Genomic DNA, 144,179 nt, shown 5'->3' on the forward strand with positions numbered 1-144,179 from the left:
TTATATGGCTGAAAGAGCGGTACGCTCAGCTAAGGATATGATTTATAAATTAGGTGGTTGGGATGATAGGTTATTGGAAGAGGTGTTATTGAATTATCGCAATACCACTCATTCGACAACCAAAAATTTACCTGCGTTTAGATTATTCGGCAGGGAACTAAGTTGGAAATGGAGCTTTTTGAAGGACAGTGACTGTGATTTGCCACCTAAAATTAAAAGAATAAAGTTCAGAGAATTAACAATTGGCAATTCTGTTTTTGTCAAAATGGGCTACAATCAAGAATGGCGTGTGGGGATTGTCATTGGGAGAATTATTAACGTCATTTGGGAAATTCAGGTAGATGATAAGTTTCTCTTTGTTCATATTGATCACATTAGAAATTATTAATAGGAATTAATTGCATTATATCTTTACTTTTATATTGTTGGTTACAAATATTAACGCATCATACATATCTTTCCTAGTTGTGATAATTTTGATTAATAAGTTACATTGTTAATATTGAAAATAATTCCTCTTCCCAATCGTAATTGTTTATTATATCCCAAAAAAAAGGAAATAATGACATAAATTCCCCTTCCCAATTGTAATTTTTTGTTATATTCCAACCTTCCCAATTATAATTGTTTATTATATACCAAAAAAAAGGAAATAATGACAATAATTTCCCCTTCCTAATTGTAGTTCCTACTATCCCCATATATATATGATTTGTTATATAATTCCTTGTTAATCTTAATGTAAGTATAGGGTATTATTTTGATATCATTATTGTAACATTAAATTTTAACATTATTACGCGTGTAACATTATAAGATTTACCTCCCGCATGTCAAGCGAGCGTTTATTCCCTATAAATTGTAGTTTCTTTCAGTTTTCATTTCAATATTCATTTTTTTATATTTTTTTTTGGAGGGAGTGCATGTTGCATGTGCTCTATTGTACGCTATTATTTTATTACTTATATTAAAATGTCAGTTATATTTAAATAATTATATTTAAATGTTTAATTATATATCTTAAGGCAACAATATATATATATAAATATATATATTTTTTTATTTTAAATTACTTATTTTTTTTTGTTTGTATGATAATAACTTGTAATTCTTTCTTTTTAAATTATATAAATAAAAGATATATTTAATTATTCTAAATTGAACTTTTCCACCATTGCTCAATAATATATTCAAAATTATTCTAAATCAAAATTATTCTAAATTAAACTTTTCTCCCAGTTCAATACCATGTAAATAACTCAAAGCTTCAATATATTTGCTTAATTTCTTCTAAAGATTTTTAGTGTTTTTGTTTTATCAATTTATCCTACATTATAAATTCTGATATGAGTTAACATCGTGAGTGTCATGGCTATGACTGTAAATTAACCAGCTTCTATAATTTGTGTGGCTATGTAATTTAAGATTATTACTACAGCTGCTGAGTCAGCGTCTACATGACAGTATATTTACTGGATGCAAACCCCCCTCAAAAATATATATCTACCCCCCTAAAAATACCAAAATGTTATCCATAGATAATTTAAAAATATAATGGAAAATTTTCTAGATTATTATAGCCTACCTCCCAAAATGCCTACCCCCTACCACCTAGCCCCTACCCCCTACCCCTTTATAGATATTAGGATGCAAACTGTTCCTACCCCCCCCCCCCCCCACCCACCCCCCCCGCTCATGTAGACACTGTGCTGAGTGCATATGATTGCATGTTTTAAATATGCAATAATGGTCAACTCCAACTGTGTAGTCGTTTATATATCATTAAAAATGGAAGATAATCTTTTAGAAATTTAATATCTCACATTAATTTTCTCGATTACTTATCTAGCTTCCATCATGTCATCTAAAAGGAAGCTCTAACTACCATAAAGTTTTATGATTTGGATTGGTCATTTATATTCTCTTCTTCAACAATTGTTAATTTGGTAAGGCCTAAAATTTTTCTTAGTCCATTCTATAAAACATTGTCTAAAATGGTAACAGAAAGTTACATTAGTTCCATGACCTTTTGTTAATGTAAGTTTTAAGAATTATATAACCTTATGTGGTTTTTAAAAACCATTATCAATTGAGGCATATAATTAATCAACCTTTTTTATCAATTGTAATTCTTTAGACGCCAAATTTTTTATATCAGCGAAATTGTAAAGGCTAGCGACGCCCCTCTCCCCCATCCCCCATTAAAAAAAATTAAATACATATTCCTACCCCACTCTCTTATATAGATACTAGGTCTATCCGCTATAGCGGGCATCATACTAAGTATATCTGTACTTGAATCCAAGTGAGATCTGTTTATTTTCCAGAAGCTAACTAGGGGGAGGTTGTCTACCCGTTTTTAAAAACCTTTTTATCAGAATAATAAGGGTGGATCGATATGATTGATAGATTTAATATATCAAGATTAAAACCTATTATTTATTTATTGAATATATTGTCGATTTTATCAATACCAATTGTGATGAAACCAAATTTTATTATAATTTTAACATCTTTTTATCTTTTGTACCGCAGTATATATATATTTTACAAAACAAACAATTAATCGTCGTACACATTAATAATATATATATTTAAAATTCATCATATATTTAATTGCCTTTGAGGCTAATTGTTTCTATTACATCTATTCTCTCCTTTTTTGGGCTCTCGATTTGAAACGGTATAAATTGTTTTCTTATCCGTTTTGGATAGCTGCTTGTACTTTCGTTCTCTACCACCGTTTGCTCATTACTGTCGATTTTCATCTTATCATTTATGATGGTGTCTTTGTTTATTGAGTCTTGTATTGGGTCCATGTCCTTTGTCACCAATTCGTGTATAGGATCAATGTCTTTTGCTATCGAATTTTGTGTATGATCATTTTCATTCATTTGTGGTGTAGTTTGCATCGTTTCTTCTTCTCTTCCCTCCTCTCTATTTTTTAAATCGGAGTTGTCGAACCTATGTTTTAACTGATTAATATGTCTTCTCCATACCCCTAATTTAGTTTCAACTAAAAACGTCATTGGTCCTGTTCTTTTAACGATGATACCTGGATACCTGGTATCCAATTATCTTTTTTTAAATCTTTTGCATATATTTTTTCATTTATATTAAAAAAACCTGGTAACTGAGGTATAATATGGATGAGGATAAATTGGTTTTATTAATTGTAAAGGTCCTATGGGTTGAAATTTAAGCATAATTGAACTTGGTGATTATTTTGTGGTTATTTGTGGCGTATTTCGATAATTAAACAAAAAATCTTGTATTTTATTATAATCATTATGTTTTTTAAAATTTTTTTAAAGGTTTGTACTAATCGCTCCGCTTCTTCGTTGGTTCTAGGGTGGTATGGGGCACTATATACATTTTTAATTGATAATTGTTTGCAAAATAAACTAAAATCTCTACTTTGAAATGGGGGGCCATTATCCGTAACAATCGTATTGGGGTAACCGAAAATAGCAAAAAGTCTTAACAACAATTTTCTTACTTCAGTAAAATTATTCGTCGTCATTTTTTGTATTTCAGGCCATTTACTAAAACTATCTATTATTACTAGATATATATCTCCGTTAATTGGTCCGGCAAAATCTAAACGAATTCTTCCCCATGGTTTATTTGCGGAGGGCCATTTCCCTATGATCGTTTTATTGACAGGATTATTTGTTTGACATAATTCACAATTCTTACCATGTAATTCGATATCTTCGTTAATATTCGGTCACCAAACGTTCTCTTGTGCCAATAATTTTGTTTTAGTATAACCCTGATGCCCCATATGTAAAAAAGACAAAATATTTACTTGTAATTTTTTTGGAATTATGGTTCTTAATCCATATAATATACACCCTGCCTCCATCGTGAGTTCATTTCGGCGCTGGAAAAACGGTTTTAGATTTTCCTCTATTATCTTTGGCCATCCAGTTGTAAGGTAACGTGAAACCTTTGATAATACCGGGTCATTTCTTGTGTGTGCTTTTATATCTAACGCTGAAATAAATTGTGGAGCATCCGATACTATTAAATTAATATCTAACTCTTCCCAAGCAGATGGTTTACTGTCAATTGGAAACTGGGAAAGCCTATCCGCATTACTATTTTTTTCGTCCCTCGAAGTTGCAATTCATAATTATAATTTGCTAGTAGTAATGACCATCTTACTAATCTTGATGACATATCTGTTATTCTTTTATGTGGATTTAACGATATTAGGGGTTTATGGTCAGTAATGATAATGAAATGTCTGCCAATTAAATATTGTTTAAATTTAATTAATCAAAATATAATTGCTAAAGTCTCACGCTCTATCTGACTGTAATTTCGTTCGGCAGCATTTAATGTTCGAGACGCGTATCCAATCGGTTTTTCCTCGTTGTTAATGATATGAGATATAACTGATCCTATTCCATGTTAAGACGCATCAGCAGCTAGAATTATAAGTTTTTCCGGATTATAATGTGTTAAAATTGGTGCTTCTGATATTAATTTTTTAAATTTATTAATCACAATTGTTTCATTATTTGTCCATTTCCATGGCACATCTTTCCTTAAAAGCCTATATAATGGAGCGGCAATAGTCGAGAAATTGTTTATAAATTTTTGATAATAATTTATTATACCGATAAAAGCTTGTAATTCTTTGACGTTTTTTGGTAATGGTGTGTCTAAAATTGCATTGACATTCTTATTTGTTGTAGTAATTCCCTCTTCGCTAACGGTATGACCTAAGAATTCAATCTTTTCTTTAAAAAAATCACATTTCTTTAGATTTAATTTCATACCGTTTATTTCTAACGTCTTTAATACATTTATCAAATTTTTCTTATGACTCTCAATTGATTCCCCCGTAATTATTACATCGTCCAAATATACCTCTACTCCAGGTAATCCCTTTAATAATGAATCCATTACTTGTTGAAAAATCGCTGGCGCTGAGGTTACCCCAAACGGAAGTCGTGTGAAACAATACAATCCAATAGGCGTGTTGATTACTAACAGCTTTTTTGCCTCCTCATCTAGCTCTATTTGAAAATACGCTTCGGATAAATCTAATACTGTATATTTACACTCATTACATAGTGTGGCTAATAATTCATTAATTCTGGGTAAAGGATATTTATCTATCAAAATATTTGCCATTAACCGTTTGTCTGTAATCACCGCAAATTCGTAAAGATCCATCTTTCTTCAATACGGGCACAATCGGAGAAGCGAAATTCGAGTATTTTAGTCTTTCTAAAACTCCCATGGATTCCAGTCGTTGTAATTCCGTTTCGAGTTTTGCCTTCCACGCAAATGGTATCGGTCTACTTTTCATACATTGAAACTGTGGGTGGGATTTTACCGCTAAACTGGCCTTAAAACCTCTTAGTAAACCTAATTTTTTAGTAAATAATAAGGAAAATTTATGTACAATATTATCCTCCCATACCTCAATAACTATATTACATTGATTTATTTTTATTAATTTTAATTTGTTTATTAGGTTTCTACCTATCAAGTTAATCCCATTGTTTACAATAATAAATTCATGATATATAACTTATTTCATATAATTAACGGGTAATATACATTTACCTTTAATATTGATCATTACATTATTATAAGATTTTAAAATAATATCCGTTTTTGTTACTGGTATTTTTAAACGGTAAACGTCTTCTATATTCAAAATGGAGACTGCCGATCCTGTTTCAATTAAAAATTTAATATACATTTTATCTATTAATAATTTTACCTCAAATTTTTCTCGAGACTCCTCTGGAAATTCCCAATCCTCAAAACTTTCTCGCTCATTTTCTGGAACATCTATCGTTCGAATATATTCTTTCTTCCCACGATTCCTTCTGCATACTTTTTGTAAATGTCCTTTTATCCCACAATTATGGCAGATGGCATTCAAATTAGGGCACAGGTTTTATGTGATCTCCTAATCCACAACAATAGCAATTAATTTTTGATACTGGTTTGTACTTGTCATACTGCTCCCTTGTTACTGTTTTTGAGATAATATTTATCTCCTTCCCTGCAGATAATTTTTCATACGACATCATTTCTGTAGTCTCCATTGCGGTCGCGATTTGTATTGCACTTTTCCATGTCAAGTCCTGCGTGTTAATTAATTTCATTAATATTTTTCCATTATTAATTCCTGACACTAATTTGTCCCGCAATACTGTATTATACATATCTTTAAATTCACACGTCTTTGCCTTTATCTTTAATTTATTAATATACTCTACGATGATTTCATCTTTTTCTTGTTCCATTTTAAAGAAATAATATCTTTCTAACATGAAGTTTGTCTTCTTCATATAATAATTTTTTAAAAGTTTAATTATGTCATCATATGATATTTCCTCTAATGTCTTTGGCAAACACAAATTAAATAATTTAGAATAAACCTCTAATCCAATATTCGCTAATAAAAATGATTTTTTGTCTTCTATTTTTGCGATTTTAAATATGAATTCCATTTTTTATAAATAAATTTCCATACTGCACTCCTTTATATTATATTTATCCATTTGAGTCGACTGCGCCATTGTGATGAAACCAAATTTTATTATAATTTTAACATCTTTTTATCTTTTGTACCGCATTATATATATATTTTACAAAACAAACAATTAATCTTCGTACACAATTAATAATATATATATTTAAAATTTATCATATATTTAATTGCCTTTGAGGCTAATTGTTTCTATTACACAAATGACATATAATAAGATGTCATTGATCAATACAGATACTTAAAATATTTGTCATACTATTTTAAATATCTGTACTTGAATCCAAGTGAGATTTGTTTATTTTCCAGAAGCTAACTAGGGGGTGTATGTCTAATCTTATTATAATCAAAATTATAACTTTATAACATCTTATCAGGTTACTCTTAATTGTCGAATATACACGTGACCTGTCATGGCATATGATTAATAGTTTATTTTATCTCTAATCTAATTTTTGGCGGCAATGTATAAACTACTTAGTGCTGTGTCAGAAAATGATGACTATCTTGTGAACGAAATCTTAAATAAGCGAGATTACATGCTTTATATTAATTTTCAAGATCAAGAGAATTTCTGTACGCCCTTATTATTGGGTGTTCGATGTAATTATAAATAATAATTTCGATCAATTTATAATTTTTAGATAACTATTATGAGATTTGCAGAGATCTTTTGCATATGGGTGCAGATCCAAATATACCTGATATAAATGGACAAACATGTCTAATGATTGCAACATCTAATAATCATATATCTATGGTTAAATTGTTATTAGAATATAAAGTTAATGGCAAGAATTTAGTTCTCCCCTTATATATTGCTTCAATGATGGGTAGGATTGATATAACTCGTGTAAGTCATTTTCATTAAGGTAAATTGAGATTCACTTATAAACTCCCCTCCTTGGGAACTTTAAGTCACAGATTTTCTCTATTTGTTAATAATTTATATTCATTTAAATATTTATAAATTTCTGGATATATCTTAACAATTTTAAATTAAAATTACTTTATAGTTCTCTTAAATTTCCTTAATCCTTCAAGATAAAGGCAATTTAATCAATATTACATTGTAATCAATGTTATACAGATAGGATACAACTTTTTGAAGGCCATTACAATATTGCAGATATTAAATTTTTATTGGCTAATTACCCATTCTATATTAAGAATCTGATTTTGTTCATTATACATACTTAATTTAATATCTATAATGCTAAAATTTTAATTAACCTTATCATATATATATTCATTTATATTATCAATGTAAAAGTTTAGAAAACTTAGAATTATTTATTAGGGTTGGGAAAATTTATGTTTTTTTTAAAAAAAAAATCATTAATTTTCATTTAAATCTAGTGCTGTGAAGTAACTTCAAAAAAGTAACGCCATACATTACCTTCACCTAAAGGTAACGTGTAAAAATAACACGTTTCTTTCTTTGAGTAACGATAATGCAAAATGTTACTTTACTCTAAAACATATTTTATTGTATTATAAAATTACTTTTATTTATTTTTTAATTCTTATTATTAATAATTTAAGCCGAGTTTTAATTCATATCAACCACTTCCAACATTTTTTTTAAAATGTTAAATTATCAGTCAAAATTAATATTCAATCAAAATTCAAAGTAAAAGGATATTAATTAATTTTTAATTTATTTTAAAAGAATATTATGTCCATATTACTTACTTCTTCAGATGAAGAAGATTTAACCCTTCCCTGGCCCCAATTTGAATTATATTTTAAACCAATTAAGAAAATTAATGGTACCAAGTCTACACTTTGTAAATGTAAATTATGTACCTACACAAATATTTCAATGTCAAGTAGCTCAAACTTAAAAAGCATTAAGGTAAAGAATGAATTAATATATAATTATTTTAAACATATAAAAACTTAATTATGAAATGATTAAAATTTTTTTAAATTTCCTTATAGAATTTATTATTAAAATACTATATATATATAGCATCTTATTATTTAACCATGTATTTATTTTAATGACAGTACACAATAAAATAAATTTGAAATGTATAAATTTTATACAGATTATTATATTAAAAATTTATTATACATAAATATTTCTTAAAAAAATAAGATTACGATAAAATTTAAGTATTCTTGTTACTCTTAATTGTATTTAAAAAAATATATATAATTTTTATTTATAACTAATACAAATGAGTATATTATCAAGATATAAATAACTTTTTTTGCAAATGCAATACCTTTATAAAAAACATATAAAGGGTTATTCCATGTCAAATGAGCAAAAAAATCAAGATTTTCGGCCGACCCCTTTCAATTTCGATAAAAAGTTGTACAAAATTTTAGCGCATTAGCAACTATATTAGCAGAGATAATCGGGGTTAAAGGTCCAAAAAACGTCTTTTTTTGCTTTTTACTGATATCAAATAATTAATTTTTAATTTGAAACTAAATATGATCAAATATTGAATCTAATATCAATAGCTAAGTTAATAATTGATAATTATGGCTAAAACATCAAAATTAATTTTTGATAAAATATGGGTCATCTTATGGTCAGTTGAAAACTTGAAATTAATATTTAGAAATGTATATGATCTCCGATTTTTAATTTTTTTAAGAAATATTATCCGTTTACTATTTTTTTAATAATTTCTTCAACAATTAGCATGGCTGGATATTTATTTAAAAAAATATTGCGATTTTTATACTTTAAAAAAATAGATGGCGATATATATAATAGTTATGATATGTTAAAATTCATTTTTCTTATTGATTAAATATATTTTAATGTATAATATATCATAAAATTCTATTATATAACTTTGTAAACCTATTCCCCTGAGATATTCGCAGGATAAAAAATTTTAATAATTTTTTTAATATTTCAATGTAAATTAAAAATAATTAAAAAATTCGACTAGCACACTAACAAAAAAGCAGGATTAAAGGAGTGCAAGAAAATTATTAAGGGAAAAATCGAAAATCACATTAATTACCAGGCCTACCCCCAACCCTCCACCCCCCCCCCCAGACTAAGTCATACCCATCAAGATCAAGAATGTTATGAAATTGTCATTATCTTAAATTATTAAAATAACCAGAGATAAAGAAAATTTCGAAGATTTTGAAAAAATTTTTAAGCAATAAAAATAAATAAAATTATAGTTCTGATGAAATAAGCCGACTCATGCCTGGAATAAAAGATTGTGTATCTGTTAAAGGCGAGAAAGAATCAGTCCAAAGACTTATATTAAATAAGCTTAAATAAATATTCAAGATGTTTAAGGAAGAATACCCAAATATATCAATTGGATTCTCTAAATTTGCCGAACTTAGACCAAAAAACTGTATTTTAGTTGGAGCTAGTGGCACACACACTGTTTGTGTCTGCGCCATTCGTCAGAATGTGAAGAAAAATTTAAAAGATAGGGAATTTTTAACAATTCTAGATTATTCTGAGAATTATTCCTTCATTTTACAAGATGAAGTTCAGGGATTTCATTGGAACAACGTGCAGGCCACTATACATCCATTTGTAGCATATAAATCTGGAGAAGAATTAAAAAATATAAATTTTGTTATTTTATCCAAATTTAATTCTAAACCAGAAAAAATAATATATTTTTCAGATGAAGCCGCGTCTCAATACAAGAATCGCAAAATTTTTCTGAACATATGCCTTCATAAATACGATTTTAATATTCCTGCCGAATGGCATTTCTTTGCCACTGCTCACGGCAAAAATGCAAGTGACGGTATCGGAGGAACTGTCAAAAGATTAGTTGCCAGAGCTAGTCTTCAAAGGCCAAATAAAAATCAAATCCTAACCTCATTAGAATTATATAATTATGCTAAAGAAAATATTAATGGAATTTAATTTGAATATGTATCCAATCAAGAATATATTGAAGAGGAATTAGCCCTTCGTAAAAGATTTAATGCACTGCTTATACATGGGACCCAAAAAAATCACGGGGTTATTCCCATTGAAAGACTAAAAACCAAAATATATTCTAATTCCAAAAAATATAATATAAAACAAGTTTCGTTTTTAAATGAGAAAATTAATTTTTAAAATATTAATGGGTATATAACATGTGTATATGATGATAAATGGTGGGTAGGATATATAATCTATAAAAATGATATAAATGAAGAAGTAAAAATCCGATTTTTACAGCCTTGTGGACCTTCAGCCTCATTTAAATTTCCTTTGAAAGATGATATTTTTGTGTTGCCTAAATCTCATATTCTCTCACTGGTCAATCCTTCTACTCCCACCAGTCAAACATATATATTATCTCCTGAAGAAATCTCACAAGCTAGCAAGGCTTTGTATTCCTTTAAATGAAGTAAGATTTAATTAATTTATAAACTATCTTAATTAGGCTAAATTTGTGAAGATTTTAAAAATTTATGATCTGAATTACAAATAAATATATATAATGGAAATTGTAATCGATTTAGTATGATATATATACATTAAAATATTTTTAATCAATAAAAAAAATGAATTTTAACATATTAAAACTATTATATATAGCGCCATCTATTTTTTAAAAGTATAAAAATCGCAATATTTTTTAAAATAAATATCCAGCCTTGCTAATTGTTGAAGAAATTATTAAAAAAATAGTAAACGGATAATATTTCTTAAAAAAATTAAAAATCGGAGATTATATACATTTCGAAATATTAATTTCAAATTTTCAACTGACCATAAGATGACCCATATTTTATCAAAAATTAATTTTGATGTTTTCGCCATAATCATCAATTATTAACTTAGCTATTGATATTATATTCAATATTTGATCATATTTAGTTTAAAATTAAAAACTAGTTATTTAACATCAGTAAAAAGCAAAAAAAGACGTTTTTTAGACCTTTAACCCCGAATATCTTCGCTAATATAGTTGCCAATCCGCTAAAATTTTGTTTATAATCTAATGGGAACATATATAACCAGCCTACGATTTTTCATCGAAATCGAAAGGGGTCGGCCGAAAAATGATTGATTTGACATGGAATGACCCTAAATATTATGACTAAGAATTTATTATAATCGTATTGTAATTTTATTATAATGCTAAAAATTATTTAAAAGCCCTCAAGTAAAAATAATTATATAATATATTTATTAAAACTTTATTAGAGTATATGAACAAGGAGAGGAATTGAATGATGAAATATAGTGTAGTTAAACGGCTCATTTTGAGCCGATTTTTTAAAACGGCTAACTCGATATTTTAGACAGAAAAATATTGCCTAAGTCTCAAGATTTCGATAATATATACCTAGACCTTTGTTCCTTCTATGAGCAAAATATTGAGGCTTGCGTAATATTTTTCTGGACGAAATATTGAGTTAGCCGTTTTTAAAAATCGGCTCAAAACGAGCCATTTAGCAACACTAATGAAATAGTTTCTATGCCATTATTTGATCTATTTGAAGATCAAAATATTAATGATAGTATTGTATTCTTACCTAAGCATCATTCCTGTTCAGCACACATTTTAAATCTTATGTATTGACACTGAAAAGTAACTCAACGATGTCCATTATAAAACCATTTCAAAAATTACATTTTCTAAATGTAAGCTTTTGTAGAAAAAACATGGGCAATCTTCTAACTGTGCATCCATTTTTAAGGAAAATATGGGAAGATATTTGATTAGATCTGTTATAACAAGATGGAATTCTTTCTATAACTATTATTAAATAATCTTATTAAGGTGACTTACCAAAAATTTGATTAATCCTGTGACAAATCTGGATTACAGAGATTTTTCAGATGACGACAAGTCGTTCATAGTTGAATATTGTATGGTTAGTATTAATTAAAATATGATATGTATATATATGATTTTATAGGTTATGGATCCGATAGCTACGGTCAATTTTAGAGAGCGAAGAAAATATGCATTTGGTATATCTCACTCCCATTATAACCATTATAATATCAAATAAAAAATTGGCTTTAAATAATTTTAAGTTTTGTAAGCCGCTTATTGATTCAATCCTGGAAGCCATAGATAAAAGGTATATAGTTCAAATATTGCTTATAATTTATATTTTGACTATCATATTTTCAATAGATTCAAACACATCTATGATGATTATTATATACTATCGGCAATAATTCACCCACTATTTAAAATGGATTGGCCCTGGATAAAATTAGAGGTCAATAAATGAAGAATGCTGGAACTTATTTCCAGTTTGATAAAAAATATTGATAAAGAAAGAACAGGCTTGATTCCTTTATTTAACACACACACTTTCAGATAATGATAAATTTTTTTTGATGAGGAAATGAATGAAGATCTCTGTGAAGATGATCTTTCAAGCTTTTTTCAAAATAAAGATATTTCCTTAAATATTTATAATAAATTCCCCGAATTGAAATTTTTGTTTATTAAATATAACACCACTCTCCCATCCTCTGCACCAATTGAACGTGTGTTTAGCACGGCGAAAGGTGTGTTGAGTACTAAGCGCTCATGTTTATCTGATCAAATTTGAAAATCAATTGTTAAAAATAAATAAAAAATTGTTACATAAAGATGTTATCTTATAATATATTATTTTTGTATAATTTTATTCATATTATAATTATATATGAAAATTTTTTTATAAAAAGATCTTATCTTGTATGTTCTTTGTGTAAAGTTTTATTTTATTATATATTGTCGGAAAAAAAATAAATATTTTTTTGCATTATATATAACATTTAATTTTTTTAAGTAACGAGTATAGCCCATTACTTTTTTGAAAAGTCGGTAACGCGCGTTCCTTTTGTAAAGTGGTAACGAGTAACGGTAACGCGTTCCATTTTTCAGATGTAGCGAGTAACGGTAACGCGTTTCTTTTTTGTCGTAACGTTTACAGCACTATTTAAATCACAATTTAAACCATATACTCATATTTCTAGAGAAGTTTCAAATTTAGATTGAAAAATATCTTACATCTTTTACCTTGGTATGATATTTCTTTGTTAATAAAAAGTTAATGTTGTAGAAGATTTGATCAAAAAATTATTGAAAAAATATATATTGATATGACATAAGCTAATTTGATATTTTGTCAAAAGCTGAGCCAATCATAAGTTTATAGATATGTGCAAACATTTTTTTTTAATATCAGTATATAGTACATGATTTACTCACCATCAAAGTTAGATATATTGGAAGATATCTATGTTAAATTAAAAACAAACAAAATATTATTTAAATAGTATATGTGTAATTATATTTCTAATTATAATGATTAAATTATTTTTGTGCAAATATAGTAGAATAAATTTAAAAAACTCATATTTCTGTTATTTTTACTAAGTCTTTATTTTTCTGGACTGTAAATTTTGAACCTGAGCCTCAGAAATATTTCACTGAATCATAACTTTTTTTGAAGGAGGGTCCATAGTAGTGTTGTTAAACGGCCCATTTTGAGTCAATTTTTTAAAATGGCTAACTCGATATTTTATTAAGAAAATTATTATGCAAGCCTTAAAATTTTGCTCATAGGTGGCACAAAGGTTTGAACATATATTAACGAAATCTCGAGGCTTAGACAATTATTTTTCTAGCTAAAATATTGTGTCAGCCATTTATAAAAATTGGCTTTAATCGAGCTGTTTAACAAAACACGTCCATAGTCCTATTTAATAAACTAATTGGGTCATTCCATGTCAAATGAGCAAAAAAATGTGATCTTCGGCCGACCCCTTTCAATTTTTTCAAAATTTGTTAATCAAATAAAGGTTAGTGTAGTTAAGAAATAGCCAAAATTTTAGACTCGTAGCATTTATATTTTTGGAGATATTGGGTTCAAAGTGTCAAAAATGATGTATTTTTACCATTATCTGCCTTCATTCAATTAAGCATATCTTAAAAAATACATAATTGTAAATAACAAATTTAATATCAAATTACGTTCAGATAAAAATATTTTTTAATTTTTTTCCCAATTTCCGGTCATTTTATTCAATTACGACCTTCAATTTAAAAAATTTTTTTAGTAGACATTACTAAACTCTTCCTTTATATTTATAAAAAAAATTGGTCGGCGTTTTTGTATAAAATTATATATTAATAAGTTTTTAATGGTTTTTCTTGAACTATTTGATATAATTTAAAGGATTATTCATCTTATAAGTGAAAATAACAATAAATGGGGCTTTCATTCAATTATAGAAATTGTCTATCGATAAAAGAAATTTAATTTATTACTTTATTTTTAATTTATTATAAAATTTTTTGCCCATATTAATGAATATTAATAAAATATTTCCAACCAAGTTTTGAGTTCTTGAATATATGAAATCTTGTGCATTCCATATGATGCCAAAAATAATATTAAAATTTTCGCTACTCAATTTTTTAAAATATTACAAATATGAATATATTATTATTATGAAATTCTTATATACAAAATAAAAGTATTATCATCATAAAATAACCCAAAACAATATAAATATTGGATCGGATTTTCTAAAATCAGCATACCCTTACTTTTAAATAAGAATAACAATAAATGAGTGTTTCAATCAATAAAATATATTTATATGGGCAAATGTGATAATTGACCAGGGTCAACACATTTACGCGATCAAATAAACATATTGTTTATTCTAAGGACATCAAATTTATAACATACAAATAATGGCTATCCGTAGGTAGAACCACTCTTGAAACAATAACCAAGCCAGTAGATGAAATTATCAATATCTTTTTTGAAAAAATAGAATCTTTATTAACACATTTTTTTATTTCAACGCAACAATCGTTGTATTAAAACAATCTAAAATTGAACTTAGACAAAGGCCAATATTTAATTTTATGTGATTTTTAAGAAAACTATAGCTTTATACTTCAGGATGAAATACAAAGTTATCATTGGAATAGGGCCCAATCCACTGTTCACCCTTTTGTTATATATTATAAAGTTTGCCAATATTTGTTGCCTATATGTAATGATATCCGAATCTTTGCAACACAATACAATAGCAGTACATTATTTCCAAAAAACATTGGTAAATTTTTTAATTAATAAAATTTGTATGCCAAATAAAATATTTTATTTTTCCGATGGCTCCGCTCAGTATAAAAATCGTAAAAATTTTATTAATATTTGCCATCATGAGATGGATTTTGGGGCACAGGCGAAATGGCATTTTTCTGCTAAGCACAAAAATTTTATTAATATTTGCCATCATGAGATGGATTTCGGGGCACAGGCGAAATGACATTTTTCTGCTACAGCACACGGGAAAAGTGTATGTGATGGGATTGGTGGCACTGTTAAAAGATTAGTCGCTAGAGCTAGTTTACAAAGGCCTTACTCAAAGCAAATAACCACATCATATGGATTGTACAAGTTCGCTAAAGAAAATATTAATGTCATATATTTTGAATATATGACCAAAAAAATTATGATTACGAAGAACTATTACTCAGGGAAAGATTTTCAAAAACTAGACTTATACCTGGAACACGGAAAATTTACACCTTGATTCCAACAAGTTACATTTATTTAAAAGTAATATGTATTCCAATTCAATAGAAAGCACTATAGAATATTTATCATATAATGATGAAAGTATAATTTTTGGAGAAATATCAGGATACATAACGTGTGTTTATGATTCTAATTGGTTAGCCTTTGTTTTGGTGAAAAATCAAAAGCAGGAAGAAATATATATAAAGTTTTTACACCCATCCGGACCTTTTAATTCCTTTACATTTTCAAGTATAGACGACACTCTTTACTTGTCAAACTATCATATCTTATCATTAGTTTCACCATTAACTGCTAGGCCGTAGTTAAACATTGTCGTCACAAGAAAGTAAATGCGCTACCGAAAAATTAGAATTTTTACAAGTGAGTTAATTAGATTTTTAAATTTATATTATATCAATTATTTTTAATATTTAGGGCGCCATATATGAAATGTACAAGATTCTGATTCATATATTCAAGAACTATAAACTTTGTTGAATATATTTTATTAATATTCATTAAATATATGTTATATAGCCAAAATATTTTATAATAAATTATAAATAAAGTAATAATTTAAATTTCTTTTATCGATAGACAAAATCTATAATTGAATGAAAGTCCCATTTGTTGTTATTTTCACTTACAAGATCAATAATCCTTTAAATTATATCTAATAGTTCAAGAAAAACCATTAAAAACTGATTAATATATAATTTTATACAAAGACGCCCCCTTTTGGGAAAATATTTATACACTTTTCTAAACATTTTTATTGATTTTGAAAATGAAGATGGCCGCGTCCCAGACCAATTTTTTTATAAATATAAAGGAAGAGTTTAAATGTCTACTAAAAATTTTTTTTAAATTGAAGGTCGTATTATTTCCAAAAAATTGTTTTTAGTCCTTGCATATTAAATAAAATGACCGGAAATTGGAAAAAAAATTAAAAAAAATTTTTCATCTGAAAGTAGAATCTTTGTACGTAATTTTGATATTAAATTTGTTATTTAAAATTATGCAGTTTTTAAGATATACTTAATTGAATGATAGCAGATAATGGTATAAAAATACGTCATTTTTGCCACTTTGAACCCTAATATCTCCAAAAATATAAATATTACGAGGCTAAAATTTTGGCTATTTCTAAATAATTTCTGACTACATTGAGATTAAATTTATACAATTAATTATATCATTGAAACGATGAAATACAAAATAATATTTTCTTAATTCATTAATAATAAGTTATTTTTCATATGAAAATTATTTGATTCTAAAATTATCTAAGTTTTTCTCTTTCCTAATTCTAAATTTCTTGATCAAATTTAGTAAATAGAAGTTTACTTAAATTGTTAATTTAAATCAAATTTGCTAACCCATTTATTTATATAATTTTAAAATAATGAACATTCTTATTTTAAAAAAATCCTAGTGCACTGACAACTTCCTCTTTCTTTCCAAGTTTTTTGGTTAGGGTATACCAGTTCATATAAATAAAAAAAAATCAAATGAGGTAATATGGCCACTTAAATATTTTAAGCTATTATATTATATTTATTTAATCTGTCAATTTGTAATTGATGGATATAGACGTTTTTCAATATATTATTGAGAAGATATTATATTACTATTAATTGTTTTTGTTGAAAATTGAATCATGTGATATTTTTATTAAGATTTTGATATTGATAAGTGTTAAAGATGATAAAAAAAGTTTTTTTTATCCCCCTCTTTTATTATGGTTAAGATGAAAAAGTATTTTTTAATCCCCCTCTTTTGTATATGTTAAAGTTAAATATTGTTTACAATAAAATGAAAGCTAAAAAAAGTGTTTACAATAAAATGAAGTTAAAAAAAGGTTTCTCTTTTTGGTCCCTCTCTTGTTTTAAGTTAAACACAGTGAAAGTAAAACATATGGCTTTTGTGTTTTCTCTCACTTTATACTGGATTTCTTACTTTAGGAGTCCTCAGTAAGGTGATCCGAAAATATGAGTTAGACCGTTAGGTCGGAGACCATCCTGCATCCCAAGGTATATTTTGAGTTTCGGGAAGTATAGGGGGGTAGGTTTTATCCCCAATTATGTACGATAAAACTAACACAACTCGTTTCCACAAAAACGTTCTTTTTTTCACTTTGCGCCAATTTAATTTTAATTTATAATTGCGCCTTTTATTTTCCCTATAAAAGGGACGAATTTTTTATAGTTTACATATACTTTATTTTTTCTGTAAAATAATTTTGGAAATCGTTACACACTTTTTTATGTTTATATAATCTTGAAATTTTTTATTAATAAATTATTATGACTACGACCCGATCTCAAAATCATTTAAACGAAGTGTCTCAAAATCCTTCAATAAGAAATAAAGAATAATGTTTTATATACATATGAAATAATCTTGAAACGATTGAAGCGATTTTTTTTTGAAGGTTGTTAGGAATTTCCATCTATAAATTTTTTAAAAATATGATTTAGCTAAGAATTTTATCATAACTGGTCATCTATGTGTTAATTTATTTTTTTTGGCATAATTATATTTTTATAATCAATTTCTTAATATATATCAGATACCTCCAGGCCATGCCCTAAGCAAATGGGTTATGCCGTATATTTTAAACCCAAATATTTTAATTTAACATTATTATCAATAAAAATTAAAAATAAATATAAAATATTTTAAAAAAAAACTTGAGCAGTTGGGCATGAAATTTTTTTAAAAAAAATCTTGACAGGACCTTAAAATAACCTGGGCTTAGCCAAAAAAAATCTGGATTGGGACATTCAAATGGTACCTTTGCAGACCTCTGATATATATTGTATTTTTGTTTAGTCAAATCTTAGTAAATATTATTTGTAAAGCCTATTTTTAATGTATTAATTTTTTGTTTTTAAGCAGAATCATTTGTGATTCTCCTAAATTTCATTTTTAAGATATCTATTTTTAATATTATTATTTAAATTATTTTTTTTATAATTTTGAACTCCCCTTGAAGGGGAGATGATTGTAATTATTTTTTTCTTTGTTTTTTTTAAATTTTTAAAGAAAATAAAATTTATTATTATGTCAAAATTTGTTTGTGGTTTTGGATTTCCTTCATTATTCTTGTAGATACAACAGGCAATAAATATATTTATAAAATTGCCCAAAAGCTCATTTTAGGACAATTTTAAAAAATAATAAATAATATATTTATGATGATATATATATATATATAAAGAAATAAACAGGACTTAATTCATAGTTTATATTAAAATATACCTTATCATTTTGAGTTAAATATATTATTTTTCTTAATTTTAATATAAATTATATTCTTGTGATTTATTTCATAGAAATAAATTCAGAAATTTCTGAGTGACTATTTTTCAATTCAAATGATATTAATATTCTTATTACACACAAAGAAATGTAACATGATTTAATTCATTAGTAATATTGAAATATACCTAATATTACTTATGAAGGCTAAATTTAAGGAATTTAGAATAAATTATATTCTTATTTCACAAAGTGTTAATATATTCTGACTGATTTTTATTTTATTAACTTAACATTTACCTCATGGACTGATTTTATTATTTCTTTTACCTACATTGTATTTACTAATAGTTTCTTATTACTTTGGCTGTTTAAATGATTGTTATTTTATATTAACGATTAAATAAATTGTTAAATTGAATTTCATACATAAAATTTATTAAATCCGACTGTTAAAATTTTTTAATATATATTTTTATAACTATCTTATTTTTTTTCTCTATACCCTGCCTACCTTAACACAAAGAAATATGGTTATGGGGAATTTAGTGGCTTTTTGGAAATCTTTTCAATACAACAAAAAATACCTATTCATAAGAAACAATATGAACTATTTGGACAACCCCATTTTTTAGCTGCTGTCGACATGTGCAATGTAAATTAGCCTTTTTAAATTTGTTGGACATTAGGATGACCTCTTTGAATCCAATGCCAACCCAGCAGTAAAGAAAGAATTAATTTGGCTAGCTTGGAAAAATTCGGGAATTCAATCCTCTTTCCTCCGAAAATTTAGAACATCCATATCCTGTGAATGGCGTCTATGGCATTCTTGTTTTAAATCAATTAAAATAAAATCTAATCATAATTTGTGCTTGTTATAGAATATTTATTTGCTAACTTTGTCAAATAATAATCTATATTTTATAATTTAATATCATCATACTCTATAAGTTTAAATTATTTAGTAATGAATTCGGATCTATAATTTTAAAATAAAAAGTAAAATTAAATACATATAAAATATTACTTGCAGATCTCAAAGAGGAAATCATAACATAAAGTTTTTTTTAAACATATTATCCCTAAGTAAAAAATTTTCTGAACTTTCATTATCGCTTACTATTAAATGTAAAAAGTAAGTTTAATGTAAGCTCTTTTTTGAAAATAGATATTCAACTGTTTCTTTAAACTTATGAAAGATTAATATTTCCTCTACAAAATCCTATTCAAAGTTTGAAAGCTTGAGATAATGTTTTTCAATTCTTTTAAAAACATTATTAATTGGTATATTATTTATAGATTTAGTATTTAGATAGACAGCTCTTAAAATACAAAGAAATTAGTATATTTTAATTTATTTTAAAATAGTATCAATGAATGATCAAAATTTTAATGCCAGCAGGATGGTATTCTGATTTTTTTGATGGATAAAATATTTAGTAACCTGTTAAATTTTTACCTCAGCCCATTTATTTATTTTTGAATTTTCCCAGATCTCTAGTTGGGGCTTGGGTAATATTATTTTTGCTAAAATCTTGATCTTTCCATTTTTTTAAATTGGCTAAATCAAGTTGTTTAACATTTCTTACATATCCTAATGCCAATGATTTGATATTGCTTTGATTAATTTTTTCCAAATTATAATTTAATTAGATCTTATTGAAACATGGGGCAAATCCTAATTCAACTAGAGATAATCGTAATTTTGAATTAATAGACACTCCGTTAGGAATCGCCATATCAAATGGTCAAATTGAGATTGTTAAAGTATAGATATAATATACATATTTTATTGTTATATTAAAACTAGGGATGTTAAATATTAGATTGGATCAGAATCAATATTCACCATTTAATTCTGACTCATTGTTTTATGATTTAATATACATATTTTATTGTTATATTAAAACTAGGGATATTAAATATTAGATTGGATCAGAATCAATATTCACCATTTAATTCTGACTCATTGTTTTATGATTGTATATATATCAGAGACCTCCAGGTCCCGGCTCTAGTATTATCTGACGGTGCAGAGTTATTTCTGAGGCGTCCTTTATTATGATTTTCAATCTTTAGGCTTACGTTCGTGGTTTCCTCAAAAATTTCTGGGATAGGAACGGCGTAATGATCGTAGAATAATAAATTAGCAAGATAATAATTTATATTCCCGATCGCCGTATATATATATGCGTGAATGCGGGGCCCCCTAACACCAAAAGGTGCTGGAGGACCCCGTGGTCTCGCCGGACCAATCTTTTTATTGTTTTATATATGTTCCTTATAACTATTATGTAATATATATCTATAATGTTATCGATTTTACAATTGTGATTATCGCGCATTAATATAAAAATGGCGGATATATAATGGCGAAATTGGTGTATAAGATGTATTATGACCCTGGAAAATTTCTGGGATAGGAACGGCATAATGATCGTAGAATAATAAATTAGCAAGATAATAATTTATATTCCCGATCGCCGTATATATATATGCGTGGGACTTTATTTCTGGCCGTATATCCCAGAGTTTTCCAGGGTTAAGAGAAGGAAATATATATTTAATGGGGGGGGGAGGTTATGATGCAATATGTTGATTAAAATATCTACATTTATTAGAAAAAAAGGAATTTAAAATAAAGGTATTTCATATCGCGGGGGTATTTATGTATCATTGGTAAGATAAAACAATTCGCGATTTATTGAAAAATACATATATGCAATATAAGCTTATTGGGAGGGGTGGTGTTCCTCGGGGAAAGAAGATTCTTCCTCGTAGGCGGTGTTGATTGATAAATCCAGAGTTCTTTCGAACATACCCGGGTCGAAGTCTCGCTCCATGTTTGCTAAGTTGTTTACAAATTCGCTGGCGTCGGCTTCGTCAGTAGTATAGAACGGGGTTGAAGCATAGGGGATACGTCCGATAGTTTCTTCCATACTCGGTAGGCCTGCCGTGTCTAACCCGTGTAAGATAGCATGTGCCTCGACGCTGGGGATCCATGTTCGGCTAGGCGAGTCCGCTAGATTGTTTTCCGAGGGTATCCAAGTGAGATTTCTTGATAAGTGTACAAAGTTATAGAATCCGAGGGATAGGATGATCCTTGTGACCAAATGTTCGCATGCGGGGGATCTGAATCCTCCTTTTTTTATGATAGTGTACGCTACTTGGCTATCCGTCACTATTTTAAACTTATTGAGTGAGTATTTGCACCCCACCCATATCGCTAGGAGCTCTTTTTGGTTGATGTGAGGTGTTATCATCTCTGGGACTCCTAGGGCGTGTTTTGCCTCGTCGAACGTGAAAGAATATCCTGTGGTGAAGGTGTCGGACACCCCTATATGGGTTGAGGACGCGTCGACATGCAATATTGTGTTGATAATGAAGGTGAACGGAAAGGGCTTCATTAGTGCATTTATTGCTGCTACTGCCTTCGGATATGCCTTGAGGTAATCGATGGGCGGCGGGTCCTCCGGGTTGAGCATTGTGTCGTAGTAAGGTGCCAATACTCTTGATAGCCCAGTGATCGAGTATGTGTAGTGGTTGAGAATTCCTAAAACTTCTAAGGCGACGTTGCGTTCTATTGCCATTGATTGTAACGAATGTTTGTATTATATCAATTGGCAAAATTTCAGTCGGGATTGATTATCTTTATCCACACTTGCCGTCTTATTTGTGAAGTTTATGTATATGCCTAGGTAGGAGATTTTGTTGGTGGGCGAAAGGACTGACTTGGAATCATTGATTCTGAGTCCCCATGCCGATATCATATCGAGGAGGGCAATGGTGTCATTAAAGACATATTGTTCGTCCGCGTGGAAGATGATGATATCGTCGAGATATACCGAGAAATTAGCCTTTTTTACCGATTTGGCACATAGGTCTAATACGATATTTTGCAGCGCGTATGGCGAGAATCCCGCTCCCATTGGGAGGGTCTTGTACCGGAATTTCGAATTGACGGTCGCGAAGCCGAAGAACCTCCTCCTGCTCTGGGCCAGTGGGATCGAATAAAAAGCCGATTTGAGGTCAATTTTTGTCGCCACTGTTGCTGACGCTAGCATCGGAGCGATCATGGGTATGGTCTTCAGCTTGAATGGGTACTTGATGAAGTTGCGCGACACGTTAGAAAAGTCCGATATGATTCTCGGCGTCCCATCACTCTTCGGTATGAGGAAGAGGGGCGAGCAAAAGGTATCGTCGGTCATCTCGATCACCGATGCTTCGACTAGTTGGGCCACGATGGGGAGGTATTTGTTCGCTAATCTAATAAAACGATTTTTGAAGTATCCTCTATTATCCTCGATGGCTTGGTTATCTAGTTTTGGGCAAATTCCCTTGAGGGCAATTCTCTTGGTGAACGGTGACTGGCTGGGGTGGGGTTTGAGGATGGATGATGCAAGGTTGAGGCGTGCTGACAAGTTTACATCCAGATTGTCTGTGGTATCGTATCCCATTTATCTTAATAGGTTGTGGAAATTACCGATCGAGCCGCTACCGACCGCTGGCGGGGGCATGATAGCGTGGTCGCGGGGCGATACCCTATTCGCGAAGAGGTTGGCCATGAGAATGGGGTCACCTCCAACATCGAATTGTTGGACATCTGGTAAGTAATCGTTGCCGTTATCATCGTCGTTCGATGGCTCGTCATCCTCGTCTTCTACATCCATGGTCTTTGATCCCCCGCATGCGAACATTTGGTCACAAGGATCATCCTATCCCTCGGATTCTATAACTTTGTACACTTATCAAGAAATCTCACTTGGATACCCTCGGAAAACAATCTAGCGGACTCGCCTAGCCGAACATGGATCCCCAGCGTCGAGGCACATGCTATCTTACACGGGTTAGACACGGCAGGCCTACCGAGTATGGAAGAAACTATCGGACGTATCCCCTATGCTTCAACCCCGTTCTATACTACTGACGAAGCCGACGCCAGCGAATTTGTAAACAACTTAGCAAACATGGAGCGAGACTTCGACCCGGGTATGTTCGAAAGAACTCTGGATTTATCAATCAACACCGCCTACGAGGAAGAATCTTCTTTCCCCGAGGAACACCACCCCTCCCAATAAGCTTATATTGCATATATGTATTTTTCAATAAATCGCGAATTGTTTTATCTTACCAATGATACATAAATACCCCCGCGATATGAAATACCTTTATTTTAAATTCCTTTTTTTCTAATAAATGTAGATATTTTAATCAACATATTACATCATAATCTCCCCCCCCCCCATTAAATATATATTTCCTTCTCTTAACCCTGGAAAACTCTGGGATATACGGCCAGAAATAAAGTCCCACGCATATATATATACGGCGATCGGGAATATAAATTATTATCTTGCTAATTTATTATTCTACGATCATTACGCCGTTCCTATCCCAGAAATTTTCCAGGGTCATAATACATCTTATACACCAATTTCGCCATTTTTATATTAATGCGCGATAATCACAATTGTAAAATCGATAACATTATAGATATATATTACATAATAGTTATAAGGAACATATATAAAACAATAAAAAGATTGGTCCGGCGAGACCACGGGGTCCTCCAGCACCTTTTGGTGTTGGGGGGCCCCGATAGTTTATATTCAATTCAATTGCAATTCTAAAAGTATATAAAATATTTTCATTGGAAAATCTCTTATTTATAAAATAAATAATAACATTAATCTAGTTACATAATAAGTAAAACAAATATTTTATGAAATTTAAATTAATATTTAAAATTATATCGAAGATTTCTTTTTAGAAATACATAAATTTCCAATTTATCAGAGGTCAGTCTGGGGTGATGGGGACTATATCACTAACTTCACTAAAGAGTAATTCCATGGCAAATCGACCAGCGATTCGGCCGACCATCTCAAAAATGAATGCAACTTGGCATGTTAGTTATTTATGTTGTAAATGTTAATAAAATCAAAATTTTAGAGTGCTAATAGCTCAACCAGATCCAAAGATATACGCCTTCAAAGTCGAAAATCGCGAAGTGCGTGATTTCATTAAATCTTGTTATTTTAAAAAATACTTAAGATAGAGTTACAAATAAGATATCATTTTATAGCCCTTAAAATTTTACTTTGGAAAATATTAAAAAAAAATTCAAGTGTTTTCTTATTTCCTGTAAATCTAAAAAATTAACATTAGGAAGGGATTTTTTTTGAGTGTTAATATTCATTAAAAAATGTTTATTACCTTTATATTAAACGATTTAATAAAAAATCTCGATAACCATTTTTGTTTTTTTAATTTTATTTAAATTTTTGTTATTTTTATAAATAAAAAAATGCAATATAGATGGCGTAATATTAATTTTTTATAATATATAATTTTTAATTAAAATATGAATAGTATTGTGATTAAAATTAAAAAATCAATTGAGTATAACCAAGAATGATATCCTGGGGCGATAAGTACAGGCAGCCCATACAGATATGATTTAATTAGGACGCTATATTGTAAAATAAACATTTTAAAATTTTTACAAACAATATAAAAATAAATACCTCTTATTTTAATCTTATCCCATTTTGTGCTTATTAATAGAATTTCTTGAGACGATAATTTGTAGGTACGTCCTGTCACTGTAATAGGATATACTACTGTTATTATTTGATTAATGGGTAATCATATCTTTTCCGCATTTGTGGGGTAAAAGAAGGATGGTGGTGGTCCATGGGGATGTAAAAAGGAATATATATCTCAGTAATTTCATTCTTTTTTAGTACCGTGGCTAACCACCAAAAATCGTCATAAACACATGTTATGAATCCTTTAATATCGGCAAAAGACAAATTATCGGCATTTGAGATATTGTTAATTTGAAAGTCTCTGCATATGAATATATTTTTGATTTAAGTTTACTTAAAAGGAAATACAGCATGTATTTCCCGAGTTCCTGGAATGGGACGAGCTAAATTGAATCTTTCTCGTAGTTAAATCTCTTGTATGGTTATATATGTAAAATTTACTGATGGCATGTTTTGTTTTGCAAGTTGATATAAATCAACTGCCTTTAAAATGTGTCCAGAACTGATGTGCTGAAGGCTTGAACGTGCTGCTAATCTTTTTAATGTTCCGCCAAGGCCATCACATGGACCTTTTTCATAGGATGTAGCTGAAAAATACCATTCAGCTGCTACATCAAAATCTGATTCATGATAACACAGATTTAGAAAAAAATTTCTGTTTTTATATTGCGTATCTGTAGGAACAGTAATATATTTTGTTTGGCTTTTTGCTGAATTGATTGATCATAAATTTTATCATTTTAGTCTTGTATAAATGTACTGCAATAACATTATGTTGAAGTGGCTCTGATATTACCATATAATTAAGGTTTTCTATATTGCCCTTATTATTATAATATGCTAGTGGCTTGATTATTATTTCAGTGAAATCCTTAAGCAGTGTCTTGGATTATAAATGCATAATTTTCAGAGAAATCACAAATTATCATAAATTCATTTGGTTGTAAAATCTGTTTAAGTTGTGAAATATATGATGATTGATTGGTAGCGATGATAGGAATAGAAAAATAAAATAAGCTGTTAAAATCGTTATTTTCTAATAATAACGATAGTAGATCCAAAACAATGTAAGGATATATCTACAAATTATGGCCTTAGAAATTTCTATTAATAAGCGCAAAATTATAATAGTTTGAATATAAAATGTTAAAATATGTTTATTTTACAATATCGCGTCAATAAAATAATATCTGTAGCCTGCTTACATATCGCCCCAGGACATCATTCTTGGTTATACTCAATTTATTTTTTAATTTTAATCACAATACTATTCATATTTTTATTAAAAATTATATATTATAAAAAATTTAATATAACGCCATCTATATTGTATTTTTTAATTTATAAAAATAACAAAAATTTAAATAAAATTAAAAAAACAAAAATGGCTATCGAGATTTTTTATTAAATCATTTAATATAAAGGTAATAAACATTTTTAGTGAATATTAACACCCTAAAAAATCCCTTCCTAACAATGTTAATTTTTTATTTTTACCGGAAATAAGAAAACACTTAAAAAATTTTTATATTTTCCAACGTACAATTTTAATGGCTATAAAATGATATATAATTTGTAACTCTATCTTAAATATTTTTTAAAATAACAAGATTTAATAAAATCACGCACTTTGCGATTTTCGACTTTGAAGGCCTATATCATTATATCTAGTTGAGCTATCACTCTAAAATTTTGATTTTATTAACATTTACAACATAAATAACTAACATGCCAAGTTACATTCATTTTTGAGATGGTCGGCTGAAAATCTGTTTTTTTGGTCGATTTGACGTGGAATCACCCTAAAAGTAGATTCTGAAGAGATTATTTACTTTTATAAATAGAATGCGAACAAAAATAACAATATGGCAGTATGTTTATTAACTAATTATTACCATTAAAAATATTAAACATAAAAATGGATTTCGATTTTATTTATAAAAATAAATGGTTTTTAGATATAACTTTTTTTAAAAATTTTATAATATTTTATTTTGTTAAAACGCCATTTTTATCAAATCGGATCGGAAAATTTTATAATATTTACCGATTAGCGATATTTTTAAATGGGTGAAATATCGGCCCGGTTCTATCCGATATAAAATATCGGTACAGCCCTAGTTGCATCTATATTTAATTGATCTATAAATAATTATAGTATTATAACAGTAAATAATAACAACATAAAATCATTCTTTTGGAAATTTTTTCGTTTCTTATACTTAAAAAGAGATAATAAAACCATTTCCATAAGACATATTTTACTGTAAATGTTGCTTCGAAAAGGCTATTATAGACGATAATGATTTAAATTTTTAAATATTATTTTCTCCTACTAACCTAAAATCTTTTTATAAATTAAAGTATATATTTTTTTAAATATTACCTAGCTATAAAATTTGAAACTTCCCAATCAACATTTAACAGGAAATTTGTTAAATCACTTGACTTCTGATCATAACCTTAAAGAAGATACTTTATAAAAATCTCTATATTTTATAAAGTTCTTTATATCAAAACCAAAATCCCCGACAGATTCTTAAACCTCTAAAAGATGGTTTCTGGCAAGAATCTATGTGCTATTATGTTATGACTTTTTACCTATTCAATCAATTGAGGTATCAAATTTATAAAAAACATTTCTATAATACTATGCATTCAATACAACTCCCATTATTATTAAACAATAACCTTTTAAAATCAACCTATGTCTTTTTTGTTCTATTGTTAGCATTAGCTGCTGTTTCAATAACTGAATTTCATAGCCAAGCCAACAATAATTAGATATAGACATGAATAATTTAAATTAGGGGTGTACCGATACCACTTTTTGGAGGCCGATCCGATATCATATCTAATTTTGTATTCTGTAAAGATACCAATGGTTTTAATTTGTAATATACTTATTATTAGTGTTATAATTTAATTATACCATAACTTATGTCATTTAAATATATTATAATGATCAGTTATAGTTTATATTCAATTCTATTGCCTAAAAGTATATAAAATATTTTTATTATAAATCACTTTTATATAATAAGTAACAACATTAATCTATATATATAATAAGTAACAACATTAATCTATATACATAATAAGTAACAACATTAATCTATATACATAATAAGTAACAACATTAATCTATATACATAATAAGTAACAACATTAATCTATATACATAATAAGTATAAACAAATATATTATGAAATTTAAATAAAATATTTAAAATAATATTTAACATTAATATATCAAAGATTTCTTTTTAGAAATATCAAAATTTCCAATTTATCAGAAATCAGCCTGCGGCGATGGTAACTTCAATATCACCAGCTTCACTAAAAACAGATTCTGAAGAGATTATACACTTTTATAAACAGAATGCGCAAAAAAATAACAATATGGCAGAATGTTTATTAATTAATTATTATTAAAAAATATGGATTTCGATTTTATTTATAAAAATAAATGATTTTAGATATAACTTTTTTTTTAAAATTTATAACATTTTATTTTTGTTAAGGACGCCATTTTATATCAGATCGGATCGGCAAATTTTATAATATTGGCCGATAACCGATATTTTATAATAGGTGAAATATCGGCCCGATCCGATAAAAAATATTGATACATCCCTAATTTAAATAATATAGAACAATTGTTATTCCTTTGTCCTAATCATCTCTGTTTCTTGGTATAATTACAAACCATAAATTTTTAACAAATTTATTTCTTCTTGATAAATTGTCCCATTTCATATCGAAAATCTGCCCATAATTTGTTGTCTAATATAAATTAAAAATATAATAATTTTTTTATTATAAATTTCAAAATATTTATTTAAGAAATATCAAGGCATCAATTCTGATTTGCCAGACAGGACAATACAAACCGTGCTGCACTTAGTAATACCTATCAATGAAAGCACATGTACAAAAATAAATTACCTCTGGGTTAAAATTTTTCTAATCACATTCGATATGTGGACAGATCATTACAGAATAAGAAACTATATTACATTTACACTTCAAATGATAATCTTGAAATGATTCACTTTACTAATAGCAACTCATTATATAACACCAGAATTTCTAACTGAGATTGATAAAATTGAGTAAGAATTTAATTTAATGAAGAAAAAACACAGTCTCAAATGTTAGGCCCCAATGCTAAAAGGGGTTTTTGATTAGGTGAATATAAACACCACTTATATGGGTCAGGGTATACCTAAAACGAATTATTTGTTATTCGATTTGATTCGATTCGTATTTTACGAATACGAATAACACAATTATTCGAAATTATTCGTCGAATAATTTTTTATCTATTATTCGAGATTATTCGACTAAAATAATTTATAGTATTAATATATATTGGAAAATAATCATATATAAATCATATATTATTATTAGGAATTATTTGAAATTATTTCAATTAAATAAAATCTCCTAGTGGAATAATGAAAATTGCGCCAAATTTTGAAACTCCATTTTAATTTATCTCATAATAGACCATTACTTTTCTTTTATGATAGAGATGGACGAAGAAGGTAATTTATATAACACATAACATATAACATATACAATTATAATAAACTGTTAATCCCATCACATCAAGAATGACTGGAAAACCTAAACAATCCGAAAAACTTTATGTTTGAAAAATTGGCTGTTGTCAGATTTATCTTTTACATTATAGATATGAATATTATATTGATTTTTCCACATTGTATATAAATATATTATATATGTATGCTTCTATTTTGTCTCACAAATAAAATTTATTTGTCTTTATCCTTAGTTAAATTTTACAAAATAAATTTTATAATAGATCTTTTTTAATTCATGGTAAATAAAATTTTCTAATCGAATCGAATATTCGACTAATCGAATCGAATAATCATTTTATTATTCATACGAATACGAATAATAAATTATTCGATTCGATTAATATTTTTGTAGGTATAGGTTAGGGTTTGCATCATCAAGGTACAGTAGATGGTTGGTGCCCTTTGTTGAAAATCTTATCAAAAATTTAAAGGTGGATAGTGGCGGCTTAAATCGACTTATTGTTATAAATTTTTTATTATATATTTTTTTTAAATTGCTGCTTTTTTTAAGAAAAATTGCATTAAAATAGACACTACAGATATATCAGCATATTTTGAGATCTTTATTGAAGAGAAAACTCATTATACAAAATCTATTTTGTAATTTTATAATTGTCATGTATAAAAATTATTTTATTTAAATTTTCCGGACATAATAATGATCTTGAATTCAACATGAACCCAGAGGTAGAAAAAATTCCTTCATTGGGTGTGCTAGTTTTTGGGATACAAAGAAATTTTTTGGCAACACTTGAAAGATTAGGAAGTATCTTCCTTTCTCTCCAAAAAGTTAAAACATTCATATCTGGTGAATAGCGTTTTCCAAGAAGAATATAGCAATATTGTTCTAAGTCACCTAAAATGGAATCATTATTTTGTCAAATACAATTTAATAATATCTTTTGATTCTCAATTGGTATATTTACTTCCCGAATATCATCATTCTCTATAAGTTTAAGACGATGTTATAATAAATTCCGATGCTGAACAATTTTACTCTATTATATACTTTGACACAATTGTCAATTTTTGAAATCCTAGGTCTAGAAGAGAATCCAGTACCTAGATAATTTTTTAAATAATTAATTAAATAAATGATATTATATATCAAACCTGAAATCATAACGCAAGTTTTTTTAGCATAAATTCTTTTAGTGAAATGATTTCTGAGCTATCACTCTCATTTACTATTAAATGTGTTTTTATTTTTTTTTAAAAGGTAATGCCAAGTTTTAGGAAGGCCCTTTTTGTGCAGATAGAAATTCAACTGCTTCTTTGAGTTTTGAAGGAAAAGCAGTTCCTCTACTAGATCAGATTCGTAATTAGATAGTTTAAAAAGATGTTTCCCAATTCTTTTCAAAACCTTATTAATTAAATTTTTATTTTCTCCATATATGCTTTCAAGTATAATTGATATACTATCCCACTTGGTTGGAACATTGGCTTTCATAAGTGTGGAATATTTTTTATTATCATCACTGGAATTGCCAATTTAAAAAGGGGTATCAGGGTATGGATCAGTGCTATTCAGATCTAACATATCTGATGTTAGATTTACTGTACTTATAAAATTCAATCTGCAGATTTATATCTTAGAGCAGTTATAATTTGTATGACCCAAACTAGGGCGATGCCGATATTAAATATCGGATCAGATCGGTACCGATATTTAGCTTTTTCCGAAAAAATAAAAATACATTACATAAAATAAAATAAAATAACAAAAAAAAGAAAAGTAAAAAGATTGGATCGGGTTTGAAGCAATATCGGATCGGATCGGTGAAAAATATGTGGATCGGCACAGCCCTAACCCAAACATTAATGATGTTTATATTCACCTAATCGAACACTCTTTCTAACATTGGGCCCCAGCATGAACATTTATATTTTTTTCTTCTTAAATTAAACTCTTCCTCAATTTTATCAATCTTAGTTAGAATAATCTCACCTGTATATTTTTGGTGCTATATATGAGTTGCTATTAGTAAAGCAAATCATTTCAAGATTATCATTTGAAGTGTAAAGGTAATAGTTTCTTTTTCTGTAATGATCTGTCCAAGTATCGAATGTGATTGAGAAAAATTTTGACCCAAAAGGTTTTATTTTTGTACGCGTGCTTTCATTGATAGATAAACATTATTAAACGCTGTACGGCTTAGAGTTGTCCTATCTGGCAAATCATAGTGATGCCTTGATATCTCTAAAATAAATATTCTTAATTTATATTAGGCTACAAATTATGGGCAGATTTTCGATAATAAATTGAACAATTTATCAAGAAGAAATAAATTTTCTAAAAAATTTTTCTGGTTTGTAAAGCCACCCAAAAACAGAGGTGATAGGGCAAAGGAATATGCAATTGTCCTATATTATTTAAATTATTATGACTAATCTTATTGTTGGCGCTATATGAAATTCAGCTATTGTAAACTTTTTCCAGCTATTTATATGTTATAATACTAAAAATATTTATAGATTTATTAAATTTAGTTGCAATATTATCCATTTAAAAAGAAAAATATAATTATATTAATTTCTCGATTGATTGATTGAATTTTAAAATGTCAAAATAATTATTATTTTAAAATAAGTATAAAATAAAAATTCATCAAAATCCTGATTGACAATAAATAATTACAACAGTTATGTGGACCAATTATTAGAATAATTTTAAAAAAATTATGTCACGCTGATATGAAAATAGGCTACACCCGGTCGTGATTTTCACAAATGACGACGTTTTCGGCATTTTAAGGGTTAATGCTATATGATTTGTGATTAGCCCAAAAATTTATAGAATAAATAAGATCATAACAATATAGTTTGACCCCTTATAATTTCTTCTACAAATATATTATATATTGTTGCTTCATTTAGTGCTGTTAAATGTCTTGATGGGCTAAATTTTGAGTTAGCCTACAACGCTACATACTATCATAATTTTTTTTTTTTTTGAATAATAGATTTTGCTAAATAGTGGGGCCGATCTAACATTTTTACCACTTCTTAATTCGGTCAAAAAATCCTATATTTTCACACCTCTCGATTCTGACGAATCCTCTGATAATACATCTCAAACGCTTTCAATTAAAACCCTATGGTTGGACTCGAAGCACATTATCTCTATGCAAAATTATTGTCACTTAGCTTTATCTAAGTATAAAAAAAGTTCATACTTTAGGTGCACTGGACGGGCAACTAAAGACGATATCTTGATATCTGTTGATGACCGCGCCAAAAGGAGAGAAATTCTAGAAATTTTATTAGCTTGTGGGGCTAAACCCTACCTTTTGAATGCTAAGGTAATGGATTATTAATTATTCTATTGCACAATAAAAGTTTATACAGTATATTTTTTGGAAATTTTTTTAATAATTTATAAAGATAATTGTTTTATTATGAGATGTACAGGACCGAACCCACATATTCCCGATTTACATCCGCTTATGTTAAAATAGCCTTTAAAATTGAAGGCCAAATTAATAGTATTACAATTTTCTTCTTATTTTTTAAAATAATTATTATGATGGATAAAATCCTAATTTTAAATTTACGATCTATGTATAAAATTCTTATCTCATTGCAATATATCATTTTCTAACTCATTTTATCGCATTGCTTAGTCATAATAAATTATATTTATCGCTTGTTTTGTAAATTAAACATCAATGAATTAACCATCACTTCCGGCGAATTTCGCTGTTTATAGAAAACGTGTGTTCAAGCGTTGCAATATTTAACTTTATGCTAAATCAAAGCTAATTCTTCATAGCAATGAAATTTAATAAAAATATAATCTTAATAGCTTTATAACAAAGATTTAATAAAGATAATTATCTACTTTTTAAAATTGTTAATAAAAAACTATTAAAGATAATTTCGCTATTAAATCTTTTTTTCAAATTTTACCATAGCGTTAAATTGCGATGCATAGGATAAAGAAAATATGCAATACTGTTATAAAAATAACGAATTTCGAAATATATAGCGTTAGAAGCTCTTTGCTTTATTTCAAGTATTAACGCTCAATTTCTTTGTTATTAACGTTATGAAGAATCCGCTGTGATTTCGATAGCGTTAAACAACACAACGCGTGAAGATAATGCATTTACTATAAATGAGGCTTTAGGCCCATGTCCAAGCGGAAATTGAGCGTTCGGTAGACATTTACTTTAAAATATGGGAATTCTTCCAAATAAACACAACTAAAGCAGACGATAAAAATTTTTAATGCGCAAACGCTTTGAAACATCCAAGTCTTAGGAAATAATAATTTACAACGCTCGAATTTTGGTTTACTATATTTTGACATTATGTGTTAGAAAGCTCTGGATTGGTCTAAATATAAGTTATTACAAAAATTTGATAAATTCGGTACCAATGAAAACGTCTGGTCCGCTACATCTATTTTTTTTCTAACATTGAATTTACAAATAAGCTTTATAGGATCTTAATTATTCAGGAACCAACAAAAGTCTAAATTTTAGGCTCGTCATGAATTTAAATCAACCTGGCTTTTGTAATGGTCTCTCTTGGGGTTTTATTTGGTCCCATTCTAGGTTTTTTGGTCATTTAAATTAATTTTATATATAATTTTTTAAATGAAATTGAAAATTTACGAGGCAAATAATGATGCATCTCTCTATTTCTTTGACTGATCAATTGATAATTATTTTTAAAAAATTCCGCTTGTATCTTTTTTTTAAGTTATCAAACGATCTTGCTAGCAGGGTTGGGCAGTATTGTGGATATTTGTATCTTTTTTTAAATTTTGGAAAGTATCTTGTATCCAGTATCTAAGATACATATTATTTAAAAGTATTTGTATCTTAACCAACTTTGTATTCAAAAAGACACAGTTACATTAAAAAAAATTTATATTAGTTAATTTAAATAGTATTAAAATTTAAAATGACATTATTTTATAATTTAAATGAAAATTTTAATCACCAACCGAAAAATATAACTACAAATTTAAATTAAGTATTTTAAATGGGAAATTTTTACAAGTACTTCAAAATGATCATAATAAAATTACTGCTGAATGTAAAGAATGCCACAAATCTATAAGTGGTTATACAGACTCGTCATAAAATTTTATCAAACATCTGAAAGTATAATATATAATGATATAATAAATCACATTTATAAACTTGTTCATTATCCAATATTCCATATATCTGTTGCTAAATTTAGAAGTATTTTAAAATAAATTTTTATAAAATGATTGATAATGAAATTAAAAGGATATATAAAAATCATCTATGAAAAGAATAAGAAAACTAATATTGATAAAAAAAGAGGTTGTTAATTTGAACACTAGGCCAAAATATAATCCAAATATTTGGGGCACCATTTTTATATGATAGATAGTACTTAGAAATATTTAATTCACCTTTCATATGTATTTTTTTTTACATATATTCTTAAAATATAATTTTCTTTATAAAATTAATAGAATTGCATTTAAAAAAATTCTTACAAATGTATTTTGTAAATAGTTGATTTTACAAAAAATTTTATAAAATTTTAATGGGTATTAATTATTATTTATAAATAAGACAAAAGTTTTTAATATAAATACATTTCATCTAATTTTATCATTTCAAAGTAGAATTTTTTATAAAAAAATTAGTAATTATCTAATATAAAATATTTTATTTGTTTCACTTATAGAGACGTCATCTGGAATCATATAAAAATTATAACAACCATTATAAAATATTACACAAACAGAAAAAACAAAAAGAAATTGTGAAAACTGCATCATTAACTCAAAAAGCTTTAGAATTTTTAAATGATAAAAAAATATCTCTAGAAAAATTTAATAATTTATCAACTTCATTTGTTGTTAAAGGAATGCATTCATTATCTATAGTTGGATGGAAGGTAAATTTAATTTTTTTTCTCTTATCCTTATCTCATCTACTTGTCAATTTATTAGAAATGTTATCTTGTATTGGATTAACATTATCAATTAAAAATTTTTCTCGAAGATCTTTGCAAGAAAAATTGATAACAGCTTCATATATGAAATGTAATAATTTAAAACAGTTATTGAAAGCTCAGACATAATGAAATTGTTAACAACCATTATATTAACTTAATGATATTATTTCTTTCATGTGATGTATATTAACAATTTGATTCACTAAATTGAATTCGAAAAGGTATTTATATAGATAATTTTTTAGTTAGAGAGTAGCATTCATTATGAAATAAATAAAATACACTTATTAAAATTAGAAAATTTCCTATGTGCTTCTTTTTGATATTGATGATGGATGAAAGTACTTCAAACTTAGAAAACTTCATGGCATATTTCATGGCTTACTACAGAAATTATATGCTATTTTATTTATAAATTCAATTAAATAAATATTTAAATAAGCTCTCAATTGATAGTTTACAAAGACAATCTCGGGCCCTTGTTGTAAGAAGATTTTTAGGAAGCCACACATATGATAAAATAGCAGAATTAGTTGATGAAATCCATCGACTTTGGAATTGATGAAAAAGTTATAGCAACTGTTACAGATAACGGTTCTAATTTCAAGAAAGCTTTCAAGGAGTTTGGATATTCTATGGAAGGTGTGGAGAATGATTTTGACATCAATGAAGATGAATATATAAAATTCGAAATCAGTGAAAGTAATACTTTTTTTATAGTAAAATTTATTCTGATATCATAAATTTAGTAAAAAAAATTTATTCAAATAAAATTATTTATTTGTTTAAATTTAAGGGTCTAAAGAAGCCTCATAACATTGCCTCAACACATTCGTTGTCTGTGCCATACGATAAGTTTTATTGCCATGACAGATGTCGAGAAAGCAGTGTTGTTAAACGCTACTTTTAAAAGTAGCGCGCTATCGCTACCGCTATCTTTATCAAAAAAGTAGCGCGCTATCGCTACAGCTATCGTTTTCAAATGAGTAGCGCGCTATTAGCTACTTTTTACTCTACTTTGATTTTTTTTTTAAATATTTTTTTTTACGTAACTTTATTTCCACAAATAAAATATTGATATAAAAACATGACTATAATTTGTTACATATATATATAATTTATTTATTATTGCACTTTAATAATAATAACATTTCGGTACTGTCATCCCCAAGTCTAGAGCGACGATTAGAAAGTATAAGCTTTGCCATACTAAATAATCGTTCAGCACTAGCACTTGAGGGCAACGCAGTATTAAATTTAATAAACAAACTTTTTATATGAAAAAAATCATCAAAAATATTTAAATTAGTATTTTTAGATTTAAAAAAAGCATTTAGAGGTTAATTAAAAATACTTCAGTATATTCTTTAATAAAGGTATGCTACTCCACATTAAAATACTGTATTCCCATTTGATCCAATATATAATTCATTTCCATTTTTTTCTCATCTAGAAACAATGCTAAAAGTTTCATAGCATTGTAAACACTATTCCATCTTGTAGTGTTTGGTGTCAATAAATAACGTCCTAATTTTTTTTTGAAAATATCAGACGTCTTTGATGACTTATTTTGTTTATTCCAAAGAGCTTGGCATTTAGAAAATGTATCTTGATACTCTTTTAAAATCCTCATTTAATAATGCTTCTTCAGCATCCACTGTCGCAACTAAATTTAGGTAGGTTGTGGCAGGAAGAACGATGATGGCTAGGTAACGTAGAAGACTTTATTAAAGATCCTAAATATTATAAATTTTATTTTATATTGGTGAAAAATTAAATATAAAATAATTTAAAACCAAGGATGTCATGAACATCAATTATCTCAAACTCCATTTCATCATCCTCTTCTTGTTCTCCATCTTCAATATTTTTTTCAGGAATATTACTAGTATTGTTATTATTATTATCCTCCCCAAATATTCCATATTATTTATATCATATTATAAAAAAATTATAATAAATTTAAAACCTGAAGGCCTTTAGGAAATTAGACCCATTATCCGTAATCATCTTACAAACCTTGTTTTGAATTTTGTAAGACCTATGGATTTCTGCAATAATATTGGCTAGAATGTCATAAGTCTGACAGCCAATTATTCTATTTAGAGCTTACAGATTTTCGTTTAAGATTTTTAGGATCAATTCAATGTGCAGAGCTCTAAAAATATGACATATTTTAAATCAGAAAATAAACATTTTTACCTTTTATTGTGAGTCCAGCAATCTGCCATTGTACAAACGTAGGAGACATCTGATAGATTTAATATCAAAGATTCTTTCATTTCCTTAAAGCTCTCCAAAATTCTTGCCATCAATGTCTGCCGGCAAAATATCTTGGTCCGTGGAGAAAAAGTGTTTGTCATCTTTATAAAAGAATCATTATCCACCAAGGATAATGGTTGAAGTGTATCTATTATAAAGTTCATAATGACTTTGTCAGCCAATTTTTGGGATACACCAGGTGTTGATGAATCCAAATTGGTTAATTTTGTTTGTATTAAATTTGATTTGGAAGTGGGTTTATCTTCTTCCATTACCCCAAAACTTTTGAGATATTTTTCAATCTCTTAATAATTTGAAGTGTGCACAGTCTAAAATTATAAAATACTTAGAATAAAAATTATGTAGGATATAAGTACATAAAAATGATTGAAATAACTATTTTAAAATGTTTTAAATAATTTAGATAAAATTTATGAATATATAAAAAAAATAATTGGTTTTTGATTTTAATTTATTTTAAAAATTATAGATTAGCCTACACATTGATATTAAATTTGTTTAATATATTACCTTTAAATGTTTTTTCAAACTAAAGCTGCTCGTATGATTTGTAGAGATAATTTTGTGGCACATCTTGCACCGAAACCGATATCCAGTTATAATTTTTTCTTCAAGGTTAAAGTATTTCTTGAATTTTGGGAAAGGATCATCTATATTTTGCTCATTTTCCAAAGAAATTTCAATATCTTCAACAATCTCACACATAACAAGATTTATAATGCTTAATATAAAATGTAAAATGAAATATAAAATAAGATAAAAGCAAGGACATACCAATAACGGAATTTCAAAAATATATAATTTAATGAATGCGCTAAATATAAATTAAATACAGATTGCTATTTAACAACTGTTTATATCTAATATATAACAATAATGTATATTTTTAAATATAAATATAAATTTCAAAATTAAATTAAATAAAAGGATTATAATTTTAGATTTATAAAAATATATTTTAATAATTTTAGATGTATTTATTATGTAAAATTGAATAAAAAGTAGCGCGCTATAGCTACCGCTACTGAAAAAAGTAGCCGCTATTTTAACAACACTGCGAGAAAGCTATTAAGGATTCTCCTAACATTTCTAAAATTCATCATCCCGCAATAGCCAAATGTATGAAGCTATGGAATGCTAGTATTAGGCTTAAAACTGCAGAACTTATCAAAGCAGTTTTAGGAAAACAATTAGTTACACCTTGCTGCACAAGATGAAATAGTATGTTCGATTATCTTAGTAGTTTATTAAAATTTAAAGGTGAACTTCCTAAATTATGTCAATTATAATTTCCAAAATTAAGAGATATTGAAATTTTATATTTAGAAGAATATTGCAATATAATGTCCCCATTGGCTATAGCGATTGACAAAATACAAAGTGAAATCAACTGCTATTATGGAGAATCAGTTCCAATATTAAATGTTAAAAAAATTATAAATTTAATTCAAACTGATCTACATTTTTGCAAACCATTAGCTATTGCATAGAAAATTCTTTAAATAAAAGATTTAAAAAATATATATGAATTTGATAATAACTTTAAAAGCTCATTTTTAGTAACTATTTCTCATCCCTATTTTAAAAATCGTTGGATTGATGGTGAAAAAGAAAATACCTTCAGGATTTGTTAATACATAAACTTTAATTATTTTTAAAAATAATATTGAAATTAATACGTCAACAAAGTCTTCAGTTGATAAAGATGATGATTACTTTTGTTTTTAAAGTACCACATCCAATTCTAATAATTCAATAAATGATATTGAATTAGAGGTCTTAAATTATATCAAAGATGACAGGCGCAGTATAAATATGTTAAATAGTTATAAATATATAAAATAAATATTTATTAAATATAACTCAATATTACCCTCCTCTGCCCCCGTTGAACGATTATTTAGCTTTACTAATATGGTTAATACAATAGATCAAATCGTCAAATATTGAACGATAAATTATTTGATAAATGAATATTATTAAAAAATAATGTTGATTTATGATGCTGATTTATTAATATTTACTAATTATACAATTATTAAAAAAAATATCGCATTATCTAATATAATAAATTTGTTATTTTCTACAATTTATTTTCAAATTTTTTATATATTTATATTATAGATAAGAAAATAAAGCTTTTTACATTTTGATTTTGACTATTTAAAGTTTTTAAAAAAAGTATCTTGTATCTTAGATACATTTTTTAAACATGATAAAAGTATCTTGTATCTTATTGAAATTTTTCTAAAGTATCTTATATCTTAAATACAAAATTTTATAAAGTATCTGAATCTGTATACAATTTTCTGAAAATTTGCCCAACCCTGCTTGCTAGCCCTCTGATGTAATTAGTTTAATGTTCCTGTGTGAAAAATACAAAGGAGCATGAGAAATCAAGCCAGGAAAATGTATGACATGAATCCTTTATGTTTTATTAATATAGGAACAGACAGCAGTCGCCAACAAGACCCCACCTCTACCTCGCCAATCCTCAAAGTGTTATCGAAACAGATCAGGACAAGAAAATTTTTTGTATTCCCGCAATTTTGACGATACGGTAAATTTTGTGCACGTCCTAGAATGTATCACTTTAGATGATAATATAGAGGCACGTCAGAATAACCAAGTTAATGATGCCGGGGCTGAGAGTGAGATACAACAGACGTGCGATGTAGATAATCTAGCTTATTTGCAGAAATTGACTGGTTTATGAATAAATTTTAATATTTTTTTTATCTCTTCATTTTTAATATTTATGAAGATAGTATTTTATCCTTAATCTTTCTTTCGGTTATGACAAATTAGCTAACCGTTTTGGGGGTGTAGCTGAGTGTAAATTGCTGGTCCTTTGCCAACTTTACTCCTTCTTGGCATTTTTAAATTAATAATTTTTTTTAAATTAGCTTATATTTTTAAATTTTAACTCTTTTTATATATTTTGCAAAAAGAAGCTTGAATTTACATTAAGATTCTTTTAATTATAAAATTATAGGCAATTATAAAGGTTATTTTTTTAAATAAGAAGTGGGCAATAATATTTATTGTTTTGGGCAGTATAAAAATGATCTGGTAGGTTTTAAATTGACTTGACATTATTTCGCTCAGAATAAAAATTTAAACGTTCAGAATTGTTTATACTTTAAAATCTGAGACTTTTCTCTGAGCCTTTCATATATTTTTCCATTATTATTTTTTTTTTAATTTGAGTAAATATAACTAACATAATATGTTATAAAAAGAAAGACATATAAATTAATAAAGGCTATAAATATTAAAAAATATATAATTTAATAAGGATAAAGATTTTTTTAAAAAGAGGTCTAAAAAATATAATAGTATAAGGAGGCGTGAAAAATTATTCAATACAAGAAATTACTCTTAGTTAGAAAACTAATAATCGCGGTAAGAGTGAACGTTAAAAAAAAAAATTTTATTTGTAAACTTTTTTAAAAAAATCCCATGTTTAGTTAAAATATTTATTTTATACGAACTCTAGCCCAACGGTTTTTTTATCGCGTTGAACCAAGAGGCTATATACTATAGGTCTGCATTGGGCCGGTTTTTGAGCCATAAGCCCCCCATCCAATATTTATAAAAAATTTAACCTGCCCGCCCAGTCTAAAATTCCTTAGTCTAAAAATTTTTATCCGCCCATCCATTATTTATAAAAAAAATATTAACCCAAGTCACATATTATAAAATTTAATTGTGGCAATTCTTTCAATTTTTTTTAAGCATCTAATAAAAAATTTTCAGCATTATACCTCTTCAAGAAGTTTTATCATTATGGAAATTACTATATTAAGCATAAAAAATATTCAATTTAAATTATGGATAATTTATTTGATCAAATAAAATTATTATGGAAAATTATAAAGATATTATATGAAGACCTGTGCGCCGGTGTCCCAATTGACGGCGGCGGTTTTTAAAATTTTTTTATCGGCGTTCGTCGGCGGCGCAATATTTATTTTAAAATTTTTTTTAATGAATTTAACTTATAAATCAGTTTATTTTTTAATGAATATAATTTATTTGGACCATCTTTTCTAACATATTGTTAACATAGTTTAATTGATCATAAATAATTTCCTGTCTCGCTCCAATTTAAATTTATGTATTTTCTCATTCTCAGAAATAGACTAAGGAATTGTATTTTTACTCAGATCAGAGTCACATCAACCAACACATATGATTTTTATTATAATTAAAATAAATTTGGAATGCAAGCAAAATATAAAGTATGAAATATAAGTCAGAGAATTAGCAAAATGATAATTGTCATGAATAAACAGTATTTTATCAAGATTTGTGTAAAGAAGTCCTTTTAGCATTGAGTGTTAATCCAGCAATGGAAAAAATTCTTTCGCTGGGTGTACTGGTTGCAGGTATACAAAGAACCTTTTTAGCTAAATTAGCAAGCATAGGAAGCTCCAGTCTCTTTTTCTTCCAAAAGATTAATGCATCCTCTTCTGGGATATTATTTTGGCTGAGCAAAATATGGCATTCTTGTTCTAGATTGCTAATATTGTTATAATCGTTACTTGGAAGGGAATGTTTACGAGCTAATTTAGCTATATAAGAGCTTGATATTTGACCATTATCCTCAACTTGAATTTCACTCAGTGCATTTCTATCATGCTCTAAAAGTTTTAAATGTCGAATTAAAAATATTCGAATTTAAATATTCTGAAACAACTTTGAGATTTTGAAATCTGGGATCAAGTAGAGGCTAATATCTAATGTTTAAAATATAATTTTATAAATAAAAATATAAAATAACTTGAAGTTCAGTAATGGGAAACCTATGGTCAAGCTTTTTTTTTCTTTTCTTTTAAGCATATAATATCTGAGCAATCAGATCTATTGATTTGTATATGAGCTTCTATTTCACTGCGAAATAATAACCTTAAGTTTATTGTCGATCCTTTTTGGGAGGAAAGAAATTCCACCGACTCTCGGAATGGATTTAATACTGCGTAAAGCTCATCAATCATATCCCATTCATTATTAAAGAGTTTTAAATATTGTTATCCTATTTTATTTAGAACATTATTTATAGGAATTTTGTTTACACTGCGAACACTTTCTAGCATAATTAATATGCTATGCCAGCGGGTAGGGCAATTTAATTTTAAAGTTTTTGCATTAATTAGATTGGTTGATGCAATGCCATTTCTATTATCCGATTCATCAGACATATCAAAATGATCATCAAGGTATGGATCAGAATTATCAATATCCAAGATATTACCTGTTTCATAAATTGACTGCAGACATTTACGATGTTCAGTCTCAATTTCACATACCAAATCCTACTCGATATTTGAGGGCTGAAATAATTTTTATAATGAGAATATCAATTTTGGTAACTTTTTTTATGCCATTAATTGTAACCAAATTATGAAATCCATACCCTAAGCATAAATGATGCTCATAATCCCCTAATCTGACGCTTCTTTTGACATTGGCCTCCAGCATCAGTTACCTTTTGTATTATTTTGGCTTTTAAATGGAACTCCTCTTCATATCAATCTCATATAATATTGTTTCTTCAGTATGCTTTTGAGTCACATTTATAATTGCTAGGTTAAAATATTTTAAATCAAAATTTTCATCTAAATGATGAAGACTAAATGGTGATATAATTTCGACGCTTGAAATGATCGGTCCATAAATCAAAAGTGATAGAACTAAATTTTGAGAATCAATCAGATTTAAAACATGCGCCTTTGATAAATAAACATCGTCTAGTGCACCCCGACTAATGGTTGTCCTATTTGGTAGTTCTGACGAGGAATAAATTATCTTATATTTCTATTTTTTGGGCAATTTATTTTTTAATAATCATTTTATATAAATTTTAAACCTTTAGAAAATCTGTCATTCCTTTATTGTTTATAGAATCAAATGGCATTAAATTTAAGCAGCACATCATAACATAATTTCGCCCCATTAGATTTCATATTTATTTAAAAATTAAAAAGATATTTAAAACATCAAAATAGCTAGAGCTGGAATGAAACAAATTATAAATTTGATTTAGTTATAACTTCCAAAATAAAGTTTTACATAATTAATTTAATAAATTTTTTTTTTCCTCCTAATAAATAACCTTTATTTTTCATCATCCAAAACAAACAAAGAAATCAGTTTTTTATAAAACAAAAATATATTATTATAATATATAATAATACTATTAAAAAAAAGAACGGAAATGGTGTGGCGCAGGGAAACAAAAATGAAAAAGGGACGTAAGTGTTGTTTAGGATAGCTCTTTGGCTAGAAGACTACCATTGAAACTGATATAATTAGCTTTGAGAATCGCTATGGATAGTCGTTGACGAAGAAAAAAACCCTCTCGAGGTTCTTCTGAGAGTTTGCTGATTTGTGATCCTAAGTTTTTGAAAAATGCTAAGGCGAGTTTGCCGAAGGTGCCAAGAGTGGTTGATATGATTGGGATAAAGCAATGATCGTTCATTATTTCTGTGTATTTAGAAGTTTTAAGTTGTTCCTTCTGGTCAAGGATGTTGATGGCGTGGTTGGATGGGGCCAAGGGGTCAATACAGGAATAGTCCCATACCAAAAGTTGGCCTCTCCTCCATGGGATTTGAGAGATCCCGTCAGGACGTTTACCGTCAGATCTAAAAAGACCCTGTGGTTCTAGAGTGGAAGGAATTTGCGGATTTCAGAGCATGTTGGATGATTGTATTACATTGCTTGTGTCTGATGAATCGTCCATTGCAGGAGCGACAATGTAAACTATGTCTACCCTTCGAGTCAACTGGCGAGTTGCACCCTGAGCAGATGTGAGGGTGAGTGATGGAACAATTTAGACGAATGCCGATGGTGTTGGTAAATTCATTGTTAGATAGTTGAAGCTGAAGATTGGTAGAAGGGATGGCCTCAAGAAACTCATGTCCCGTACCATTGAGCAGGGAAGAGAATAGGGTGCGGTCGGTAGATTGCATGAGATAAGAGAGTTTCAACGCAGCGAGCAACCACTGGTGCATCCCAGTCTTTCTGTCTATAGGTTGTGGGGGGATGAGAATCAGCATTGATCCTTGTTTTCCAAATAAATTATATATTAAGTTTATACATTAAAAAGACATTTAAAAAAATATAATAATTAGAGTTGGAATGAAACAAATTATGAATTTGATTTAGTAGTAACTTTCAAAATGAAGTTTAACATAATTAATTTATTAAGTTTATACATTTAAAAATCTCAAAATAGAGCTAGCAATAAATAAACTAAAAATTTAGTTGTTTTGATTCAAAATGAAGCTTAATAAAAATAATATTACAAACCAATTAAAAATTTTAAATGAATAATAATAAACAATAATACTAACCTAAGAGCCATTTTTTATCTTTAGTATTGTTGTTGCATCTTGGTGTTGGCTTTAAAAATATTTTTAGACTTTGAATGGATTTATTATTATTCATTTTTTCTGTTAGTTTGTGATAATTAATTAAGTGCCGAGATAGATTACTTGTACTTATATTTTTACTAAAACATTTTCTTTCATAACTAAAATATAAAATATATATAAATATAAGTCTAAAATAAAAATAAATTACTGTGAAAATGAATTATGTTAATTCGAATTTTCCTCATCTTTTTTCGCCAATTTTAAGCAAGGTTCACAATAAATATAATCAGGCATTTTCATCTTCAAAATAAGATTTCCAAAGTACCTCCAGACATAACTTGATTTATGATTAGTAGAGAGAGTTGTTATTTCATAATTGTATATAGGGTGGTTTAAAACGTGCAAGTCCATAAAAATAATTTTTTTAAATTGTTTGTGGAAATAAATATGATGTATGAATGAATGTAAATAATATACACTAGTCTATTATATTATATATAGCAATAGAATACAATTCATATTTTAATTTTATTAATGTTAGAATTCAAATTGAAATAATAATAATTTAATATATAAATATAATTTATATGCTTTCTAAAAATTACACACGCGCCGATGATCTCAATCGGCGGCTTTTCCGGCGTGAGCCTAATTATATGTAATTATAATGCAAAAATAATAATGAACTAACATTTTCTGAACTCAAACACTTCTTTTTTGTTCTAAAAACTTCCAGCAATGCTAAATTCTCGTTCAGAAGAAGTACTAGTTGCAGAAATGCCAACATTTTTTCTTGCTAATCTTGATAGCTATGGCAAATTTCTTTCTTGTTGTTTCCATCAAAGTAGTTTTAAATATACAAAAGAGTTTTTATGATACCAAAAAAGGACATTTTAATATTTAATATCCAAAAAGTTCATAAGAACCATTATTTACTAATATTTACTTAAAAAATTTTAATTTTTTTTAGCCCATCCGCCTATTGTTAAATTTCTTAACCCGCCCACCCACCTGCCTATAGTTTAAAAAAATTTTAACTCGCCCGCCTGTCAATTTTAACTCGCCCGCCTGTCCTCTCTTAAAATATTTTTTACACGCCAAATGCAGACCTTACCTTACTGTATATCTCAACACATTTAATATATATATAATAAGTATTTTTAAAATAAATAATTAGATTCACCCTTACCTCTAACTTGGTTAGCAAGGATTAATAGGAGGAATCGTTACTTTAAAAGAAGATGTTCACTGGAAGAAGACCTCGCGAAGAAAAAATCTTTACCTAAATATATCGTAGATTTTTTAACTTTAAAGCGATTGTGGAATTGAACTATTTTAGCAATATTTATATATATATAATGTTTCTGTTATTTTTATGTACGATGTATAAATTCCTGGAATTTTACAACTAATGTACATATATTTTTTTATTAATATAAAATAAAAAGGATTATATTTTAATAAAATGCTTTATCCTGACGAAATGATCTGGGGTCAGAATCATCCAGACCATAAGAAGTCAATTGTAATGGAACATTTACCCACAATTGGATCAAGGTATAAATATTTATTTTATTTAAAAGCTTGAATAAAAAATTCCCTAATTAATGACACCAGCCATCAGTATCTCAATTAAATGATGAAGAATTATTAAGATACCAAATAAATTAAAATGAGAAATCTGGATATAAATGGCTTGAATTCATGAGACCTACAGTAATTGACAGATCAACAACAGATAGTTAATGCTGTTGTTGAAAATAGAAATGGAGTAAATATATCCAAGAGTCATAAATATGAAGAAAAATTGATGACTATGGAGATTGAGCCATGTGAAGACCAGTAAAATGATTTATATTTATCTAAAAATATCAATATTATTTATGAGAGGCCTAAATACATTTAATGATCATCAATATTTCTTTAAAAACAAATATTACAGCTATACCACATATTGAATAATAGTCAAGAAACTACAAACAATGAGACACAGACAACCATCGAAACACACAATAATAAAAAAGCTTTAGGGCTTTTTAATACCAAATAAATTATTTAATAATTTGTTAATATATTTTTGTATGCATACACACTACCGGCTATAAATACTGCCCACCCTGCATTTTTACATCAAAAAATTAATAACTTAAAACTTTTTAACTTATTTGGGTAAAAGCGAATTGATTATTTAATTTAAAATGTCTAGACATGTTTAGAAATAAAAAAATTCGGAATTTTTATAAATCTTTCTATGAAATTTTAGCCTTTGGAAATAACATGTCAAAAATGACCAATTTGGTAAAATAGGGTTCATTAGTTTTTTTCAGCAACAATTTTAAGTTGCCCATTGTTTTTTGGAAGAAAGTTATTAATCACATTCTAATCTGTTTATTAATACCTATTTTTAATTATTTTAAAAAAAATTCCTAGATTTTTTTTGTTTTAAATCATTGTTTAAAGAAACTTTCAGTCTTTATAAATATTTTAACGAACATTCGACCAAAATGATTAAAAGAAAATAAATTTCTATTCCAACTAAATACAAAATAATTAATTTACACATAAGTGGTAAAAGTAATCGTCGAATTGCCTGAGAATTAACCCTAGCTCGACGAACAGTCGATTGTGTACTTAAAAGATTACGCAACAATAATACAATATCGAATCCAAAGAGGCCTGGAAGACCCCGCAAAACGTTTAAGCGATGATAGGTATATAGCAAGGATCAAACGCAATCGACGCCTTGTCGCCTCAGAGATAGGTAATATACCCACCGCTCAGCTGGAGAGCGAACACTGCATAATTCCTACAACTCAGAGGAGGGTCTGTTATGGTGTGGGGGTGCTTCGGTCCCGGGGTAACCGTCGACATTGTCAAAATTTAAGAAACTTAACAAGGAGGGATACCGGCAAATCCTTGAGGACCATGTGATTTCATCAGGAAAGTGTTTGATCGGGAATAACTTTTTATTTCACAAGATAATGACCCAATACATCCAGGCTATACAAAGATTATTTACAAAATCTACAACACGATATTCTCGAGTTGATGACCCAGTCTCCCGATCTCAATTCAATCGAACTTTTATGGGATCACCTTGATCGACAAGCGCGAAAAAGCCCATTAACCTCTCATTCGCACCTTTGGGAAGTATTGCAGAGAAAATGGAACAATATCACTTTCGAATATTTAAAAAATCTCATCGAAAGATTACCAAAAATTTTTGCAGCAATTATTAAGAATAAAGGTGGTCATATTGATGAGACCAAAATTTGATCTTAATTGCTATGTCTTTTAAATTTTATGCAATAATATGTAAACTTATAAATAAATTTGTTAAACCTCATATTGTGTGTTATTTGTCGTATTTTAAGAAAAATGTCTAAGAAAATTCAGGGTGGGCAATCATTTATGACCGGTAGTGTATATATATAAAATTTTATAAAGGACCGGAAAAAAAGTCCCTTTCCCTCTGACAAAAAAATCTAAATTCTAAGTAGGAATTACAAGCGTTATTTGAAACACCTCCTTATCGTTCTTAGTTCCTTTAACACACATGTAAAACTCTACCCCTCTTATTTTATTCATTAATAATAAAGTTAACAACAAATGTAATTCTTATTTTTCTTGTAACAAGGTTTTTGATTTTCATTTTTCATCATTTTTATATATTGCATTTGATATTTATTTAATCATTTAAAAATTATAAATAAATACCCTATATTTTTTTAAAACAATATATTTGCCATGTTTAAAATTAAAACTATTATATATAATCTTTAAGATGTAAAAACAAATAAATTTTAGAAAATTAAATAATTTTAATAAAAACATAATTGGGTTCCTATAAGGGAATAATAGTAAAATTTACAAATATTGATTTGTATGTTCTGTCTAAGCAATAGGATTTTTTGAGGTTTAAATATTTGCTATTAAATTTTATGACCTAATTTTTTTTTTAAACTGTTATAAGTGAGAACTTCCCATTAGTACTATGAATTTGCAGAGGTTTTTTATTTTTTAGTCTCTGTTTGAGTAAGCAGACTACTACTTATATTAGTGAGGAAGGATGATAGATACATATAGGGATTTACCAATATGGCCCAGGGGAAAATTAGTGATTTAATTTTTATAGTTATTTATTAAAAATAAAAATTTATCTTTACATTCATTTAATAATCACTTTTGAATTTAAAATTTTTATTTATATTACACTATCCTTACATTTTAGTTTTCCTTTCATAATAAACAGTGCAATCAATCATAATTTTTTTAGAAATTATTAAAGTTTCATTTTATTATCTGATAACCAGGGTTGCCATGTTTCCACCCCTCAGCGGGAGACTGTTTTGGTTTTGTTTAATTCTAGGCCTATTTTGGGGCATTCTCTTTCGAGGTGGCAGAGGGCTTTGCTTATTTGATGTTGGTTACCGCAGAGAGTTCCATCGTCTAGATACAGTGGCGTAGCTAGAAATTTTCCTTAGAGGGGGTCCATATACATAAAAGCCTTCGGCCCCTTTGCCCGGCCTTCGGCCCGGTTTATCTTACAAATCATAACCATATCTTCGATAATATATAATAAATATATTTTTTAAATGCATCAATAATATGTTATTATAATTTAGTAGATTATTCTCAATGACTTTATAATAATACTATCCAGAATAATTTCAATAGTAATATAATATCCTTCCACAAACATCAAAACCAGAAAAATATAATTCAAATAAAATCACTTTTAAGTCTTGAATATAATCTAAAAAATAATTTTGCTCTGGGAAGGGTCCAAACCCGAAAACCACCCCCGTAGCTACGCCACAGTCTAGATACCATAGATTAAGGTCTAGATCAAAATCAGATTTGAGATCTTTCATCATATTATGGATGGCTAAGCAGAAAAGTATAGGGCCAAGGGGTCGCCCTGTTGAACACCCTCTTCAGAGTACATAACGCAACCATTGAAATGAGGGGAGTGCTATTGGTATGGCAAATATCAGCGATGCGCGAGTATTGGGGGAAATTGTTGTAAAAGGATTCGAGTGCCGAGGAATGAGATACAGTATTGAAGGCGTTCTTAAAATCAATTTTGCAAAGAACGGAGTTTATAGGTGGATGTTGTAGGTAGATTCAAAGACAGTGAGAGACTATACGCCTCCTTTTGTTCCGCAGCCTAATTGGTAGTTGCCAAGCAGGGAATGAGTATCGGTTTTTATTTTTTTTGCGATCATTTTAGTAATCAGGCGTCTGAAGAAAGAACCGATAGCAATTGGGCGGATACCTCCTTTAGGTTTTTCAAATGCAATCAAGTTAGCTCCGAACATTATTTGATGAGCTAATGTGGGGATATCTCTAGTGATTATATTATTGAGGAAGGTTGTAGGTGAGTTAAAAAAGCTATTTGAATTGTAAGATTTTAGGAATGTTTGGAAGTAGGAAGGTCTATGGCCATCAGGACCTCCTGCTGAAAATTTATTATATTCGCTTATAGTGTGTATATCTTAGTTTGATATTGTGAGCGGAGGGTTTGGTAGCTAGTATAAGAAGTTCTTGGATAAAGAGATTTTAGGTTTGCAAGGGTCGCATCATTAGATGGGGCTAGTTTTGTTTGTGAGGAGATTAATTTTTGGGCACCACATACGTCGCCTTCATTTATTTTTTTGGAGATTTTGTTACAGGTTTTATTGAAACTTTCATTAGGATTATTGGGATATTTGATATGTTCTAGAAGAAGACTATTACTTGCTCTAAAAATGTTTTTTTATTTATCTAGTAAAAAAATATAATAAATCTGAAAATATCATATGTTTCTTTCCTTAAAGCTCCAAACACAAAATGGCCGCTACTCAATTCAATTTTTGCCCCTTCAAATACATTAATCGGCAGTCTATAGTATTAATGTCATTGGTCCAAACCATGGATTTTTAAAATCTCGGCGATATTTTTCAAATTTAAGGCGAAATTGGAAATATGATCAGTACATTGAATAAATACCATTACAACTTATTGACGTGGCGTCGCTGGGGGGGGGGAGAAGGCGCAGGGGCTCGAGCCCCCCGAAAAATTTGAACAGCCCTCTGAAGCAAAAAAATTTTTTTTATGGCTCCTTAATATCCCCTTGAACTAAAAATAAATTGTTTTGATTGCCCACTATTTCTTTTATAATCTCATTAAGTAATATATAGATATAATTTTATTATTTAGAAATTAATAAGACTATTAAAATTTTTATTGAGTTTGGATATCCATTATTTGTCAGCATGAAATATTAATACATATATAATATTGGCAAAACTAGTCTACGAGAATATTATGCCCCATCCGGTAGAAAAATTTCAAGTGATAAAATTATATTTTAATCATATTTATTTACAGATTCTATGAACATTATATCTCAATATTGATAGTAGATTCCTTCACATGGATTTACAAAAAGCAAAGTTGAGTTAGTAAACAAATTCAATATAGACCATAAACTTAAAATTTACCAATACCCCTCCCTATAATATACATCTTACTTAATCGGGCACGGGCTTTTCTCTCTCTTATTATCTCCCGTAGGCGTTTAAGCAAGTGGTTTCGCCTCTTGCGCGCACAGGTAACTGCAGCCTGCCCAAAAATTGTGGATGGGCTCATCTCATAGGTTACCCCCAAATTTCTTAACCCAATTAGATGGGATGAGATAGTCCAAGCGTAGCTCTGCTGTTTCATATAGCGATAAAGGGCAATTGCGCTTATTATGACGTATGACGTAAAATTTTTATTAAATGAATATTATTTTAATTATTAGATTAGATTAATACATATAAATTATATTTTCACTATGTCAGCTTGCAATCAAATTCTGTATTAAAAATATAATATCAATAACTCACTAAATATTAATTTAGCTTTAACAGTTAAAGCTTAAATGACTTTTATTATTTAACCAGAATTAAATAAATATAATCATATATTATTTGAAAATTAACAAATTTAATATTGTAATTAGCCGAGTTCAAAATGACTAATCAACTGTATATTTATTTTTAAATTTTCTTATTATATACCCATAAAAATATTTTCAAGGTCCAAATAAGTATAAGTTTCTTTATAAAAAGTAAGTAGACATATAGTTTATATTCCTCTACTATATACAATTGTTTATAAAATATTAGATATAATGCCACTTTTATAGACATATTTAACAGTTATATAATATATTACAGTTAATTTATAATAAATTTTGCTAATATATGGTTTTGATAATAAATATAATAACAAATTGCTTTAAGTATTTAACGCCATCTATTTAGTTATAAATAGTTTTAATAATTAAATATTTAATTATTCATCCTGCAATAGATGTAATAAATTTGATATCTTTTCTTCTCTTTTTTTACGTGTTTTTAGGAAAGCTATTTTTTTCTTTTTTCGAAAAACAGTCTTGAGTTAAATTTTTAATACAAGTATATTTTTGATATTATTACAAACTACTTTTATTTTAAGATATAATATACCAAGGTGGTGCGACAATATATAAAATCTTAATTGTTTCATCATATCATTCTGGTCCTTTTATATAGTTAGAAAATATTTATTTGGCATTGCCGTATAAATAACTCCAGGCTTCAATATATTTGCATGATTATTCCTTCCAAAGATTATTAGTGTTTTTATTTTATCAATTTATCCAACATAATAGATTCTGATATTAGTTTACATCGTGAGTGTCATGGCTATTACTACATATTAACCAGCATATATTATTTGTGTTGCTATGTAATTTAAGATTATTACTGTAGCATCTGAGAACATATAATAGATAAGCATAATGGTCAACTGTATACTCGTTTATATATCATTTAAAATGGAAGATAATCTTTTGAAATTTAATATCTCACAATAATTTTCTCGATTACTTATCTAGCTTCCATCATGTCATCTAAAAGGAAGCTCTAAGCACCGTATAGTTTTATGATTTCAAAAATGTTGATTTTAAGCCTATAAATATTTCCTTATTTGTCCATTCTATAAAACATTGTCTAAAATGGTTACAGAGAATAACCTGTTGTCAATGTAAGTTGCTAAGAATTATATTATTGCATTATGTGATTTTTTATATACCAGTTTATTTTGTATGCATAATATAATAAATGACAAAATATGAAAATCAGAATAATTGTTCAGAGTTAACAAATTTTAAAAACGTATAATATATTAATTGTAAACCCGACCGAAAGCCGGGCAAAAGCCCGCAAATTGGAGGGTATGGGGGCGAAGCCCTCATAAAATTTTTTCTAGTTGAGCCCCCTGAGATTGTGAAGGCTAGCGACGCCCCTGCTTATTGATACAATTTGTATTTTATAAGAATCTGCCTGGGTGTAGCAATTCTCCAAATATCAATAATGAGTACTTACATATTTTTGCACGTTTTTAAAGTATTATTTTTCGAAAAGCGCAAAAAAATTATGCTAAATAAGAACAAATATTTATTACTAACAGATAATGAATGGGGGTTTAATTTGATAAATAGTTTTTAAACTAAAAAAAAATAATTGTTCTATTTATTTTTATTATTGTGAAAGAAAATATTTTTTTTAAAGCCTTATTTAATGTATATCGAGTGAGAAACTATCTTATCGATCATTTTACTATATTTTTTGCTGCACAACCGATAAGTTCTATTTACAATCTTATTTATTATATTATTATTTTATTATATATTCGAACTGCCCAAAATTCGCTATAACGTAAAGAAAATATTTTGTCCTAAAAGGTTTCCAGCAATGTAACCAGTTATTTACAATTTATATAATTATATATTTTTCTAAATCAAGGTATACATAATATGTAATATTTTACAGAAAATAAAAATGTCCAATAATTTTATTATATTTTACATTTTATAAATATAATCGAGGTTTTGTGCAATATAGGATAGTTGGTATAAAATATAGATCATATATTTAAAGTATTAATTTTAAAAATATAGAAAAAAAAGTCATTCATAATAAATTATTAGATTAAAAATATTGTTGTCCATATCTTATGTAAAAATTTATTATATCAATAAAAAAAATGTATGACCATGACATTGTTTAGTGCAACGAACATAAAAACAACTAAAAGAAATGGCAAAAAAAGTAAATCTATAACTTCTTTGATTTTTAAAATAAGGTGTGATTGCTAACCAGATTATAAAATCTTCCAAATTAATTGACTTTTTTTTTGGAATTGAATAACATATAATTGAGAGGAGGGATTTTTAAAAAGGCTATCTATTGTTATCTTTAAATGGATCATCACGCTGAAGTACATAATTTCAAAATATCCGCCCCACCCCTGTCAAACGCCAAAATATTAGGGCCATTTTAGTAATGCAATCAATCAATAAAGAATATACTAGAATAAACTCAGTCATTGCGAAATAGGGGTGAACATAAAGATTAAAAATAGTGGTAGAAAATAGAAAGACATTTCTGTTCAATTCAGTTTATTTAGTTTTCTTAATCAATTTTCACGGCAGAGTAAATGGACTTAACAAAAAGGTAGGAGGCAAAAAATCCAACGACTCCGGTCAGAAGCCAGAATGTTAGGACCATAATAGCAGTGTAACCTAAATACAGGAGAACCGGTACGAATCCCGTGATTTCTAACTTGGTAAAAAAGTAGAATAAGGCATATCCAGCCATATATAGTGCTGACCCACCGCCGTACACGCTAAAGCTCTTCCACCACCATCTGTGTTCCAATAAAATAATAATTATATCAAAAATATAAAATATTACTCCTAATTTAAAAAAATATATATTTATTCTTTTTAAAATTTTTATAAATACGAGATTAATATACATTGAAATTGCTAAAACCTTTTAAAAGATAAACCCCCCTCCCCGCCTTACACCTAATTCTGTTTTTTTACGAGTAACAAAAATATAATAATGAATACTAAAAAATATTTCTTCTTATAAATATTTTCTTAGGCAATGACTGCCACGTAGAGAATGTGAAACGTCAGTTCTGGTTCATTTCGGGTGTATCTCGCTTTAGATTAAAAGATGAGACGCGTTTCACTTTCTCTGCCAAGACATTCCCCCACCTTATCACTCTCAGCTGATAAATTGAAATTCACCTATAATCTTCGTTGCAGAGCTGAAAGTAAACCATGACAATGCTAATTTGGCCACAAGACACGACGAGTATGAGAAAGACTAGAAAGAGGAAGCCAAATAGGTAGTAAAATTGATTTTCCCATATGGCCGTAAATATGAAGAATAGTTCTATAAATGTGCTGCCTATTTTGAGAACATAATGGTAAAAAAATTAGATTTTTGATTATATTTTAAGAAATTATCTCATCTAATATTATAATCTCCGTAATCTATAAGTTATCGTTTTTCTATTTTCTTAATGTTAATGTTAATTTTATCTATCAGCTCTTGAGGGTGATTATATAACCTAATATTTTCGATATATCCAACCGACCATGGCCGTTTTATGGATTATTTAGTCGGATAAGCCAATAAAAAATGGGCTAAACTTAACCGATTAAAATTAAACTCTCTATTGTAAAGAAGATTTTTCTAAAATATTAAATTCGATAGCTTTTATCATTATATATTTGAAAAAAAACCCTTCGTATTTGGGTATGATTGATAAATAATTTACAGTTTAAATTAAGTAACTGGCATTTGAAGTTAGAATTAGTTATTTTAATGTATCCTAGTTACCATCACATGGTTTCATTATTTATTTATTTTTTTTAAATAATGATTTTTAAGAAAACATGAATAAATATATTAATTAAACCGAAAGGAAGAACACCAGCAGCGAGTGAAGAAACAAAAGAGTTCATATACCAGGGCTGCTCGGGAATTTGCCGAGGTATTTGATTAGTACGTACGGGCTGCGAGTATGGCTTTAAAATATTTAATATTTAGTAATCTGTTAATCATCTCATATAAAATTATTATAATAACTTATTTTGATTTTTTCATTAAACTTTCCTCGTAGATATTTTTTTCCCTATTTTCTAATAAGAATTTTTCCTAATTTTTATACAAACAAATATCTTCAAACTATCATTAATATATTTTTACTATCATTTCTTCAAAATTAAATTACTTGTTTCCTATAGCCAAAATAAGATCCTATGTACACCAGAGGTACAGAAATTCCAAACCACAAACATAAAATGGCCATCATCGTTGAAAACGGGATCTATAAATTTTTACAATTTATTAAATAAAAGCAATTAATTTACGATTAACCTTTAAATAAATGAATAACTTGAAGCTAGGTTAATAATATTGTTAGAAATATATTCGTTTAAGAACCAACAAACAATTTTTTAATAAAAAGTATACCGAAGCAGATGAATGTTTGGCCCATAAAAAGAAGTTGAGAAAGCTGCATATGTTGAAGACAGTGCTGGGGTATAAAGTGGCAGTCTAAAAGAAAGTAAATTATGTTATAAAAACACAAGAAAAAAAATCATAACATTTAAAAAATATTATACTCCCTGACATGAGATTGTACCATATACAGAAATCTGCAATGGGAGGGTTTTTAGCTTACCCGCCCATTCTCCTGGAGGGTTTGAGAGGTAGCGCTGTTAAATGGCTCAATTTGAGTCAATTTTTAAAAACGGCTAACTCTATATTTTAGTCAAGAAATATTGACTATAAGCCATGAGATTTTGCTAATGGATGTCCAAGACTTTGTGCCAACTATGACCAAAATCTTCAGGCTTGTTAAATATTATTCTGGACAAAATAGATATTTAAAACATTGGGCGTGTAGTGGTCTGGTTAAAAAATATTTTTAAAACAATGGACGGGTGATAGGAGGATAAATCCTAAATATTATTTCAAGCGAAATGAGCAGAGCTCGTATCTATTTATTTTAAAAAAAAATTTATTTCATAATATTGCATATTCTATAAATTTAAATTAAAAATGCATTCATATAAAATAAATAGAGCCAAATCAGCCAGTAAAATAATTTTTAAACATTGGGGGGCGATTTAAACAAAATTTTTGTATAAATGGTCGGACGAGTAAATTTTTTATAAAACCATGGGTTGGGAGGTGGTTGAATTTTAAAACAAATTGCATAAACCACATGTTTTTTAACTTAAATAATTTGGATCAAACAAAAATCCTAGTAAATTTGTGTTTATTTTTGATGAGGATTTTGGGAAGTCATCAACTGATTTTTGGTCACTTTTTGGTAGTTGTTGTTAACCAGCGCCACCATTTTTCCCCTGAAATGCTGAAGCGTTTACAAAACAGGTCTACAAGAACTTGATTTTTATTAATTTTATCGAATGTTTAAATTTGCATTTGGATAAAAATAACTAAAGTAATAGCATAGGTCCGTGGATAGGTAACCAGTTATGAATTTTTCTAGTTTCTGCTTGAGAAATAGTTTTTCTTGAGATCACCTGAAATAGTGATCTCAGAGAATGAGTGTTATTCAACCTGGGCGTGTCTAAGGTATTATTTCCTACCGATTCTAAATTAATGGAATGAGAGCGGTTGAAAAAGATCTTATGTGTGAGGACATTTATTTCACGATGGCGACAATGTCTGCCTTTATCTGGTCTTGCATAAACTGCAGAGGAGTGGGATGACTTTACTTGTATTGAGCGGGCCATATGAGATTCGAAGTTCTTCTGTGGATATATATGTGACCAGATTCTTATGAATAGTGTCTACTCTTTCATAACCATCAATATTCTGGATAAATTGAAGACTGTAAAGTTCTTCAAATGGCGGGTTCAATAAGAGAAATACAATGGAGCGTGCAATCATAAAAATGTCGGTCTTTTTAAATGGTATTTATGGGGATGATCGTGATAAGGAGATTTTCGGGAATGTTTGGAAATAAGATCATTTAAAGTAGTTATTTATTAGTTAATTAAATCTTCTGATGAGAGATGAAGATTGCCAGTGATAGGGAAATAAGGGATCGAATACCAATGAGGCCTGCTTTGAAAGGAAGAGATGCTTGCACCCATGATAAAAATTTAATGTCTAGGATCTCTTCTAAACATGATTTTAAGAGATTTTCAAGATTGGGTAAGGAACCTAAATAACAAGGTTAATAACTGAGATTGTAAAATTTTCGGAGGAAGCTGTTACAGGAGTTCGAGATCTTTGATCATTGATATGAATATTTAAAAAAAACAGAAACTGCAGCATCATCGCTTATCAGTGATCCTGGAAGGTTGGTTATTATCTATTGATTAGGATGAAAGGATGTTCATCTTGAGAATAAAAGGCAGGGAGCTAAGCCTTTGATAAGTTAAGAGTAGGACCTGTAACAATAATTAACTTTTGATAATAAAGGGGCTTTTCATTATATCAGATAGAGGGTCTAAACCATTAATATTTTCTAATTGAATAAATTTAAGATTAGCCTGAGCTCCCAATTAAGATAATAGTTTTAATAACTAATTAAAATCGAGTGTTGATTCAATGCTTTGTCAACCTCTTCCAATCTCATCTTGGGATTAATGAATGGTAGCGCATATTTTTAGTATTACTGAACATGTTCTAGGGAAGATAGGGTCAAATTTAAAATAATTATCATGTTAGATCTAATACAATAGAATAAAAAGGATAAAAATATATCAATTTTCGTGTAAATTTTTTAAAAAATTTTGCAAAAATAAAACAAAATTGTTCATAAAAATCTTACATAAAACGCCGTTTTCTTCCACAGGGTTCCTTTAATAGTTTTGTAAAGCCTGGAGGAATAGTAGCCAGCAAACATTCTGTCAAAAGTTAAGCACAAAATTCATGCAAAATATATTTTATGTCCATTATAATCATGAAAAAGTTATAACGGATTAAAAAAATATATAAAGAAGCTAATATATTGTCTAGTGAGTATTGGAATGCTCTCTTACATTTCCATTCTCTAATTTTAAAAATCAAGAAATTTTAAATAAATCTATTTATCTTATACAGTAAAGAAGTTTGTAGTTTATTTTTTGGTAGCTAGTATTTATAATTGTCACATGCACACCACTACTAGGGTGATTGGCAAAAATCAAAAAAAAATTACGATTTTTTAATTTAAATTAAGTCTTACAATATAATTAAAATATTTTCTATGTGACTTGGGATATAAGTTTAAAAAAAGATCTAAGTTTTCATTTAATAATAATTAAAAAACTAATAATTATTTAAATTACAAGCAAAGAAAGAAAATTGATTTAAATTGTGATTTTTATTCAAAAAAATAATTGATTTTAATCATAATATTTAAAAAAAGTCTCTTATAGTTATATAAAATCAATTAACAGATATAAAAAGAATGCTTTTTATAAGGACAAAACCCCCCATAAAGCATAATCAAAATATTTACCCCATAAAAACATAGAGAAAGATGGCGGCGGTCATAAGAGCCCCTCTCGAGGCTGGAGACAATACTCCTAAAACGGCAAAACACAACACAATCAAGGACATGGCGGCTATTTGTAGACCGGATCCTACCAGTGCACAGAACAACACGGGAAATTTGGGAGGCCTGAAGACGTCCCCATGAACTAATTTCCAGCCCGTCTCTTCTAATGTATCTTCCTGTTTATTTAGATTCGTATATAATAAATAAAAATGGAATAGTTAATAAATGAATGAAAATAATACATGACAAGTCTTTTTTATTAATTTAAATGGATAGTGAAATTTGATTTAATTTTTATGTCGAAAATGATTTATTTAAATGGCCTCTAAGCAAAGGATTGAATTGAAGGAGTAGCGATGCAAGGCCTTAATATATCCTTGTGATTGAATTTTCAGGTAATTTAAGCTTCCTGTTAGAGAATGATATCGATAAATGATCAAAAACAATTTGTAGGGAAAATTGAAGAGATAGAGAATAATAATGAAACATAATTTAAAAAATTTTTAAATAAGCTTCCTTTGAACAATTTTTAATTCATTCCTGTGGGTGGCAACATAAATTAAAGAATAATGTAAGCTTGAATTGGTAGAGATGGGAATAGCATGTAAAATGGGCATATACACCCCCAGTTGAGAGCAAAAATATAGGTGATACGATTATTTTTGTACTTTTATTCATCGATGAAAAGAAGGTTATTAGTAACAGAGCTACTTTTTTATAAAAAGGTAACGAATAAAGATACCATTTACAACACGGCTAAAATGATTGATACAAGAAAAAACGTTGTAGCGAATAGTTAGAATGCAGAGCTGATCACGAAATTAAGTAAAACTATGAAATAGAAATATTAATATGAGTTGTACTGATACCACTAAGCGATCCTATGTCACTAATCTTATTTTGTTCATTATACATATTTAATATATCTTAATTTTTATTATACCAAATAACACAAGATAAGTCATTTAAAAATTATACTATTATAAAATTTTAAATGACCCTTCATTTTTATATTCATTCAGTTATACTCATCAATGCAAAACTATATAAATAATTTTTAACATATAAATATCCTTATAAAAATAAATTATGTATTTCAATTATACTAAAATATTTATTAAATTTTAATAAATTTTAATTCAATCATTTTATCGGATCGGGTCGGGAAATTTAATATCAGCTGATACTCAATTCTTTAAAAAATCAGAATATCGATACATTACTAATAGTTAATGAAAGTGGTCCAATGTTTGATAAAAATAAAATGTAGATTAGATCGAACGACAAAAGTATATCGTAATATTTTTTTTAATATCTAACCAAATCTTCCTCTCTGTTATAACGGGCTATATCTTTTCGCAGTGTTCGAATGATAATCATCGTCAAAATACCTGTTATATTATTATACATATTTTTTAAAAACATAAAAACGGGGAAAAACAAGCGTTAAAAAACATAAAACAAGCTTAAATAGCATTTTAAAAGTTATTTTTAAAGCAGGGCTGAGAACCCGAACCCTTTGGGCATTCGGGATTTTTATTGGATCTGAATCCTTTTTTATTAAAATTATGGGTTCAAGAATTGTTTTTTTTAATATATATATTTATTTTCCCAATTACGATATTTTGGTAGATATCTGGATAATTCGCATAGATATAATTACAAATTATTTAACTTTGTGAAAATTGTGAAGGATAAAAATATGCGACCTTTAACAATTTTCGCAAGTTGAAATAATTATTATACGCAAATAAATTAATAAATAAGGAAATGTTTTCCATCAAATCTGCATAATAAATGTAATAATTTTAAATTGTATTGTAATTATTCTAATGAATGATAAATACTGGTGTTGTTAAAAAGCTCGATTTGGGTCGATTTTTAAAAATGGCTTGATTAAGATTTTTAGCCAAAATAATATTATTATGTAATAGTGCTTACAAATTGAGCGTTTATGTTTAAACGTAACGCATCCCTTGTTTAAATTGAGGTTGCCTTTTTTTATTAGTATCATCGATTCAAAATTTTAAATAATTTCTCCAAAAAAAGAATTTATCATTGAAAATTATATTATCGTTTGCCTTCTTATTTTTTTTATTTTTAAATACTCCTTTTTAGGATATAAGTAATTTATTTATATTCATTTTTATATATTATTACAAAGGGAAGAATAAAAAAAAGTAATGAAAAAGAAAATCTATTTGCGTTTTTTTAAATGGTTGCAAACGCCAAACGGTAATTTTACCAATTTGCACGAGGCCATTTGAAATGCATTATTTGCGCTTGCAACGCAGAGTTTGAAGCGCTCAATTTATGTGAAATATAAACTTCGAGATTCGGTATTTAGCAACACTTGGAAATACTAAATGTAATATTAAAGAAAATTAAGTTTCTATTATTTTAACTAAATTTTTTAAGTCCTTATTTTCCTGGACCACCCTGAACCCTAGAGGGAGAGTTCAACAGCACTGTTTTAAGCATTCTAAAAATTTCCTAAAAAAAAAATATAAATTAGTTTTGTTATATTTTAATAACAACAATTTTAACTAATTAGGAAAATTATAAAATGATTATGATAATATTTTTAAAAATAAATCCGACAAAATCTTTAGTAGAAATCATATTTTAAATGATTATAATAATGAAAATTTTGCAATAAAATATTAATAGATTTAATCCGTAAATTGTAGTAGTAAATAAAAACAAAAAAAAATGTTGACCTTTTTTTTTGTTTTTTTTTCAGAAAAAAAAATTAAAAAAATTAACATTTTGAAGCAAAAATAATTGTTTTTATGAGAACTTATTTCTTTCTTCTAGTTATTTAAATAAATCCAAAAATGCATGTTGTAGGAGCTTCACAAATCTGGGTTTTAGTAAATATTTTATATAAATAAACACTAAAATATTCCCGTAGTCAAAGTTTTCAATCGATTTCGGATTCTTTGTATGAATATGACCCCCTTAGACGAACCGATTTCTTTATGATGAAAAAGTTAAACCTAAAAGGGTTAATAAGATATTTGCTACTTTCCTTAAAGAGGCAAGGTTGACCAAGTCCCTTCCACCAGCTTGATGCGAAATCTGATTAATGGTTATGGAATTCTACCTCATCCCACATATTTTGTTTAAACAAATATACCGCTTTTATAGAGAAAATTTATTTCATCACTTAAGACGGCTTGACTATCTCACCATCTTATAGAATTCCATGTTCTTTTTATCATATCACAAGTTTATCCTCAACATCGTGAGATGATGTCCACGATATTGGGGATCGGATAAGTAAGACGTATTATGTTTGTATTCAGATCAGTTCTTCTTACTTCTCAAACATATTCATTTTTTTTTAATTTGATTCATTTCCCCTCCCCCCCCCCCCTTTTTTATTCTTCTTTTCATAAAGATCACACAATATTAATACGACTAGAAAGTTGTGGATAGTAAATTTTCTCGATTCTATGCCAGACAACAACTCAATCAAACGGCTGGAGAGATTAAAACCTCGAGATTGGTACGCGATAATTGCTAAAACTCAGTTTGTCGTTTTTTTTGGATTGACTTAATAAAAGGCAATTATGACAGTAAAGGGCTAGTTAAAAAAATATACGTGGCAAAATTTAATTTTTATATATTTTCATTTAATTTAAGATATCGCTACTTGTTTAAATATATTTAAAAAAATGCCTAGGTTTAAATATTATTATAAACATAGGATCCCATTGAAAAATCATTTATGGGTGAATGCGGTAACGCTTTAAACTCGCACTGCTATAATGCGTTAATTGTGCTATTTTACTCTGTATTGTACGATTGGCAAATAATGAATTTCAAATGATATCGTTCAGATAAGCGCGATTTCATCCTCGCGTCAAATATCATATTTAAAAAAATGGGAAACAAGTTTTGCGATTCATTTTATCGTTTTTAATTTTTAATATCGTTTCAATTTAAACAAGTCTGAGCATGTTTTTCATTTTATTTTCAAGTAGTAATAAACATCGCAAACGCTTAATTTGTAAAATCTATACATAATATTAGTATTTTTAAAAAACTTATTTCGCATTTTATAAATAAGGTACATAGTTAATATTATTTTTAAAAAATTGATTTATTAATTAAATTGTTTTTCATTTAAAACCTGATAACAGAAATATGATGACGACAGAATTGATGATAGAAAACCAATGTATTTTAACGTCCCTGGAGGAAAGGTAGGAGTCCCACCTAGAGGCCCATCTCAAATCGCTAGGTTCCCATTTGACCGAATAAGTAAATGCCAACTCGGTATTTTCTGAATATTATTTAAATTTATTTTTAAAAAAACAGATGATTTTACAATTTGGATACAAATATAAAATTTTTAGTCAAAATTAATTGATATTTTAAAATACTATTTTCTTGGATTAGTTGCCCATTATATTGATGATCAGGTAATTTACATGTACCATCTTTTTCAACTTTCATATCCTGGTAATCAATGCTCATAGGTTCGACTTCAAATCCAACTACCATGTAGTTTTTGGTTTCAGGGTCCGTATAATATCTCAACGTAAAATTCAAATGATTAAACAGGTAAGGCTAGGGAGATTAAAATAAATATAAATAATTTTTAAAAAAATTTTTATATTACTTTCCCATCCGTATTTATATATCCAATTTTAAAACCTTTTTCAAAAAAAGCGTCATCACTCTTTTCTTGAATAAATTTGGTCAAACTTGGTAAATTATCTGCAAATCTTGACAATATATTTTTTATAAAATTAACTTTTGTTTTCCTCGTTGTGTTACTTTATTGAATTATATTTTAAATCCTACCTTTCCTCTCCCTTCTAATATCTTAAAATAATTTCATATTTTCATGCCTAATTTTATTTTATCATTTTTTTTATTCGCATGATAATGAATGGATACAAAGTCTATTATAGAATCCTGGAAGTAGGGTGTCAAACCAAATTTAACCGTGAAATCAAATAGAGTGTTGCAATTTTTTAAACCATAAACAAAAGAAATTTCAAAACGTGAGAACCAAGCCATTATAACACATTTATTGTTGACCCAGTTTTAGGGGTACATTCAATTTAGTGATCTTAAATGATTAATATAATTTGTAATATTTATATTTTAATTAAATATATTTTATTGATTCCTATAAATTCCTTTTTTTTAAAATAAGTAATGCAAATTTTAATTTTAATTTCATTACATCTTACTAATGTTTTTTTAATAACATAATGAGATTAAGCCATTTCCTTAAACTTTTGTTTAGTTTTTAAATTTTTTATTAGATAGGGGATCAGTTCAAAATATATATTAAATTATGATATTTAAAAAAATCCAAAGTCTTAAAAGAAACCAATTTATAAACCATAATGAACCAATAAAGATTTATTCAAAAATAACTAGGATAATAAATCAATTTTAAACTAAGAACTAGAATGGAAATAACATTCTGCAAATATTCCCATAGAGGTTTCAAGACTCAAAAATTAAAAAATGGAGCTAAGTAGGGTTTACAAATTTTTTTGGGATGGGTTGAGGCTTAAGAAATATGAAACTTTTCTGGAATTAGGACAAAGCAATTTGGGATTTTTTTATTTTACCTTATAAAAATGTGTTTGATATATATTATTAAATTAAAGATCTTGGGCAGACCTGAAAAATCATAGATGCCTCAGTATGGAGATTGGTATTGAACCAAAACTGAATTGGCCCTTATCAATATTGGCAAAACTTAAATAAAATAAATTTTAGCATGTAAAGACATGAATTTACAAAAAAACATTCAATTCTTCAAACCAAATCATTTTTCTTCTAAATAATCTTGTGTTTGTAAATTTGATAGTAAAAAGGATAATATTTTCATAAAGGTAGAAAAACGAATAGATAGAAAACCATTGAAGAAACAAGTAATACTTTATTCAAATTTAGTAATATCATGGCAATAATACATCTGTTAAAATAAATCTTATCCAAAAAGGTGGTATTGGTGAACTGGTTCTACCTATGTTCATATAACAAAAATGATTCAATAAAAATGAATTATGCTTGGCAGACTCATGGTAAAGCATGATATATGAGACTGCCAAAATAACTAAAATATTTCTGTGATAAAATTGTGGAATCTCTAAGGTATAGAATAGCTAGACCTCATGTAAGCTCTTGGTGGTTAAAAAATCTAACATGTCTGCTTAGCCATTAATATAATTTTAAATTAAAATAATTATAAAATTTACAATGTCATAAAATATGCTTGAGAAATTTTTTCAACCATTGAGGAAGATTCTGTCTTGGATAACTTTTTAGGGTCACACAATTTTATACAATTAATATCAACTTTCATTTGAATCTTATAAGTATTTATAAAATGTGTCTAATAATGTATTATATACTTTGTAAGGTGTATTAACAATTTTCCCACCAATTATTAATTCACCTAATAATTATTTATTAATCACGTATGTTATTTAAAAATACCTAAATTCTCCTTTGAATATTTAATTTGTCCATCTGCAGGTTTACAAAATGAAAGAGAGTAATAATCATAAGGCAAAAATGTCTTGATACTATTTATTGTAGATACCTTTTAATAAATAGATCATCTATAAATGTCAAATTTTCTTACAGTTACAGGTACATCTTGACCAACTTGAAAAATATTGGGAGCAGTTTGAGGTACATAATAGGAATTGATTAAAATTATATGCAAGTAATAAATTAATATTGATAATAATAAGTTGTTCATTTTTTGATCATTTTTATGCTTTTTAAAATAAAATAGCAAACGCAACATATTTGATTATATAGTGATGCATCTCTACGAAAATATCGAATTACAATAAAATGTTCCTTTTTTTAAATGTAAGAAGTATATACTGGAACCCAACTAAAAAATGATTTAATTTGTTCATATATTATTCATATTATATATATATAATAGTCACTGTTATACCTCATAAATGTTTCATAATCTACGATTCCAAGTATTATGTAATTTTTACAATATTAAAAATAAATTACAAGATAACCATCAATCAAAAATATCGCATATTGTTGATTGGTCGAGATTAAATAATAATAATATATTATGAATATTATGATCTAAAAAATTTTTTGTGATGATGACACTTTTTTGATCATTATTCAATTGTCATAAAATATAACTTTAAATTTTTTAATTTAATGGAAGAATTGTTAAATAAAAAGTTACATTTAATAGTGTCCTTCCTCCGAATTTATAAAGATTAATCGATAAGTATGCAAAGTAGTAAGATATCAAAGACAGGAGCAAGATAATTCTGATCAAAAAACTATATTCTATAGATTCTAAAAATTCTATTTTTCGGATTCTAGTACGGATTGAATTATATTATTCAAAAGTAGTCATACGCTGATATTATATGTCCATCGTATCTAGTGTTGCAAAACTGCTCGATTTGAGTCAATTTTTAAAAACGGCTAACTTAACATTTTATCCAGGAAAATATTGCTTAAGTGTCGAGATTTCGACAATAGATGTTCAATGTGCCATCTATGAGAAAATTCTTTAGGCTTGCATAATATTTTTCTGGATAAAATATTGATTTATTCGTTTTTTTAAAATCGGCTCAAATTGAGCCATTTAACAAGACTAATCGTATCAATCATTGATTTGTTATCAGGCGTAAGTCATTTTTATTTCCATATATTTTATAGCGGCTTTTAGAATAGAGTTTTCATCATTTTTCATTAATTACAATTATAATTTCGTTATATCGACAATTTATATCAAGTTATCGGTTTTATTTCTTTGTTTATTATAGCATAATTATTTTCAGCGTTGTATAAATTATCTGGAGTCCGCTATTACACATATGCTTTTGGTAATTCAACTCCATTAATATAATTTTGTTAATTAGATGAGATGCGTTAATTCCTAATATTAACTCTATAAATGCTTTTTAAAAAATAATCCCTTCTTCTTCGTCAAATATTATATTATAAAAGAGAATAACCATATATGGTCAATGTAGTAAAGGGGATTTATTGTAATATTTTATTTACATATTATGTGTTATATTTGTTAGTTACTAATGATTATATATATGAATATTTTATCATGTTTTATAATGTATGATGAGCAGAGTTGTTAAAGGATCGAATCAAAAGATCGACGATCTTGGATTCGATCGCAAATTTGTCAATTTTACGAGATTTATGATTCTGACTTAAATTGAGGATCAAGATCGAGATCATTTTGTTTAAAATTCGATCCCGATCTTTTTAAAAATTAATTTTTTACTTAAAAAGCAATAAATAAAATAAAAATTTTAAAAATTAAATTAAAATATTATTTTAAAAAAAATAACTATCTTCATATTTTATCAACTTCCATTCCACCATTTATTTTATAGATATATTTATTGATTTCCTAAATTTTACGAGATTTAGAGCTCTTACAAGTTATTTAATATAAATATATAATTATATTAATATTCATTTTAATAGGTAAATGTAAATGTCCATTATAGATTTAGAAGATTCTATTGCTTCTACTATTGATGTAACAACAGATATAAGTGAGAATGAGAATCTTTTACCATTTTTGAAATTACGTAAGTATTTTACTTTATGTGAAATGGATGAAAGCAACTCTTATAATATGATCAGCACCAAATGCCGTCTCTGTAAGAAAATAATATCATCTTCCAAAATATCATCCTCGAACTTAAAGAGACATTTACAAGTAATTTTTTTAAATTTTTTTTATTTGATAATCTTAATGTCAACATGTTTAAATTTAATTTATTACATTCCTGAGTTGAACAGGTCCTACAGAAATAGAATCTAGATAAAGATTTTTTATAAAAAAAATGAATTATTAGATACAGTATAATTAATAAAATATTTGATAAGGAGTTAATCTTGGTTTGTTATTTATATATAATAATTAGGCATTTATTTTTTAATATTACTATTATATTAGTTTAATTTTCAAAAGAAGAGTATTTATAATAAATGGAAGTGTAATAACTAATAATTAAGCCTTTATAATGTATTTTGACTTTCTTTAATATAATTAAAACATCCAGTTCAATGTTATTTGTATTGAACTTAGCAATGTTTTACCAAAAGAAAAATAAATATCTATTCTATTATTTCTTTATTATAATATGTTAAATCTAATCAATTAGTATTATAGTTTCAGTTTGAGCTTGATTATATAATCCTCTTGACAACATTTTTAGGGCTTTTTTAAATAATATATTTTGAATTGAAAGTATTTTTTGTATCATTTGACTCAATCCATAAGTTCTTAAATGCCAAAGCCTCATTATATTCATAATAGGAAAATACTTTATCAAAATCTTTGGCCCATATCATCTTGGGCAACTTTTAATAATGATAGACAATATTGTAAACTTAAATTTTTAAGATACATACCCCCTTTTAACCACTAATAAAACATACTTTAATATGTTTAACAAAATTTGTTGAACCCTTAATCCATAGTTCTTATATATTCATATATAGGAAAATATTTTATCAAAATCTTTAGCCCATATCATCTTGGGCAACTTTTAATAATGATAGACAAAGACAATATTGTAAACTTAAAATTTAAAATAACCTATATGAACCTTTTTTAACCATATATAAATTAAATAATATACTTTAATATGTTTAACAAAATTTGTGTTGAACCCTTTATCATTTTTTTGTTTATATAGGTTTTACATTCAGCTTGTACATTGTTTTTTTTAACTTTAAATTTCCATATAAAATTTTAAAAATGAAATTTGATTCAGGTGAAGTTATTTTCATCCAACTTTGATAAATACTATTTTTTTCTTTTATAAAGAAAAAGCAGTGAATTTAAAAATGAAATTACCAAACACCTCAACGAATTCTCTACACAAAAAATATATCACTGCAAAACCAAAGTGGTTCTGATTGCAAATCCAGACAATCTAAATTAAATTTTAACAGAAAAATATTGTACAAAATGCTTGTACATGTTCTAAATGAAAGACGCGGATGTATATATGATGATAGATTAGAAAAAATTTTATTATTAAAAGCTAATTTTAATTATTAATAAATATATAATAATTGTTATATTTATTATTGAATTACAATAAATTTCTACCATATTTAATTTATTTTTATATTAGTTATTTGCATCGGTTATATTATATTATTATTCAATTACAATAAATTTATAACATATATTAGTTAATTTTGCATCGGTCAGAAATTTCCTTCAGAAATTTAAATAGAAAAAAAGATCGTTTAAAAAAAGGTCGATCCTGGATTTCGATCCTCCTTTTTTGAAAAGATTGTGATCGGGATTCGATCATTTTAAAAAGATCGGTTAACAAGCCTGATAATGAGTATAATAACTATGTACGATAAACTTCCTAACATTTTATATATGCATTTATCCATATAGATATTTCCTATTGTGAAAATGGAGGAATAAAATGTCAGAAACTTATTTTATAAGTCAATAGTCTTTATTGTAAAATATTTACTATATATATACTTAAAATTCTAATAATATCTTGTGCCATATATAATATATATAATATATTATAAAATTTTTAGAATCCTGAATATATGTTAACGATTTGTAAATATGTTAATATATATTCCATTTACCATAACGTAACTATTATTTTACGGAATGATTTTTATTATTTCTTTTATTTTACTATCTATTAACTTAATATTTACCTTACGGACTGATTTTATTATCTTTCATCATTAAATTAACTTAATAGTTTCATATAATTATAATACCTTGGTCGATTAACCTAAATTGATAACTTTGATAACTGATTTTTATTATTATTTTATATTAACCGATTAAATATATTGTTAAATTAGATTTATATATATATGTGTGAAATTTGTATGAAACAGTAGTTAAATATTTTTAATATTAAAATAAAAATAAATATTCCTATAACTTTTGTATTTAATGTCTTACTCTTTGCCTACCTTAACATGGTGACAGCCTCTATCTTTTAAAAAACACAAATATGAATTTCATATTAATAAAAAAATATGAGAAATATTTTTTATATTGAAGCATATGTAACTAAAATTAAACTTATTTTCAATAATAATAATAGTACAGATGACGATAATGCCACTTCCTTACTCCACAATTTACCAGATGATATCTTTACTAAATTACCTATATGCACTGAAGGCTATCTTAAGAAATCGTCGACACTAATAAACAAGCTCAGACTACTAGACTTGAAACAATAAAATTAGCAATTTCAAAGCTGTAGTTGAAAAGGAGAACGAAAGTTTTTTTTAGATCGAATCTCCCGAATTTGTCAGCTTAACATGGATTGCAACTTGGAATCGGCTGGGTTATATGTCAAGTCTATCTGAGGAAATAAAGTACAGAATTAAAGATTTACTAATTTTAGAGGATATCATAAAAATAGGTAAAGTATAAGATGAAACTGATATCGAAACATAAGATTATCTAAGTCAACATACACTCTGATGTAAATCATTTGAAGGTATCAAGATAAGATAAGAAATTTAAGAACAAATTTAACTAAAAACAGATATGATAATGCCCAGGTGATGCCATGTGATGAAACCAACATACATTAGGATAAGCATTACAAACATTTAGACAACCAAGGCAGACACAACGATATTATGACACCAAAGATTCGACAACCAAAACAATTGTCATTTTCATTTTCCAATATAAGACTGTGACAGATTTTATGATTAAAATAAACGACAAACTCCTTACATTCCTTTCAACAATTGCGATACAAGTACAATAACAAAAATAGTTTTAATATAACAATTATAGATACAATAATAATCTACGATTTTAAATATTACAACAGATTTGACAACAGACAACCATTTTTAAATTTTAGAGGTTATAATAGACCCAACGTGCATCAACAATTTTCTGATCGTTGCAATGGAAATTAGTTTGCTCATAATCTTAGACATTAAGAGCCTTACTTAAAAAGGATAAATTGAGTTAATATAGTAGAGATCAACGACGGCAAAATCATGCCTAACAATAATAGAGATTATAATTTATTGAATATTGACATATAATAACGAATAAAACGAGAATTACAAAGATGATGCACATGGTTAACATCAAAACTACAACGTCACAATTGCATAACAAATATATACTGGCACGAAATTTACAATTCTACAAGAATATATGATTAAAAAAACAGGCATAAAAACATTATGAAGTCTAACATACAGTTATCAGGTTACGATGGCAAGACTATACATGTGATTACAGCACGAGTGAATAGAATACGAATGGGATTGTAAAATATTGGATGCATTAATCGTAAACAGTAACAAGATGCCTTTGTTAGGAAGATCATAGTTATACTTGAAAGATTAATAGGTATGATGGATGTGGATCATAAAGACGAGTTGGCGAATTTGTTATCTAATTGCGAATCAAAGCTAACTAATATACCTCTCATGAAGACGCAAGTTAGATTACAGTTAAAGCAAAACGCTAAGTAAAAATTCATACCACTGAGAAGGGTATCTTACTCTAGAATAGACATTATAACTAAAGAATTAAATGGCTAGAACTAGAAAACAAGATCATCGAGCCAGTGAAAGATGTTATGAGCCAATTTACATCAGTCTAAAAACAATGGGAGTCTTAGGCTGTGCATTGATTTCAAGGATACTGTTTAACCAGCTCTTGATGATTTTTAATATCCTATACCTAGAATCAACGATTTAATTGCCAAATTAGCGAAAGGCAGCAAATAGATTTCAAACAAGCCCCTTCAAATTCCCAATCATATTGACTCTAGATATTTACTTATAATTACCACGCATAAGGGATACTTCAGGTTCACAAGATATGACTTAAAACGTCTTCTGCCATGTTTCAATAGACAATTAAACGGGTATTAGAGATTTAAAAGATGTAATATTCTATATAGATGACTTATAAATCATAGGTGATAACGACTACACTAGGAGAATATTAAGAAAGTATTTGAAAGGATTTTTAAATATAAATTAACACCTAATTTTGACAAAAGTTTATTTCTGAAAGATAAAATACGATTTTTGGGACACGAAATAGACAAAGATTGTATACATCTGAACTATAACAAAATCAAAGCAATCATAGACATTCCCGAAAGATTTCAAAAGAACTTTCCACTTTTTTAGGCATAGCTAGCTAAACATAAAATTTTAAAACATTGCGGATCTGGTAGATCCACTGTATAAAGTAATCAATGAAGGTAAATGGACTTAGGATATAGAGCATCATGAATGCTATAAAAAATTAAAAACTAAATCAAGTAGGCTCCTACGTTGAACATTTTTAATACAGACCCTATAGGTATAGCTGCCCATCCGTCTATACATGGCTTAGGAGCTATCTTATTTCATATAGAAGGAGATGACAAAAAATGGCGATAGCCCTTGTTTCAAAATCCTTATTAAAATCTGAAAAAAACTACATCAACATCGAAAGCGAGGCTTTAGCAATCATTTTTGCAATGAAAAGATTCCAGGAGTATCTAATCAGAACAAATTTATAATTTTCACCTATTATAAGTGTGGTTTAATTGGAATTAAACGGATAAAGTATTTGGTGAATGATAAGTATATATGTGATATATATTTGAATGTAAAATAAATGTTATCATAATACTAAGAGTGATGCATATACAATTTAAGTATTTAATTGTAATGGTTAAATATATATATATTGGTTTAAGTCTGATATTTTAGATATATATATATAAATTTGGTATGGATTTATATGATATATGGGTATAAGTTTGATATTTTTGGTATATATATATAAATTTGGTATGGATTTATATGATATATTGGTAGAAATTATGGTACTTAATATATATTTTTTTAAATTCTGAAATCTTATTAATATATTTTTTTTATTAAATTTTTATATTTAATATATTTTTTTTTATGAAATCTTTATATATATATTTTTTAAATTATAAGATTTTATAAAAAATTTTATTTGCATGTATTAAAGGAAAATATTTATATGGATAAGGTCAGTCATGTGTTGATGGGTATGCCTTAAGATGGAAATATTGTTTCGTTTAAATACTTGAGAAAGTTTTTTAAAAAAAAAAAAAATTTTTATTTATAAATTTATTTTGTGTATTACATTTTTTTTTATCCATTATATTCTCAATTTTTGTTACTTTGCATTCTACATTTCTGTGAATTGGTGCTAATTGTGATGGTATGGTTAAATAGACATGGTATATTTTTCCTAGGATACTGAGTAATTCCTAGATGAAAAGTATTTTATTGTTTACGTATTATATATTTTTCCTCCCTATAAAATATTAAATATATTTCTATATATATTCATTGTAATTTGGTTAAAATCTTGGTTCAATAATTTTCGCAATTATTCTTAATACCTTAAAATGGATTTTTCTTATTTTAAGAGATATTTATAAAAGATGGAATTTTTTTTACATGACCGAAGGAAAGTTACATGTTGTTGAAATTGCATTTCACACATAAACCATTTGTCCACATTACAGTATTATACTTAAAATCATTATTTCCTAATTCCCATTAATCAGACCCCGAATAATGTATACTATAACTCATATTTCCAAATGTATTTAAATGAATGAGTTATTTTGTTTTGCTTGTATATTATATTGTCACTATTACTGCTCCATAGATTATAAATATGGATACCACGATATAAATGTCATTATGGTGATTTTTTTTAACGATTATATATTGAAATATATCGAAGATATTATACTCTAACTAAATCATCATAAAAGGAGACGATTCGATAAATTCCCTGAACGTTTTCAAGGCGTACGAGAGTTGCTACAAGTCAAATGGAAGATTCGATACAATACCACCAGGGAGGGAGGGACGCTGGGCTTGTGAAGGGTGGGAATGTTGTAGCCGTTAAAAAAAAGAAGAAATAAATTAAATGTCAGTCATTTACTGACATGAGGATTAATTTTTCCTAGGGGATAGGAGTCGAAAGGAGTGATCACACGAGGTTTTGGTGAAGAACAATGGATCTTTCTTTGTGTGCCTTTTGGGGTGGAGAAGATATGGAAGCTGGATAGTTTATAATAATTATTATTATATTTGATAACTGTTGTATATTATTAAATAGTTTATGATCTTAATTAGATATTTTTATGAATAAAATGGACGTTTACAACTTAGAATTTTACATTTTACAATTGAAATATCAAATATTAAATATGGACTTTTGCAATAAGTTTTTGATCTATATTAAGGTTTAGTAGAAAATCTAGTCAATTATACAGAAGTGGAACATTGCAATGTGCAACTTCTAAATAAGACATGGAGCGGATAAACACAACACGGTACCAGATTGTTTATTATCTAGATTGCCATTAACACCTTCAGAGAAAAAAAATACACATTATGGCTGATAAGAAAATAATGACTTAACCCCTCTCCCCTAGAGAAAACGTTTAAAAGACTCAAAAGTGACTTTATATCAAATAAATACCATGAATATGTATATTTTATGCAGGCCTGATAATTTTGTTCATGGGTGATATAAAGGTTAAGACTTAAAACATTATTCGTGAAATCTCTAGGCTTGAGCAATATTTTTTTGGCTAAAATATTGAGTTAGCTGTTTATAAAAATCGGCTCATATCGAGCCGTTTAACAACACTAACTAAAATGATCAATAATTCTAGGACTTATATATTATAAGAAAAACAAATATGATTTTTAAGATAAACCCGGCCGAAGTCTGGGCAAAAGAGCCGAAGGCCCTTAAAAGGGGGTCTGTGAAACGAAGCTCCACATGCCTTTATATGTATGGACCCCCTCTAAGGAAAATTCTTAATCCTAGCTACGCCACTGGCTGAGACCCAAGCTGATGTCGAAAAATAAGACCCAATCAGACCCAGGCGCGTACGCAGGATATTTGATCTGGGGGGGGGGGGGTATAATAAATTTTTTGAGAAATATTATTGTTTTTTAAAAATATCAAGCATAAATTTATTAGGACTAATAACTATTCCTAATACACAATTTTAAATTAATGTGAATTATAAAAAAATTATATGTAAAGAATCACTTAAATGACCCAAAATAGAAATTTAAATTTTTTGAGCCTTTACACCAAAAGTTTCTTAGGAATAATTGTATTTTGTATGTTATATATTTACAATGTAATATCCAATATTCGTTAGAATTGAGCTAATTTTTCAATTATCTCATCCTTGCTTGTCATCAAATGCCTATGAATATTCAAAAAATTAAAACCTTTCAATCTACTTTCACATGTTGTACTTCTTGGTATGTTTTTCAGAGACATGCAGGCCCGGTGTAATGTTTTAAAAATACTCCATTTTTTTATATACTCCAATATTTAGTGATATTGACGTTTATGACTGACGTGCATATATTAAATATTACATTTTTAGTGATATTGACGTTTATGACTGACATATAAATATTAAATATAATAAATTTAGTCAATTGGCATTTATAACTGACGTATGAATAATAAAAATTACCTATGATATTTAAGGCAATTAAAAATACTCCATTTTTTTATATACTCCTATATTTAGTGATATTGACGTTTATGACTGACGTGCATATATTAAATATTACATTTTTAGTGATATTGACGTTTATGACTGACATATAAATATTAAATATAATAAATTTAGTGAATTGGCATTTATAACTGACGTATGAATAATAAATATTATTTTTTCTATGTCCTATGATATTTAAGGCAATTTTGCCTTATTCTCTTTAGAAATTATTAGATTTAATATTAAGTGTTAAAAATTTATATATTTATTTAAGGTTTAATTCGAAAATATCAAAGATTAACATATAAATCTTGCACTATCTATTATCACGTTACTGCTCAAAGTTAGAAACAATTTTCAGAATAATTTATTAAAATCCTTTATTTAATTTGTAATTATAAAGATAAAAAAATCAATTAATAATATATGCGATATAAATAATATATGCTATATGCAATATAAATAATATATGCTATATGCGATATAAATATTAATTAAAATTAATTATGCGATCAATATGTTCGCTATGATTTATTAAATAAATATTTACATTAAATTTTTTAATATTACTTAATTTTTTAATGGGCATATAGTATGCCCATTTATAAATAGTATGTATTAAAATATTTGTCTGGAGCATAGTTGTCATTGCAACTATCTCCACCTCTGTACCATAAACGGCATTTTGAGCCATGCCCGTCCTCTCCGGCGGGGCACCTATTAAATTAAAAAATTGATTTTATCAAATCTTAAAAATGTTACCAAAAGGTCGAATGTCATTAGGCTCTAGCATTTTCGATGCTTTTTCTGGTGTCTTAACTCCATCATCTAAAAAAATATGTATATTAGATTTTTTTTATTATACCTTTTTTGTTTATACAATTATAATCCTCTCCAACTATCGAATTTAGTATATTCATAACTAGATATTTTCAAAAAGGATTTAATATTAAATATATGAAAATATTACCCTTCATATGATTTTCTTCCGCATTAAGCTTTAGATTTTTAATAGCTGGTTCTTGAAAATTTTCATCATCATCTAAAAAATAGGAATATTATTTAATAATAAAATCCATTGTATACCTTTTATGGTACTAGAATGAAACTTTTCACTTGACCTAGGAACTGTTTAAAGTTATTTAATAAATTTTTAAAAGTATTAACATTTTTTCTGTCCTGATTTAATTGTGTCATCTTGATAAATATATAAATATATAATTAATTTTTTTTTAAACTATACCTTTTCTTGTAACATCTAAAAAATAATATTGAAAAATAAAAAATAACAAAGAAAATATTTAATGAGAATTTGTGTTGTGATGATTTAATGACACATATTGACGATTAAATTTAAACCCATTCATGTATAATTATATTGCTAGCAGAAATAATTAAAATAACACATTTGTATTTATGTACATTATGTATAGATATTGATAATTAATATTAAGATGGGTATTTGCTGTTTTGATAATTGAGTTTGAAATGTTTAACCATGAGTCATTATTGTTGATTTGATTCAAATTATGTAGAAAATTATTTGCTGGGGTTGGTAAATTAAGATTAGAGATATTATATTTTTTAAGGATTATAGGAGTATATTTGTTTGAGGGTTTGAAGTATGTGTGATATTTATTGTTTCTTTGTTTATAAAAAGTTGATTATTTAAAGTAGCAAAACCAATAAGAGAATTAGTGATTTCATTACATAATTTCATGTTAAGGTCTCCTCCAATGATGATAAAGTGATTTTTATTGATATCTATAAAATATAAAAGATTAAATAGGCCTGTTTTCCATTCAAATAAAGATATGGCATTCCATTATTTCTCGGAGATGGCATTTTAAAGGCAAATATTTTAAATGTATCTTGAAGAAAATATATAAAACAATTTAACATCAGCCATTTTCCCGCAGACGATTTTTTCATCTGGTACCAAGCATCATGCACATATTTTTAACACAAAAATATGATTCCGCCTTTACAAGCCATAAAGCGACAATTTGAGATTGTCCATGACTATCTATTACAAGTAGAATAAACAGTGGCATACCTAGATTGTTTAATTTGTAGGTAGCATCAATGAATATCACCTCAGGATAATATTTAAGATAATGGAGCATGCTAGAATCTTGAAAGTAAATGCCCAACAATTCACTATCATTTTCTAGTTCCACCACAGCTCCATTATCTTCCCTGAGTTGATTTATTACATCAAGTAATACATTATCAGATGGCTTGTTTAATTTGGCTGAAATATTATGAATATCTCTCAGAGTCATCATCTGACCTGAATTAAGAACATATTCTTGTATTTTCACCTTATTAGCTTTAAAAGTGATAGCTTGCTCCACAATTTGTTTTTTTTATTGGAGAAAGCCTTCTTTGTTTAGAGAGCATCTCATATAGTTTTTTATTTTGATTATATAAATCATGTTAGTTAAAAATCAAATAAATATGTCTAACCTAGATCATGGTTTTTATGATCTTTTACAAATGTGACAATATCTAAAGAATACACATTTAGTTTATCACACTGAAGAAAGACTGTGAACATAAAAATACATTGCTTGCGAAGACTAGATGAGGATCTTATACCTCTAGACTTATTTTTTTTTCAGTCCATATTTACATATATAATAAACTCGATTATATTTATATTGAGCTATAAATGCTTTGCTATAAGGTTCCTTTAATAAGTCTGATTTATTAATAACTATGTTAAAAAAAAATTCTTTTTCATATATAGATATGGCATCGTTTAATTCATGTATAGAATTAAATTTAGTATTAAGATATAATGACATAATTAAAATAAATATATAAAACTATAGTGTAAAATATATTAATATGAACCTGTTTTTAAATCTTTAGCTTCTTGAATCAATAATAAATCTTTAGCTTCTTGAATCAATAATAAATCTTTAGCTTCTTTTATTTTCTAAAATAAAATAAAATTTATAATGTAAAATATATTAATATGAACCTGTTTTTAAATCTTTAGCTTCTTGAATCAATGATTAGCTTCTTGAATCAATGATATATCTTTTCTTTTCTAAAATAAAATATATAATGTAAAATATATTAATATGAACCTGTATTTTTAAATCTTTAGCTTCTTGAATCAATAATAAATCTTTAGCTTCTTGAATCAATGATAAATTTGTAGCTTCTTTTATTTTCTATAATAAAATAAAATTTATAATGTAAAATATATGAATATGAACCTGTATTTATTTTTTAAAATGGAGTTTAAAAAAGGCGCCAACGGGGCAAATATCCTTTACGACCTAAAAAATTTGACTGGAAATTCAAAAAAATCGCCTCAGCATCATCAGCTCCAGAATAATGTTTCTTGATTGACATGAGCACTTTTTCAAAAAAATATCATTATAAAAATTACATTGATCTAAATATACTCTGATATGTAAATACATTATAAACGAACAATATGATCTGAAAATACTCCACAAATAAGCTTAAAGGAGTATATAAAAAAATGGAGTATTTTTAAAACGTTACACCGGGCCCAAAATTTTTTTAAAAAAACATCCAAGCTGGGCTGTATTTTTTAAAACAGCCTATATTTGAAATCGTTATTATTAGCTATAAAAATCAAAAATAAATATAATTTATTTTTAAAAAATCCAGGCCGGGCCTGAAAATTTTATTTTAAAAAAAGCCGGGCAGAGCCTGTAAATTTTAAAAAAAAGGAGCGGCCTAATTTTTTTTTTAAAAATAACGTAAAAAATCTTAAAAAAAAATCCGGGCCGTGACCTGCAAATAGTACTTCTGATGGCCTCTGTTATTCTTCTTAAAAAAGAGAGTGTTCTCTCATTAGTTTAGTAATGGGAAGAGTTTATCCCTTTTAATACATTGGGAATTTAATCTAAAATGTGTTTGAAATAATGCAGAGCATCCATAGCATTTTTTGGGACTATATCAACTATAGTTAATTTTATAAACATAGTTATTCAGCTAGTAAGGCATCTTAAGATACTTTAACATCTTCATAATAAAAATCTAACAAATATTTTTTTTTCTATCACCATCTGAAAAAGGTTGGGAAGGCTTTTGTGGAAGTAATATTTGCAGATGTAAGTGCTGCATGATATATTAAAAATTCATTTATTTGGGTTATAAATGTATCTGCATCTAAGATAAACTCTTCTACTGATCCTATATTCATGTATTAACGATGAGCTTGCCTTGCTGTCGAGGGAGACAAGTATTAAACACGTATAGCTCTGCTTTTGACTCAACAATAAAATATAAAATATGAAATTCTTCATTAACATTAGCCCTAATTTCCTTGAGTTCTGATAAAATGCTCTCCGCTATTCTCATCTTCTTAATCAAATCATTGTCATGTTTTTGAAAAGTAATACTTAAAATAGTTGTATAATTAAATAATACATTCGAATGAGAAATAAAATTTGGAATAAGCATTGAATCCAATAATTTTCTTGCTTCTGAGGATATATTTCTTTCAGGCCATTGTAATATTTCAGTAATAGCAAATAATCTCTTCTAACTCCTTAATAGCTGTTAGTGCTTGATGGATGAGGCTCTATCTCGTTGGACAAGGTTGCAATTTCTTTTTCCCTGTTGGACCAGAAGTTTCAGAAATAATTATTATTTGACTAGAAATTTGAAAATGGTAGATAAATATTACGCCACTAAAAATTTGAAAATAATAAGTAAATATTACGCCGGAAAACTTGAAATCGAAATTAATTGATAAAATAACTTATGAATGTGATAATAAATGTAATATAATATATATTTAATATGAGATACGAATAAATATTAACAAATATAAATTAATATAAACAATAATATTTTTGAAAAATATATCCGGCATCTGCATTTTTTGGCTTTTTTTTTCGCTGCGTACGCCAATGATCAGACCTAATAGGGACTCTTGAGCTGGCCCATCCCTTGATTGACCCTGTAAGTAGATGATTAATATTGAATATATAAATACATAATTGAATAATTAGTAATAATTATGAATTTCATTTATGATAAGTTGTGCGGATTATGACATTGTCATCCAACAAATAAAGGATGTCTGTCAATTGTTTTTTTCTTACGTTCTCAGTTTAATAACAAATGAAGCAAATATTCGTAGAAAAAGTTGACCCTTATAAAATATTTTCTCTAATTTCTGATGGTGATAACGAAAAAAATTGCTTATTAGAGAAGAGTTTTATATATTTTTCTTCTAATGATAATGATATAAAAGGTAGTATGTCAATAGACACATACTTCTTGAATGAGAAATCGAAATCCAAATATATTTCATGGTTCAATAAATTAAACAAAGTTTCCAAAAAGCATAAAACTATGGGGCCTGTAGTTCTAATTATTACTAGTTCTGCTATTAGGGCAGTCAATCTAAGGAGGGAATTAAAGAATATTTTTAAAAAATATGGCATGGATATCAATATAGCCAAATTATTTGGCAAGCATATTAAATTAGAAGATCAAATGTCATATTTAAATAAAAATCTTAAACCTATTCATATGGCCATTGGTACTCCTGGTAGATTAAGGAAGATATTAGAGATGGATAATTCAATAAAACTTGATTGCCTTAGGAGAGTGGTGGTTGATTGGAGTTGGCATGATTCAAAATTAAGAACCATTTATCACATGCAAGAAGTATTTGAAGATTTAATTATTATTCTTAAAACACATATATTTGTATATATTTTGAATAACAAATCACATATAAAAATTGTTATGATATAAGTTTAACAATAAATTATGTCTGCCTTTTATTACAAAGATTATGTTAATTTATTTATTATATTTTGATATGAATGGTATGCCAATTTAAGATCTGCAGGCCCAGCTCATATACAGCATGAGCCTGGCCCGAGCAAGTTTTCCGAGCCAGGGTAGGTCTATTTTTTTTAAAAATAATTTTGGCTCAGGCAGGGTTAGACCTAATATATTTTTTTTTTAAATTGACTGGGTTAGGCCTTAATTTTAAATATGATATTTTTTATATTTTGTCAAATAAATTGATATATTTTAAAATTCTCCAAGTAACAAGATACTAATGTTTTTTTAATATAAAAATTATATAAATTTTTTTATATTTAAATAAATTGGGCTTGGTGGACAAATAATTTTTATTTGGACCACACTTCTCTGGATAAATAAGTAAAACTTCATTTGGCTGGCTGGCAGGACATACTTTTTTTAAAAAAATCTTTATATCCAGCTGAGCTTGAAAAATTTGACCTGATTCAAATCATTAATGTTATATTATATTCAAAGGTTATTTTAATGTTTGAGATACTAATCTTATATGTAAAATATGAGGCCAAATATTGAGGAGAAAGACTTGATATCTATTTTGCATGCAAATTTTGCTTTCTTCAGCATTCTTGAAATGAGGTTGATAGATTTCAGCCAACTGAAGAAAATTTTTAGAAGTCTTGGAAAAGTCGATGATAACTCGTGGTGATCTGTCTGATTTGGGTATGACATATAGGTGCGAGAAGATTTGATTGTTCTTAACTTCTTTGATGACACCAATAGTTGGTTCACGATAGATTCGTATCTTTCAGCCAATACTTGATTGAATTGGTGCCGAATTTATCTGCCCTCGTTGTCACGGATTTTTGCATGATCCAATCTACGTTTGAATCCCCTGGATGCTACCACTAGTATGAAGAGAGGGCCCGTTAGCGAGATCAGCGTCTATATAGATTTTGCACCGCAGTTGACCATGCTCTTGATGATATAATTCATTATGGGAAGAAAGAGAAGTCGATTCCACCTGGGGACCAATGAGATGATAGATGTTATCTCTTCCTTTGAGCGGAGTTCTTATAGGACCAGGAGTCTGAGGATGGATTATCGATCATCCACTCATGGATGCCTGAGTCATCCAACATCAGGGAGACGATGTCCGACGAGGACTCAGGTTGGCGAGTGGCAACAGAAACTTCGGATGGTAGCGAAGGACTTGAAGGATCATAAGCATGCTGCATCGGATGTCTGTAGAATTGGGAGAGGAATGAGATGTGAAGGAATAATAATGTGTATTTTTTCTCTCACATGTGTTTTATTTCCTTTTCTTGCCCTGGTGGCGGCCGCTTCCTTTTATCGAGGCTTCGGTCGTCTATATATGAACGTACCCTCCGCAGTACCCTCTTTATCGTGCAAGGACCAATCAGGGACAATTTTAATTTCGGCCCCCATGTACTGTTCCAGTTAGGACATCTCATTAACTTGAGCCTTAATTCCAATGATTGACTAGCGAGAGTGTCCTGGTATTTTCCGTGAGAGCGCACAGATGGCCATCTCAGCCCCCAGGTGCATTTGCTTCACGATTTTGCTAATATGCCAGCTCATGACGATCTCTTTCGTTCTTTGCATTGGTTAACACAGATCACTCATAGCTCTTCCATAGGTTCATTAGCTTTTGTTTGCAGGTTTGGTGGTAACTGTAGTACTGGAAATGAGCATGAGGCGTTGACGTCGTACTAATGCGCAAATGAGTATACTGTCTTCCACATCTGAGTTAGGAAATACAAAGATACCTATCGGTTTAGTCAGGTACGTTTCGAGATTGTTTGATCTATAGTTTGTGAGGCAATTGAATAAACTATAGTGGATAGCGCCGTATTAGCTGCCATGTTACATCAAGGCGATCTGGTAGTCTTTGTGTTTTCCCATGTGAACCACTCATAGATGCCTCCAGTGCCGATTGATTGGAGTGAATAAATCTTTGAGGGGGTCAGGTCAGTCAAAGTTTGTTCTTGTATTTGCTCTTTCTCATAATGTCATTTCTTGAATGTTTTAAATATAGTAATTCGAAGGTATGATATAGAAAATATGTCAAAATATTTAACAAAAATAATCTTGCAAAGACATGTTACAATCACAAAAGGGTCATTCCACGTCAAATCGACCAAAAAAACGAGATTTTCGGACGACCATCTTTAAAATGAACAAAACTTGGCATGAGAGTTATTTATGTTAATAAAATCAAAATTTTAGAGTGCTAACTCAATCAGATCCAAATATATACGCCTTCAAAGTCGAAAACCGCGAAGTGCGTGATTTCATTAAATCTTGTTTTTTTTAAAAAATTCTTAAAGTTACAAATTATATATCATTTTATAACCAAATTTTACATTGAAAAAAAATTAAAAAATTTCAAGTGTTTTCTTATTTCCGGTAAAAATAAAATATTAACATTGTTAGGAAGGGATTTTTTGGGTGTTAATATTCTCTAAAAATGTTTATTACCTTTAAATTAAACGGTTTAAAAAAAAATCTCGATAACCATTTTTGTTTTTTTAATTTTATTAAAATTTTTATTATTTATATAAATAAAAAAAGATAATTTAGATAGCGTTATATTCAAAAATTATTATAATATAATATTTTTAATACAAATATGTATTATATTGGTATTAAAATTTTAAAAAATCGATTAAGTATAAGAAATATGATGTCCTGGGGCAATAAGCAAGGAAGCAGCCCATACAGATATGATTATTATTAAGATGCTATATCGTAAAATAAACATTTTAAAATTTTTTTATTCAAACTATTATAAAAAAATATCGTATTCTATTTTGCGCTTATTAATAGAAATTCCTGAGGCCATAATTTGTAGATATATCCTTTCACTTGTGTATACGCTATCGTTATTTTTTGATGAATATATTCAGCAAAAAGCAAGTAAAATATATTACTGCTCTAACGTAACGGCTGCGCAATATAAAAACAAAAAATTTTATTAATCTGTGTTATCATGAATCAAATTTTAGTGTAGCAGCTGAAAGACATTTTTCAACTACATCCCATGGAAAAGGTCCATTGACTGCCTTGGCAGAACATTAAAAGATTAGCAGCACGTTCAGCGCACCAGTTCTGGACACATTTTAACACCAGTTGATTTATATCAGTCATGCCATCAGTAAATTTTACATATATAACCAACAAACAATACAATTTAGAGAAGAGATTAAACTACTTGAAAGATTCAATTTAGCTTGCCCCATTCGAGGAACTCTGGAAATACATGCTATATTTCCTTTGAGTTTTAAGAAAACTTAAATCAAAAATATATTCATATGAAGAGGACTTTCAAATTAACAATATCTTAAATGCCGATAATTTCTCTTTTGTGATATTAAAGGATTCGTAATGTGTATGAAGATTTTTGGTGGTTAGCCACAGTACTAGAATGAAATTATTTCCTTTTTACACCCCATGAACCATCACCATCCTTCTATTATCCCATAATTATGGAAAAGATATGGTTGCTCATTAATCAAATAATAACGATTATAGATCCCATAACAGTGACAGTACGTACCTACAAATTAATGCCTCAGCGCAAAATGGGATAAAATTAAAACAAGTGGTTTTTTTATAATTGTTTGTGTATAAAATATCGTCCTAATAACCATACCCGTATGGGCAGCTTCCTTACTTATTGTCCCATGATATCATATTGGTTGTATTTAATCGATTTATTTAATTTTAATACCAATATAATACATATTTTTTATTAAATATATCATATTATAAAATCTTTTTAATATAAAGCCATCCATATTACATTTTTTTATTTATAAAAATAATAAAATTAAAAAAAACAAAAATGACTATAGAGATTTTTTATTAAATCGATTAATATAAAGGTAATAAACATTTTTAGAGAATATCAACACCCCCAAAAAATCCCTTTCTAACAATGTTAATTATTTATTTTTACCGGAAATAAGAAAACACTTGGAATTTTTTTAATTTTTTTTCGATATTTTCCAATATAAAATTTTAAGGGCTATAAAATGATATATAATTTGTAACTCTATCTTAAGTATTTTTTTAAATAGATTTAATGAAATCACGCACTTCGCGATTTTCGACTTTGAAGGTGTATATCTTTGGATCTGATTGAGCTATCACTCTAAAATTTTAATTTTATTAACATTTACAACATATATAGCTAACATGCCAAGTTTCATTCATTTTTGAGATGGTCGGCCGAATCACTGGTCGATTTGTCATGGAATTCCCGAAACCAACATATTTATATAATCAATGTGTTACATATTTGTAAATATTAACTTTTATTTTTATTATTACTCAATTTATATTACTTTTAAATTGTTAATATGAGTTTGCAGCTATGTTTTATAACCGTAATTGATTTACATTTTATAAAAAAAAGATATGTTTTTTATTATATATAAAGCTTATGAGAAAATTATTGTTTGATAGTAACAGATTTTATTTTTATACTTAATTGATAAAATAAAGAAATCTTCCTTATATTTAAATTGAGCTAAATCCCTACTACTAATACCCATCTTACAAAGCAATTCCTCTCAAGACCGACGTCTAATATTCTATTTTAAACAAGACTTTTCCTCACTTGTCTTTACAATGTATATTTATAAAAATAAATAAAGTTTAAAAAAATTTTTTTAAAAAGGAAAAGTTGCCAGCTTGATGGTAACAAGTAAGATATATAAAAATAATTAAGAAAAAATGAAATAATATGGTATTATAGTTAATATTTATTAAATTCCTTTTTTAAAATATAAATCTTGATATAATTTAAACTAGTGTTGTTAAACGGCGTAAGCTACTTCATGTCGAGCTCATAGTAGAAAAATCTACTTCGACTTTAATAGCAACTCAATGAGCGAACTTCCGTACCAAATCCATACAGTATTTTGATCTTTGTGGATCTTAATATTTGGGTTCACAGTAAAAAAAAATTAAAGGTTTCAAGCATTTTATATTAAACCTTCACTACTTGGGTAAATTTGACCCTACGACTTTTATAATTTCAGTTATATAAAACTGGAATTTATTTAAAATTAGCCGTACTGCGGAACCACATGTGTTGAATGTTAAAAAATATTCCCAAAACGATAATTATAAAAATTTTCAATCTAAAACCTGGATCCTAGATTTAGCCGATTGGCACGAATTTTTCCCAAAAAAAGGTATCGATTTCATCCATGCATTCATTTGAAGGTGCATGTGATTGACCCTGTATATTTTCTAAATAGGCAATTTACCTTTCTTTTAGCAACAAATTTTGTGGCAGATTAATAAAAGGCCAATTGAGCTTAAACTTTGGGTGAATTATTGATGCCAATATATTACTGTCATCATATAGTGAAGGAAATCTATATTAATAAATGATAATTAATTTATTATTAAATAAGTGTTCATTCATATAAATCAGGTATCTGCAAAAGTTAGTCCTTTCAAATTTTAGAGTCAGGCCTGACCAATCATCTGATTGGTTAACTTTAATCATTTTTAATGCATTTAATATAAAAAAAATTGCATAAAAATCCTCTAACAACACACTCTACAAGGAGCTGACAATATCGCAGGCAGCTGAATTTCTTTAATTTATCTATAAGTATGGTTAGAACTGTGGTTAGATATCCCTGCTCCATGTTATCCTCCCGTCCCAAGTCTTTAATGATGTAGCCAAGGGTTACATAACTTTAATATTTAAATTTTAGTTATTATAAAAATATAATTGTATAATTGAAGCATATTCTTTGACAAAGAAACATTCTTCTTGCCTAAACATTGTGAATCCAATTTGATCACAAACTTTTTCTACTTCTGAAAACTTTTCAACATCTTGTCCATTAATTTCATTGACTGAAAATAGCAGTTACATCTGGTCTTGTTTGGAGCTATTAGTATCTTCTTAATTTATGCAATGGAATATCAGCCATTTGGGGGACATATTTTGTTTGTTAATTAAGGCAAAACATTTAGCAAATGTTTTTGATATTCGCTTATAATTAATATCATTTTCTGCTTTCTCAGGGTCTTTGGTTGCGATAAGGTTCAGATTATGGAAACAACTTGATGTTTTGGTTGGCTGATAGTAGGATTATTTGAGTCATAAACAGATAATATGTCATCCAAATTTATTAATTCCATATCCTCATTATATTCTTATTTTCTCCAAATACTCTAGAAAAAATAAAAAATTTATTTTAAATAATCTTTTTTGTTAAATATAAATATTCTTGAATGCTTTTACAATGGTTCCATTATCGGTCACCATCTTCACCACCTTATTATGAATTTCATAAGTCTTGTGGATATCCATAATTTCCTTAGCCAAAATAATCATATGTTTGCTTTCCAATTTTACGCCTCAGTGCCTAAGCTGCTGATCTTCTCTTGAGGGTTAATGGGCCCAGCTAATGGACAGTAACTCCAATAAAAGCCCTAAAATAAAATATTATAAAATTCTTATAAATATTATATACTTTCGATGGCCACTCCAACAATGGTGCATACATATGAGACTTCAGACAAATCTCTTATAAGATTTGTTGTCATATCTGTAAAGGCAGTAGATATTTTATTGCCCAGAGTTTGAGACATATAACCTTTGTCGTTGGAGAAAATGTTTTAACCATTTTCTGGAATGAAGGATCATCAACCAGTGAAAGTGGTTGATCAATAAAAAACTCCATTATAACTTTGTCTGCTGTTTTTACGATATTGATGGCATGTTAAGATTATAAAAATTTAATTTGGTTTGTTTGGATCTGCAACCAGGAACACTTTCCTTTTGTATAGATTTATTTGTTTGTGTAGAAAATTCATGTAAGTGTTTGGCAATCTCATTTTTGAATTCACTGTGCTTTCTCTTTATAAAAGAAAAATATATTATGCAAGAGAGTTGGATGCAAATAACTTCCCCTGAATAAAATCATATTTTTAAAATTTTAGATGGAAATTTTTTAAAAATATAAGTTAAAAAAACAATGTACAGACTGAATGTAAAACCTGTATAAACAAAAAAAATGAAAAAGTGTACCAAACAAATTTTGTTATATATGATAAAGTATATTATTTATATGTGGTTAAAAAGATCATATAGGTTATCTTAAAAATCCAAGTTTACAATATTTTCTACCATTATTAAAAGCTTCCCATGATAGGGGCAGAGAATATATTTACCTATGATATGAATATACTGAGACTTTTTTGGCACTTAAGAACTAATGAATAAAGGGTTCAAAACAAATTTTATTAAACATATTATATTAAGGTATTATTATTTATAAGTGGTTAAAAGGGTCATATAGCTTATCTTAAAAATTCAAGGTTACAATATTTTCTTCTACCATTATTAAAAGCTGTGAGAAAATATTTTCCTATCATATGAATAATACTGAGGCTTTTTAGATATTTAAGAACTTATGAAATAATGGTTCAACACAAATTTATATTATTTACATGTGGTTAAAAGGGTCATATAGGTTATCTTAAAAATAATTTAAAATTGTCTATCATTAAAAGCTGCCCAAGATGATATGGGCTAAATATTTTGAGAAAATATTTTCCTATATATGAATAAAATGAGGCTTTTTTAGCATTTATTAATTTATGAATAAAGGGTTACACAAATTTTGTTAAATATATTAAGTTAAGAATATTATTTATATGTGGTTGAAGGGTTTTAAATACTGAAAATTAATTTCAACTCCCATTAAAAATACTAGTCTCCCTTTCATATCAATGCTAAGAATGAGCTAATATTAATAATAATAATATTAAAATTCCTGATTATTATAATTAAGATTAACACATCAATAAATATATTATTAATTATTGTAAATAATTCTTATTATTTATGATCTTCACAAATAATAAAAATTGTATTTTTAAAAGTATTAATTACTTCTAAATGCCTCTTTAGGTTTGAACTGCTAATCTTTGAAGAATATATTTTGTTTTTGCATAGAGAGCATTTTGCATAGATCATTGTATGGTTACTTCCACCCGTTTCACATAAAGTAAAATACTTACGTAAATTATGAAATGGTAAAAGATTCTCATTCTCACTTATATCTGCTGTCACATCAATAGAAGTAAATGTATCATCTTCTAAATCTATAATGGAGGACATTTTTAAAACCTATAATTTATTTATATAATAATATAATTAATAAATAAATATAACTTGTTCGTACAAAAAATTTAGTAAATTGTTGAAATATAAAATCTCGTGGAATGGTGGTTGATAAAATATGATGTATATAGATATTTTTTTAAAAATAATATTTTAATTAAATTTTTTTCAAAATTTTTATTTTATTTATTGCTTTTTAAGCAAAAAAATAATTTTTAAAAGGATCGGGATCGAATATTTATAAAAATGATCTCGATCCATATCCACAATATAAGGTCAGGATCTTAAATCCAAGAAAATTGACAAATTTAGGATCGAATCCAGGATCGGAGATCTTTTGATTCGATTTTTTAACAACTCGTATACATGTAGAATAAAAATTGTAAAGAAAGATATAGATGTATAATTAATTTAGAAAAATAAAGTCTTTATTATATTATTTTTCATAATAAATTTTATCATTAATATTCTCTGCCTTCTGTGTTTTATCAGATTATATGTAATTTTTCTAATGCAGCCAATTTATCCTATATTAACAAATAAAAATTAGCATTCAAATAAAGATAAATACTTCACTTAGCTTCTTTACTTCAATAATAAATACATCATAGCCGGAGATGGAACCTTACGAAAAAAAGTTTGATTTTTTAAAATAATTCTTTCTAAAAAAATTTGACTGTTTAAGTATTTAAAATTATCAACATTTACACTTTATTTTTGGATTTTTATGTCTCTAGTTTAGATAGATATACTATAATAATTTTTTACAATTGTGGTATCACATAGGGCTATAGGAATAATGTTGGCCTGTTACCTTGAATTTCTTTTGTTAATAAATAGCTAAAAAAAAAGAACTGATTTTTATTGGAGGTGGAGCTCTTTTTAGTAAATAATTGCATTTTAACTTAGGGCTATGTAAATGTAAATTAGTTAAAGTATTAGTTTATCAATGAATATATTTGCAAAAATTTTTAATTTTTTTATATAACATTTATAATATATATATAGAACAAATTATATTTATATACTTTATTAATAATAAATTAGTACAATCATTTTGGCTTGGGATAATCGTTTGTTTTTGCTGAAAACATTTTAGTAATTTTATCATGTCAAAATTTATATGACTTTTATCTTTCAATGATTCAATATAATAAATGTTTCCCTTTCCTTCATCTTAAAAAATTAATAATATATAAATTTATTTGTTAAAATAAATCAGTAATATATAGGTTTCTTCTATGTTAATCAGGCGCGTACGCAGCGGGGAGGGGGCAGGGGGACAAATCTCCCCCTCCCAAAGCCAAAAAATTCAGATGCCGGTTATATATTTTTTTAAAATATTAATGTTTATATTAATTTATATTTGTTATTATTTATTCCTATCTCATATTAAATATATATTTAATTACATTTATTTATCATATTCATCTATTAAGTTATTTTATCAATTAATTTCGATTTCAAGTTTTCATTGGCGTAATATTTACCTATTATTTTCAAATTTCTAGGGCGTAATATTTATCTACCATTTTCGTATTTCTAGTCAAATAATAATTTTTCTGAAACTCCTTGTCCAACAGGGAGAAATAAAGTGCAAGCTTGTCCAACGAGATAGAGTCTCCGCCATCAAGCAGTAACAGCTTTTATGGAGTTAGGAAAGCCGATTATTAATGCTATTACTGAAATATCACAATGACCTGAAAGAAATATTTCCCCGGAAGCAAGAAAATTATTGGATTCAATACTTATTTCAATTTTTTTTTAATTATACAACTATTTTATGTAATACTTTTCAAAAAAATGGCATTGACATGATTAAGAAGATGAGAATAGCCGAGAGCATTTTATTAGAACTCAAGGAAATTAGGGCTAATGTTGATGAAAAATTTAAATTTTATATGTTATTGTTGATGAAAAATTTAAATTTTATATGTTATTGTTGAGTCAAAAGGAGAGTTATACGTGTTTAATATTTGTCTCCCTCTACTTGTAGCAAGGCAAGATTATCGTCAAAGCATTAGTATAAGATCAGTAGAAAAGTATCATAAAACTATAGGGTCAAAAAAAATCGACCCAAACTGACTTGAGTTATGAACTCAAGTCGTTAAAAAATATTCGTCCTCTAGTTATTTTATGAACTTGAGTCGTCAAATTGAGTCGACTAGAGTACGAATATTTCAGATTTATTATTATTAATTAAGATATTTGTTCTGTTTTTTTCATTTTTTACTTTAGACTTCTAACTTGAGTCGTGCTCGTGGATAAGAATTATATAATTGAGTCGACTAGAGGACGATTATTTCTATGAACTTGAGTCGTCGACTTGCACAAAAGCCTTATTTTTTTCAGATGGTGATAGAAAAAAATATATTTGTTTGATGCCTTATTAGCTGAATAACTATTTAAAGATTAACTAAGATATAGTCCCAAAAAATGCTATGGATGCTTTGTATAATTTCAAACACATTTTAGATTATATTCCCAATGTATTAAAATGATTATATATAAATTAACAACTCTTCCAATTATTAAACATGAGAGAACATTCTCTTTTTTAAGAAGAATAACAGAGCCCTGCAGAGGTACCATTTACAGGGCACGGCCCGGATATTTTTTCAAAATTTTTTTCGGCCCGGCCCGGAGTTTTTTCTAAAAGAGGCTTTTTTTTAAATGAAATTTTTAGGCCCAGCCCGTATTTTTAAACAAATTATATTTATTTTTGATTTTTATAGCTAATTTCAAATATTTGGTTTTAAAATATATAGCCGGGCCACATAATATTTTTAAAAAAAATGCAAGCCCCGCCCGGATGTTTTCTTTTAAAAAAAAATTCGGACCCTGGCCCGATATATTTAAAAAATTAAAATACGGTCCGGCCCGGGAACCAAACCTGCAGTTCTCTGAAAAACATACCTATGAAATACAACTTCTAAAAGTGGATTGAATGGTTTGGATCTTTAAAATATCGCCAAGCAAGGATGAGTAATTGAAAAATTAGCTCAATCCCAACAAAGATTGGATTTTACATTGTAAATGTAATACAAAATACAATTATTCCTAAGAAACTTTTTGTGTATTAATATTTATATTTCCAACATTTAAATTTTTTATACTTTATATATAAATTTTAACGGTTCAAAAAATTCAAATTTCTATTTTGGGTCATTTAAGTGATTCATATGGTGGTTATATTCACTTTATATTTTTTAATTCACATTTATTTTATAGTTTTTTATGTGCCGGTTTATATATATGATTTTTTTAAAATTCATTTAATATAAAATTGTGTAAAATAGTTATTACTAATAAATTTATGCTCGGTGTTATATAGAGATAACGGTGGTAATTTTTATTTATAATATATTTATTCTAAAACTAATAATGATAATAAAAATATATATAAAATAAGGTATATATGTACTATAAAAAAACAATTTAAACGAAATATATAGTTAAAGGCTATAAAAACAATTCAAATTAAATAAAAATCTCGATTAACATTCCCCTTCTTTTGAAAAGCCTTCCCATAATCCATCTGAGCTGTCATAGCAAGCTTGTCGTCCAAATGATTTATCATTTTGATTGTCAAGTTGTTGCATATGTCGTCTTAATCGTTGGCTTGTTAAAATCGTAAGCTTCATATCTCAATGGTTATTATTATCAATTTTTTAAAATTGTTATTATCATTATTTGTTATTGTTAAATACAAGTAAAATTGTTTATTAATGGATTTTGTATTGTAGAAGACTTAAAGCTTAAAACGATATATTATATTATATTTAATATTAAATTGATGTTTTGAAAAGTTATAAATGATTTTTATTTTAAAATTAAATTGATGTATATATACTTAAATAATCATGATTACTTCTACTTTTTTTGTTTTTATTTGATTTTAGTTGAAAATAAAAAACTTAATTATTAATATTCCTAATTTTCACGGATTCTACAATTGAGGATATATTCTTAACCTTCCTTCCGTAGTTATTCAATACAATCGCCCACATTTATTCTATATTATTTATTCTTGTTCATTATGGTGGAGGATAGGAATGATGTAAAGATCAAGGTATTATTGAAGACATTGGATCTAAAATTTCTTGCGGAGAATATTGTAGATGAAACTATAAAAAAATATAAACTATTCGAAACATTGGACAAAGAGATGGCTACGAGTATCAGGGATAACATTGATAATTTATCATATCAATAAATGAAATACAAAAGAAAGTTGAAAAAAAACAAAATTACGCGTATTTTTGAATTGTTCAATGCTAAGCCTGACAGACTTGAATCTTCGATAGAATATCTTGACAGACTTAAGGGTTGTGGTGCTGGGCTCAATGCGGAATTAATAGCTATTCAGTTTATTATTAATTGTCGAAATGAAAAACTAAAAACAAGATTGATTCAAGAGAACACAACAGAACTTAATATCATTGAGGACATTGTTGTCAAATTTCAATCTATGGAAATAAATAATAATAAAATTTTTGTAGAAAACGATTAATGGAGAAGAAATGATGGTGCAGATTGTCGAGGTTGTTCGTCGTGGAAAGATAACAAGCAGGTTTTTAAGGCAAACAACAACATTTGCAAAAAACAAGAGATAATACAAACACCTTACAATCTTAGACCAAGAAATAAGATTAACTTTATTAATGATTTTATGATTGACATACAACTTAATAATCTAAATTTTTCTTTTATGATAGATACTGGTTCTCCAGTGACATCCTTGCCCATCAAAGATTTTGAAAAGCTGACCAATTATGAAGATGTTGAGTTGAAAAGTTGTTCGAGAAAATTATTCTCATATGAAGGATCACCGATCACAGTCATCGGTCAAGTAAGTAATTGTAAGGTTAAATATTTTAATACGATTAAATATTTAGATTTTTAAGTTTTGGAAGGGAAAGGACCACCTTTATGTAATCAAGACTGGATCAAAGAATTTGACATAATTAAATTCAACTCTGATAGTATTATTATTAATGAGCTAGATATAGGTGATAAGATAAATTACGTTTGACAATCCTTGTAATAATAATGATAAATTTTATAAATATAAAATCTTTATTCAGTCATTTACTGAAGAAGGGTGTGTTAAAGCGAGTTTTGATATTAATAGATTAATTAAAAGTTTTAATTGTATTTTTAACAGCAAAATTGGCAAAGTTAAAAATTTACAAATAGATATTTTGTTAAAGGATGATTTTAAACCAAGATTTTTAAAGGCTAGGAGAGTTCCTTTTGAATTAGAAGAAGAATTAGAGGTTACATTAAAACAATGGCGTCAAAAGGGTATAATAACCCCTGTGAGATTTTCTCAATGAGCCACTCCTTTAGTTTTGGTTAAAAAGAAAGATAATGCGTTGAGAGTTTGTGCTGATTTTATAGTAACCTTAAATCCACAATTAGAAAGGTTTGAATATACTCTTCCAAGGATAAGTGACATAATTGCTAAAGTAGGAATTGGGAAAATATTCTCGGAAATAGATTTTTCCTCGGCATATTTGCGATCCTGTTTCTAAAGAAACTTCCAAAATTTTAACCATTTCAACCCACAAAGGTCTTTTTCAATTTAACAGGTTACCTTTTGGTCTAACAGTATCAACTGCTTATTTTCAAAAGACCATGGACGAAATTTTTTCTGACATTAACGGCGTTATTTATAATTTAGATGATTTGCTAATTTTTGGTAAGGATAAAGAAGATCATTTTAACAAATTAAGAAAAGTGTTTATAAGAATGTTGGAATATGGTTTGATTGGAAATATTAAAAAAAGTGAATTTAGCAAAGATAGTATTAGATATTTAGGTTACTTAATAAGTGACAAAGGGATACAGCCAATCAAAGAAAAAATTTATCCGATAAGTACCATGACTGAATTTAATAATAAGGAAGAATTACATTCTTGGCTGGGTCTTATGATTTATTATTCGAGATTTATAAGAGGTTTTTCGAAATTAGCAACTAATTTATATGAATTGCTTATAAAGGGTAAAAATTTTCACTGGGGAGTTAATGAAAAAGCTAGTTTTTACGAGATTAGAGAAAGATTGTGTAGCATCAGTTCTTGCGCATTATGATAGAAATAAGAATTTTTTTATTTCTATTGATGCTTCAAATAAAGGCATGGGTGCAGTCTTATTTCATGTAGAAGAAGATGGTCATGAAAGACCAATTGAATTTATGTCCAAAGCTTGGGCTGGTGCTGAAAAAGGTTATATTGAGAAAGAAGGATTATCTATTGTTTTAGCTGTTAAGAAATGGAGGGAATATGCAGTGGGAAGAAAAGTTAAGATTTTTAATGATCATAAACCTCTTGTTAATTTGTTTGGATCAGATCCAGTTAAACTATACAATATGTCTCCAAGGTTACAAAAATGGGCCTTTTGTTTAGCTGGATTTGATTTTGACATTTATTATAGGAGGGTTAAAGATCAGATTATTCCTTGGGTTATCAAGGCTAAATGATAAAGATGTAGTGTGTTTTTTTAGTGTTGATGATTTTGAGAAAGATGTAATAATAATCAATAATTTAGATCTGATAAAAAAAGAAACTTTGGTAGATACTGAATTAACAAAAGTTAAGAAATTCGTTTTGAATGGAGATGGAGATCATTCGCAGATTAAAAGTTATAAGGTGTTGATAAAATTGTTAAACATTAAGAATGATTTTATTTTTAAGAGAGAACAAATTGTTGTTCCTCATAGTCTAAGAAAATATTTTCTTAAGGTGCTACATGAGGTTCTTATTGAGTTGCTTAGGATGTTAACGATGGAAAGATATTTTTGGTGGCCTGGAGTGACTATTTTTAGATCCAATATGTGTATACTTAATTATTAATATTCCTAATTTTCACGGATTCTACAATTGATGATATATTCTTAACATTCAATCTTCCGTAGTTAACAATCGCCCACATTTATTATATATTATTGATTTTTGTTCATTATTTATTAAATATATATGAAGATTTTGAATGATTTTAGAATGTAGATATTATTGAATAACGTCGTAATAGAATAAGATTCGTCGAGTAAACGTAATAGAATAAGATTCGTCGAGTAAACGAAATAAAATTAATTTAACGGATAACGAATTTGATTAAGAATAATTGAATAAATTTATCAAATATTGAATATTTGGAATGAAATAAATAATTGGTCGCGTTATTTTTATTTTTTTTATTATATTATAAATATTGCTTTTTAAATAATAGCGTTTTATATAATAATTTTTATTTATATTATTCAATTTTATCTTTTTTTTTAAAATATATTTAATTGTAGCGTTTTATATAATAATTTTTTATTAATATTAAATTTCAATTATTTTTATTTTTTAAATTTTAAATTTTACTCCCTTATTTTTCAATATAAACAACTTTTTCATATCATAAATTATCTTTAAATTGTTCTTTCTAAAAAGAATTTTATTTTGCTTCCCATTTCTAATATATGATTTCCATATCATATTATTAAAAAACTTTTTTATCATCAAGATGTTTAACTATCACCTTGCCTCTCTTAATAATAATTGTTTGAAATTTCTTTATTTTCACAGTTTTTCAAAATTTTTTATCAATTATAAAAGTTTTTATTTCATTATTTTCTTTAATGTTTATTTCCTTATTTTCTATAATAACAAATGTTTCAAATTTTATTATAAAATTTATCTTTTTTAGTTTATAAGAATCTCTTTCATTTTGAATAATTCAATATTTTTCAATTTTTTGTTATTAAGAGATTTACAATTACAATAATAATTTCTTTTATTATAATTTGTTTCTTTGTCATATTTTTCATATTTATTGTCTAATTTTCTATTTTCATAATAATTCTTATTAGATTTATTAAAATTTTTATAACATTTTTCTTTTCTTGGGATTCACAGTTATGACCTCTAAAGCTATTAGTTTTATAATTTCTGTAGTCTCTACAATTACATAATATCTAAAATTATTATTATTGCAATTTTTATTACAATTAATATCATATCTTTTAACAAAGTTTCGTCCAAAGTTTTTTTTAAAATGCTCATTAAGTTTATAATTATTATAAATTCTTTTGTTATAATTATTTCTATTATTATTATAATAACCTATGTCACTAGTATTATAATTTTTTTAGACTGAATTTTGTCAATATGATATTTTTAATGATCCGGTAATTGAATTAAAAATGGCCTATCTACATAATATTTTTTAATTATACCTAAAAATTCATCTTTAGGCAATGTTAATTCCCATAATTGGTCATAATCCCAGAAATCAAAAATACGAAAAATATCAATAGGTCATCAAGAAATTTCAAAATTAACTGTTAATTCATTATTAAGCAAATATTTTTTAAGGTTATCTAAGTATTTATATATGTTCATTATGACTGATTTATATTTAATTTATTAAGTTATTTTATACAACTCTTTAATAACTTCTCTTTTTTTACGTGGATTAAGAATATTTTGAAAAATGTCATTGGTTTTACTCTATAGAATTTATAGCCTGTTGACCAACTATCATAATGGTTCTAGTAAGTTAATATACCAAATTTTAATAATCGTTTCCATTTATAACAACTCCATTATCCATATTAGATTCGTCTAGTTTGTTATTAAGTTTAACAATTCTCCTTCCCAGTTGATTCATCACATTTGATCATCATTTGGTACGATTCCAGTATCATAATTTTGTGTGTCCTTTATATCAAATAAATTTTATATTACAAAATTCCAATATATATATATGTATTATAAAAAAAAACAATTTAAACGAAATATATAGTTAAAGGCTATAAAAACAATTAAAGTTAAATAAAAATCTCGATTAACACAGTATTTATAAATAACAAAATATTTCTCAATAATCCCCCCCCCCCCCCCCCCCCCCCAAACCAAATTCCTGCGTACGCGCCTGATGTTATTAATATAAATATACCATTCATGACATGACGATAATTAACAATAATTTAAAAAAAGATAATATAAAACATATGATTACTGGCACACATGTCAATTATTTAACATCAACCATTATCAGTAGACATATCATTGTGGCAAATTTGACTTATTAAGTGTCTACAAAATGTCAATCTTTTGCCAAAACTAATCTATTCAATATTTTCCGATTTTAATTCAGTGTTCTAAAAATAAAATGGATGACCCCACATTAAATTCAGGTAATGATTGTAAGAAAAGATCCTTTGACGATACTGAAGATTCATATCAACCTCCAAAGCGTTCTAATAGGAGTTTTATTGCCTACTTATTTTTTATTATATAAATTATATAGAAAGGGGCCATTTGCATTTAAAAATTCTTATTCACACAAATACAGCTGGTGCCATTATTGGGAAATCAGGGGACACTGTCTCATCTATACAAAAGCAAACGAATACAAAAATTAAAATGTCTAAAAATAAAGAATATTTCCCTGGTTATATATGATATTATAGAAAAATATAATTAATTGAAAAATAGGCACACAAGAAAGGGTTTGTTTGATATCTGGTGATAGAGAAGGCATATTAGGTGCATTTGATATAATGCTTCATAAAATATCTGAAGAGAAAAAGGCTCCTGAAGAACAAGTAAACTTATAATAGTTCTTTTTATCAATTCTTTAAGGTTAGAGTACTTGTGCCAAATACATTAGCTGGAATGATAATTGGGAAAAATGGAACAAATATTAACCTAATCAAAAAAGAATCAAAAGCTCACATAGAAATATCGCATAGAACTGGCAATGATGGCAAATCACATGATTCAATTGAAAGAATACTGACAATTAGTGGAAATCAGGATCAAATGGAAAAAGCATTAGGCTTTGTGTTAGATAAAATGGAGGATGATTCTTCTAATTCTATTCCATTGTTAAACTTAAAATATGACAATACATTTTCAAAGAAAAATACATCAAATAATGGTAATTCATTGATGGGTAATGCACCCTCAAACAATAACTTGATGGTGATGAGTGCTTTACTTAATCAGAATAAACAACCATTATTGAATATAAACCTAGTTTCAAATATGAATACGCCTATGATAAACAATTTACTTAATACTTTTTCTCAAATAGGATTTGATAAAATTTCATTAAGGGAAATAGAATTAGCTTTGCAAACTTTACATAAACATGGACTTTTAGCCATAATTGCTTCTGGGATACTAAATTTAGTTTCAAAAGAATTACAAAACACTAACATTAATAATAATAAAGTTTCTGTGTTAACTTCTTTGTTAAATTTATTAAATAATGCTACAAACAATTCTAATAATTTGAATATGGAGAATGACATCCCTTCTAATATGATTAATGATTTTTCAAAATTTATTTATTCTAACCAAAATGAACACCAGAGTAATGCTAATTCATTAAATGGTGGGTTATTATCTTCTACAAAATCGAATACACATTCATTTATAGATTCCTTTTCATATGGAGGTTATTTGATAATTTTTAATGAAATATATTTTAAAATCATTATAGGAAACCCTTAATCTCAAAGAACTTGAATATTGCTTCAAATGATTAAATTGAAGTAAATATTATATTTATAAAATACCACTTCATAATATCTTACCATACCACTTTAGCACATTATCAACCATGTCAATCTAATGGATCATTCACCTCAATCTTTGTTTTAAATCGAAAATCCATTTATTGCTTGATCATTTAGATATATTTAATCATCTAATATATATTTTAAATAAAAATAATACATATCATTTTTGTCCATTGTTATTTTTCCTTGCATAGTATCATAAAACATCATTGACGAATCATAAAGTTTATAGTGAATCAATTATTATTTTTATATTTGTAATATCATATCCAAAAATCATTTATCATTCTAAACATATTTTCTATTGGGAATAATAGATAGATTATTCATCCAGTGCCATATTTATCATATTTATTCATTCAAAAAATTGTGAATGCAAGTTTGGTTTCATCTTTTAAGCTTTGCAAAATTGGTTTTGATTTTCCCTTTTCATTAATCAATTTCTTCACATCAAAATTTCTTGAGCTAAATGATATTTTAAAATCAATTTTCAATAATATAATTATAATAATATGTCCAAACCTTTGTGCCATCTATAAGCAAAATCTTCAGGCTTACACTATTTTTTTTGGCTAAAATATTAGTTAGCCATTATTAAAAATTGGCTCAAATTAATACATTTAACAACACTACTGGGTCATTCCATGACAAATCAACCACAATTTGGCTAACCCCCTTCGATTTTTTTAAAATCTGGTAAGCAAAGAAAGATTAGCGTAGTTAAGAAATAGCCAAAATTTTAACCTCGTATCATTTATATTTTTGGAGATATTAGGGTTCAAAGTGGCAAAAATGACTTATTTTTACCATTATCTGCCTTCATTCAATTAAGCATATCTTAAAAACTACATATTTGTAAATAACAAATTTAATATCAAAATTATGTACAAAGATTCTACTTTTAGTTAATATATAAGGACTAAAAACAATTTTTTGGGAATAATACGACCTTCAATTTTTTTTAAAAATTTAGTAGACATTATTAAACTCTTCCTTATAAAAAAAATTAATCTGGGATGTGGCCATCTTCATTCTCAAAATCAATAAAAATGTTTAGAAAAGTGTATAAATATTGTCCCAAAAGGGAGCGTCTTTGTATAAAATACTTTCTTGTGACAACAATGTATAACTACGGCCAGTAGCAGTTAACAGTGAAACTAATGTTAAGATATGACATTTGGGCAAGTAAAGAGTGTTTTCTATACTTGGAAATGTAAAGGAATTAGAAGGTCTGGATGGGTTAAAAACTTTATATATATTTCTTCCTGCTTTTAATTTTTCACTAAAACAAAGTTAACCACCAATTAGAATCATAAGGATACGTTAGGTATCCTGATATTTCTTTAATAATTATACTTTCGTCATTATATGATAACTATTCTATAGTACTTTCTATTGAATTGAAATACATTTTACTTTTAAATTGATGTAGTGTAGATCTGTTGGAATCAAGGTGTGTATTTTGTGTGTTCCAGGTATAGATCTAGTTTATGAAAATCTTTTCCTGAGTAATATATCTTCGTAATCATAATTTATTTTGGTCATCTATTCAAAATATATGACATTAATATTTTCTTTATTAACTCGTACATTTCATATGATGTGGTTATTTACTTTAAGTAAGGCCTTGTAAACTAGCTCTAGCGGCTAATCTTTTAACAGTGCCACCAATCCCATCACAAACACTTTTCCTGTGTGCTATAGCAGAAAAATGCCATTTCGCCTGTACCCCGAATTCCATCTCATGATGGCAAATATTAATAAAATTTTTACGATTTTTATCATCGGAAAAATAAAATTTTATTTGGCCTACAAATTTTATTAATTAAAAAATTTACTAATGTTTTTTTGAAATTATGTACTGCTATTGTATTGTGTTGCAAAGATTCGGATATCATTACATAATTTAGGCAACAAATATTGGCAAAATTATCTTTATTATATATAATAAAAGGGTGAGCAGTGGATTGAGCCCTATTCCAATGATAATTTTGTACTTCATCCTGAAGTATAAAGCTATAGTTTTTTTAAAAATCACATAAAATTAAATATTGGTCTTCGTCTAAGTTCAATTTTAGATTGTTTTGATACAACGATTGTTGCGTTGAAATAAAAAAATGGAGTAATAAAGATTCCATTTTTTCAAAAAAGGCATTGATAAATTCACCTACTGGTTTGGTTATTGTTTCAAGAGTGGTTCTATCTACGGATAGCCATTGTTTGTATGTTATAAATTCGATGTCCTTAGAAAGAAACAATATTTCTATTTGATCGCGTAAATGTGTTGACCCTGGACAATTATCTTTGCCCATATAAACTGGATGGTTGAGGCGAATTACAAATTATTAAGTGTAAAATATGTTTGTATGTTTTAAAGGGCAACATATCATTGGGTAAATTTGATCCAATGATCATTAATTTAAAATTTTGGTGGTAGCTGCAATCACATACATGTGTACCACTACCTCCAACGAGTATACAATTTTTGGGCGAATGCTTGCAAATTTCGAAAAACCAATTTTAACATCAGGCCTCATTTCTTTAAAAAATATATGAATTTCTTTGAAATTATCTAAAATTAATCTCTTATGAATGGTATTCTTTTTTCCGTCTTTGGTCAAAATCGAAACGCAATCTTTCTTGCCTGGCATGATTCTGCTTATTTCGTTCATACAATAAAATTCTTGTACAATTTTAACTGTATATTCGTCTATAGTTTTTCCAGGCTTGGGGTTAGGTGTTGATAGAAATCAAAATACCAATAAATTAATTAAAAAATGAATTAATATAGTGAGCATGTATTATTGGATTAATCAATTTTAAAATTTTTATTTATTTTATTGATTGAAACACTTGTTATTCTAATTTAGTAAGGCTATGCCGATTTTAGAAAATCCGATCCAATATTTGTATTGTTTTGGGTTATTTTATGATAATACTTTTATTTTGTATATAATAATAATAAATTAATATTTGTAATATTTTAAAAATATCAAATTATTTTAAAAAATTGAGTAGAGAAAATTTTAATATTATTTTTTGGCGTCTATGAAATGCACAAGATTCTGATTCATATATTCAAAAACTATAAACTTGGTTAAATATATTTTATTAATATTCATTAAATATATGCTATACTTTTATCGATATACAATTTCTATAATTGAACGAAAGCCCCATTTATTGTTATTTTCACTTGCAAGATGAATAATCCTTTAAATTATATCAAATAGTCCAAGAAAAACCATTAAAAACTGATTAATATATAATTTTATACAAAGACGCCGCTTTTCGGGAAAATATTTATACACTTTTCTAAACATTTTTATCGATTTTGAGAATGAAGATGGCCACGTCCCAAACCAATTTTTTTATATAAATGTAAAGAAAGAGTTTAATAATGTCTACTAAATTTTTTTTAAAAATTGAAGGTCGTATTATTTCCAAAAAATCGTTTTTAGTCCTTATATATTAAATAAAATGGCCGGTAATTGGTAAAAAAAATAAATTTTTTTTTATCTAAAAGTAGAATCTTTGTACGTAATTTTGATATTAAATTCGTTATTTACAATTAAGTAGTTTTTAAGATATGCTTAATTGAATGATTTGAACCCTAATATCTTCAAAAATATAAATGTTAGGAGGCTAAAATTTTGGCTATTTCTTAATTACATTGACCTTTCTTTGCTTACCAAATTTTAAAAAAATCGAAAGGGGTCGGCCGAAAATCTCATTTTTTTTGCTCATTTGATGTGTGTATTCATTCACTATACACATTTTGAATCATTAGATTCTAGATTATCTGAAAGTTAGTGGGAAAATTTTGTTTATTTATAAATATCATTTTTTTTTAGGGCTAACTCGATATTAAATGCTGAGTTGCACTGGGCCAATAATTTTTTAAAGAGATTGAGCCTATTTTTTCAAAAAACACTGATACAACTTAATAACATTGTTCTTAGAGCCAAAAATTCATTTAATTGGAATGTTTAAAATTTCAAATTTTTTTAAAAAAAACAATAATTTAATCCATTACAGGTTTTTGTTGTGTTTACAAAATATGAATATTTATATTTAAATATAATCAGGCCAGGTTGGGTGGACAAATAATTTCTTTGTAAAGGCTTTTTGATATGAATTAAGAAATTTTTGTTCAGGATCACACTTGCGCCAGGCAAATTTTTAAAAAATTTTTGGGGTGAGGCTGCATAATTGGCTTGATGCAGGTCACTAATTATTATCTCTCCAAATTTGGCACAATTATGAAATATATTATTTTTTTGTTATTATTAGCAACAAGTAGTGTTGTTGTTATTAAACGGCTCGATTTGATCAGATTTTTAAAAACGGCTAACTCAGCATTATAACCAGGAAAATATTGCTTAAGCGTCAAGATTTTGCCAATAGATGTTTGTTTTATGTGCCACCTAAGAGCAAAATCTTTAGGCTTGCATAATATTTTTCTGGATAAAATATTGAGTTAGTCGTTTTTAAAAATTGGGTCAAATTGAGCCATTTAACTACACTAGCAACAAGTAAAAGATTTTAAAATGTTTAACAAGTTACATTAAGTCATAATTGGCCATATTTTTAAAGAGAATGATTAACTTTTTGGGAATAAAATAACAATACTACACATCATTTGTGAATACACCAAATTATACCTTGGCAAGAGAAATAGAAAATCCAGTTCCCATTATAAGTGAATATTGATCAATAAAAAATTTATTGCTTGCCAAAATCTTGATTTTTATTGCCCAAATTTAGCATAAATATTGTTTGTTAATAAAATTTTTTAAACAGCTTCTACGCCAAATTTATAGATGAATGTAACTTAGAAATAAATTTTAATATAATTTTTTATTTATCCATTTTATAAAATATGAAAGTAAGTTTTAGCAAAATTTATAATTTTTGGGTTACTTTTAACATTCGATTTATTACGGCTCATAAATTATATGTGCTTGGTTTCTATCTAAATTTTATTTGCTAGATTTCAGCAAAACTAGATGTAGATAACAAAGAATCTGTTAAGGATATTTTTAAAAATAGTTCTTATTTAAAACAAGGAAATTTTTTTTTAAAACTAACATGAAAACACTCAACTTTAATGCCCAGACTAAGTTTGTAAAATTCATTTTACTATTTAAATCTATCCATTTTTAAAGACACGCATCACTCATTCAATCACTCCATAATTTCTTTAAAATTTTGTATAAGTATAATACAAATAAGTCATGTTATTTTGTAAATTTTTTTAAAAATGTTTATATAGACTAAAATATCAAATTTAAAGGTTTCAGTTTATATGCAATACATTACTTATGTGACCTGTAAAACACATTAAAAGGAAACGAAAATTGATTTCCTCACAGAGAGACAACAACTGAATTGATACTTCAAGAATCAGCATCAGAAAGAATTCATCAGGCCCGATTAAATATTAATCAATGACAATGGAAAAATAAAATTTATATATTGTTTCAATTTTAACATTAGAAAGAAAATATTTGTAAAATGGTATTTATATTTTGAATAATATTTTTCTTAAATATATTATTATATATATAGATTTTTATTTCATTTTGTAGTTTAATAGAAATCTTAATCAATGTCGTATGAAGTAACTAATATAGATTTGATTTTTCTTAATAAATAAGATAGATGATCTCAAAGCCAAAAAAATGCATATTATTAAATATTTTTTTTTTACCTTCACTTTCAACTAATCACTATTTTTTAAAATAAAAATATTTAAGTGATCTGGTATGAATAACCCGGGCTGTGAATCAAAACCCTTCAAACTAGTATTATTAAACAGCTTGTTTTGAGATTAACAGCTAACTCAATATTTTAACCAGAAAAATTTGCCTAAGCTTCGAGATTTCGAAAATATATGTCTAGACCTTTGTTCCTTCTATGTGCAAAATCTTCAGACTTACGTAATATTTTTCTGGATAAAATATTGAGTTAGCCGTTTTTAAAAATCGACTCAAAACTAGCCTTTTAACAACACTACTTCAAACCCTCAATATTTTACTGAACCCTATTATAAAATTAGGGTTCCATGGTTCAAATAACTTTTTTTAAATATGAAATTTTTATATATTTTAAAGAATATATTCAAAATAATATAGAAATAAAACTATATTAAAATATAAAAAAAATATGTAAATTATTTAAAACATAAAACACAACTTATTTTTATTCTAAAATTATTTTGCGTGGAATTCTTTTTTTTTATATTTTAGAGTACTACATTTTATGCAATTTAACCAGGATATTTTGTAACTTAATAGATAATGTAATAATATTTGTAAATATTTATTTTGTTTGTTGGATTATTAAATTAAATGCAAGACCAAAAAAAAGAACATAAACGCAAGGTAAAATAACTATTAAATGCAAGTTGCAATGCATTGTCAAAGTTAGGGATAAAAAAATTTTGACTTTAAAAGATATCTTGATAATTCGCTTATATTCTAATTATAATGATAAATTATTTTTATGGTAAGATAATATTTGTGTTACTTTTTAATAAATTTTATAGGACTTTTATTTACTGAACCATGAAGCCGAACCTGGTTCAGAGGTATTTCACTAAACCGGAAGAGGAGGGTTCACAGTTCTGGGGAAAACTTCTTGAATAAGATATCTCTTCTACTATACTTGATGAGAGAACCAAATTTACCTTTGCAGAAGAATGTGTTGTCAACATTAAATAATTATACCAATATTTTATGCAATCTTTTAAAAAAAATGGTAATTATGCCACCATAAAAATAGTAGGAAATTTTGTTGATTGTTGAGTTCAAAGCAGTTTATAAATTTGATATTCACATACCTCGTCGTTAGCATTAAGTTTTTTTTAGCGTTGTATAATACATTCAGCTATTTTAAAAATCAACAAAATTAAGGTTCTAGCCAAAATTAAATCTTAAATAATTAGTTATCTAAGAAATGGAAATTCTTTTGCCAAATAAATAAAAGGTTCTTAATTTATCAAGCGGTTTTTTAAATAAATTATATATTTTTACTTGCACAAATGAAAGAACATTCTTCTTTAAAAAGTGGAAATATATTGGAAGTGATATCTCAGAAAATAGATTAAATGGGCTAATTTTTCGAAATATATTAAGAATATTAATTGAAAATTTTTTATAGTCACATTTATACCTACAAAAATATGATTCGAATAATTTATTTCTATTTTGATTCTTCGAATATCCAAATCGATTGTATTTTTTCAAAAATGAATTCTATAATATACGTGATAAAAGCGTTTTCGCCCTCTGGTTGTGGGTACAACAGAGCTACGCTAAGTTTTCCTCAAAATCCATAAACTGGATAATTATGGGAAGAAAAATGAGGAGCCCTTCACAAGTTTGTGGGCAAGCCGCACGTACTTGTAGGCGCAAAATTTCGAAAAAAGTTGCTTAAACCTCTATAGGCTTAGTAAAAAGGAGTGGGGTAAAAAAAGAACCTATACCCGAGAACTACAGTATAATTTAATTACTTTAAAGGTGGGTGATGGCGCGATTTTAAGTTTAAATTCTTTAGTAAGTTTTGATGAATACTATCACTATTGATATTGAGATTTAATGTTCATAGAATTAAATAAATATGATTAAAATAAAAATTTGCCTGAACAGTAGATAAAGTGTTATTTTTTTATTAATGATTCAACCCATACAGTACAGTAATCATAGTCTATGTTCAATTTAATGTAACCATTTCAGCTTCAAAGGGAATTGAGTGGGATATAAATATTTAGTATAAAATTGGATGATCCTTTGCTCTTATAAATTGCAAAAGGATGTAGATATATACAATCAAGAGTGGAATGAAATGTTCAATAACCTAATTGTGTGATCTTTTGATTCTTATATTTACAAGAATAAGGAATTCAATATATATAATTGTGTGATCCTTCACTTAACTTTGGATCTGATATACTCAACAAATTAAAAGAGATCAAATGTAACCATTCCAGTTTAGAAGGTGTATGTGTAAGTAAACTTATAATTAAGTGTAGAATATTATAATAAATCTAATTTTGGTTATTTTATACTTACTGAGTGAAATAAAAAATTTTCAATATAAAATTGCATGTCTTTTAATCCTTATAAAGAATAAAGATATTCTATGTATCTAATTGTGTAAACTTATAAATTACAAAATAATGTAAATATATACAATCAAGAGTGGAATGAAATGTTCAATAACCAAATTATGTGGTCTTTTAGATCTATCTGATATACACAACAAAGTTAAAATAGATCAAATGTAACCATTCCAGTTTAAAGGTATATGTGTAAAAAAATGATGTAATTATCTACATTATAGTTAATAAATGCTACTTTCTTAAAAGGGATTTATAGATGCAATATAATTACAGTTCTAAAAACATGTCCAAAATTAATCTTCCACAGGTACCAAAACCTTTCTTTAGGTGTAACTAAGGGATTCACAAATGCAAGATCATTACAGTTCTATACATGTCCATAATTAGGGTTCCACAAGTACCAAAACCTTTCTTTAGTAACTATCTATGTGTAGTAATTCTATTTAATAATATATTTTATTCCAATAATATCTTTATTTGTTTTTTTATGTCCTTTTACATTTATTTATTTATCTTTTAATACATTAATTTAATTGAATACAATATATCATTTTATCTTTTTATTATGGCTTGAAGTTAATCTATTACATCCTCGATTTGGAACGGTATAAATTGTTTTCTTATTCGTATTGGATAAGGGCTACTTGTATTCGTTCTCTAACACGGTTTGATCAGTCGTGTCGATGTCACTCTTATCATTTATGATGGCATCTTTGTGTATTGAGTCTTGTATCGGATCAATATCTTTTGTCATCACGTCATGTATCGGCTCAATGTCTTTTTCTAGAGAGTTTTGTATAGGATCACTTTCATTCATTCGAGGTGTTATTTGTATCGGTTCTCTTTCTCTTCCTTCCTCTCCATTTTTAATATCGGAATCATTGAACCTATGTTTTAACTGATTAATATGTCTTCTCCATAACCTTAATCTAGTCTCAGCTAAAAATGTCATTGGACCTGTTCTTTTAACGATGATATCTGGTAGTGGTATCCAATATCTTTCTTAAAATCTTTTGCATATATTTTCTCATTTATATTAAATTAAACCTGGTAGCTGACGTATGTATGGATGTGGATAAATTGGTTTTATTAATTGTAAAGGTCCTATGGGTTGAAATTTAAGCATCATTGAACTTGGTGATTGTTTAGTGGTTATTTGTGGCGTATTTCGATAATTAAATAAAAAATCTTGTATTTTATCATAATCATGTTTTTTTTAAAGTTTATACTAGCCGCTCTGCTTCTCCACTGGTTCTAGGGTACGGCGCACTATATACATTTCTAATTGATAATTTTTTGCAAAATAAACTGAATTCTCTACTTTGAAAGGGGGGGGGGGCATTATCCATAACAATCGTATTGGGGTAACCAAAAATAGCAAAAAGTCTTAACAATAACTTTCTTACTTCGGTAAAATTATTAGTCGATAGTTTTTGTATTTCAAGTCATTTATAAAAACTATCTATTATTACTAGATATATGTCTCCGTTAATGGGTCCGGCAAAATCTAAATGAATTATCCCCCATGGTTTATTTGCGGAGGGCCATTTCCCTATGATTGTTTTATTTCCAGGATTATACGTCTGACATAGTTCACAATTCCTACCGTGTAATTCAATATATTCGTTAATATTTGGCCACCAAACATTCTTTTGTGCCAATAATTTTGTTTTAGTATACCCCTGATGCCCCATATTTAAAAAAGACAAAATATTTACTTGTAATTTTTTTGGTTAAACCCCATAATATACATCCTGCTTCCACCGTTAGTTCATTTCGGCGCTGGAAAAACGGTTTTAGATTTTCCTCTATTATCTTTGGCCACCCAGTTGCAATGTAACGTGACACACCGGGTCATTTCTTGTGTGTGCTTTTATATCTAACTCTGAAATAAATTGTGGAGCATCCGATACATTTAAATTAATATCTAACTCTTCCCAAGTAGATGGTTCACCGTCAATTGGGAACCGGGATAGCATATCCGCATTACTATTTTTTTTGTCCCTTTCAGTTGCAATTCATAATCATAATTGGCTAGTAATAATGACCACCTTACTAATCTTGAGGACATATCTGTTATTCTTTTATGTGGATTGAGTAACGATATCAGTGGTTTATGACCTGTAATAATAATAAAATGTTTGCCAATAAAATATTTTTTAAATTTAATTAGTCCAAATATAATTGCTAAAGCTTCACGCTCTATCTGACTATAATTTCGTTCGGCTGCATTAAATGTTCGAGATGCGATTCCAATTGGTTTTTCCTCGTTGTAAATTATACGAGATATAACGGATCCTATTCCCTGTTGCGACGCATCCGCAGCTAGAATTATCGGTTTTCCCGGATTATAATGAGTTAAAATTGGTGCTTCTGATATTATTTTTTTAAAATTATTAATTAATATTGTTTCATTATTCGTCCATTTCCATGGCACGTTTTTTCGTAACAGTCGATATAATGGCGCGGCCATCGTTGAACAGTTCTTTATAAATTTTTGATAATAGTTAATTATACCGATAAAAGCTTGTAATTCTTTAACGTTTTGCGGTAACGGTACGTCTAAAATTGCATTGACGTTTTTATTTGTTGTTGCGATTCCCTCTTCGCTAATGTTGTGACCTAAGAATTCAATCTTTTCTTTAAAAAAATTACATTTTTTATAATTTATTTTAATACCGTTTGTTTCCGTCTTTAGCACATATCTTTTTTATGATTCTCAATTGATTCCTCAATAATTTTTACATCGTCCAAATATACCGCTACCCCGGGTAGTCCTTTTAATAAAGAATCCATTGCTTGTTGGAAAATGGCCGGCGCTGAGGCTACCCCAAACGGAAGTCGTGTAAAGCGATACAATCCACTCGGCATGTTGATCATTAACAGCTTTTTTCCCTCGTCATCTAGCTCTATTTGAAAATATGCTTCGCTGTATATTTGGATCCATTACCTAGTGTGGCTAATAATTCATTAATTCTGGGTAAAGGATACTTATCAATCAAAATATTAGCATAATAGTTTGTCGGAAATCACGACGGATTCGTAAGGATCCATCTTTTTTCAGTATCGGCATAATCGGAGAAGCGATATTCGAGTATTTTAGCCTTTCTATAACTCCCATGGATTCCAGTCGTTGAAATGTTTCTAGTTTTTCCTTCCACGCATAAGGAACTGCTTTAAAGACATTGAAAGTTAGGATTGGGTTTTACCGATAGCTTTGCTTTAAACTAGGGATCCAAACCGAAACGAATATCGGTTCGGTTCAGGTTCGGATAAAAATAATGGTTTAAGGTTCAGGTTCGGTTCGCAAAAAATAAAAATATCAGTTCGGTTCGAACCTCTAATAACCGGTTTGAACACATTTGTATTCAAACCTACATTAGGATTATGTATCAGGAAATTTTTTTTTTTATTTCATAATTAAAATAGAAACCATCATTTTTATTAATTGCACATTATAAAATAATATTTAATTTATAAATATAACAAATAAATATATCAATGATTAATTTAAATATGAACAATTACTTAAATTTTTTTTATTAAGCTGCACAATTAATATATTTTCAAAATTGGTCTCACTCAAATTACATCTATAAGGAGATAATATAAATTTAATTGTTGAAAAACATCCTTTTACATAGTGTTGTTAAATTGCTGGGTCGGGTCGGCTTGGCCAAAAACCCAGCAAGGTTTGAGCCGAAAAAAACGACCTTAAACCCGAGCCAACCTATTTAGCCATAGATCAGACCCGACCCGACCCAATGGGCCACATGAGCCGACCCATTGGGCCGACCCGATGAGTCGGATTGTTGGGTCGGCTTGCTGGGTCGGATTGTTGGGTCGGCTTGTTGGGTTGGCTTGCTGGGTCGGCTTGTTGGGTCGGCTTGCTGGGTCGGCTTGATGGGTCGGCTTGATGGGTCTGCCTGATGGGTCTGCTTGATGGGTCGGCTTGATGGGTGGGCTTGATGGGTGGGCTTGATGGGTGGGCTTGATGGGTGGGCTTGATGGGTGGGCTTGATGGGTCGGCTTGCTGGGTCGGCTTGCTGGGTCGGCTTGTTGGGTCGGCTTGCTGGGTTGGCTTGTTGGGTCGGCTTGTTGGGTCGGCTTGCTGGGTCGGCTTGCGTTAAAATTTGTCATAATCGTCATCTTTAGGTTTTTTCGAATTTCTTGAAGCAAATAGGTAAAAATATATGTTGTGAACATGTTAAATTAAATTTTTAGTGAATATGTACCTTAGAAAAGTGACAATTGTCATAATCTTCATTTTTAAGTTTTTTCGAATTTTTTTGAAGCAAATAGGTAAAATATATGTTGTGAACATGTTAAATTAAATTTTCAGTGAATATGTACCTTAGAAAAGTGACAATTGTCATAATCGTCATTTTTAAGTTTTTTCGAATTTTTTTGAAGCAAATAGGTAAAATATATGTTGTGAACATGTTAAATTAAATTTTCAGTGAATATGTACCTTAGAAAAGTGACAATTGTCATAATCGTCATTTTTAAGTTTTTTCGAATTTTTTTGAAGCAAATAGGTAAAAATATATATATTAACATGTTATATTAAATTTTCAGTGAATATGTACCTTAGAAAAGTGACAATTGTCATAATCGTCCTTTTTAAGTTTTTTCGAATTTTTTTGAAGCAAATAGGTAAAAATATATATTGCAAACATGTTTAATTAAATTTTCAGTGAATATGTACCTTAGAAAAGTGACAATTGTCATAATCGTCATTTTTAAGTTTTGTCGAATTTTTTTGAAGCAAATAGGTAAAAATATATATTGTAAACATGTTAAGTTAAATTTTCAGTGAATATGTACCTTAGAAAAGTGACAATTGTCATAATCGTCATTTTTTAGTTTTTTCGAATTTCTTTGAAGCAAATAGGTAAAAATATATATATTAACATGTTATATTAAATTTTCAGTGAATGTGTATCTTAGAAAAGTGACAATTGTCATAATCTTCATTTTTAAGTTTTTTCGATTTTTTTTGAAGCAAATAGGTAAAATATATGTTGTGAACATGTTAAATTAAATTTTCAGTGAATATGTACCTTATAAAAGTGACAATTGTCATAATCGTCATTTTTAAGTTTTGTCGAATTTTTTTGAAGCAAATAGGTAAAAATATATATTGTAAACATGTTAAATTAAATTTTCAGTGAATATGTACCTTAGAAAAGTGACAATTGTCATAATCGTCATCTTTAAGTTTTTTTAAGCTTTCTTTTAATCTTAGTGGTTTTTAATATTATAAAGTTCAAAAATTTTATTTTTATAAAGATATTTCTATTGCCATTTTTTTTAACACCACGCTTGAAATGTAAAAATTAAAAAAACATTTTATTTATGTTTAAAGCCTGACACCAGTGTTTTTAAAGTAGCACGCTGTTCTTTAGTGAGCTACTTTTTAAAAAAAAATTAGCGATAGCGGTAGCGGTAGCTTGCCACTAATTTAGAAAGCGAATTAGCATTTATAATTCTAAAATCAATCTTCTTATATTTTATTTAATTTTGAAATTTATATTTAAAAATCTGCGTTAAAGTTTTCAAAATAATTTAAAATGACGATAGACTAATATTATAAATAATTTTAGTACAGATCATATCGACAGTAATTTCCCTATAAAATGTTGAGAATATTGAATTTCTTTTTCCTGAATTTGCAAATACTTTAATCTCGATAAAAATAATTAACACAGAGTAAAAATTAATTGAGGTTTTATTATCAAGCAAGACTAGTAGCTTCAACGAGGAAACATTTAAAAGTAATAAATCAAACAAATTTAATATCAATGTGTAGCCCAATCCTAAATCTTTAAAATAAAATTTGAATCAAAGCTGTATCTGTAATAAATTTTGGATAATATTTTATAAATTATTTTAATGTTATGCATACTTAATTAACCACTCAAATTTTATCAAAACATGCTAAAATATACATATTTCAATCCTTTCACATTTTAGCCAAAAGTGTGGTGACCTGGCTTGTTGGCAAACATGGCCATCCACTTATCGCCTACATAATTTTTATTCTAACTATTACTATTATAATTTAGATTGACATCAGCCAGATCAAAAACGCCACCTACTATAAATTATACTACTATTGAAACTCCTCTAGATACATTTTTTTAAATCTAAAAATACTCAAATAAATTTTTTGACGATTTTTCTTATATAAAAAAAATGTATATTAAAAATACTACATTGCGCGCTAGAATTGAACGATTATTTAATCATAGCTTATACTTTCTAATTGTCGGACTAGACTTGAGGAAGACAGTATGGAAATGTTATTATTATTGAGATGCAATAAAAAAATAAATAAATTGTATATATATTTGAAATTTTAATATTTTTGATTTGTGGAAATAGAGATGCTTAGAAAATATTTTGTAAAAAATTATAAAGTAACGTAAAAAGTAGATAATAGCACGCTACTTTTTTGAAAATGTTAGCGGTAGCGATAGCGCGCTACTTTTAAAGTATGTATATAAAATTATCAAAATTATACGTTAATTTTTATTATTTTGGATATAAAATTATCATTTAACTGCTAAGATATTAAAATTATTCTGTAATTATATCAATCTTAAGAAATAAAAATGACATTTTTTTCCGTTATATGGCAGAAAATGTAATGGTTTTGGAAGCACCATATCCAAGGTGAGGGGGGATGGGTGTCAAAATTCTTGGAGAAAATTAAAATTGACAAAAAAATAAATAAATGTGACAATGCTCACAAATTTAATTAAATATATTTGTAAGTATTTAATATTTATCAATATATAGCAGTTCCCAAGATATAAAAAGACCGAAATTATAGATGATTTTTTTTTAATTAAAAATTGATTTGTCTAGCCCCGGTCTCCCCAACACGCTCTGTAAATTTTAGACATACATTGAAATACATCACACACATAAATTAGAAATCATCTCTAGTAAATGATTTAAAAGGGGACCTTATGAATTCCTTATCCAAATACGACATATATAATTTCCTATGAATTATGGGTTAAATATAAAAAATCCCAAGATAAAGCAACAAATTTTAGAACAGGGGATTCAAACTATTATTTTTGCCGAGGGGTGTATATCATAATTATCTAAAGAAGTATTAAATTTAAAACCTCCTCTTCAATCAATTTCAAAATTAATGGAATTGGTTTTATAGGTCTCTTGACGCCTGTCTTCTCTATATATAGTAATTATAATAGTAAATAAAAAAATATATACAATGATGCATTTTTAAAGTAACATACTGTAATGTCTAAGATTTTATTATAAAGTGATTAGTTAGTCATATTTCAGAAAAGTATTTTTTAAGAAATAATTGAATATTCTAAATATTAATGTATAATGATAAAATAAAAGACATATTGAACAAAACGCCGGACAGTAATACTCTAATTTTTACGAAAATATTTATCTGTCAATTTCAATTTTTCTGCAATTTGGCATTTTCGTCCTCCGAAATTTAATTTATTTCAATATCGATTTTAGTGATATTTATTTATTTTTTTCCATATATATTTAATATATTATCATAGTAGTGTTGCAATAATATTAATTGTTAATTTTTTTTCAAATAATGCCTTTTTACAATTTTTATACACCTTTGATTATTAGTTGCTTGCTTTTTTTTAAACATATTTTTTTAAATTTAATTCGAGCCGTGCATGTGTTTGTTTTGTTGTGAGTTTACATATAAATTTGATTGTCTTTTTTTTATTTTTTTTAAAAAATATGAAATGAATCCTTTGACTTTGTATTAATTAAAATTTATAATGAAAATAAACAATTCATCAATCTGGATGATTAATATAGTATAATTAAAAAAAATTAATAAATTAATAATTTATTGTGATTTTATTTTTAGTTTATTTTTAGTTTATCAAAGATTAACTGTCAATGCAGGGTAAAAGAAACCCCCATTTTTCTCAAAAAAAAAGAAGATATATATAACATTACAATTGGCCAAACTACCCCTTCTACCATATAGTTTCTTTTAAATTTCTAAAAATCTACTACCACACATTTTTTAAAAAGACAGAAAAAATGGCTAATTTGTATAGTGAAAAAAAATATCAGATTTTACTTCGATTTTTATTTATTAATGTTGATCTTGATCTTTATATTTATAGATCAATAATTACATCTAAACTTCCTTAAAGATATTCTCTAAAGACTATCATTTATATGTGTGAAGCGGTATTAATAATGTCTAAAAATTAGAAATGACTTATACTCTCATTTTTTATATTTAAATTAGACAGGTTTAAGGTTTTATTTCTTTAAACAAACAATCGTTGCCAAAAATACGTATTTCCTGATGACAACCCCCCCATGTATAATATATCTATTAGAGATCTGCAAAGTTAGGCCCGGCCCATACCGGGCTCGAGTCAGGCCCGAACGGGCTTCGGTCCGGGCTCGGGCCTAATTCTATTTAAAATAATCGAGTTCGGGCCGAGCCTAATATTTTAAAAAAATTTTGGGTTAGGTCGGGTCGAACCTTGCAAATTTTATTAAATATATCTAAATTTATCAATTTTATATTGAAAATTTTTGATTTAATTTATTGAAACTAAAGCTTTTATTTTAAGTAATTATATAAATTAATTTCTATATTTGAATAAATTCGGGCCAGGTCGGTCCGGCTTTTTTTTAAAATAAAATTTTCAGGCCCGGCCCGGCCTTTTTAAAAAAATTTTTAGGCCCGACTTGGCTTTTTTGTAAAAATTTTTAGGCCCGGTCCGGCTTTTTTTTAAATAAAATTTTCAGGCCCGGCCCGGCTTTTTTAAAAATAAAATTTTCAGGCCCAGACAAGATTTTTTTTAAATAAATTATATTTATTTTTGATTTTTATAGCGAATATTAACGATTTCAAATATAGGCTGTTCTAAAAAATACAGCCCGGCTTGGGTGTTTTTTTAAAAATTTTCGGGCCCTGGTCGGGTATATTTAAAAAAATCAGGTCTCCGAAAAACATACCAAGAAGTACAACATCTGAAAGTAGATTTAAAGGTTTGATCTTTTGAATATTCATAGGCATTTGACAACAAGCAAGAATGAGATAATTGAAAAATTAGCTCAATCACAACGAAGATTGGATTTTACATTGTAAATATATAACATACAAAATGCAATTATTCCTAAGAAACTTTTTGTGTAAAGGCTCAAAAAATTCAAATTTCTATTTTGGGTCATTTCAGTGATTTTTTACATATAATTTTTTTATAAATCACATTAATTTAAAATTATGTATTAGAAATAGTTATTAGTCCTGATAAATTTATGCTTGATATTTTTAAAAAACCAATAATATTTCTTCAAAAATTTTATTATCCCCCCCCCCCCCAGACCGAATTCCCGCGTACGCGCCTGAGTCGATATATTTGGTATAATATGGGATTCAAATCATATTACTTATATTTAAAGAGCAATAACTATTGTTCTAGTAATCGTCAGTTTAAGATTCTAAAAATATTAGCTATAGGGTTGTTAAACGGCTCGATTTGATCCGATTTTTATCACATCCAATATTTTAAGAAAAATATTGTCTAAACCTCTAGATTTTTCTGATAGATGTTTAAATTAAAGGTCAGCAACAGGCGAGTTATCTCATGCCAGCCTATGCCCGGCTATAAAAAATTATTTGAAATATTTTAACATCCTTACAATATATTTTTTTATCTTTTTAATTTAAAAAAATTCGAAAAAACTTAAAAATGACGATTATGACAATTGTCACTTTTCTAAGGTACATATTCACTGAAAATTTAATTTAACATGTTCACAACATATATTTTACCTATTTGCTTCAAAAAAATTCGAAAAAACTTAAAAATGAAGATTATGACAATTGTCACTTTTCTAAGGTACATATTCACTGAAAATTTAATTTAACATGTTCACAACATATATTTTACCTATTTGCTTCAAAAAAATTCGAAAAAACTTAAAAATGAAGATTATGACAATTGTCACTTTTCTAAGGTACATATTCACTAAAAATTTAATTTAACATGTTCACAACATATATTTTTACCTATTTGCTTCAAGAAATTCGAAAAAACCTAAAGATGACGATTATGACAAATTTTAACGCAAGCCGACCCAGCAAGCCGACCCAACAAGCCGACCCAGCAAGCCGATCCAACAAGCCGACCCAGCAAGCCGACCCAGCAAGCCGACCCAACAAGCCGACCCAGCAAGCCGACCCAGCAAGCCGACCCAGCAAGCCGACCCAGCAAGCCGACCCAACAAGCCGACCCAGCAAGCCGACCCAGCAAGCCGACCCAACAAGCCGACCCAACAAGCCGACCCAGCAAGCCGACCCAGCAAGCCGACCCAGTAAGCCGACCCAGGAAGCCGACCAAATGGGTCGGCTCAACAGGCCCATTGGGTCGGGTTGGGTCGTGGTCGATTTTTCAACCCTGGCTCAGGGTTGAGCAGATTTCTACGACTTCGGCTCGGGTTGTGGGTCGTAAAAAACCAACCATTTAACAACACTACTTCCACACTAACTTGGGTAACTGGCATTGCCAGTATGATATCAGATTTGATGTGCCATTTATAATACTATATGTAAATAATTTATATATTAGATTTAATTTTTTTCATTATAATTTATAAGCTTAAAATATTTAAAAAATATTGCAAAATGGCAATACACTAAAGTTTATAAACATTATGACTGACGTTTATCAATCAAATGTGATTGATAATAATTTTTAAAACAATTTGAATATAATTAAAATTTTGCAATATACTACTAGTAATAACTTACATATTATTTTATAAGTATAAATTATGAGACTCGAACCGGTTCAGAGGGATTTTAGCGGTTCGGTTTAGGTTCGGCTAGAAATTTTTTAGAGGTTTAGGTTCGATAAAAATACAGGTTTTTAGCGGTTTAACTCGGTTCAGGTTCGGTTTGGATCCCTGCTTTAAACTCTTTCAATAAACCTAACTTATTAGTAAATAATGATGAAAATTTATGTTCAATTTTATCCTCCCAAACATCATTAACTGTATTACATTTATTTATTTTTATTAACTTTAATTGGTTAATTAAATTTCTACCTATCAAATTAATACCATTGTTTACAATTATAAATTCATGATATATAATTTTATTCGTATAATTAACGAGTAATATACATTTACCTTGAATCTCGATTAATACTTTATTATAAGATGTTAAAATGGTGTCCGACTTTTTTATTGGTCTTTTTAAACCATCAACTTCTTTTATATTTAAAATGGAGTCTGCTGATCCTGTGTCAATTAAAAAGTTAATATAAATGTTATCTATCAATAATTTCACCTCAAATCTTGCTCGTGACTCCTCTGAAGAATCCCAATCCTCAATTTTTTCTCGCTCCTTTTCTGGAATATCTATCGTTCGAATATATTCTTTCTTAACATGCTTCCTTCTGCATACTTTCTGTAAATGTCCTTTTATCCCACAATTATGACAGATGGTATTTAGATTAGGGCACTGCGGTTTTATGTGATTTTCTAATCCACAACAATAACAAATAATTTTTGAAACTGGTTTATACTTATTATACTGTTCCCTTGTTACTGTTGATATTTTATTTATCTCCTTTCCTGCAGATAATTTTTCATATGAAATCACTTCTGTTGTCTCCATTGAAGTAGCGATTTGTACAGCCTTTTCCCATGTCAAGTCTTGCGTGTTGATTAATTTCATTAATATTTTTTCATTAGTAATTCCCGACACTAATTTATCCCGTAATACTGTATTATACATCTCTTTGAATTCACACGTCTTTGCTTTTATCTTTAATTTATATTCTGTAATTTTTTCTCCTCTTTCTTGTTCCGTTTTAAAAAAATAATATCTCTCAAGCATAAAATTCATTTTCTTCGCATAATAATTTTTTAATAGTATAATTATATCATCATATGACAATTCCTCTAATGTCTTTGGCAAACACAACATAAATAATCTTGAATAAACCTCAAGTCCAATATTTGCTAATAAAAATGACTTTTTGTCTTCTATTTTGGCGATTTTAAAAATGAATTCCATCTTTGATAACACACTCCTTTATATTAAAATATTATAAGACGATCATGTAAAATAACATAAAAATTTAATATAAATATTTAAAAATAAATTATTTAAACTAGTTCTTTTAATATGCTAAAAAAAAAGATATTTCACAAAAATGATAAAAATAAACCTATAAAAGATTTCAACTAAAAGAATGATATTCACAAAAAAATAATTAAAAAAGAAGATTTTAAATTCTTATCAATTCAAATTTTGCTTAAAATATTTGCGTGAAAACCACAAATTAATTGTAACAAAAATAATATTATACACCTATGCGAAATATTCGTTCTCTAGTCGACTTAAGTTCACGACTCAAGTGGAAAACTCATGTTCTCGACTCAAGTCGACTTGAGTTCTTGACTCGAGTTGACTGGAGTTCACGATTCGAGACGACTTGAGTTCACCACTTAAGTCGACTTGAGTTCTCGACTCGAGTTCACGACTTCAGTGAGTCTACTAATTTGACTAAAGACTCAGAGTCTGATGAACTCGACTTTTTTACAACACTAGGTGATAGTGTAGTTGCTTTGTTTAAACCTTACGGCGGCGTAGACCTTGAGTAGTAGGTTCTATTTTTGGAAGAGCTATAACAAGGCAAATCTTTCCACAATTAGGTTTTAGTATTATTAAAGGATGCTAAAAATAACAGCGCATGCTGTTAGAATTTACCAATAACACTGCAATTCTTTTTATAGTCTACAGGATTTCTTTTACCCAAAATTTTTACGGATTCAGATATTTCGCTGCTTTACTTAATATATCAGTTTTAGATAAAAGTTTTAAACAATTTAAAAAACTACCTTTAAACTTAAAATTTAATGATTTTACTTGTGGATTCATTTCTTCAATAGTTTCTGGTCAGCTTTCTGCTGCCATCAAGAGAAACTCGTTGTATATAGTGAAGTAACTCATATCTCTACCAGATCCTCTTTATATCAGCTTTAGAAGAATCGGGAAAACGTTACTTTCTATAATGAGCTCTTCCATTAATAAAAAAATACCATTACTGAACTTTTAATTGCAGTAAAATTTTCGAGATTGCATCCCTATGATATTCCTTTGCTGGGTTAGGATGAAAATATAATGACCATCACCATGATCCCTTACCTAGTCAGAGTCTAGATATTAAGTGATGAAGAATTAAAAATTGCATTAGCATGGCAATTATATTGTCTCAATATTTGCTAGATATCCAATCTAGTCTATAGGCATTGCCTTTCTTACTCTAATTATTCGAGTCGTGTTTTTCTGCGATATAGAATAAGCAATCCTTTAATATCTAAAACTAGATAAGCTGGCCTTCCAATTGAACCTCAGGTCTTACATTTCATAATAATTTAAGTCCAAATAGTGTCACTAACTTCTTATCAGACAATTCATACGGAATTATTCATGTGTAAGCGAGTTTCCTTCCACAGAAAATTTAGATCTTATTGACAAAATAAATAAATACACAGAATTTTCTTCAAATTCATACAACTCATTACTTATACATTTGGATATGTATCCTAAGTTTGATTCTTTTTTAAAATCTATTTTAAAGTATTAAAAATCTTATATTTCATTTAAACAAGGAATAGAACTAATATTAACGAGTGAATATGAATTTTTGTTATAATCTTAGAAACCTTAAAGATTTATTTGGCCTTAAAATCAATTTAAAAGAAATTTAGCTAATATATCGGTTTTAGTTTTATATCAATCATCTGAGAGCCAAAAAATATATATTTATTTACAAAACTGCCCTCTTCCCCTAGGCTTAAAGACTAATTTTTACAAATTCATTATTTCAATATTATTATCCACTTTCTTTTTGAGTTTCATATTTTGATGTTATTTACTGAGATATTTATACACTGCTTATTCCATTTAATTTTATATATTTCAAATATTCTCCATTTTATGACCCGCCATGTATGAATAAGATGCATTTTATACTTAAGAAGAATTTATCGTAAAAGTTAGTGTTGTTAAAGTTACTTTTGAAACATAACTAGTTACAGTTACAAGTTACATAGGCAAAAATATAACTAGTTAGTTACATTTTACAAATGTAACTAGTTATTTTTCAATAGTAACTAGTTACATTCCAAGTTACTATTGACATCATTCATATAACGCATTTGAAAGAATTTATTTAATATAAAAAAATTATGATATACAAATTATCAGTGTTGTTAAACGCTACTTTTAAAAGTAGCGCGCTATCGCTACCGCTTTCAAATAAGTAGCTCGCTATTAGCTACTTTTTACGCTATTTTGATTTTTTTAAAAAATATTTTTTACATAACTTTATTTCCACAAATAAAATATTGGTATAAAAACATGACTATAATTTGTTACATATATATATATAATTAATTTAATATTGCACTTTATTAATAATAACATTTTGTACTCGACGATCAGAAAGTATAAGCTTTGCCATACTAAATAATCGTTCAGCACTAGCACTTGAGGGCAACGCAGTATTCAATTTAATAAACACACTTTTTATATGAAAAAAATCATCAAAGATATTTAAATGAGTATTTTTAGATTTAAAAAAAGCATCTAGAGGTTCAATAATATTATTATTATTTATTTCAAAAAAATCGTCTATGGAAGGCCGCGGTTTCGATCTTGCTATAGTATTAGTATCGTGGTTAGGCATGGCATTTTTTAACGTTACCATCAGCCTATCAAGTTGCCCTTTATATTCAGTGAAATTAATGTATGGCCAATTTAACTTGAAACTAGGATGAACGATACATCATCATACAGAAATGGAAATCTAATTTATATAAAGCGATAATTATAAAATAAGAATACCTTTTTAATTTTCAAAATTTGAATTTATCTGAGATTTAAATTCATTTATAAAAAAATATTAAAATAGCATTGAATTATGGTAAATAAAGATTTTAAAAATATAATTATTATATACAAGGTAATTAATAATTTATTAATTTTGAATTTTATATTAATACTATACATTAATATTATAGATTGTGTTATATATTAAGCCAATTTAAATTATGGCTAATCAAGCAATAAATCCTTCATTTTATATAATTGTATAATAGTAAATAAAAATAAAGTTTTGACCTTTTCTCAATGCCTTTTAGCATTGACTCTACCAGTGGTTGGCAAAATTTTCTTGCATTGAAACCGTTATCCAGCAGTAATTTTTTCTTCAAGATTAAAGTATTTTTTGAATTTTGGGAAAGGATAATCTATATTTTTCTCATTTATCAAAGAAATTTCACTATCTTCAACAATCTCAAATAACTAGATTTATAATGCTAACTAGATTTATATTGTATATTTTTAAATATAAATTTCAAAATTAAATTAAATAAAAGGATCATAATTTTAGATTTAATAAAATATATATTTTAATAATTTTTAGATGTATTGATTATGTAAAATTGAAACTCTAAATTAGTAGCGAGCTACCGCTATCGATATTTTCTAAAAAACGTAGCCAGCTAAAGCTATCGCCACTGAAAAAAGTAACGCGCTATTTTAACAACACTGCAAATTATAATCATTTGTTTTAAAAAAATATACAATTTATTTATATAAAAAAATAAGTAAACCGAAAAAAAAATCGGATAATAGAATATTTATATTTACAACGAATAAAAATATCCTATATATTTGCATTGAAGAAAAAACATATTTATTTTTCATAAAAATTTGAGTTTAATAAATGTTTATTTGCTTTTAACAATAATTGGATTTCAAAATTTTTATCTAGGAGACGCGCTCGTTTATCTCCAAAGATGAGTTTCCCTAGACTGAATAAACGCTCTACAGGAGCACTTGATGTAATAACATTATATTTAATAAAAAGTATTTTTAAATTTGGAAAATCGTCATATAAAGATAATGTGCTGTTATTGGATTTAATAAAATTTTCAATAAATTCATCATTATCAATAATATTTTGACGCTTTAAATCAACTAATGATGTTTGTTGCGAACATGGGCCATTTGTGTTAGATTCACCGCGAGGTATTAAAGTATTTATTAAATTTAAAATTTCCATATTTTTTGATCTATTCTTTTCTTGCCTTATCCAAGGCCAATCAGTTTTAAATAGTGGATGAAGTAGCAGCAATTATGCTATCATTATCAAAAAGATCATAAAACCCTACATCATTGTATTATTAATTTATAAATAATTATTTAATTTAAGTTACCTTTTTTTAATACTAGCTAATATAGCATCTTTTAAAGGTTGATAATATTTTAATTCTTGAACACCTTTAGGTCCAGACAGATAAGTATCTGTGTTATTGTTGGGGTATAATAACCTAGATACATATATTTTTCACCTTCTAGTATATCAATAGCTTTAGCTACTGGTTGAATTATCTATTTTTTTTTAATTGTAAATTATTTATAAGACATTAATTTAAATTTACACTGCAATATTCTTTAATAAAATCACGATCTTGTGATGTAAATCTACACAATTCTAATTCATCACATAATAAATCGAAATCCAAAGGCATTTCATTTATAAGTGATAATATTTTAGATAAAGATGTATAAAAAGAACCCCATCTTGTTACAATGGGATATGGCAGCTGAGAATGTCTCTTTATAATTTGCTCAGCTGATGGCCCAGATTTTTTATGTGTATTCCACAAACGTTGACTTAGATATAGCAACCTTATACACTTTCCTATAATCCTCATTGTTTAAAAGTATTTTATTGGCATCTTGTATTGCCACTAAGTTTAATGTGTGACAGGAACATCTTCGATGCCTGGGAAGGTAGTCGAAGTCATTTATATTATAATTGGTTATCCCAGAAAAAGGCATTATATCTTCTATTGAAATGTATTCAATATCTGAATCATTATCTTCCTTTATTTAGATTTATACATACATATTAAAACTATAACTAGTTACAATTTTTAAAATATAACTAGTTACAGTTATTTTTTAGCAAAAATGTAACTAGTTACCTTAACAACACTAGTAAAAGTAATCAAGTGAAGAATTTTTTTAAAAAAAACCCTGCATATCTAGTACCTCACACCATGACTAATTTTATATGTAAAGAATAAACTTTTTATTGTCATAAATATATGATAATCATATTACATAAATATAATATATTAGTATATAAATATGCAGTTTCTGTGGTCAGAATCTTCAATAGCGATTTCTGTGGCCCTCATTTTGCTGAGAAAATTGGCCTAAAGTTAAAAGAAAAAAGTATTTATTATTTTGATATTTATTAATAAAATGGATAATAAAATACATTAAAGTCTTGTACTAAGCCTATGTCGCCCGTGTCTAGACCTGACTCACTTTTTGGAAGGACCTTTCCTAATTTTAAATTGTACCTCCACCCCGGTTTCTTTTAGGATTGGAGTGTTGTTGCCCATTATAGAATTGAGGATCAATTCCCATGTTAGCTTGATGATTTGTAGGAAAATTGTAATTTGGTTGGTTGTAATATCCTTGCGTATTATTTTGAAAATTGTTAGCAGTGTTGTATAATCCAGGTGAAGGCATATAATCTATTTACAAGGAAATAAAAACATCTTGTATAAAAGTATTTCAAAATGTGATCCAATTATATTAAATAACAAGTTTATTTTTCAAAAAAAAACTAGACAAAATAATATAATTATATTACATTTTAAAGATCACAATAAAATATTTATTGTAGTATTCGTTGACCTTTGCACCGACGAAACTATCGGCGGCCGGCGCAATTTCCAAAAATCTAATCGACGGCTGGCAGCGCCGATTTTTAGCCACCATCAACAAAATCGGCGCAGTTATAAATTTTTATAACATAAATTTTTTTAATTGCTTAATAATTTATTTAAAAAAAACAAATACCACTACTCTACAGATATCTCGGCATAATTTTTAATATTTATTTAATAGAAAACTCATTACAAATCCAAAATCGATTTCGTAATTTTATAATTATCATGTATAAAAATTATATTATTTAGATTTTCGGGACGTATAGATGATCTCCTTGAATTAAACGTCAATCCAGCGGTAGAGACAACTCTTTCACTAGGTGTGCTGGTCGCCGGAATGCAAAGAATTTTTTTGGCGAGCTTGGAAAGATTGGGAAGTTCACTCTTCTTTTCTCTCCAAAATTTTAGAACGTCCACATCTTGTGAATATCGTTTTCCAAGAAAACTGTGGCATTCTTGCTCTAAGTCACCTAACCTATAAATTTGATACCTTCAAAAAATCTTTCATTCCTATATTATCAATTGATTGAAAAGGTAATAAGTCAGCACAACATAATAACACATAATTTCTTGCTAGAAACCATTTTTTAGAGGTTTTAGAATTTGTCTGGAATTTTTTTGGATATAAAATATTTTTTTAAATCTTGCGTTGATGAAGTATCTGCTTTAATATTATGTTCAGAAGTCAAGTGTTTTAACAAATTTCGTGCTAATGTTTATTGAGAAGTTTTGAATTTTATAGCTAGGTTATATTTTACAAAAAATATATTTTAATTTAGTAAAGATATTGTCTATAAATGAGAAAATAATATTTAAAAAAAATATATACTGTGAAAATGGCGTATTTGAATCATCATCGTCTCCAATAGCCTTTTATAAGCAACAATTGCAGTAAAATTTGTGAGAAATGACGTCAATATAATTATGATTTTAAAATAGTAGAAAATAAAAATTCATCAAAATCCTGATTGACATTAAAAAAATTACAATAGTGATGTTGACCAATTATTAGAATAAAAAAATATAAAATATGAAAGTAATTTTTACGCAGGCCGTGCGCTGCCGATATGAAAATCGGCGGCGTTTTCGGCGTAACCAAGGCCGGCCGGCGCACAGGTCTAAGTATTCGAGCAAAATAATAAAAAACTTTGTTGTGGAGTAGCATAATGCTGATGCGTTGGTTGATGTGAATTGTTATATCTTTGAAAATCTCCTCCCATATTTCCTGTAAATATATATTTTTAAAATTGATAATAGAGATGGGCGCTGACCTAATTTATTCATGGCCTGCCCACTCATGGTAGCAATAAAAAAACTGAGCCTTTTCTAATCACTACTAAAAAAAATTTGACCCAACCCACCCGCTCACGAAAAACAATATTATGATCAAGCCCAAAAATTCACGGGTTTTAAATTTTTCAAGACTTTATTGCTATACTTTTACGCTTTTTTTGAATATATTTTATCATAGTTTTTACTTCTTGAATTCCATATTAATAACACAAAATAATTATAATTTAAAAATCAAAAATTTTATTTAAAAAAAGAAAAATGTCCATGTTTTTTTTTATTTCAATTATGTTCGCCTTTCCTCTAATAAGCGATTGGCTATAGAAAATAACTTTTCACTAGAAGCAGAACTTGCCGTGGCTGTTATTAGTTAAGAAAAATAATTTTCCTGCTTCCAAAACTTCTAAATATTCTCAATGTTATTTGTTTTATGAGCAATAAATCTTTTAAGTTCATCCACACAACTTTCATCGATAGATGTTGATGATTCATCAGAATCATCTAGAAATTTAAGTTTCATTTAGAATATATGGTTTTTTATGTGTGTAAGTATACCTAAAACGAATTATTTGTTATTCGATATTCGATTTGTATTTTACGAATACGAATTATTCGATTCGAAAATTTGAATCGAATTCGAATAAGGAAAATATATTATTCGTCGAATAATTTTTCGATCAAATTATTCGATTAAAATAATAATATTGAAAAATAATCATATATTATTAGTCGGAATTATTCGCAATTATTCATATTTAATAAAATTTCCTAGTGGAATAATGAAGAAACATTTTATATTTCTAAAATTGTTGTTAACGGCTGTTTTTATTCGAATAACTTCATAATACAAAATTAACTTCAAATTGTTTTATGATGGACGAAGAAAGTATTTATTTTTATATGCAATTTATAACACATATACAATTATAATAAACTAGTAGCCATCCCGTCAAGAATGAAGGGCGTACCAGATATTTCTCCGTCGTTTGATGATGGAGAAATCATAAATTTTACTTTATGCAAAAACTTTTTGTTTAAAAAATTTGTTGTTGGTATATTTGTCTTCTACATGATATGAATATTATATTGATTTTACTACATTATATAAAAAAATACTATATATATGCTTCTATATTATCTTGCTAATAAAATTTGTTTGTCTTTTATCCATAGTTAAATTTTACAAAATAAATTTAATATTCTATCTTTTTTAATTTATGGTTAAATAAAATTTTCGAATTGAATCGAATAATCATTTTATTATTCGTACAAATACGAATAATGAATTATTCGATTCGGAATTTCGAATCGAATATGAATAATGCAATTATTTGATTCGATTCGTATTTTTGTAGGTATATGTGCAGGATGAATTATAAGTCATAAATGAGAGGGCCAATTATTGAAAAACAATTTCGGGTTGGATCGGCCCTAATATTTTTTAAAATTTCGACCATTAAATTTTAAAATATGATATCCTTCATTTTTGTTAGATAAGTTGATATATTTTAAAATGCTAATAAACAAGGCATCAATATTTTTTATTTGTAGAAAAATATTTAATTATATTTAATAAATTCGGACAGATCTCGGGTTGGGCTTTTAAAAATTTCTTCAGAATTGGGTCGTGCCAGACAAATTTTTTAAAAAAAATTTCGAGCCGGGTCAGGGTTTTGAAAAATAATGCATATCACCATTTTATATAACTGCAAAAAATGAATACTATAATACTTATTTTTAACTATTTAAAATTTTTTTTTTTTATTATGATAAAAAATAATAGCTCAACTCAAAGAATGTTCAATTAACAAATTTTTTTAATTGGATGAGATATACTTAAAATTAAATAACTATCTATAATATGGAGTGGGATTAAAGAGTTGCAAAAACCTACTAATACTTACTTAGAAACCTTATATCAGGAGACGCTCCCATGTAAATTTAAACATAGGCCAGTGAAAAATAGAATTGATTACCAAAAAGATATAGACCAATCATATTTGCTCTTGCTCCCAAAACTATGTTCAAATGAAATATTGCATTTTAAATGGTTTCGTGGAAATTGAAAACTTTTTTTAAACGTTTTTACCATTTCAATTTAAACAATGATAGTTTAGGCGCAAACGCTAAACGAGGAAGCACTTTTACACCTATAGCGACGAGATCTTGAAGCAAGTTTGTTACTCGCAGTGAATTTAAATTTGTTTTTTTATGCCTTGCATTACATTAAATTCGGATTTACTCCAAGTTTAAATATATGTGCTTTACATTATTTTAATTAACGATATAGGAACTTAATATTCTTTTAAAAAAATGTTCTCTAAGGAGCTTATCAATTGGCGATAAGTATTTTATATATATTTTTCCATGGAGAATTATGGACAGTAAAATAATTTTACTACATACTTGAATAATGACATTTTTTTATTATAGCCGTTTCTTAAATAGAATCTTAAAAACGTGACCTTTTTTATTTTTAGTGATCGTCATTTAACAAAATGGGGAAAAAAATTGGGTATTTTCCTTTTAGATGTTGAACCTAACTTACGATAGTGATTTTAATAAAACATTTCAACTTAAATGCAAATGAGAGACTGAATGCAATGAAAGAAAAATGGACCAAGGAATTGGCCTGTGATTGCCCATCCATAAGAAAGAAGAAACTATTTATACTACTGATGTAGTCATTAGAGATCTGTAAAAGTAAGCCCGGCCAAAACGGGATTCAGGCCGCGCTCGGGTCTAATATTTTAAAATAAAATTCGGTCGCCTTGGAAATTTTTTAAAATATATTTAAATTTATCAATTTTTATATTAAATTTTTTATGTAAAATAAAAACATTTGATTTTATTTATAGAACTGGAAGCCATATAACATATGTCTTTTATTTTGAGTAATTATAAAAATTAATTTTTATATTAAAATAAGTTCGGACCGGGCAGGCAAAAGTTTTTTTTAAAAAAAATCGGGCCTTGGCCGGGCTTGAAAATAGGCCCGATGCAGATCACTAGTAGTCATATCATGTATGGCTACTTTATAAAGTCCATTTTATACTTAGTTTAAACTTGATTATTTATATAAAATTTTTTTTTGTAAATTACGACTAACTATCAAATAGAACGAGGCATGTAAGTATATTTCGTAAAAATAGAAGTTAAATAAAAATATAACCAGATTAAAACAGGTAAATTCCTTAATGCCTTAGGGAGTAAAAATGAGAAATTTGGATTACCCCTAGGAAATAATTTAAATTTTATTTACTCGGATTATTTCCAGACCAATTTCCTTGAACTCTACTTCCGCCTCGTTGATTGTTGTGGGAAAAATTTTGGTTATGTTCTGGAACAAATAAAATTTTATTTAAATAAAAATCTATTAAGAAGAGGAAAAAAATATTTCCACTAGACTTAGAAAAATGTTTTTCATTTTTTTATTGATTGAATAGTTCATCGTTAATAATTTTAGAAAAATAAGATGATAATTTTTTATACATAGATGTTACAAATAGAATCTAAGTAATATATTCTATTTAAACAAGATTAGGAAAAATGGTCAGCTATTTAACAGCTGGTCGCGTGTAAAAAAATCTTGATATCGTTAATAATTTATAAAAGCTAATTGGAATTTAAATTTTTATAAATTGAATGATCTGTTAAATCCATCTCGCTTACTATAAATTCATCCAAACCTTATCAATCCTTAGAAACGAAAGTTATATAAATCGTGAAATTTTTATCCGGATTTAGTTATGCTCTTTAATGAAAGAAACGGAAATTTTTACGAAAAAATAAATAGACTAAATAAATATTACGATTTGATTGGTTATCCTTTTTATAAGATGGGATTTCCTTAGGGGGTGCCTGAGTTTCTGACGGTCTTCCACCACGGTCAGGAACCTACGGGAAAAAAGTTTAAAACAAATTTGAGTAATATTAAAAATTGATTCATACCATTATAAGTATATAAATATTTACAAAGTGTAACATACTTGACACGAAGAAAAAATTTTTGATTTAATAAATGGTTTTTTTTGCATCTATCCATATTCACATTTTATTTTTTTAAATGATAAAATATTCTTCGTTTTTATATTATACTTTTATAGAAATTTACAATAATCCATCATTAATTAAGTTTATATCAAATCAAGCCCAGCATAAAACACAATGGTTTTAGAAAAATAAAAAATGCTGGGGGCATTGGCATTCGTTCCCAATTATCATGGTATATATTGATAATTGATATTAGATTATTGTTTTAAATTTAATAAACAAAATGAAGCATTTTTTGATATTCTCATCTCATAATTATTAGACCCAAATTTTCTTCAGACTATAACATGATAGAATTATATAAAATATTTTTTAAGAAAAAAAATTGTAATGCGTTACTATTATTTAAAAAACCGCGTTACTCGTTACATTTTGAAATAAGAAACGAATGGCGTTCCTTCTACTCAAAAAAGTAAAGGCATTATTTTCATCGACGTTTAAGAGAGGTGCTAAAAAAAATTCCAAAATAAAAATCGTTTCTTTATGTCAAATACACGAGAGAGGAATTTATAGTTGTGTAAAAATATTTTTTAAAAAATGTTGCCATAAAAATATTGGTAAAAATTATTTGTAATAAATGAAAAAAAAATTCAAGCAAGAAATAATTATCTTGGTCACAGAGTGAGTAGTAACATTTGACCCGAAATTTTAACTGTCAGGAGATTAAAAGGTGTCTTAGAAATTGATGAACCATGTTATCATCTAATTAGTGGAACGAATAATGAGGTATAAAATTATGATATCTGAAAAAAGTGTAAAACATAATAAATTAATTTAAAAAAATTGTTACCCTTCCTATAAGAATTTGGCTAATTTTACTCCGAGTGTTCTTCCGGACACCAGAGTCGCTCGTTTTCTCGAAATGCAACAAATCTATAATAACGATATTATTTTAATCTGAATTATGATATAAATGGTAATATAATTACACACCCGCCCCACTCCCTCGCACCTTTTCCAAAAAAAATAAATACATTCTGCATCAAGATGGCGTAGGAATGGCGCGATGTTCCAGAGCGGTTTAAAGTTTCAAATTGACTTGACGATAATGACAAGAGTAAAAGCATAAGATAGTTTACAAAAGCTGCGCTAGGAAGGAATAAGAAGTGATCAATGAAAGTGGTAAGAGAAACTAAATTGGAAAGAATGAACAATGAGAATAAACAGTGTATTGCGAAAGTATATCAAAACCAAGAGGTCGGAAAAAGAATTTGCATAGATGCAATAGATACTCTTCTGCTAAAAGACAGAAAATATTTAAAGAAATGTATAATATGAGGTTGAAAAAGAAAACCAACTAGGGAGATCAAAAAAATATGAGGTAGATGGGTGATCGTAAGAATTAAGAAAAAGGCCTGGTGGAAGTTAATAAGGAATCCCTATCCAAGTGAGTCTGGAACAAAAAACATTTTAAAAAATCACAAAGCCTAAAAAACGATCAATACGATTTGTTGGCTCTAATAACAAGCAATTCAACACTTTGGGAAAAAATAATAATCGTAAGCCCTTAAAATTTAGAAAAAAAAATATAAAGAGTAAAAAAAAATTATTTTGATCAAAATTTTTTTAAAAATATCTTAAAATATATTATATTAAAAATAATGTACCATCTCTGGCAGCCAAAATATCAGCAACGTTTATCGCGACCTTGTTGTTTAGTAGAATCCTCATGGGATTATATTTCTCAGCTATCAACCCTTTTTTATCCTACAGTGATATAATTATTTTTAATAGTAGTGTTGTATCTGTCAGTTTGTAATTGACAGATATAAACGTTTGTCAATATATTTCCTAGAAGATTATTATTTTTTTGAATTTTTCATTGTTTTAACTTAATCAGGTGACATAGAAATAAAGAAATATTGAGTTTTGATTAGGGGTGTACCGATACCACTTTTTGGAGGCCGATCCGATATTTCAGATATTAAATTGATATCGGCCGATAACCGATCCGATATCATATCTAATTTTGTATTCTGCAAAGATACCGGTTTTAATTTTTAATATACTTTTTATTAGTACAATGTCATTTAAATATATTATAATGGTCAGTTATAGTTTATATTCAATTCAATTGCTATTATTTATATAATAAGTAATAACATTAATCTATTTACATAATTAGTAATAAAAAAATATATTATGAAATTTGAAATTAATATTTAAAATTAATATATCGAAGATTTCTTTTTATATCAGAGATATGTCGGCGGTGATGGGGACTGTTAATATCACTAGCATCACTAAAAACAGATATTGAAGAGATTAAAGAACACTTTTTTAAACAGAATGCGAAAAAAAATAACTATATTGCAGAATGTTTATTAACTAATTATTTCTATTAAAAAAATTAAACATAAAAATGTATTTCGATTTTATTTATAAAAATAAATGGTTTTTTAGATATAATTTTTTTTAAATTTTGTTAAAAGCGCCATTTTATATCGGATCGGAAAATTTTATAATATTTGCCGATAACCGATATTTTAAAATGAGCGAAATATCGGCCCGATCCGATCCGATATAAAATATCGGTACATCCCTAGTTTTGATATAAATGAAATGTTGTGATTGATATTGATATATGTGAAATATTATTTTAAATAAAATATGTTGTAATGTTAAGTGAATATCCACTCAAAAAATTAAGGAAAAAAAAAGATTAAATTAAAATTAAGCAGCATACAAAAATAGGATATACTCAAAATGAATGTTGTTAAAATCGTTTTTGCCGACTTTTTTTAAAAAAGGGCTAAAATAATATTAAAAGTAAGCTTCACAGATATAATTTCCTTAGCGAAATCTTGATTAGCCGTTTAATAGGCGAAAATGAAAATATTAACTAAAATAAAAAATTAATTGTAAACAAAATATTAACCTTCATCATGCATTACAAAAGAAAGAAGAGGCAAAGAGAAAAGTGCATAGTGTATGCCCAAATAAGATCTAACTAATTATATCACGATAACTTTTATGAATTACAAATGAATGAAGCAAAGAGAGAGGTGCATTTAGCCTTCAGGGCTCTTTTGCTAAAAAAAATATGCCTATAAATCATAGGATATTTAAAATAATTATTTTCTTTCGAAAAATTATAGAAATAATAGAGAATAAATATGCTAAGTAATAACATTAGAAATAAAATGCATATAACGAAACTTAAAATATTGTGGTACAAAACACATATAAAGGGTTTTAACGAAGTTTGTAAGCAAAAATGTATTAAGATGCAAATGCAACCATCCGAAGTGTTTTGTTCGTTATATTGCTAAAAGTAAATCAGCTTTGAAAGTGACTTAAGAATAAAAAAATTAAACCTTAAGCCTTTGAGACCACGTGAATGAATCAACTGTGAGATCGACCCGCGTGAGCAACAAATCTTTTCTTGTTTTATACTCCTTACACAATTCGTGCACTATTCTATCTAATTCGCGCCATTCTTCGGCATTCAGGGTTTCCTTTAGCAAGGGCTGTCCTAGAGTTAAGGGCTGCTTACCTTGAGAATTCATGAGCTCCTTTAGCTATGGTAAGACAAGAATTTAAAAAATAATTATTTAGGAAAAAAAATAAATTTCTTAAGTTTCTTAAAATTTATGGATGTTGACTTGGTTTAGGGTGCAATAACAAAATTATACTTTTATCGAAAATTCACTGAAATAAGAATCCCACCCAGCGTGAACCTCTTACGCTTATTTCATCAAAAATGTATCTTACATAAGAAAAAATAAAATTATCATGTTATTTGACCAGGGATTTAAACGGAACAGTTGGTTCTTATTTACAGAACCTGAAGCGAACCTTTAAAAAGTCTGTAAACCAGTCTGAACCTTTCGATATCCCAACTCTTTTAAAGTACATTAATAATCGATTTTGATTGATAGTTATTCAGTGAGTATTCAGATATTTTTGTATGTGGCTATTTGATATCATGCCAACCACTCAGGTTAGCGTATATAAGTGTTCTCACCATGTTGTTAAAAAGCTCGATTTTTAAAAACGGCCAAATTATTTTAGCCAAAATAATATTTTATAAGCGTAGAGATTTGGGAAATAGATGCCCAAATCTTTCTGCTCTCTATGACCAAAATCTTCAGGCTTGTATAATATTATTTTGATTATAATCTTAATTGGGCCGATAACAACAATACCCACCAAAGAATTTATTATTTCTCCTTATAAATATAATTTGACAGAAGAGATGATTGAAAATATTTAATTGTATAAGGCTTAATATATTTTTTTGGGGAATAGGGATTCATCATTTTAAAAGATGTGGTTATAATTCTAATAATGTTGTATTTCTAAGAACCGGTTTTTAAGGTACAACTCGAATCGAACCCGTATTTTTATCCGAACTTAAAACCTGAAGAAGAATTCGTTACAGTTCGGATCCCTGTGCTTGACTATGACCCTAGATACATTTGCAATATTTTTATTTGCCTGCATTAGAGGTGGAATCTCTTATTCGGGACAATAAAGCCAACACTAGTAGCCAGGATTGTGTAGTATTTTATATAACTATCAAATAAAGTTTGATGGGTAAACATAATACATTGATAACAGTTCTTTACTATCTTAGATTATAAAAAAAAATTTAAAACTTCTAGCTAAGAATTTTTTCAAAATGCGTTTATGCAAAATTCGAGAACAAAACAAGTAATAATTGTTTAATAAAATAATATTTTTCATATTTTAAACAAACACTTTCAAGTAGTGTTGTTAAAAAGCCCGATTCGGGTTTATTTACAAAAACGGTCCGATGTGTAAGCCAGCTGATTTTGCTCGTAGATGGCAGAAGGTTTGGGCTTCTACTTTTGCCAAATCTTGAGGCTTACACAATATTATTTCGGCTAAAATCTTAATCGGGCAGAAAAATCGACCCAAATCGCGCTTTTTATCAACACTATTTTCAAGTTTAGAAATAATATTCTATACAAAGTAAAATAATACACTAATTAATGTACAGAAATTGTGGCTTTCAGATTATTTTAAAAATATGAAGAATAATAACCTTATCTCTAATTTTGGCAAACAGCACTCTTGGTTTGATGCCTGGTTGTGGTTCAGGAAATGATAGAGCCATCAGCATCAACCTAAGATAATGGGCTACCGGACTTTCGCTCTATAAATATTATAAATATTTAGATTTAGGAATCGGCTTTGCCCTGGCCCGTGGGTAGGGTAAAATGATGTGGGGGCAATTTAAAAATATTTATGAGTCGGGGTGAATAACAAACCCTAAAGAAAGTTTCCACGGGCAGAGGTCTCTAAATTTAGATTAAAAATAATAGGTATGCGATATATGTAAAAGTGTAATTACTAATTAGCTATATCCAATAATTTTGCTATTAAAGCGTATTAAAAAAAATAAAATTAAAATAGATTAAACAGGAGGGGGGGGGAATTGAAAATATACTATAGCTGATGATTTATCATTGTGATCTATTTCCATATCATTGCTGGCTAAGGAGATCTTTGCTGCTTGTAGTTCAGTAACTAGATAGTCTATTAAACAGATTTATTAATATAATTAATAGAGCTATTTATAAATAGTTATTATTATATGTGCAGTTATAAATACCTAATAATTTCAATCTATCCTTATGAGTTGATAAGCGATTATGGATAGGTCCTTGAAGCAAGGAAGTATAAGGGCAATCTATTTTTACAAATAAAATAGGTTATATCTACTTTTACTTTCTATGAAATTTATTTATATCTCCATAAAACATTTATCTTAGTGCTATCAAATGAATTGAAATCATGCTTTAATAAAAAAGTAATTATCAACTTAAATTTATCATGTTATTATCGAAATTTGTGATTTTTTAAAAAAATAATTTAGAGGGCGATATTTTTAGAAGATCATCCAATCTTATTTTGCCAATATTGAATTAGCTGATTCCAATAATAGCTGACGCGATTTTTATTAATAACATTTATATATAAAAAATATACATATACAATGTAATTTCTAAACAAAATGATTTTTCAATTTTCGAGGCAAGTAGTAAAATTAAATTTCAGTAAATTTAATGAAGATAAAAGAAATTAAAATTACTAAAAATAATTATTTAGTGTATTATAAGAAAAAATGTTATTGCTTTATTTTGCTTTAATTCTAACATAACTCAAATAAACAATGAGATAAAATCAAGTAAACAATTTCAATTGTAATAATTTTATTCAGTAAAATTTCATTTACAACTGTAATTCTAAAAATAAATTTAACAATTTTCACAAAACCAAATGAATTTTATAAGGTTTTTTTTTAAATTTTTTGGCATTTGAAATGAAACCAGGACAAACAAGTATCACACAAAATGGATGCATCATCATCTAAAGAGAGGTAACATATCTGACAAGAGAACTCTGCCATAATTTTCTCCTTTAAATGCTGAACCTGTACCCATGCATCATTTGTTAAATATGATTTTATTATTTTAAAATTCACTTCATCATTTTTTAAAGATTGCATATCATTTCATTTGGTAAGAATGTCATCAGAATTAATCATCTCATTATTATAAACTTTATTGAATGCAGACTGTCTACATATTTTATTTATGATCCATTCAGCCTTGTTTTCTTTTAACAAAATTGTAAAAGATTTAAATAACTTTTCTGAGAAAAATAAATGCATGAATATTTTTTTTTAAAGTTACTATGAGTAGTGATTCTATTTTAAATATAATATAATTTTATTTTAAAAATATTATTTTACCTTTAATTTTATGAATTTATTTGAAACCAAGTTTATAACTTGAAGAATTTAGATATTATCAGCCGCAAAGTATGTGTGCAACCTTTTTTCACCAGCCAAAATAAAACATACAAATTCATAATATTTTTAACAGCAAAGGATAGGCGAAACCTTTTTTATCCATGCCAAAAACATATACAAATTCAACCATTATTCCTCCAGATATAAATTTGGTTTCAAATAAATTCATAAAATAAAAGGTAAAATAAAATTTTTAAATAAAATAATATAATATTTAAAATAGAATCATTAATGTATATGTTGAAAATATCCATATCAAGATATAAACTTGGTTTCAAATAAATTCATAAAATTAAAGGTAAAATAATATTTTTAAATAAAAATTATACAATATTTAAATTTAAAATAGAATCACTACTCATAGTAACTTTTATAAAAAATAATATTAATGCATTTATTTTTCTCAGATTATTAAACCTTTTACAACTTTGACAAAAGAAAACGGCTGAATGGATCATAAATAAAATATGTAAATAGTCTGCATTGAATAAAGTTTATAATAATAAGATGATTAATTCTGATGACATTCTTACCAAAAAAAATGATATGCAATCTTTAAAAAATGATGAAGTGGATTTTAAAATAATAAATATTTAACAAATGATGCATGGGTACAGGTTATGGCAGAGTCCTGGATTTGTCAGAAATGTTACCTCTCTTTAGATGATGATGCATCCATTTTGTGTGATACTTGTTTGTCCTGGTTTCATTTCAAATGTCAAATTTTTTTAAAAAAACCTTATAAATTCATTGGTTTTGTGAAAATTGTTAAATTTGCATTTTATATTTTAATTATAAAATGTTTATAATTATTTATGTTTTTATTAGAATTACAGTTGTAAATGAAATTTTACTGAATAAAATTATTACAATTGAATTTGTTAACTTGATTTTGTCATTTGTTATTTGAGTTATGTTAGAATTAAAGCAAAATAAGGCAATAACATTTTTTCCTATACAATACCCTAAATAATTATTTCTAGTAATTTTGATTTCTTTTGTCTATATTAAATTTACTGAAATATAATTTTACACAAATATAAGAGCACTTTTTAAATTCTAATTTATTTATTATTAAAGTCAAATTTCAAAAATTTTGCCTAAAAAACTTGAAACAATTAGAGTAATATAAAAGTAGGAATAATTTGAAATTATAAGAGAATGGTCATATATATTTATTAGAATAATATCAGCTGTCTATTTTAAACCATGGTGTGTATCTATTATTTAAAAATAAAATAAAGAATCTACTGAAGATTTGATATGATAAGGAAGAATTTTAGATCACAAATAATATAAAAGTAGGAAAAATTTGAAATTATAAGTAAAGGATCATATATTTTTATTATTGTCTATTTTAAAATGACACAATTTTAGGTATGTATCTATTTAAAGATAAAATAAAGAGTCTAGAAGATTTGATATCATAAGGAATTCATAGAAGAATTTCAGTTAGATCACAATTCACAAGGTGTTATATATTAATTTTTATTACTCATTTTAGAATTTTATATATGCTTAACATTTGATAAATTTTCCCACATAGTTAGCATTGTCAATATCTTTATTTATATTTGAAATTAGGATGCAACTATCCATGATTATATTTGCCATCTATAAAATTGTCAATGGCATCAATTATATTTGCAACTAGGATGCACCCCACCATTATATTTGCCATCTAAAAGATTGTCATATCAATTATATTTGCAACTGGGTTGCACCTATCCTTGACCATAAAAATACTTATGGTGAAAAAAAGAAACATCTTGTGATATTTGGTATATTATCATAAATTATTGTGGCATAATTTTTTCTTCCTTGAAAGTTAATAATTTCATTTAAAATAGGCAATATTTGATCGTGAATTGTTAAATATTTTAAAATTCATTTCTTGATGAAAGAACTAATATCACATATTGGGATTTTTTCAGTTCCTTTATTAATTTATTCAGGAAATTATAAATATATATATATATATAAATAAAGAATATAATCACAAAATAAAACAATAATATATTCAGGGTTTTTTCAAGCATTGGCCTGAACCAATATTTTTTTAAAAACGAGAAATATAGGGCCTGATTTAATATTCTCATAAACTTAAAAATATCTGAATTTAGTAAATTTTGTTATTTGTCTTATAAAAAAGTTTAGATTTTTGAAAAATACACATAATTACTAATACAGGAATAATAAAATGAAATATTCGATTATAATAATGATATATGTCAAAAATATTTTTACCAAGTTCTTTCAAAAATGCACTTGTTTCAATGTGGAATGATTGAAGATGTGCATTATCTTAAATATTTGTTACAATAAAATAAATTCATATTTTTTTAAACCATCAATTGGGTTTATTATTTCCTCCAAATTCAAAAAATTTTGAAGTTCTCCAGATAAAAATGAAACTATATAAGTATAAGAAGATGTGATAGGACCTTGAGTTATTGTTTGAAATTCTTCCAAGGACGTGATTGATGGACATCTTTTAAATAAAATAGGCTTAACAATAAATTTGTGAAACTTACTTTAAATCAACGAGAGCTTGATATAAGTTGCTCTCCATATTTTATTTAGTGAAGAATTATACGAAAATAAAAGATTGACATACACAACAGTAAATCGAGATTGACATACACAACAGTAAATCGAAAGATTGAGATTTATTATACCTGGTAAGCTTTTTCAGATTTCTTTCTCTGCCTTTTTACTCTGAGACTTTTTACATAATTTACTTATTTAATACCTTAACATATAAGTTTTCAATTAAGGTTGCCATAAATTTTTTACTTGTATGAACAGATCTAACAAAAATAATTGAGCATATAATTTTTGAAAAAGAAAATAGGATTTTTTTTCATTTGGATCGATATGACTAAAACTTGAAACATGAAAATTTATGAATAAAAGATCCATGTTTATGTCCATGTATCTAGATAAAAATATGCAGATACTCCTCTTTAATATGATTCAAGATGCCCTGTCCAATTATAGTATTAAGTAATTTAAACCTTTTACAAATAGAAAATCAAATTTAAATCTGAAAATATAGGTCTATAAAATACAAAAATAATTTAAATTACATGGTTATGAATAGTGAATAAGAAGATAATGAATACTATTATTATAAATTTGATTTAGGAAGTATTTTATCTCAGAAATTATATTTATTCTATTCTAAGTAATTAATTCATAACTATTTTACAAATAATCATTTTACTAGTCCTCTTATTGTATATAAGTATATTTAAATGCCAATACAAATTTTTTTGAATAAACGAGAGAAGATATTAACAAAATGATTTACAAATTATAAATAGTTTTTAAATATCAACGAGAGATTTAGATTTGAGATCTGAAAGCCTCTAGTTTAAATTTATAACAGTTCAAGCAAAAAATTATGGACAATAAAATTTTTGGGCTGGACAAAAAATAAGCTAAAATAGATTATCATAGGAAAGAGATATATCATTAACATTAGGAACACTATTAGAATATATATATATATTTTAAAAAAATGCGATGGCTGGAAAATCTATACTCAAATATATATATAGGCTGGGATAGACTTTTCATAAAATTTTAATGAGCCAAGCTGGGACTTATTTTTCATAAAATATTAACAGGTCGGATTAGGAAACTTGTGTAAAAAATCTTAATAGGCCAGAATTTGCAGATCTCTAATCTAGATACTAATTTTAATCACAAAATCTATTTATGTAATTTCAGAAAATTATAAAACATAACAGATTTTAAAAACAGCAATGCCTAGTCCAAATCAGAAACAATCAGTAGAATCATCTTTACATGGCTGTAAAACCTTGTTCATCGGTGTTTGGTGGTACGATTTAGTCGCAGCCGAATAAATTAACGGCAGCCGTGATGTGCTATTTATTTTAAAAAGTCTTAAATTAATTTAATTTATAATACAATATATTACATTTATTTGGCCAATCTTAATTCTAATATTGTAAATATAATAGTTCAATTTATTTCTTAAATCATTTTTCTCACTTCTATTTAAATTTATGTATTTGATTAAGGAATTGCATTTCTCAAGATCAGAGTCACATAAACAACACATTAGTTACTATTGATTTAAAACAAATTAAAATATAAATTTGATGCAAGCAAAATATAAAGTGCAAAGAATAAGGGTACTAACGATATAGCGCGAGGTGCGAGTCAGTAAAAATATATTTTATTAACTAACTTTTTCATTTCACACTTCGTTTATATACATTTTTTTATAAGTCCAAATTAGAATATAAACGAAATACAAAAAAGTAATATAAAAGTAAGGTTACGCCGTTTATAAAATAAAATTAGATTATAACACATAATAAAAATCAAATAATAAAAATTAGATTATAACAAAAAATAAGATAAAGAAATAACGCAACATAAAGTATGAAATATTATAAATTAAATCAAATTTAAATTATAATTGTCATGAATAAATGGTATTTTATCATGATACGTTATACATAAAAAGTCTTTTTTGCCTTAATAATCCAGCGATGGAA

The 144,179-nt window shown here is 27.2% G+C and overlaps 5 protein-coding genes and 1 long non-coding RNA gene across 8 annotated transcripts; 2 read left to right on the top strand and 4 right to left on the bottom strand.

Moving 5' to 3' along the window:
* The first annotated feature begins 6,987 nt into the window (after window positions 1–6,987).
* On the top strand, window positions 6,988–47,386 carry LOC135930295 (ankyrin-1-like). The gene is made up of 6 exons (XM_065467075.1): window positions 6,988–7,126; window positions 7,168–7,376; window positions 20,939–21,052; window positions 33,409–33,747; window positions 41,124–41,385; window positions 47,234–47,386. Exons 1-6 carry the CDS (start codon window positions 6,988–6,990, stop codon window positions 47,383–47,385), a joined length of 1,215 nt encoding a protein of 404 aa, XP_065323147.1. The 3' UTR covers window position 47,386.
* A 7,546-nt stretch (window positions 47,387–54,932) lies between these two features.
* Window positions 54,933–67,227, bottom strand: LOC135930434 (transmembrane 9 superfamily member 4-like). Its single transcript, XM_065467230.1, has 15 exons — window positions 67,073–67,227; window positions 66,925–67,030; window positions 66,840–66,883; window positions 66,684–66,796; window positions 65,081–65,186; window positions 64,842–65,028; window positions 64,589–64,741; window positions 61,771–61,841; window positions 60,412–60,626; window positions 59,740–59,815; window positions 57,402–57,485; window positions 57,160–57,255; window positions 56,845–56,953; window positions 56,168–56,330; window positions 54,933–55,776 (listed from the first exon to the last, which is right to left on the bottom strand). The coding sequence occupies exons 1-15, from the start codon at window positions 67,190–67,192 to the stop codon at window positions 55,542–55,544; spliced, it is 1,878 nt and encodes a 625-aa protein (XP_065323302.1). The 5' UTR covers window positions 67,193–67,227; the 3' UTR covers window positions 54,933–55,541.
* A 10,283-nt stretch (window positions 67,228–77,510) lies between these two features.
* On the bottom strand, window positions 77,511–79,093 carry LOC135929891 (uncharacterized). Of its 2 annotated transcripts, none has more exons than XM_065466627.1 (7): window positions 78,277–79,093; window positions 78,201–78,230; window positions 78,120–78,161; window positions 78,004–78,075; window positions 77,914–77,955; window positions 77,796–77,861; window positions 77,511–77,750 (listed from the first exon to the last, which is right to left on the bottom strand). In XM_065466627.1, exons 4-7 carry the CDS (start codon window positions 78,008–78,010, stop codon window positions 77,524–77,526), a joined length of 342 nt encoding a protein of 113 aa, XP_065322699.1. In that variant the 5' UTR covers window positions 78,011–78,075; window positions 78,120–78,161; window positions 78,201–78,230; window positions 78,277–79,093; the 3' UTR covers window positions 77,511–77,523. The 2 variants fall into 2 exon arrangements, with proteins under 2 accessions (XP_065322699.1, XP_065322698.1); XM_065466626.1 differs by having other exon boundaries at window positions 77,899–77,955.
* Window positions 79,094–80,021: 928 nt separating this feature from the next.
* On the bottom strand, window positions 80,022–80,495 carry LOC135930075 (uncharacterized). Its single transcript, XR_010572721.1, has 4 exons — window positions 80,456–80,495; window positions 80,264–80,407; window positions 80,132–80,218; window positions 80,022–80,091 (listed from the first exon to the last, which is right to left on the bottom strand). It is a non-coding gene; the product is annotated as an uncharacterized LOC135930075 (long non-coding RNA).
* A 19,590-nt stretch (window positions 80,496–100,085) lies between these two features.
* Window positions 100,086–107,109, top strand: LOC135929491 (RNA-binding protein Nova-2-like). 2 transcript variants are annotated; one of them, XM_065466098.1, is made up of 6 exons: window positions 100,086–100,252; window positions 100,294–100,437; window positions 100,482–100,591; window positions 100,629–101,448; window positions 101,494–101,545; window positions 106,923–107,109. In XM_065466098.1, the coding sequence occupies exons 1-5, from the start codon at window positions 100,156–100,158 to the stop codon at window positions 101,502–101,504; spliced, it is 1,182 nt and encodes a 393-aa protein (XP_065322170.1). In that variant the 5' UTR covers window positions 100,086–100,155; the 3' UTR covers window positions 101,505–101,545; window positions 106,923–107,109. The 2 variants fall into 2 exon arrangements, with proteins under 2 accessions (XP_065322170.1, XP_065322171.1); XM_065466099.1 differs by lacking the exon at window positions 106,923–107,109 and adding an exon at window positions 101,601–101,783.
* A 19,746-nt stretch (window positions 107,110–126,855) lies between these two features.
* On the bottom strand, window positions 126,856–142,285 carry LOC135929526 (protein FAM98A-like). The gene is made up of 14 exons (XM_065466137.1): window positions 142,182–142,285; window positions 141,996–142,138; window positions 141,895–141,951; window positions 138,445–138,522; window positions 138,280–138,368; window positions 137,875–137,985; window positions 136,181–136,384; window positions 134,471–134,570; window positions 133,654–133,736; window positions 132,623–132,707; window positions 132,073–132,150; window positions 128,668–128,745; window positions 127,146–127,322; window positions 126,856–126,995 (listed from the first exon to the last, which is right to left on the bottom strand). The coding sequence occupies exons 1-14, from the start codon at window positions 142,217–142,219 to the stop codon at window positions 126,952–126,954; spliced, it is 1,365 nt and encodes a 454-aa protein (XP_065322209.1). The 5' UTR covers window positions 142,220–142,285; the 3' UTR covers window positions 126,856–126,951.
* Window positions 142,286–144,179: the final 1,894 nt, after the last annotated feature.

The sequence above is a fragment of the Gordionus sp. m RMFG-2023 genome, chromosome 5 (assembly GCF_954871325.1).
Source record: "Gordionus sp. m RMFG-2023 chromosome 5, tfGorSpeb1-WG-v2, whole genome shotgun sequence".
NCBI classification, from domain to species: Eukaryota; Metazoa; Nematomorpha; class Gordioida; order Chordodea; family Parachordodidae; genus Gordionus; species Gordionus sp. m RMFG-2023.

Coding starts and splice junctions, on each gene's coding strand:
- LOC135930295 (XM_065467075.1), top strand. CDS start 6,988: ATGTATAAACTACTTAGTGCTGTGTCAGAAAATGATGACTATCTTGTG. Junction 7,127..7,167: donor CTTATTATTGGGTGTTCGAT/GTAATTATAAAT, acceptor TATAATTTTTAG/ATAACTATTATGAGATTTGC. Junction 21,053..33,408: donor GTCAAATTGAGATTGTTAAA/GTATAGATATAA, acceptor TTTGAATAATAG/ATTTTGCTAAATAGTGGGGC.
- LOC135930434 (XM_065467230.1), bottom strand. CDS start 67,192: ATGAACAACTTATTATTATCAATATTAATTTATTACTTGCATATAATT. Junction 65,029..65,080: donor ATATAAATACGGATGGGAAA/GTAATATAAAAA, acceptor TAATCTCCCTAG/CCTTACCTGTTTAATCATTT. Junction 64,742..64,841: donor GCAACTAATCCAAGAAAATA/GTATTTTAAAAT, acceptor AATAATATTCAG/AAAATACCGAGTTGGCATTT.
- LOC135929891 (XM_065466626.1), bottom strand. Junction 77,862..77,898: donor TAATTGTATAAACAAAAAAG/GTATAATAAAAA, acceptor ATATTTTTTTAG/ATGATGGAGTTAAGACACCA. Junction 77,751..77,795: donor TAATGACATTCGACCTTTTG/GTAACATTTTTA, acceptor TTAATTTAATAG/GTGCCCCGCCGGAGAGGACG.
- LOC135929491 (XM_065466098.1), top strand. CDS start 100,156: ATGGATGACCCCACATTAAATTCAGGTAATGATTGTAAGAAAAGATCC. Junction 100,253..100,293: donor TCCAAAGCGTTCTAATAGGA/GTTTTATTGCCT, acceptor TAAATTATATAG/AAAGGGGCCATTTGCATTTA. Junction 100,592..100,628: donor AAAAGGCTCCTGAAGAACAA/GTAAACTTATAA, acceptor CAATTCTTTAAG/GTTAGAGTACTTGTGCCAAA.
- LOC135929526 (XM_065466137.1), bottom strand. CDS start 142,219: ATGGAGAGCAACTTATATCAAGCTCTCGTTGATTTAAA. Junction 136,385..137,874: donor TTGCCAAAATTAGAGATAAG/GTTATTATTCTT, acceptor GTCTTACCATAG/CTAAAGGAGCTCATGAATTC. Junction 126,996..127,145: donor TAAAAGAAACCGGGGTGGAG/GTACAATTTAAA, acceptor TTTTAACTTTAG/GCCAATTTTCTCAGCAAAAT.